The following is a 139276-nucleotide window of genomic DNA, read 5'->3' on the forward strand; positions in this document are numbered from 1 at the left end:
CCAAGGAAAAGGTCAAGGTCACGAGCGCAGTTGACATCACTGATCAACTATAAACCCCTCCCTCCTTATTAAGGGTGTTAAACGGTTCGATTTCGCTTAAACTGTTTAATTAACTCTCAATTTTGAAATCATAATTGGGCCATTATTAAGTGGTTTTTCGGTTTGGTTCGGTTTCAATTAACAGTTTTTGAGTTTATTTTGATGCATTTATGTACATTTAAGAGTGTTAAACGGTTTATTTGGTTAAACGGTCTGGTTCAATTTAAGATTTTTAAGTAAATGGTTTCAATTTTGAAACTATAACCGACCCATTTATTAAACGGTTCGATTCGTTTCGATAAATATTTCAGCTTGATTTTGACACCCTTACCCCTTCTTCAATCCCAAGCTACTCCCCTCCCCACATAATCCCACCCCTGACCCCACCCTCCTCTATATAAACATATACATATGAGTACATATGGGTTTCCCTCTCCCTCGCTCTCTCTACTCTTCTCTCTCTCTCTCTCTCTCAACAAGTAGTCATGTTTCTTCATAGAGGGTTTTGTTGTCTCAAGAAGAAACTCTCCCTCTGCTACTCAAAAGATCCCTATGAACGTCTACTTGAGACACCGGACGACGAGAAAGAAGACGACGGCGAAAACCACCACCACCACCACCACCATCATCATCATCATCATCAGATTGAAGTACCAAAAGGGTTTGTGCCCATCATAGTTGGTGAAGTTGAAGGAAAAGAAAGAAAGAAATACATGATTCAAGTTGAGTTTCTTTCTTCTCCTTTTTTTAAAGCTTTGATTGATAAGTTATGGAAAGAACAAGAGATGGATTTAGATTTAGAAGATGAGAATGAAGGTCCCATGAAACTACCTTGTACACCAGCAGCTTTCGAACAAGTCTTAGAAGCTTGTAAAGATCGAAGGAGATGATGGGTTTCTTCTTTTAGTTTTTTTTCTTTTCTTATAAGATTAGAATTCTTTGGTTTTCTGTATAGTTCACAGTTTACAGGTTCCTTGTAAATGTATTCTTGTGGATACAAACTAAATAAAATTTTCTTTCTTAATTAATGTTTTCTTTTAGATTTGATGAAACAATGAGAGATAAGGATTAGAAAAGAAAGCTATATTAGAAAGGATTAATACTCTAACCCTAATTAGAAGCTTAGTTGGATAAACAGAGACTAGTAGTTGAGTTTGAGTTGGTTTTAGATTTTGGGTTTTAGAATTTTTATTTTTTAAGAAGAGATTGTCGTTTAATGTGATATAAGCATATGAAACATGATAATGTTGTGCTTTTATAATTGATAAGAATTAATTAATACCTGTTCTACTAATTAATCCCAAAAACATCTATAATTAGGCCAATAATACACAACCACACACTTACTTTAAAAACTACTCCACAACTAGTTGTGCATATCTGATGCTCTCACTCTAACAAAGTGTAGTTAGTTAATTTAATTAGTTGACTTATAATTTTTATATTATTTGTTGGGTAATCTTAAATTATATACCTTCTACTAGTAACTACACTCCTAATCCAAATCCCCAAACCTCAATGAGATTATAAAATTCTAATTAAAAGTCCTAAAAGGAGTATCTTGGTTCTTGAAGCCAAGTGGTTTGAGGCTACAACTAGGGATGACAAGAGATTAGGTTGATGGGTTCCCCATAAGAAGGGCTTAACTGAATATGACCCTTCTAAAAAGTTGGTCAACTCATTTAACCTTCTATCTCATTATCCAATTGTTAATCCAACCTGGGCCGGACCCAGTTCGGGTTTGGCACCTACCCATGGGGCAGCCAATTGGACCAGGGTGGGTCTATCACTTAAGGAGCTGGCATTTCCCTTTGGATCTCTTCCCTCTCTATGTTTCCTATTTAGAGTGGGACACTATGAGGATTTATGGTGTAGAGTTCGATATCTAGAGATTGAAAAAGATTGTTTGAGTTCGTAAAGCTGATCCTTCCGACATTTCACCAATGAAGGACTTTCAACAATTTTGCAAGGTCATTGGGGGTAGTAGCTGTATATATACATGGGTCGGTCACTTAAGGAGCTGGCATTTCCCTTTGGATCTCTTCCCTCTCTATGTTTCCTATTTAGAGTGGGACACTATGAGAATTTATGGTGTAGAGTTCGATATCTAGAGATTGAAAAAGATTGTTTGAGTTCGTAAAGCTGATCCTTCCGACATTTCACCAATCAAGGACTTTTAACAATTTTGCAAGGTCATTGGGGGTAGTAGCTATATATATACATGGGATATGGGTAAAACCCAATTGTAACCTTACGTTATCCAATAGAGAAAGAGCTAGGTGTGACACTCCAAGGGGAAAAAAACACAACTTCTGCAAAGACTGGTTCAGTTCAGTGGTCCATGGTTCGAGTAGCCCTAGCTAGCTGTTGCATTCCTAAGGGCATGCAAAACCCTCTAAGACCAAAGATGCAAAGAATAATGCAACCTCAACAGCCATACGAGGAAAGTGATTAAGGGAGAGAGAGAGAGAGAGACTAGGGACGGATAGAAAGAGTGTGATTAGGGAGGGACAGAATTAGGAAGACAAATGGAGAGTTTGGAAGACGTGGAGGGAGAGTCAATTTGGATCCTCTACTGCCGAGCTGCCCGGCAGGACCGTGCTGCCCAGACATGGTGCTGCGTGCAATGTCCGCCTTACCTCTGCCCAAATACCTTGCCCGAGTGGGGGTAAGGTGGTCATTGCACGTAGCACCATGTCTGGGCAGCACGGTCCTGCCGGGCAGCTCTACAATAGAGGATCTGGATCCGAGGAAGAGTATAGTCATAGGAGGAATTAAGGAAGAAGTTCCAAGTAAGAGAGACAGAGAGATATTTAAATGTACATTTAATATATAAAAAATAAAAAAGCTAAAAAATTGGTGGTACAAGTGAAGTAACCCATCCTATTTATATATAGTAATAAAATTGTAAGTATGTGTGGGCATTTGTTAGGTGACGGAGGCATGAAAGATATATTGGTTTAGTGGTACGATCAACAATGATGTATGGAGCGAATGTTGGATAATAAAGAAATAATATATAAAACAAACTTAGTATAGTTGAAATGAGGATGGTGAGATGAAGGAGTGGTAAATAAATAGAAAAGATAAAATAAAGAATGAACAAATTAAATCTAATTTAAGAGTAGTTCGGATACATGATAAGTTGTGGTAAACTCGTTTGAGTTGGTATGGATATGTGCAACTGAGTTCTTTGAGTGCTTCAATACAAAGGGGTGATATTATTCAAATTGAAGGATCTAAAATAGCTAGGAGCAGGCCTCGAATGTCCGTAGGAGAAGTGGTGGACAAAAGACATGCATGCATAGCTTAGGATTAGTAACAAGTATGGTTTTAAATAGAACTACTTGAAGAAAAAGGATCCATGTAGGTGACCACAATTAGTTGGGATAAGGCTGAGTTGAATCGCAAAGTGATTTCTTATCAAAATTTTTGGGTACTAGGATTATAGGTCATTTAGCCATATCTTATTGTTTCATTTGTACCATTTTTGGAAACAAGAGCAAATTTTGGGTGGGGAATCTTAGTTGCATGTAGGGGTGTCAATAAAGCCCGGCTGGCCCGAACCCGCCCGAACCCGCCCTGAGCCCGGCCCGGGCCCGACCCTGATTTTTTGACCCGAGGGCGGGTTTGGGTTTAGTTATAGTCCGACCCTGGCGAGGTCGGGTCGGTCGGGTTTAGATCCTCGGCCTAGCCCGGCCCGGCCCGACCCGACCTGTATTAATTATAGGTATATATATATATATATATATATATATATATATATATATATATATACTTATATATATAGTATTTTCTTAATATAAGTAAAAAAAACAGAAGAGAATTGTACAGAGATAACTACTAGCTTTGTCATCATCATGAAGTGGGAACCCATAAAAAGAGTAGATCATCTACTATTTTGATCAGGACCATAAAAAGAGTCACTGACATGATTGTTATTTAGTTGTAGCCCCTATAAGCTTCCAGGCCTATTGAGGGGACACAGTTACAACTGTAGAGAGAGAGTTTATACACACGCCATTTTTTTCAACATATTTATTAGTTGTCCCATAGGTTGAGATCCTATGTTACAAAAACATGGTCTAATGAGACACGTGGACGGTGCCATAAATCAAGACCAACCCGACCCGGCCCGACCCTGGCAGGGTCGGGTCAGGGTTGAGAGTTTCTTGACCCTGACAGGGTCGGGTCAGGGTCAGGGTCAGGGTTAAGGCCTCTAGGGTCGGGTCAGGGTTTAGGCAGGCCCGGCCCAACCCGACCCATTGACACCCCTAGTTGCATGGAAGGGAATTGGAGGTGTGGCGGTTTAAAAAGCAGAACTGTTATGTCTTCGCAATAAATAATAGAGAAACCATACTTGTCTCGTGCATTATTCTAGTAGATATGGGAAAGTAATGTTTGAGGCTAAAGTTGGATTGTAGAAGATATATATATTAACAACAAAACTTACTTTGTGGAGATGCAATGGTCCATTATTTATTTGACTTGCCAATGGAGGTTGTTCAATATTAATGTTATAGAACAACTGGTAGGCTCTTCAAAACTTGAATATGGACCACCAATTGCAATCCAATTCATATTTCTTTGCAGAGCTTCTCTAGTGCAGATTAATGTGGAGCAGGTAGCCAGCTTTGGTCCATCAGAGGCTATGAATACCAATGGAATCCTTCTCATCAGATCTATTTTTTATTTGCCTTTTGATTCGGTTCTGTAGATTTGGTTGTCCTGGCATTTGAGCATTCCTCCCCGTTTGTTCCTGGATTGTTTGCTTCATTCTTCTCCGGCGTTTGCAAAACACCACAGTAGCAGCAAATGGAATGGAGGTTTGTTCAATGATGAAAGGGAAGGCATCTTCCATTCTACTATGGCCAAAGGATAAAATGGCCAATTCACTACCCTTAAATGATAGTTTGGACATTAAGAATTTTTCTAACCCATGACATCATCACTAAACGATGACTGACTAATGGACAAAGGCTAGCTGTAAAAAAAATTTAAAATCCAAGTAGCTTCTATTTTTTGGTAGACAAATGCAAGTAGCTTCAAGTAATAGTTTTCAAACGTTGGGAGTGTTAAGCAATCGGGCCATAGTACAAGGGGTGTACAAGTAATTTACCCTATAATGAAAAACTTTGATAAACTCATCACGTTCCACAAGAAGAGTTTTTCTGAAAATTGTAATAAAAAGGTAAAAAAATATTTCACCAACTTTGTAATTGAACTACAAGTCATGAGGCTCACATACTTTAGCATTTCCCTTACATTTTAGGATGAGTTGTCTAGACTCTACCGTTACACCACTCCCCACCCACACATGGGAAGGAAACCCAAAAGGGGGGCCGTTTGGTTTTTCAACTACCTGAAAGGCTAGGGACCTTCTACCCGAATTTGGCTATCAAAAAGAAAGGGATGAGGAAGACAGGTACCTTTACTCTTGAAGGACCACTGCAACAAAGAAATTTTAGTATTAAGCATCTATTGATACGACCAAGTGTTTTTAATAACAAATGAATGGTGGCCAACATAGACAGGGAAAATTTTAATCTTTTCGCAGTAGAGGCCTGAACCGAGAAAGATAGTTTTTTGGGTTGAATGAAAGATGACAAGGGAAGAAGATTTAAAACAAAAACCAAAAAAAAAAAAAAAGAAAAAAAAAGGGGCTCCCTTTAGAACCAAGCAATTCCAGCCCGAAGATCCTTATCAAAAGAATTTGTCAAAGGGTTACTGATCAACCACCATATTTTCTTGCGGACTACTGCCCTATTTCTAGCTTCTGTGCTACAAGCGACCTGAACACACTCTTCAAATGTAGAAAGAAACTGAACATGAAATAAAAATGAAAAAAAACAGAAACAGAAACAGAAACGAAAAAATATGAGAGAGAGAGTCCTTTCTCTCCTTTTCTGCAATTGAGGGCAACCGTAGAAGTAGTAACCTGTCTCCTTTGACATGTATAATCGTGTTTAAGGAGCAGATATTTATTAGATAATTAAAAACATTTGAATAACTGTAAATCCTCTTGTCAAATAGTCTCTAAAAGGGTTTTAACCGGCCAAAGTTTTTTTTATCAAAAACGGAAAAAAAATTACCCATACCCAGAATCCCATTTTAAATTGCATATAGTATTCCCCATAAACAATCATTAACTAGATCATGAGCATGTGCCTCATACAGAGGGGAAATCCCGATTGGAGAAAATAATAAATGATCAAACGCAGTCTATGAACCGTAGCCAAGCACATCTTTGTATGCAGAGGAGAAAATACATCACTAAATTGGTCCTCCATAAGAGATGCAGTAATGCATAAAAATCAACTGTCAGATGATCCGTGTTAAGTATTTGATCCATCACATTCTCTCGGTCATTAACAAATAGAGGCACATAATGATAGGTACCTTTAGAGGTACAAATAATTTCACAATTTAAAGCTTTATTACCTGCAATCTACAACAGCAAGGCCAATTTAAGTAGACAGAAATATTCCATCATCAGTAGAGATTACACATCAACCATCTCCGAAAACAATATGTATCACACTCTTCACACAATTGTAGGCCAATTTAAGTATACAGAAATATTCCATCAATCAGTCGATATTACACATCAACCATCACTGAAAACAATATGTATCACACTCTTCACACCATTGTCTACTATATAGCTTTGGGAAAATGGGAATTTTGAGAATAGAGAAGGATACCTAATGTACCTAGCAGTTAGAGAACTTCCCACTAAACCCCAAGTTGTACAGAGTTTGAGAAAGAAGAACATAAAAATCATTGGGTAGAAATTTGATTCCCTATTTAAGAAACCTGTGTTTCCAAAGTAATTTACTGGTAGCTGTGAGAGCTGGGAGAGAGTGTGCACCACCATTGAGACTTTGTTTCAATCAATGCCCAAGCTTGAAATGGGTTCAAAGCTACCCTGACATTCAGCAAAAGAAAGAAGGCAAAAAAAAAAAAAAGGTCCAACATGAAGCTATTCTCATCGATACTGATTTCCAAAATGTTTGATTAAAATCAAGTACAGAAGAGTTTGACCATCAGGATTAAGACGAACCATATCAATATCTCATATCAGGTTCTTACTGAAAGAAGCAATAAAATTCAAATTTTGGAATGGGATCAGTTGATTGACAGTAGAGCATAACCTCCATAAATGGGATTAAGGGAACAGGACAAAAGTTTAGCGATTCAAGTAATTTGCTTCAACATGATCAGAAATTTTATTGGAAGAAAGAAGTAAGGTTTGATAAATAAAGGGAAAGAGGAGAACAAGGAAGGAGAGAAGCAGCCAAAAAAAGGGAAGCGGGAAAGAAAAGAAAAAGGGACAGAAGGAACACAAAGTTTACAACCCATGTCTGGATTAAAATGAGCCAATGTCATTATCTAAATAATCCAATTTACTGAAAAATGCTACTCACAGAGCAGTCATCATGAACACGCCAAATGGTCTCGCCCAATAGGTTTGCTACAGACAGAACCGTAAGCTGTGGGAAGTAATTCTGCTCCAGCACGGGAATGGTATTTGTAATGATCACCTCTTGAAACAGACCACTTGACAACCTCTCGATAGCAGGAGGGCTGCCAAAGAAAAGAATCAGGGGCAAACAGTAAATGGATCCAAGGGCAGTATATTAAATTGCATTAAAACTTGACTACAAAATAATTGCTATAAAACTCCAGCACTGCAGCCTGACGTTATAGATTTGTCAAAGACAGTTCCTTAACTATCCCATTCATATGCACATGCAGGATATGAGAATTGAGCATTCAATAGCTCCATTGAATAGAGTGACAGTACATTGAGGCTCAACCTAATCAGATATATGCAAAGCTACTTACAGGCTTATAGCATATTTCCTCTGTCCAAAGGAATGTGGAGATTGGATTTATAGTGACAATCATTTGATGGTTGAATTTCTTTGAAGGAGCTTTTTTGAATCCATCTCAGCCATCAAATGGTGAATCACCTATCTAGCTGGATTACACTTTAACATTTCTAGCCAGTCAGCTAATCAAATGAAAAACAGTTTTTTTTTCTCTCCCCCCCCCCCCCACCCCAACCCCACCTAGGGAGTGGGTTGGCGAATTGGAGGCAGGAGGAATCGGTCAAAGTTGAACTGGGAACTTAAAGTTGCTGAAATCCAGCTTAAAATCAAGTATTCTAAAGTTGCACAAACTGATGGTTGTCCAGAGGTTCACAACATGAAAGGAGAGTTCTGCAACTTGCCAACCCTAAAAACCACATATTTATAAGCCAATAAATGGATTACAAAAGTTTATGAAGAGATAATGAAAGCATATGAACGATTTCATTCTGACGTCTAGAGAATTATTTTCCCATTCCTAGAATAGGCTTTGCCTTCTGAAATACGTAAAAATATTTAAGGCCATCCAACAGATCCTTTACAGAAGGCATATGACTATATGAGGCATGTAACTTGAAATATAGATGATACCTGAAAACAGCATGTGTGCTACATGCATAGACTTCCCTGGCCCCTTCTTGATGTAACAACTCTGCACCTTTTGTAATAGTTCCTGGAAATTTCAAGCAAATTACCAGTTAAGAAAACAATAAACCACCATGAGCAAAACTCTTAAATATGGAATATAGTAAAAATACACAAAACAAACTGTATGCATGATCCAACTAAGGGGTCCCCTCGGACAATATTGTTCTTACATCTGTACTTCACTTAACAGGTTATGGGTGGAGGGGAACTTGTAACAGAATTATCCAGTCGTCTCAATATAGTGGAAAAGAGGGTATAGTAAAAAATTCCTGAACTTTAGTGGATCTAGTTCACTACCATACCAAGCAACGTTAGCAGATTTCTTGATGCACTTGAAAAAACTTCATTTTCAAAGCCAAATGAATATCATACAACTTGATTTGTTAAGACTTGACTCACCAGCAGTGTCAATCATGTCATCCACCATAACTGCTACTTTACCTTTGACATCACCAATCAGATTCATCACCTGCAAAGGAGCATTTAACACAAAATTCAGGAATTAGACGACATAGCACAACCCTTTAAACCAAACAGTTAAAAGTCAAATATGCTTTTGCTTGTTGTGGAAGACTGATATAACTGCAAATTAGACAGCAGCTGATGCAGGGGAGTTTTTACCTTACACCCGAAGAAAGAAGAAAACCAAAAGGTCTTAGTGGCCAATAAATTAAAGGAAGCTCAGCTTCTTTAAGTCCAGCCTGACATGGGCCTTTAAGGCCATGAGTGGGCCTGTTTACAAGCCCAAGTTGTGGGCTATGTTTTAGTTGCTTTCCTTTTTATTTTTTTAAGTTTTAAGTTTCTACCTTATCTACTTGTAATGGTAGTACATTAGAATATTCCCATCGTTGGAGAGTTCCTTTCAACTTTTTCTTTTCAGTTTCCTAGTTGGATTACTCAGCTCTAGTTATAAGTTGTAAGATCCTACGAGCTCCCCCATGATTTTGATGAATAAATAATTGAGCTTTTGCTTCAACGATGCTGTGAGAAACAGAAGCTACTGTAGGAAACAACAGCAAGCTTCAGTGGGATTCTAAGATTGATCAGGTGGGAAATCTGATCTTCTTGAGAAGTAATTGAGATTTTGCTTCAATGGAGTTGTGAGAAACAGAAGCTACTGTGGGAAACAACAGCAAGCCTCAGTGGGATTCTAAGATTGATCAGGTGGGGAATCTGATCTTCTTCCCTTCCCTAACTTCCTCTTCCTCCCTACAGTACCAAGTAAGTACAGCCTTTGTTCATCAAATCTTTTCCTCAATTTTCTGTGGGAATCATCCCTCTTATATCTGCTGAATATAAACCTGAACAGAGGAATACATGTAAATATTTTTTTCACATTATTTGGCTGCTGTTTTGTTGCTGGTGGCCGCCCTGTTTTCTGGGTGTTTTTGCTGCCAATTGATCCTATCACCTAAGGGAATCAGACCCTTAGATCTAGCTGAAACTAGGAGGAGGTATTCTCCCTCTTAGATAGGTGTTTCTCCCAGAATTTGGTCCCCATCAGAGTTGTTGATCTACTGATATCATAGTTCCTAGATTTCAGGGACTATTACTTGCTAATTCTGAAATTTACAATCTGACCGTTGGATTTTGTCCATACTTTGGGGCATTGAAGAGGTCCTCCAAGACTGACCTTCGACCACTTTAGGCTAATCAGAGTCTCAGATTTCCTGCAATAAAAAATCTCCTAATTCTGAATTTTGAAGTTTCAGGCTTGTTTATTTGATTGTTGTGCATAATCCAACCATTAGAACATTGTTGTGTTCTGGGGATTATCTATTCTTACAGTTTGTGAGCCTTGGTAAAAAATCAGAAAAGATTGACTTTGACCCTATCGTTGACCTAAATTCTGTTCACGGATTTTCTTGAGATCCTGTCACAGGGTTGTGTAATTATGAACCTAGGGTTCATTCTACCTAAGCCCCCCCCCCCCCAACCCACCCACCAGCAGCAGCTCCAAGTTCAAATTTCAAAAAGCTTTTCCAGTTCAATTGTTCATTTTGTAGTCCATACTTTGTAAGGACTTCAATGCAGCCCAGTGTACAAACCCTGAAACCCACTATACTGGACCCGTTCCACAAGACCAATTATATAACCAAGCATGTCAATCAAATCCAATAGCCCATGCTCAGTTCAAAGAAACCTACAAACAGCCAGATCCACTAGCCCTTGTTCTAGCTTAACTCGTTCAATATACTACAAACCCAACTTTCTATGTCTACAAGTGCAAGCTCCAAACACCCAGTAAGCTATAGCTCCAAACACCCAGTAAGCTATTACTTTGCTGGAGATATGTCCCAATATGGTTTACTAATAAAATGCAGGGGAATACTAGCACCATGCTCATTAATTGAGTGTGCATACACACTCCAACAGGAGTATGAAATGTGGCCACCATGTCCCAACCTCCCATGTATGTTCATTCCAAGCACTGGTCACTGTACAGGTTCTGAGTGGGGAGCATGATGGCCATGTGTCATACTACTGTTGGATCGTGACCCCATGCTCAATTAATGAGAGTCGCACTAGCATTTCCCATGTTCATAATGGTGCTGTAGTTTTTATATGTGTATTATGGTTTTGTGAGAATATCAGAGCTTAGTGAACCAGCAAACCAGAAAAGAAGAAGATGAAGTGGAGAAAGAGAGAGAGAGAAGAGCCAGAGTGCGATGGAATCAGAATACCTTCTATCGTGCTAGCCAACTACTTATATTAATGTAATTGCCGACTCTTAGTAGGGATTCTACTAAGAGTGGAAGTCTTGTTACAACTTAAAATAGAATTAAATAACTTACTAAGCCTAAAGCCTGATTACAGAAGGAAACAATAAAATATAAAGACAACTAAACTAAGTTATTAGACTAGAACTATCCTATGGTACACTGATCCATGGATGTCCATTATTTCTCCACGATACACACTTTAACAGGTTTTTCAATTGACTTTGAATAGTTAGTTTCTCAATGTAATTAATTGGAAAAAAAATTTAATGTATTGGAAAAAAAAATCAGGTGCTTCATTTACTACTGCTGTTATTAATCACACCCATATTCATTTGTAAGAGATAATTTATGAATATACAGGACTTCTTACAAATTGTTTGTGTAAGAATTGCAAGCCAAGTGTAATCTCCTCTTAGTATTGTGTGATTCACTTATTCCACCAAGTCATGAATGACAATTCTTTGGTCATCAGAGGCTATGAATCCCGAAGGAATCCTTCTCATCAGATCTATTTTTTTGCTTGCTTTTTGATTCGGTTATGTAGATTTGGGTGTCCTGGCATTTGAGCATTCGCTCCCCCTTTGTTCCTAGGTTGCTTCATTCTCCTCCGGCGTCTGCAAATCGCCACAACAGAAGCAAATGGAGTGGAGGTTTGTTCAACGATGAAAGGGAAGGCATCTTCCATAGGGACAAACCGCGTCATTGTGACATATATCTTGATAAGAAGTTATTAAGTGGAGGAAGATCTTATCCTAGTGCTGCCATAGTTTAGTTTCTATCTACTTGTAATTTGTAAATACTAGCTCGCTATTAGCAAGTTTCTAATTGGAGTCATCTATTTCATGCAATAGCATTAGGGAGATCTAGTTTCTATTTTTACCAAGAGACCTCCATGCATAGAGAGTTCTTTGCATTTGAGTTCTTTTTATTTTATAAATACAAGGGGGAATCCCCCCTCCCCATCGGTTTTGGATGTTGAAATAATGGGTTTTGCCTTGTGTGCTAAATGAGTCAGTTGCTATGGGAGACATTGTATGGTGAGAGACCATGGATGAGAGGCCCTTCCCTATTCCTCCTCCTTTTCTTTTGTTTTCAATTGTTATTCTGGTCCAGCAAAATCCAGCAGACATCCTTTCATTATCATGGCTCAAATCCAGGCATTAACAGTATTGTTTTATTGATTATCTCATTGTCTAATACTGTTATTCATTAGCTTCATCTATTCTGATAGTTTTCCCAGAGCCTGTTAGTTTCTGTAATAGGTCTGTTTGACAGCTTTCTGGGCTGAGTCATCCCTCCCAGATTTCTGAAGATCTAACCTTTGGATTGAGTTGAGATTTTTGCATTTTATCCCTCCCCTAGTTTGTCTTCTTCAATCCAGATCTGAAGACCATCAGATGGCTGGATTGCAAGTTATAATAAATCTCCTCTAGTTTCTAATTTTTGTTTCAGTTTGTTTCTCCCAATCCCCCCCCCCACCCATTGGATTAACCCCTAATTTTGAGCACTCAATCAGTATAACAGGATCATCCTTTGATGGTATTAACAGTCCCATCCATTGTTTTAAACTAGAGTTATCAGTCCTTCCATGATCTGTCCATATATTCTGTATAACGGAATCATCCTTCAATGGTATTAACAGTCTCATCCATTGTTTTAAACTAGAGTTATCAGTCCTCAAAATCCCCCCCATTGGTCGGTGTGCTTCTGAATTTCTGTAGGTCAGTTAAAGTGTTGTTCTTTTCCAGCCCATCATACCATTAATAGGGCATAAATAGATGCTTCTTTTTTTCCAACTTGAAACATTCTATGAAATAAAATGTAGTTTAACTAGAATATATATCCTTAAATGCCTAACAAAGATGGACAGAAGAAAAAAAAAATCTGGATGTGTTGCCCAAGAATCTATGACGAGGATTTACAATGTGACTATGTGAGCCCACTTGGACACATGATCCATATAGAAGATCATGCAGCAATGTATTAAGGTACAAAACCGCATACAAAATTATCTATTTCCAATCAACATATAGTTTTCTTTAAAACCTCCTAATCATCCTAGACAAATGAATCTCCATGAGTACTATTAAATAATACCAAGGTCACTCCATTTCGTTTTGAGATCTTTACTAGAAAATACAATTTTTTTTGTAATAAATCCTTAACACCTTGTACAGAAAAACAAGGCATGTAATGCATAAGAACCATTATGATAAAAAGCAAGTAGTCTGGTAGAATGTTGTTGCCACTAAAAGATATCCTAACTCTTAAGGTGAAAGGGATCTGACCCAGTTGGATGATAATAACCACCAGAGCTATTAACCAAATACTGGTGGTAAGAATCACTTGAGTGAGTTAAAATTACCTTGTAAGATCCCCTTCGTGGGACCCAATAAATAGTGGGCAGGACTCACAACAAATGGGCCAGACACCATGCATACTCTTTCCAAACAGTCTACTTGATTGATATCCTAAAATTATAATACTACTACCAAGTCATAGTTTCGTACAGTAAACACGAAGCATATTTAAAGTTGACAACTTAAAAGCCATCAGCACAACCATTCCTCAGAATCCTACCTCTGCAACATTGTGGCCATGACGCCGTTTATCCACGATGGCAAGAGGGGCATCAGATAGTTTCTTAGCAAAAGCACGAGCTCTAGCAACACCTCCAACATCAGGTGAGACCACTACCAGATCATCAGAACAAATAGTCTTGCTTGCCAGGTAATCAAGAATCACAGGCTATAAGAAAACAAACAGTAACTTGCAAATAGGTCAAAGCAGAACTCAAATCATTTAGACAAAAGAATTTTACTATAGCAATAAAGCACAAAATCAATGAAAATGTAGCATGGGATAATTACCTGACCATATACATGATCTACAGGAATATCAAAATAACCCATGGACTGGCCAGAATGCAGATCACAAGCAAGAACACGGTTTGCACCTGCTTCTGTAATCAGGTTTGCTACAAGTTTAGCTGCAATAGACTCACGTCCTTGAGTCTGAAGAAAGAAAATCACAGGAGGTAAATATTAGGAACAAAATTCTGAGGACCAATATGGTAAAACAGTATTTAGATGACAGGCCTGAAAAACTACCACTGTTTTACCTGTATTCCTACATCAATAAGACAATGCAAAAGGTCTTTTGCATGGCCCACTTAGGAAGGCCTACCTATACAGCACACCAACTTCTTGCCTCACAGGAGGATAATTTAGCCATTATGACCATTGGACAGATGCGGCATGGTCAAGATTAGCCATTTTTCAATTTTCAGAACCTACCATACATTGATCCACCCCTGTACTAGCATGCACCTTCTTTGTAGTCCTCGATTATCAAGGCATTGTTCTGCCTTTCGGTGGATTCCATTTTGGCTAAAACTTGACGTGTGAGCAGCGGATCCTGGTCTACCTGTCCCCAATTTGGGGCCCATCCAACTGGTCACATAGTAAATATTTGGCCTTATAGGAAGGCCTTCCTAGCTTGCATTTGCAGGAAACAGCTGCCTGGAATCAGTCAACATAGACATCCTTTCTTTTAAGTAAGTTGTAAATAGAAAAACTATCACGAAGAAATATAAGGAGAATCCCCAGGCTCAGCATTGGTAGGATCATCGTAACCACCTGAAGGATGAGAGAAGTCCATGGATTGAATGTTTTGCTCATCTGATCAGGTTTACTTGTCAACAAAGGATATCCAGGCGGTAGTCCATCAATGATCAGGCCAACTCCATGCATGTTCACTATTTATTCAATTTTATTTAAAGAGCGTCCCAGTGCACAAGGCTCCCGCTATTGCAGGGTCTGGGAGGGGCAAATGTACACAGCCTTACCTCCTGCTTTGCAGGAGAGGCTGTTTCCAAGTTTTGAACCTGCAACCAATAGGTTGCAATAGCTCAATTTTATTCAATTTTATTTGTACACAATAAATTACAAGTATGGGACTAAAATTTTTTTTTTTTATGGGGGAGGGGGAGGAGTCCTCAAACTATAGATTATCTAATGTCAGGTTCATAGTTCATACCACATGCACAACAAGAGAAGGGAGTTACCTTTCTATCTGCTCTAGCATATCCAAAATATGGTATCACTGCAGTGATATTTTTGGCAGATGCTCTCCGACAAGCATCTATCATTATCAAAAGCTCCATGAGATTCTCATTCGCTGGAGGGCAGGTGGGTTGTACCAGATAAACATCACATCCTCTGACGCTCTCTTGTAACTGAACATAGATCTCGCCATCTGCAAATCGCTTTATTTTGATCTTTCCAAGATCCAGCCCCATGTAGCATGCGATTTCCTGGGAAAATATAATGCATTAAGAGAAAAGAAAAACAATTTACCGAGGTCTAAAGTATCCTAATGCATTCACCTTGAGAGGGGGTCAGAACATCATAAAATAAATCAATAGTTCCTTGTAGATAATCTATATATGTACTTAACTCACCAATGCCAAGACGTTATCTTTATATATTTTAAAAATAAATCGATGGATTTAACACCACCACCACCCCCCCCCCCCCCGAAAAATATACAAAGGGGCTGATTAGGATCTCGATAAGAGATGCAATGTAGAGATTTCACAAATCCAACAATCGCATCATAAGTGGAGACAAGATATGACAGAGTATCATATATTTTCTGGGATGCATAATGGCAGAGGCTATTGGGTGGTTCTTCATTGGAGGGTTTGATGGTCCATTGTATCCTCCACAAGAATTAAAGATTTTCTTACCATGGGCCTGTGTTACCTTTGAAAAAAAAAGAAGGAAGAATCCTATGGAATATGGTCCAGTTCGCAATCTGTCAGAGTATATGAAAAGAGTGGACTAGAAGGATATTTGAGGGAAGAAATGATAGCACCCAGCCCCATGCAAATATGTGAGCTTTCTTATGATAGATTGGTTAACACCCTGCATTGAACTTAAAGACTTGCCAAGAGAAGATACTGATTTTCATGTCTTTCTTCTATATTATACATCAAATGCAGATAGCTAACCTAAAGAGAAAACCTACACTGTAAAGCTTTTTATGGTACATGGTAGAGATTTACTTTATTTCACCTACCACCCCCCCCCCCCCCCCCAAAAAAAAAAAAGGAGAATTACTTCATCTTTTCTGTGAGGGGGAAAATCTGCTAATCTTGACTAATGATTCCAAGAAAACCCATAATTAATAGAAGAATTACTTGTATTCAAAAATCCATCAAAACAACAAGAATGAGATCTAGCAGATTATGGTCGAGTTCTACAGACTGGGAACGACAAGAGATACCATTTCTTCAGTGTCACTTGCACAGGTAGATTGGGAAGATTGGTAAATAAGTAGCCTCATGACGATACAAATAACAACTTTTTGGAGCCAAAATCTATAGCTGATGACAGCATAGGACTGAAATCAAATCCTGTTTCAACTTTCAAAGCACTACCCAGCCTATGGCAAAAAAATTGAAGGTGCCAGCACAGTTCACTGGCAAAGCCTTGGGTTGTTGCATCTGAGGCCAGGGAACAAATCCTACCTATCCAAAAGGGGTGGGGGGGTGATTCCATGAATATATATAATAAGGGAGAGCGTTCTCTAAGGAAGCAGCATAGGGGAGCGCACTAATGAGGTGTGACAAAACGGTATCATACATAGGAGGGCAGCGAGGTCATCTCATATGAGGAGGAGAGAGATAGCCACAGAGGTGCTATCATACCCTGCCACGGTGACTCAGAGAACCTTTTCCCATATAATAATATAGAATTTTTAGTACACTCATTAACAATTCTGGTGAACATAGAGCCTGGTAAACGAAAACAGAACTGGTGTCTAAAGGTTTGGGAGCGGGGTGTAGTTTCAAGAAATTGAAGGGGAATCTAATGGTTGGAGGGGGGATGGGAGAGGGGTGTAGTTTCAAGAAAGTGATCAGGAGGTCGAACCAAAGGGGAAAAAGACTCACTTGTGGTGAAAGCCGAGAGGAACATGAGGTGGATAAGATTGTGGAGAAGGCATTATCTTTGAGTAACAGAATTTGTGTCTAACTTCAAGAAAATGATAAGCGGCATTTGAGTCTTTGAGGATGACTGCAGCCAGAAAATTATCTCAATCCCATCATTTGTAAAATCTGCTATGATAAGCTCTGAAATGTCAATTGTGGTGCAGGTTTTTAAGTTGGCTTGAAGGGATCTGGTGAAACGAAGTGCCGATTTAAGAGAGTTTAGAGATGATTCAGATCAAGGATAGTGCCAACATTTGTGGAGATTTTTTCAGGGGAATTTTCTTTTCCAACTGCTGCTTGCTGGTGTTAGGCTTGGGGTTCAGATTATTGATATTCAAAGATAGGTTATCAATTTTTTTCCTACTTTTGGGGCTTTGATTGCAGGTGTAAGGGGTTATGGGTGACTGTATTTATTAGTTTTCTTGTACTGTCTGATGTATTGCCCTCTTAGCAACCTCATTTTACTTTTAATGACTCTTTTTCGAATCCCACCTCTCCCCCCCCGCCCTCCCAACAAAAAAAAATATATTGGAGTGGACTTCTGAACACCTACAATCAGATTCTAACATCTATGGCATGGACCACAAACATTAAGTCCATAAGGAGGTACCTAAATGAACAAAATTTAAAAAAGATAACCGCAAAATGAAAATCTTAATGGTCTGCCACAATTAAGCTCAATCTGCTAGCTATTGGAACAAAAATCATTTACTTCAACTTGTTCAGAACTAAAGCTCAAATTACTTGTAATGACAGCTTGGTGAAGAATCTTTAGCACAACGAAGAGTGCAGAAATGCTACCCCTAAGAGATGGCCAAAACTAGAATTAATATGGCACCCCTCAAGTGAAGGCTCACATTTTGAAAAATAACTAAGCTATAGAATATGTACATAAGATGTCCAAGAAAAGATTACTAGAGTATGAAATATTACAGAAGGTAGAAGATGATACTTCCATCCATGAAACTATCATGACCTGAAATTATATGAAAACCAAAATTGTTGTAAAGGAAAACTTAAAAATGACAGGTATCTGTCTTATCATGGATACTGGTCATCCAAAACTTGGCACCATTAAAACGCAAAGAGTCACAAACATATCACCAAAGCTAATTGAGCATGGAAATCACACAAGAAGAAATAAATAATAAATTTCTGTATTCCCCTGTATAAATAGCATGCACCAGGTTTAGAGAGAATAAGCAATATATATTTAAAACAGCTCACGAATCTCAGCTTATTAAGTTACACAGTTTAGATATGCAATAAGACAAAATTTGAAGGAAGATAACTGGGTTTTTCTGGTACTTGACTGAACTTTGCTGGCTTTGATGAACCCTTTAACTCAACTTGAAGCACTCAGAGTAAACTGAGATAGACAAAGACTATCAGATTATCACATTTATAATAAAGCGTATAAAAATGATAAATCCCCACCAGCAAAATAAAAACTATTATATACAATTCCATTTAAATTTGCATTACCAAAAAGCTAAATTAAAAACCAAACTATTTACCTGAGAAAGCGAAGGGTTGGCTGTGCCAGAGAAAATACGCAGCCTAGTATCACTCTTGTTATTTGTATTTTCAGGGTGACACGAAGAAAAGACATTGGGCACGGCCAGTCCATTAAGGATTGGAATGGATGGCTTTCCATTATCATACTTTAACGGCTCCACCAAATTACACCTCTTAACAACAACAACATACATCAACATAAATAAGATCAAAATCTATTGAAAAGAACAAACATAATAAAAAAGAAATTAGCTAAAAGAAGCCAACACAACTGGCCGGAACTGTCCAGTCCCAATACGCTACAAGATACATTAAACACCGAATTACAGGAGAAGACAACTAACTCGGGCTCTTCCCTGATCTAATAAAATTGAATTTCCCGCAAAAAACTTCAGAACTAGGAATCGTGCTTTTAAAGTGAATACGATTATCAGGAGAGTTAAAATGACTAACCACGCCATTTCTGGGAGAGATTCGAAGGCGAGACTCATTGGAGACGAAGTATCCACAGCTCCGGGAGGAACAGGAAACCAGAGCCGAAGAAGAAGAAGACGAAGGTGGAGAAAAAACGAGAGAAGCCATCTGCTTCTTCGTCCCTGAATCAATATATCAAAGCTGCAATTTCAATTAGGTTTTTCTCACACTCTCAATGCCCTCTCGTTTCTCTCGGCCTTAAGAGGCCGTGAGAGCTTCCATGGCAGTTTCTTGAGTTTGTTTGGCTTTTCAGTTTTCATTACCTTTTAGGAGTTAGGACAACAGAGTAAAAAGAATGGTGAGGAGCTCGGGTTTGGTGAAAAGACGGAAAGCCAGATACCTTTACTTAAAATGACGGAGAAGGACAAAAAGCTGGTCAGATTCTGTTTTTTTTTTCCTTATGCCACGTGGCTATATTTTATCCATTGAATATGAAACATAACTCCACTTTTTGGTCAAGGAATCTAACTTTTCTTAGATATATCTTGTAAGACATTCTAATCAACTTTGTTTGGCAAAATCAACTTGATTCTTTGTTCCTATTGGTCAAAATACTCTACCAAATTTGTGCAATAACTGTTGCCATCAAAACTTTAATTTTTTTGTTCTAAGTATTGATTTTTAGTGTCATTTTTGCAATGGATCACTAGATTAATGAAAAATAACTTGAATGATTACATCAAACTAGGATTTTTGGCAATGAGGTGTCTATTTAAACCCTAAATCTTCCCCAAATTGAAAATGACATTTTTTTTTGTATTAGTACAAGTAAAAAATTTCATCTTTTTTACATAATCAATTAAATGCATTTATCTCGTCATACTTTGTTCTCTGTATTCATGATATATTTGATATATTACTTATGGGAAGTAGTTTTTTATCCGGGAGTGCTGGCGTAGAATCCGGGAGTGTGGCCTACGCCAGCACTCCCATGTGTCTACCTCTCTCCTCCTCAAAACAAGGGGGCAGAGGTGTCTTTTCAAATGGGGAGGAGAGAGATAGACTCATGGGAGTGCTGGCATAGGCCACACTCCCGGAGAGAGAAATTTCTCCCATTACTTATATTATAATGTTTTATGTTTCAAAATTGTATTTCATGTATCTTAAACATTTCTGTGTGTATCTTCAATGTATTGTGTACTTCTCCGATACGATACGATACATCTCTTAAAATCACCTTTTCGATACAAAATTTGATACCTATACTTTAAACCTTACTCTTAGGTCATCACATCTGACCCTTGGATTGGTTTGAGAAAAGGTAATTTTGATCAGTACAATAAAGGGGGCATGGGAGTTCAGATCCTGAACACAACAAAAATCTCTCTCCTTACTATTATGACCATATTATGGTGTTCAGATCCTTTGTGTCACCTTAACCCTATATTGGAATCTACACAAGGACGATGCATATTTTTTTCCCCATAAGTTTATATCATCTTTTTATAAATGATACTTGGCAAGTCAAATGAGCCCACATTTTACGCACAAGTAGGCCCTAGCTTCTTCATTTTTAGTTCAAATGGAGATTTATATTATGATTCATGGTAAAGATAGGAAAATTTGTTAGAAACAAGATCAATTTAATACGATTGATACAATAAAAATGATACCTTAGAAGGAAGACCATATGATAGATTGGAATTTTAAAATTTAACATGTGGTTAATCCAAAAGATTCTTTCATACATTCAATTGTTGAGAATTGGGATTGGCCACATCAAAAGTTATTATGATCAAGATAAAACTTGATTGTTAAAAATTAATATAGGATGTACTGATACAATGGATCCTTCCTAGAGGAGAGCAGAGGGTCTGAAAGAGAGTATGTTCTAGATTCCCGGATTCATTCTCGCCCTGATCCACCATGAAATTCTTGAAATCTACAAAAATATTGACAGAGAGTGCTTGTAATGATCTTCTCAAAGATCACAAGGTGCTGAAGCGGCAGGATAGGGGGGTGACTAGGTGGTGGTGGGAGGGTGATCCATAGGTTTTTTTGAAACGGATGTAAGCGGATGATACCATAGTTTTCTGCAATGGAAGGTTATCGACTCCAGCTCCCTCAGGATAGAAATGAAACCATAACTAAAAAAAATAGCTTTTTCACCTCAAACAAAGTCCCACCTAACCGAACTTCTATAGTATAGTCATGTACAGGTTTCCAAAGAGCTCGTGTGCCTTTTCTCATGCCCTTGGTGCACCCATCATAAAGGGTAGACCAAAGCTTGAATATATTTTGCTTTTAAATTGATAAGATATAGGCAAAATTAGCGGGATGGAAAACAAAGCTCATCTCTCTTGGAGGCAAGTTAACACTCCTCAAGCATTTCATCTATAGTATTCCCATACATATCTTGGCATCTATCTCTCTACATACATCTCTTCGCAAAGGCCCATATTATGATTCAAGAGAAGAACCATTTGAACTGCCTGTTATTTTAGATATTTCCTTAAAAAAAGAAAAACTTCGTTCAAGATTTCCTTTTGGGGAAAGAGAACACTAACCGGTCGTGTAGCCCCGACACTAGCACATTAGATGAGATTTTTTATTTCATTAGGGGTTGAGTGGTCTTTTCATTCGCTTCTATGTTTAGGCGTAGGAACTATGCGACTGGTTAGCGTTCTTTTTCTCTTCTTTTTATTTATTTATTTTTTTCATGAACATGAATTTTTAGTTAAAGAGGGGCTATTAACAGCCTCTTGAGTCCCTTGATTTATGGGTATATTAATTAACCCCTCATTAATAGAAAACCACATAATTAGACATATTTTTTGCCTTTTAGTTCGCCAATTGTTATGAAATTGTGGACAGAAAGTCGCGCTTAAGGTGGTTGAGTGCAGGTGATAGAAATTTCAAATTTTCTCCACCTCTCGACGAAAATTAGGAGGGGGAAAAATGCTATCAAATCATTAAAGGAGGATGGCTTGGTAATTTCTAATTAGATTGCCTCTTATGTTGTGAGTTTTTATGACAATTTTTACAAAACCTATCCCTTGTCTTTACACAATGATATTCTGGACTGAATTCCTGAAGTGATGGATGATGTGGATACCTTAGGTTTGGAGGTCCTCCCGCCTAATGATGAAATCAAAAAATACAGTATGGGACTTAGAACCTAATAGTTCCCCTTACCTGAGGTTTCCCAGGGGCTTTCTATAGACATTGTTGGGAGTGGGTGGCTTGGTTCTCGATGGTCTGGTTCAAAGATCTTCAACCCCGTTACTCAGTTTTTAGTTGGTGTCTTCTTCATGGCAAACTTCCAACTGATGACAAGTTCAAAATTAGAGGTGTTTCTTTGCCTTCTAGGTGTGATCTCTATTTACAAACGGAGGAATCACTACACCATTTATTTATGGAACATGATTTTGTTCATTCGATATGGTCCTCCTTTGCTTATGCTTTTGGTATGAGTTGGCAGCGGTTTCCCTCGTTCTATGAACTGAGTAGATGATGAAAAAGAAAGACTTCCATCGTCTCCTTAAAGGAAGCCTAGCCTGCTGGCTTGGTTCTTGTTCCTTTTTTCATCTGGTTGGAGTGTAACTGTAGGCACATGATGAAGAAAGAGCCAAGTATTCTATCCTCAGATTTTTCCCACCTTGTTTCTTTGATTGAAGATTTGATGCAAGCAAGAAGATTGAAACTCCAATTTCATCCCCGCATACCTCATGTCTGTTGGCTAAACAACGGTCCAGGGATCAAACCATGGTTCCCTAGGGAGACCAAGATATTTATCTTTAGGGTTTTGCACGCAGGTTAGCCCATGGTGTCCCATGGGTGCGCCATTTTATTTTTAGGGTTTCCCATGGTCGCCCATGGGAACACCCGTGCATCCTATTAGGGTTTCTCCTTCCCTATTGCATTCCATAAAATTAATTATCACAATAGGGACGGAGAAACTCGTCTTTAGTCCATCACATGGCAAGAGGATCCATCCCATACTCGAATGCGTAGCGAAAAATAATCGATTCGAGTTTCTTTCGCATCCCATAAATATTAATAATCAATGAACAGAAAGAATTAATAAAGAAGCGCTAACCTGGTGAGCCTCAAGTGTTGCTCCTCCAATAGGCAGTGGTTCTTCCTCCAATGAGCGCTCCAAGCAAAGCAGATCTAAACCTCCAATGGTGCTACCAAGGTTCTACACGCCAATCCCGATGCCCTCAAACTCCTCGGCCACAGATCTAGGGTTTCACAAACCCTAACTCTCAAACACGGGTGAGAGAAGTAAGAAGAAGAAGAGAGAACACAAGAGGGAGAGAGAAACCAAAAACGTAGGAGAGAGTGTCTGCTCCAAAAACGTGGAGAGCTCTTCTTACGCGTATTTTTGGTCCCCTATTTATAATAATAGGGTTTAATTAAATCCTAGATAGATTTAATAGAACCCTAGTGAGAGTCGACTCTCTCTCTCTTAGTCCGGCGATTCTGTTTAAACTCAAAGTGCTACACAGGTGAAGAAGCGAATCAAATAGGAAAGTATTAATTAGATTCTTTATTTAATTATTAATGGATAATTACAATTAGCACCAAATCCATTAATTAAATAAAGAGCCAATTAAATTAGCAAATTCCAAATAACTCCTATATGATAACAATTTATCATATACAACCCCTCCACTAATCAACACCATCATTATGGAATCTAGGGCATGTACACATGTATGCCAAACCCCAATCCATAGTACATGTCCATATAAGAGCGTCTGTGCATCCGATCGGGTCTCGCAAAACTCGATAAAACACTTTATTTGAAATAACTATAAATAATGTATCATTTTATGTAAAATAAATTTTGCAAAACCATTTCCAAAGCGATGCTCGATCCAGTTCGATCCGACCATGCACGAGCAGATCTCTATCTTGGTGTTCCCCAATCGGCGATGGTGACCGTGTTGGATAACTCCTTCACTCACAAAGTGTTCACGCATTCCCGAACACCGACTTTGACTCGCTTGAGTCTCGGTCATTGATGAACCAAAGAATGCGATCACACTTTACAGGTGGCAGGGTTCCCTCAGTGCAGTGTCGGTGACACATGTCTATCCCTTCCTACATCCGGCAGGAATACATGAGGGAATCGACAAAGTAGATTCTTCGCCAATGCACACATCAAACATGTGAGCACTCGCATTCGTACCTCGACATCACATGTCTAGGCATACCCAATGCGACCATATGATAAGGGTGCCCAGCCCAAACCCTAGTCGTGACTACCATTTTAATTATAACTTACGGACACATAATGCTCAAAAAGTTTATATCGCATGTGACAATATTAAACTAAAATGTATAAATGTTCAATAGAAAGGTGAACCGGGTTGAACCGGACCGAACCGGGTTTGATGGACACACACTTGTCCAACAATGTCTTTATTGGAGATTTTCCCCTCCATTGTCTTGGTTGAAACTCAATATAGACGGGTGTTCCTTGGGAAATCCAGGTGGAGCTGGTGCAGGTGGCATCTTTCGTGATAATAACGCCAATTTTGAGGCGAATTCTTGGTGTTGGTTCTGGGTCTAGAACATGCAAAGCTGCTAGGTGTAACGAATTTGTGGATTAAGTGTGATTCAGTTGCTATGTCGATCCTTGTTTCTCAAAGTAATATCTCATGGATCGTGCGCTATAATGGTCTGCTCTTCAAACTTTTGTAATGTCTATCTAGTGGAAGATGATCACTCATTGCTTCAGAGAAGCAAACCCAGTAGCTAACTCCTTGGCTAAATCAGCGGCTAAGTTGAGAGTCTCCTCCATGATGGTGGACTTTCCTCCCTCAATCAAGGATGATCTGTTAATTGACGCCTAGCGTCAAGATATCCATTCATTTAGCTCTTTTTTCTGTAGTAATCTTAAATTCGCCTCTTATTGATGGCAATGCCCAAGGTTCTAAGTGGTAATTTTTGGTTATTCTTGTATTTAAGTCTGGCTTCATCCAGTTTTTCTTCCTTCTTTGTACTTTATTTACTCTTTAGGGAAAAGTTTTCATACATGGCTGTGTAAGCCGTGTATGTGAAAGGGTCTCTCACAAAGAGTTGGAAAATTCATAAATCCCCCACCCATTAATTAATGCCTTGAAACTCTCACCCTCTCACATACACAATTTACACGACTGTGTATGAAAACTTTCCCCCTTTCTTTATAATACAAATGACCCTTTTAGCGGGGGGAAAAATGTTACGAAATTGAGGTGAAGAAAAGAGATGACCCCTTGTAAAGTGTCACTGGTCTTCAAATCTTACCTTTTTGTTAGTAAACTCAAACTTCATTTGATTATAGACATCTATATACAACCTCGTACCAAAAATAAAAGACATCTATATACAACCAAACATAGAGGTAAAGTGTTTTTGATTATCAAGAATCACATGCAGTAACCATTTTATAGACATGAATTCCTGATTGATCTTCTTTGAATGAACACGTAACGGTCCATGGTTGCTCAAAGAAGATGGGGAACAATATCGACCTGACCTGAACGTCTATACACTATTTAAATGTCTACTTCTCTACTTTGGGATCAGGGTTTTGAAATCCACCAATTTCGAAATCAATCAGAATCAGCCTAGAGTCGGTTAGAATTGGTTAACCTTACAAAATGGAACCAGAAAGAAGAAGCAAAGATTGTCACAACTTTATTTTTTAAGTTTTTTAATAATTAAAAAGTCTTGTAGGTCTGTGTCTAACTAAAAGATTTAAGTTTTATTGTTTTTTTCCTGCTATTTTACTGACTAAAAGAAGAAGAAAAAAATCACAAAAAATGGAGATCACAGACTCATAGATGATTTCAAAATAGGTTTTTGGGAATCCCCAACCAATTTTGATTCTGTATAGCATTACTTTTATATGTGTTTGTTTATTTATCTTTCTAGAAATTAGAATAATTAATTCAATTGTGAAAATAGGTCTAATTTTGTTGGGATCAATTATAAATGTCATATGGGGACAAAAAGAGAGAGAGAGAGAGAGGAGGATGCGTGGACGGAATTTTGACCTGTTTGGAATTACTTGAAACAGTGGGGAAGGAACTTGTAAGCATACATGAGTTCAATGTCACAAAGCAATGTATGTGGGGAATGCACTTGAAATTTCAATAGTGTGGGGAATGCACTTGAAATTTCAATAGTAAATGATTAGTTGAATGTAGCCATTGAAGGGGTTTCTGTGTTGATGGTATGGCTTCAAGCCTTGTCAGATCAATAGATTGTCCCTGTATTATTCAGGTTCTATCCTATTCAATACCTTTTGATGGTCCCCGGCTTTCGCCAGTTCTGCTTCTTGTTATATTGTTATGTATCCTATTATTGTACTACTCCAGATTCCAGCACACTAATCAACAGAAAGGTTTCGAGAACAGTGCGCTTGAATGCTTGATATTTTCCGGCATCGAGGATCCCATGCTCAGCTCTCAGCCCAGCCAAGCAAGAACAGCTAGACTGCTAGAGTGATAGACCTTGAAAATTGTCCTTGCAGATAGATAGCTGCCTAACAAATTCATCACAGAAAAGGGACTGTGCATATGGTAGAATAAATCCTATCAAACCTAAGAGAGTAATCAGTTCAGTTCCAATTTTAACCACATCAATCCAGTCGCATCAGTTGATTCAAGTAAAATCACCACACAGAGGGTATGGGTCTATCTATGGATTGGATCATACAAAAACAGAGGGTAAAAAAGCCAAAATATTTTCTATAATTTTCATTCATGATAATGAAATAATGGTAGGATGATTACAACCTCACAAACCTGGCTAGTTTCTAAAACAGTAGAATGATGATGACAAATGAGAGCAGAAAAGATTGCTGACATCACTATGAAAATGAGCTTTAATAAACCTTTTACCTTCTGCATTCTTTCCCATCTTGCTTCAAATAATATTCCATTATCATGGTAGCGGAGATGGTGCCACCAATATTTTGTGTTCCTTTTCTCACTTGTCTTGCTCCGACGAGTTCTTCTAGAGGAAAGCAATCCAACATGTGAAAACCAACGTTATTTTTGTTTTCTTTGAAGTGGTAGGTCAGCAGCAACAACTCATTTCAAAAACTACTGTGATCAAGTTTCAAAACCTGCATACTAAATACAGTAAAAATGTTGAAAACATGTTAATTGATCCTAAGGCTCTTGAAGATAAGTTTTGAAACAAGAGGCACTGACAAGCATTATCCGAAGGCGTATGTTTGTGGCTTTCCCTCTATCCTTATCAGCTTTCGGGCTAGCAAGTACTGTATTTTCTTGATTCTCTTACTATACTACTAGCTTCATTATACCTCTAACTGACGAGTTGAAACCTTTAGCGAAGTGAGTTCCTCTTTTTTTTTTAAGCTGAGTTCAAGAGGAACCTTCTTCATCTGAAGGTGTATTAATGCTATGTTTGGATGTCATGAAAAGAAAAAACATAATGAGACAAAATCATGATGATGCAATGACTGATTTATGTGTCTATCTCTCTCAAATTAAAAAAAAAAAATTTCTGAATTTTTTCTTTTCTTTTCTTGACATCCAAACATAGCCAAAGTCTCCATAAACCAAATGCAAGGTCATTCCATTCAATTCATTGCATTGTATCAGAAGATTACATCTGGCAGATGATCCTATTAATCAGAGGTTCAGAGCAATAGATTTTCGCTGATTGGTTAGGGGAGTCCTTGTTTCTCCCCTCTCCACTTCTAACAACAATTTTCCGTAACCAAGGCGGTATTGCTTAAATTGCCAACTTAGTGAAAGTGTCAGTTCCTCATTCTGCTGGATCCGATTCCTAACCCAGTAGAGGGCACATATTGAGCAGGTACCAAAGTCCATAAATATCCTCAGAGTTCAGAAACTCTATAACATAGTGAGTTAGAGCTCTTTTAAGGAATCAAACTATAGGATGTAGAGGAGATTTCTAAAACATAAACCCAAAAAAGGAAAGCTAAATGATTTTTTAGTCAAGGTAAGATTACGTTTTGTACCTCTTGGGACTGATGAACTTGAGAGCCATAACTAAGCTGGGAGCTTTCCATATTACAAAGCAACTGGAATACAGTCTTCAGTTGAGGAACACTGCAAGAATCAAAAGCTTTCTTGAAGACAATCAGGATAAAGGAGAGATTGCAGAAATTGTCAACTACAGATTACAGAGTTACGTTATCAGTTGCAGGTATAAGAAGCCATTCCCCCCTTCCCCACTCAAAAAAAAGGACAAATTAACCAATGGGAGAAGGACCATTATTCGTCTCTTCGAATGGAGCCCAGGTTGAATCTGCCCCCTGATCCTTTTTAACTATGTACAACTTCCTCATCAACAGACATTTCCCAAATAACCATTCATTTAATGAAAAACCTGCACCTGTTAGCACCTGAATCACTCTTTCCTCTCGTAGTGGGCCTCTTTTCTTCCCCCCACTGACATGAACTAGAAATAGCAGACGAAAACTAGCCATATCGATCATGGGTGGTGGGCGTTAACCTCACTATTAGCCAAATAGCAGACGAAAACTAGCCATATCGATCAGTAGTGACAACGAAAAGGCTTTTTTTTTATTAAGCCTGAGGGGCAGTGAGCAGGGTAGGATAAAGTGAAAAAGGATGGTATTTGAACCAGGCCAGGGCTGAGGAGGCCATATGTAGTCTTTCTTTTCATGCGTGGTGGGCGGTAACCTCACTATTAGCCACTATGCTGATTTACGAACCTAGTCTCAGAACTCGCCAATACGTTGATTTACAAACACAGGACAGCTGGACAGGTTATAGAGTTGACATCCCTCAGCAAGTCCTTATAGATCTCTTCCACCAAATATCATGATCAGATGATCTAAAAAATCTGATCTTCTGAAGATGCTCTTCGCCAAGTCCTTTTCTTTTAATTGAGAAAACTTAAAGGGAGTGTGTAATATGGTTATGAACATCCACCTAACATTTAGGAAAGGCAAAAAAAGGAAAAAAAGAATATCCAACTACAACAACCCACTGAATCTGGAACTACAATTGAGTTCATATACTAAAATACAAGCACATGAACCTGTGCACAGCCTGGAAGTAATTTATTTCAATTGTTTGTTAATTCGGTTTTATAGAACATCAAATCTGTTAAATAATAGATTAATTACTAAGTCACTTATAATGTTAGTGGGTTTAGAAAATAAAGTGGGACCCATTAAAAGTAATGACATCTACTTCTGAGGTAGTAGGCGAAGAAAAAGCAAGGTGGACGGTTAGGGGGGGGGGAGGAAGAGAATGAAGTATTAGGGAAATTGTTTAGACGGGTTAAAAACTGAAGGGAAAAAAATTCAAAACATAGGACGTGCATGTGTGAGAGAGAGAGAGAGAGGGTAAGGGCAAGGGGAGTGCTTTTAGGCCAACGAAAATAATGAAATGCGATAGATAATGCAGCAGGAAATTAACAAAATACAAAAAGAAAGCAACTAAGTTGAAAGCAGGCAAAGCTCCAGGTCTAGACGATATCCCAATTGAGGTGTGGAAGAACGTAGGACTTTGTGGTCTATCCTGGCTAACCAAGTTGTTTAACAATATTATGACCACTAGGAAAATTGCAGATGAATGGAGGAGAAGCTTTGTGGTCTCAATTTATAAAAACAAAGGAGATATTCAGAATTGTACTAACTATAGAGGCATAAAGTTAATTAGTCATACGATGAAGTTATGGGAGAGGGTTATTGAAACTCACTTGAGCAAGGAGACTACTATTTCGGAAAGCCAATTAAGATTTATGCCAGGAAGATCCTCAATGGAGGCAATTTTCTTACTGAGGAGACTTATGGAAAGATAGAGAGAGGGCAAGAAAGATCTTCATAGGGTCTTTATAGATCTAGAAAAAGCCTACGATAGAGTCCCTAGAGAGCTAATCTGGAATGATTTAGAGAAGAGACAGGTGTCACGTAAATACATAGACAAAATTAATGATATGTATGCTGATGTTGTGACTAGCGTTAGAACTCCGGGGGGGAGGGGGGGCAAGGTAGTGAATTCCCAATCTCAATTGGGTTGCACCAAGGACCAGCCTTAAGCCCTTATTTGTTTGCACTCATCATGGACAACTTAACTAGAGGCATACTGATGCAGTTAGATGTTGGATTCATTAGGTATTATTTGTAATTCTTATCTAAATCTATTTTGGATTAACATGCAATATTTATTTTGATAGCTTAAGTAGGAGACAGCTAACTAATTAATTTGAGTTTCCAAATTAGAGTAGGTTTCCTTTTCAAGTTGGGTTTCTTTTTTATTTAAGTAAACGTAACCGTGCAATTAGAACTCAGATTGGAGATTGGAATGAAATTACATTGAGTTTACCTGCTGTTGAAGCGTAACTGTTTGTTCTTGGTCTTCTCTGATCGATCCCTGTCTCTTGGGTTCATCTCCTGTTATTTTCTCCCTCTGTCCTATTCTCTTCTCCCTGGTCTCTTCTAGTCTGCTACTATTATCCTTGTTTGCCTGATTTTTAACAGTATATTGAGACTCGGAGATCTCACTGGAACTCTCTGGTTTCTGATCCTATTGGTTTCAAATTCTGGGAACAAAACGTTTCTCTAAGGTAGCTAGAATCTTAGGAGCTCAAATCCAAAGGACTCTTCTGCTGTGATAACGGACCAGGATTCCTCACTGGTTCTGCAAGTTACCGTCAATTGCAGTTTCAGGTCGCTGGTTCTCTGTCATTGCCAAATCTTTTGGGTAAATACCAGTAGATCTTCAGAAATAAGGGACGAGATATTGTTCGACTGAAATCTTAGGTTGAAAGGTGCCGAAGTGAAGGAGTTCTTCCATTCAAAGCTTCCATTATCTTCCGCTTTGCTGTTTCAATCCAAGGTAGAAGACGACCTCCTCCCCCTTCCTTTTGATATATAAGCCTTTAACTTAAGTTCCAGATCTGCCCTTTTATTCATTATTCTAAGTTGTCCTTAATCCATTTTAATTCCTAGATTACCCTTAATCTTTAAATTGTAATTTCAATTCTGTCCTCTCTTCTAGTTTACCTTATTCACCCTTTAAGATCCCTTAAATTATGATACTTTCATTCCATTATAACTTTCAGTTATTTACCATTCTGCCATTGCTCTTATAAAGCTTCAAATATTTACTGTTTTGCCACTTGTGCTTATGATTTGAGTTATCAACGGTGGGCCCGTAAGCAATCCGACCCGGGTTTTCAAACCCCAGATCTGCATCACATACAAGATGAGGTCAACTGATGTATGATCTTTGCAGATGATACTGTTTTGGTAGATGAGACAAAAGCAGGGATTAACGCCAAAGTGGAACTATGGAGAACAACCTTGGAATCAAAAGGCCTAAAGATAAGTAGACCTAAGACAGAATACATGGTGTGTAACTTTATCAGCTTTGGGACGGATAATGAGATGGTGAATATTGACGAGATGGAGATCTCGCAAAGTGATCACTTTAGATATCTGGGATCAATCGTAAACAAGGAGGGCGACGGAGATGACGATGTTGCCCAAATGATTAAAATAGGGTGGATGAAGTGGAGAGGTGCGACCAGAGTTCTGTGTGATCGGCGTATCCCTTTGAAGCTTAAAGGAAAATTTCATAAGACTGTCACTAGACCAGCTATGATGTACAAGGGGAATGTTGGGCTATGAAGAAGTGCCATATAAATAAACCTGGTGTTGCAAAGACGACAATGTTGAGATGAATGTGTGGGAAAACTAGGCAGGAGTAGCTCTGATACATGATAAACTTAGAGAGAGTCGTTTGAATTGGTATGATCATGTTCAACAAAGGCCTTCAAATGCCCCAGTTCGGAAGAGTGACGTAATCCTGATTGAAAGAATAAAAAAAAACCAAGGGCGGCAGACCTAAAATAAACATAAGAGAAGTGGTAAAGAAATACATGCTTAGCTTAGGCCTTGTTCCTAGTATGACCTCAAATAGAGCTGATTGGAGAGCAAAGATCCATGTAGTCAACCCCATTTGGTTGGACTATGCTGATGTGATGCTGTTGTTGTATTACACTCCATCTCAAGGCCTGGAGCAGACTGTTGGGCAGTTAAGAAGCGGTAAATAGCTAAGAAGGGTCGTTGCCCTAGAGTTTGTGTCAATGTTGTATGCCCCCCCCCCCCTCCCCCCCCCCCCCCCTCTTTTTTACTTTTTTATTTTTATTTTGCTATCTCTTCTAGGATCCATGTAGCCATTAAGTTGGGAGAAGGCTATGATGTTGTTGTGGTAAAAAAAAAAAGAAGCTTTCTTTAGAAATACACTATGACCTATGGTAACTTCTACAAAATCCACCAACTTTTTCATTTTTTTAATACTATTCCCCAATTGTTTACATGTTTCTTACTTACCAAATGAGAGTCAATAATATTTTGGACAGTAAAGCTGGATAGCAGTTAGGTGGTTGACATGTGGGGGGCAGCGTCTTAACCCAGGTCTGTGGCATGACAAACCCCCAGTCACCCCCCTAACCCCCAAAATATCAAAAAAGATAAAAAAAAAAAAAAAAAAAAAAAAAACAATGTAATCATACATGAAAGCCAACCTGTGCAATCCATTTTCCATATGTGCATCCACGGATGAGATGACCCGAGGCATCTGCTCCAGAACCTGCTTTAAATCCCACAAGAAAAACCAGAAGATTAGGAAGGACAGAAGTATCCTACCGTCAAGCCAAAACTTGTGCGAAGCATCACCTACATGCCCAGTATTCTTGATGGTAGAGGTCTTTGCTAAAAGGTTAGTTGGAAGCTTTAGTAGGAGGGCCTGCAATGAAGATGAAATAACTAACATATGAGCAATAATGCATAAGTAGATTTCTGTGTTTTGAATTGCTATTCTCAAGCCCGGAGAAGGGACGAGACTTCATCAACTTGAAAGCTGGCATCGAAAGCACACAAACCATTTGAACATTTGCACAGAAAAAGAAAATCAATTCTTATAGTGCATATATACATGAATCATCATAAGACTTAATAACCCTCCATCAGTAGCATTCCAGACAACCAGAAATTTTATAAAAGAAACCATGAGGCAAAAATGGGAACAGTTCATATCTAGAATCTAAAATAGACTTGTCAATCATGTACACTATAATAAAATGGCAAGTGTAGCCCCCAACAGAAAACTCTAGGAGATACAAGTGAAAAATCACTGTATTTTAGCATTCATCTCCTCATTAGTAGACTACTAGAGTGCAGAATATTTCAGGATACTACAACAAAATTGGTTGGAGACAAACTTAGGCAATTAAAAAAGTTCTCAAACCAAGATCTTTCTCCAAGTACGACATAGTTAAGCTATGTCTGGTATCAACAGACGGGAAATGAAGGTAACTTTTCTAATCATGATTCTTATTTAGATTTTGTTTCATCCATATTTGTCCCTACTCTGTCCTATTAATTCTACATCGATCCTAGTATAATTGTAGTGCTTGTTTCTAGAATCCTTTTTAGAACCCTGAACTGCATTACAACTTTTCTAATCATGATTCTGTAACTCCCTTAAACTCTAACCAAATATTGATGCATTTGCATTATTATGGAAGCCTACATGCAAGCTTGGGAGGTCCACAAGGTGTTGGTGGCAGTTCAATAGGCTGGAATTGACCTTTGGATAGTTATATTATAGGTTAGTCCTATTTTTTGGGGTTCCATTAATTCATTGTAATGAGCCTAATATATAAGCCCATAAAGTGGGGGTGAAGTTGGCATAAGTGATTAGTAGCTAAGTTAAGTGTTTGAATTAGATTAGAATACTTGATAGCTTTTAAGAGTTCGGTTTTGAGTTTATTACTTTCTTGAGTGTGTGAGAATGATTAGGAGTCTGTCCAATTGATTCTACATAGATCCTAGTATAATTGCAGTACTTGTTTCTAGAATCTTTTTTAGAAACCTGAACTGCATTAAAAGTTTCTAATCATGATTCTGTAACTCCCTTGAAGGCTTGAACTCTAACCAAATATTGAGGCATTTGCATTATTATGTGTTGTAATATGAATTCAAGGGTATAATTGTCCTTAGGGTACAATTTGTGTTGCCCTAGGGGCTTTATTGTCTTTGTACTCATATCTTATTATTATAAATAAAGGTGGGCTGTGTCTAATAGACACAAGTCACAAAGTCATCATGGTATCAGAGTAGAATCGACCTAGGGATCCCCAACCCTGATCGACTCTCTTCTCCCCTCTTCTCTTTCTCCTTCTCGATTTCTTCCCAGCGCCTCCATCACCTAGCCACCACCACCGCCACCCTTCTACTGCCTCCCTCCCTCTCGGTTTCTCTCGGCATCTCTCTCTCTATCTCTCTCTCCTTTCTAGAGCCACCGAGAGGCAGGGTTATTGCCTCCCACCTTCCACCACCCTCAGTGGTGCTTTTCTCCACCCCTCCGCTACCCTCCTTTTGTTTGTTCCAGCCTTATTTCATGATTTGAAAGGCTATTTTTTTTCCCTTTTGTGGTTTTTTGTTGGTGGTTGGTTGGTGCTCTAGCATCTTTTCTTCCGCTTTGTGGCTTTGTTATCCTGTGGGATATTTTTTGGTAACAATGACAACCAATTCAGATCTTTCTTCTGCTACATTTGGAACTGAAGGCAAGTTTGTACTTCCCATGATGGCTTCCCCACATCCATGTATGCTCCGTTCATTTGGATGGGAGCAATTTTTTATGTGGTCTCGATCCTGCTATCTCTCCATCAACTCAAGCGGGTATTTGGGTTCTCACTGGTACGAAAGGGAAACCCACTACTGAAGGTGCTGAACAAGAGAGGCGGAGTTCTGCTAACTCCCTGGTTATGTCATACCTACTCAGTAGTATGCAACTCCAACTTACTAGGGGTTATCTCTTGTTGGACACTGCTGCAAAAATTTGGAAGGCTGCTCAGGAAACGTGTTCGTAGGTTGGGAACGATGCACAGGTCTATGAACTACGCAAGAAACTTCATGAGACCAAGCATAAGGAACTCAGCCTGTCCCAATATTATTCTTAGTTGCGCAGTTTGTGGCAGGAATTGGATTTCTATGATACATTCCAGGCCTCTACTCCTGATGATGTTATCAAGTTCAACAAACATGAAGATAAGTTCAGGGGGTGTATGACTTTCTTGCTGGAATTAATGTGGAGTTACTGGAGTATGACCAGATCCGTGCTCAAGTTCTTCGCAGGGATCCTTTCCCCACTCTGGAACAGGCATGCTCATTGATTCAACTAGAGGACAGCAGTCGCATTGCAATGTTGCCTCCCTCTCACCAAGACCGATCGACCCTCCTTTCTGGTCCTCCCATACAGCCCAAAAGTGGGCCTGCTCGCCCTGGTGATTGTTCTAACCATGACCCTATCAAGGGTGAGTATTGCGGGAAAGAAAGACACACCAAAGAGTTCTGTTAGAAGCTTCATGGCTGTCCCACTGCCTCTTCTAACAAAAGTCGTGGTCACGGAAAACCATCCGCAAATCATACAGAGGCTACTGCAATTAATTCTCTACCTGGTGCTGCCCCTTCCTCCTCTCAGGATGAGCTTACTAAGCTCCTTCATCACTTGGTAACCAAGTTGTACTCATCCGGCTCTGCCAGCTCTGCTTCCACTTTCTCTTCCATGTTGGTACCCTCAGACTCTGTGCTTCCCCAGGTATTTATTTTGCTGGTCATTGTGCGTCAATTGTTTCCCATCCATGGATTATCAATTCCCGTGCCTCCGACCATATGACCAATACTGCCAGTCTTTTCTTTATATTCTCCTTGTTCTGGTAAAGACAAGGTTCGGATTGCTGATATCTCTTTCCTGTCTCTGGGAAGGGGTCCATCGCATACACTCCCACTTTGACTTTAAATTCAGTTTTACATGTTCCTAACTTTACTACAAATCTTATTTTTATTAGTCATCTCACTTCCGACCTTAATTGTAAAGTGACTTTTTTCCCGTCTCACTGTTTTTTTTAGGATCTGGTAACAGGGAAAACGATTGGCTCTGGTAGGGCTCATGGTGGTCTCTATTGCTCGACGAAGCTGCTTCATCTCCTAGTCGCGCTCATCAAACCGTTTCTGCTTCTGCTCCCGTAGTTTCTCCTGATTTACTTATTTGGCATAGACGTTTAGGTCATCCTCCAATGGGTACTTTGGTTAAAAGTTGTCCCAATTTATTTTCCAAAATGTAACCCAAAAGATGTTTTTTGTGATGCTTGCATTTTAGCCAAGCAAACTCATTCTTCTTATTCCAGTTTAAATATTACAAGTGTTTCTTCATTTATGTTAATCCATCCGGATGTGTGGGGCCCTACCCGTAGTACTTCTATTTCTGGGCATAAATGATTTGTTTCTTTTATTGGCTGTCATACCCATTGCACTTACTTGGCTTTATTTGATGCACCATAGAAGTGAAGTTTTTTCCTGCTTTTAATCTTTTCACAATCTTGTTCGCATCCAATTTAATGCTACCATTGAAGTTCTCCATGGTGATAATGGAACGGAGTATAAGGATGGGGCATTCTAGGCATATCTTGCATCTCAGGGTATTCTCCCTCAGACCAGTTGTGTTGACAAACTGGCTCAGAATGGGGTGGTTGAACGCAAGAACTGTCATTTACTAGAGGTGGCGCGAGCAATTATGTTTGAGATGCATGTTCCACCACAATATTGGAGTGAGGCTGTTCTAACTACTACCTATCTAATCAACCGAATGCCTACACGGGTTCTTGATTTCCGCTCACCTTTTCAGGTTCTTTAGGGATTCAATACCTTCATTATTCTACCAAAGGTATTTGGATGTGTTTGTTATGCCCGGAACCATCAGCATCGCAGTAAGTTGGAACCGCGTGTCTTAAAGTGTGTGTTTGTTGGTTATTCTCTTACCTAGAAGGGCTACTAGTGTTACCATCCACCAACCGCATGTATGTGACTATGGACGTTATTTTTAATGAAGCTGCACCCTAATTTTCTCCGGCATCTCGTCAAGGGGGTGAGTCTCCATAGTTTGGTGAAAATATGCCTCCTCTTGTTGGTGAAGATAATACTCCTTTCCAGGAGGAGTCTCCTATATAGGGGAAGACCCAACCCATTATTGTTATTCCTCCCATTGTCCGTACATATACTCTTCGAGCTCGTGGGAAGCACATAGCCACCACCATAGCTGCTCCAAGTCAACCAGATCCGCCTGCATTGGATCCACCACCAGCTAGTAATCTCTCTCCATAGTCTCCTTTGTTTTTTATCCTTATTTGGACCTTTCCATTGCTGTTCGTAAAGGGGTTCGAGCTTGTATGCAACACCCTATTTCTTAGGTTGTTTCGTATGAGTCTCTTTCCCCCTCATATTGTGCTTTTGTTTCTATCTCTCTCCCTAAAAATTGACAGGATGCTTTCCAATACCTACGGTGGAAGGCAGCCATGATTGAAGAGATGCAGGCCCTAGAAAAAAATGGAACTTGGGGCTTAGTCTTTCTCCCTTCTCAAAAGAAGATAATAAGTTGCAAATGGGTATTTGCAGTCAAACAAAATATGAATGGCACTGTGGATCGATACAAGGCCACGTTGATTGCTAGGGGATTCACGCAAACTTGTGGTTTTGACTACTAGGAGACGTTTGCTCCTGCTGTGAAGATGAACAGTATCTCTGTGATTTTGTCATGTGTAGTTAACTTTGGCTAGGAGTTGCAGCAGTTGGACGTGAAATATGTATTTCTCCATGGGGAACTGGAAGAAGAGGTCTATTTGGATATCCCTCCTGGTTTTGCTACTCCGAAGACCCATGGGAAAGTATGCAAGCTGAAACGTGCCTTGTATGGATTAAAATAGTCCCCACAAGCTTGGTTTGGACGATTTCACAGTGCCATGATCTCTTTTGGCTACACACAAAGCAATGTTGATCAGACCCTCTTCATCAAGAGATCTGGATCCAAGATTGCCCTTCTTATAGTTTCTATGGACGATATTGTTGATTTGTTGTCACTGGCAGCAACACTGAGGAAATTTCTTGTCTCAAATTATATCTTTGGAAGGAATCTAAGATCAAGGACCTTGGCCAATTGAAGTATTTTCTTGGTATTGAGGTTGCCCGTTCTACTACAGGGGTGTTTCTCCTCAACGGAAATACACTTTGGATTTGTTATCTGAAACTGGCATGTGACGGTGTAAACCTTCAGATACTCCTTTTGAAGCAATGTTTGGCTCTCTAGCAAGACTGGTGACCCTGTGGATAAAGAGCAGTATCAACGGTTGATTGCATAGTTATCAAGGCGTTGCCTAGGAGCCCAGGCGCCTTTGTCACGCCTTAAATTCTGGTGTCGCCTTGGTCGCCTAGGCAACGCCTTGTCGCCTTGTTGGTGTCGACTTGGTTTCTGAGCCCCTCACTCGCCTTGGTTCGCCTAGGCGCCTTGACAACTATGGTTGGTTGGAAAGCTGATCTATCTCTCCCATACCCGGCTAGACATTGCCTTTGCTGTTAGCATGGTTAGCCAATACATGCATGATCCTTACACTTCACAATTCCCAAAGTCATCATTATGGAAGCCTATACGCAAGCTTGGGAGGCCCACAAGGCGTTGCTGGCAGTTCAATGGGCTGAAATTGACCTTTGGATAGTTATATTATAGGTTAGGCCTTCTACTTTTTGGGGTTTCATTGTAATGGGCCTAATTTATAAGCCCATAAAGTGGGGGCGAAGTTAGTATATATAAGTGATTAGCAGCTAAGTTAAGTGTTTGAATTAGATTAAAATACTTGATAGCTTTTAAGAGTTCTGTTTTAGAGTTTATTACTTTCTTGAGTGTGTAAGAGTGATTAGGAGTCCTTTTATGAATCAATTTAGGAATTTCAAAATATCTTTATATATGCTATACACATCAATTAACGATGTTTTGACTGAAGAAATTTGAGTTTTCTCAAGAGTTTTGGTCTGTTGAGCAGTGCATACTGGATTGATATCCCAAACCTGATTCCTTACTTCTTCTTCTTCTTCTTTTTTCTTCTGCTTTTATCAGGTGCGATCTTACTCCCTTCTCTTATACTATTTTTCTTCTTCTTACTTCTTATTTTTCCTTAATTCCACACTGGATGGAACCCTTGTTTCTGGTTCATTTTCAGATTGCTAGATTTAGTCATCTTCTTATTTAGATTTTGTTTCATCCAATACTTTTCCCTACTATGTTCTACCGATTCCACCTAGATCATGGTATAATTGTAGTTCGTGTTTCTAGAATCTATATTTTTTTAGAGCCCTGAATTAACTTTTCTAATCATGATTCTATAACTCTATTAAACTCCAATCAAATATGGTAACTAAACATTTCAAATGCTATTTAGTAACCAGATTTGAAATGTTCTACCATTAGTTAAACATTCATTTCATGTAATGATTACAAAGTTTCCATTTTAGTTTTGTTTTGATTTCATTTCCCTTCCCTTCATTTCCCTTGCAACCAGATAGAGCCTCAAGGAAATTTTGTATGAAGGAGTCCATCTATGATGATAATAACAAGCACTTTTGGTTAAATTATGTGGAAGAGGTAATTACAACCATACAAACAAAGCATTGGTCTATACATGCCACCTTTACCATGATCAAAGCAGCAATTCGTTCAATAGATGAGAACAAGATGAGGGGCAATGATTTGAACTTGCATTCTTCAGTGTCTAGAATGTACAATTGTCCATATGTTGTATATCACCTCTCCACATGTGTAGATTTCTCCAGAAGATTCTAGATAACTCCACTTGTATAAAAATTTCTTTATATATAGAGGTAGACCATGCCGGATTCATGAATGATCGAATCCGATATATACACTAAAGTGTATCTACATGTGTCTGGAATCTCCATTCCCAGAAACACAATGTAGCAACCATGCAAACAGAGAGCCTAACTCTGTCCCTAGTCGTAAACACTTTGAGGTCATACTTCTGGACATGCAATCGCCCATAAAAAAGTAAACGCGAATTAATTAAAATAAACAATTGATTTTGGATTTGATGGACACATCACAATATCCAATAAAAATTCCTCCCAAATCCTTTTCGGCCTTTCTGTTCAGCCTTCAAGGGAGTTCAGCATGCAACATTTGTCTCTGTTATACATATTGAACAATCGGAGGCAAATACCACCCATCTCTTCAGCTATTGGAGCTACTCCAAAGTTACAAAAAAATACATTTCATTTGGTAATCGACCTCACAGCCTAGGATCAGAACAAATATTCCACAGGTAACATCCTTGGAAACTTAAAATTCAACGATAAGAAACCACCACCATTATATTAGGGCCACAGCTTGTGACATTCTCATCCTTCCACTGAAAGTTCGAGTATTCCTCATTAGGCATTAGTTGTTTGACCATTAAGAGAAAACCCCTCAAAAATACAAAATAATCGGGGAACAAGAGAAACCTTATAGTTTTTATGCGGAGGCTCAGTAAAGGCAGTGAATTAAGTTGAACTAAATGCAATCAAATACTTCAAAAATTAACATCAAAACTGCAAGTGCTGCATGCATCATTTGCAAGGAACCATAAATTGGGGGGAGGAGACCTGGGAAGGAGAGGATTCCTGCATTAGACGAAGAAGATTTGAAGTGGATTGAACGGCCTGAGATATCTGATCAGCCACAGTTGCCTTCGCCGTCCCATCTGGATTGCTTGCCGCTTTGCCACCACCACCTCCTGCCGTTGATGTAGACCGTGTCGCCATCAACTCTCTCACAAGCTCTAACCTCAGAATTTAGAAACGGTGGTTCTGCTTCTGGGAGGAAGGACGAGGCAAGAGGGAGGAGAGAGAGAGAGAGAGAGAGAGAGAGAGAGAGAGAGAGGACAAACTCGGTTCCCGTCTCGCTGACTCGCTTTTCAGGTTTTCGACAGCTTCTACCTCTGAGTCTCTGACCGACTCGTATATCAATGGCTCATTACTCGTTAGATACGTTTGAAAAGTGGGACCGACTAAACAACCGTTGGATTGGAATATGAGGATTAAGGACATTTATGTTGAGACTTGGGAAACTCGGTGGATCAAAGTTATTAGGGTCAGAGTCAATGGGCCAGTAATTGTGTTCATCGAATGATATTAGTGTGTTTTGGTTGTCGCTAGGTATCTGCCTTAGAATTGTTCACACTTGGGGACATGATTGAGCAATTTTTTCATATTGTAGTCACATTGTGTGCTTTCAAGAATGTTGATTCTAAGATACATTGAAGTGGATTACATGAGAATCTTGAATAAGTTACTATTAGTTGCTTGAAGAGCAAGATTCTTATTAGTACTATACGATTGATCGCTAAACCTTAGAGGTCCTTATCATTGCAATTAGACATTTTATAGCTTTTGGTGTACCAACATTGATGTCTTCCTGACTATATACGGGTGCGTTGGATTCATAAGGTCATCTACATAGATTCTACCTCTCCAATAGCTCTATTCGATGTCATAGACGAAACGAGGCTCTATTTGATGTCATAGACGAAACGAGGCCTAAGCTATATAAGTCTTTCCTCACCATTTCTCCTAGGGTTATTTTAGACCACTCTTGGCTATTTAGAGCCTTTCCATCTAGGGATGTAGATGAAAGCCGAAATCCGTTTCCATATCCGTATTCGTGTCTGTTAGCACTATTTGAATCTGTCCGAAAGCAAAACGGATGCAGATACGAATAGGCTATAGCTATCCGAAAAACTATATTTACATGTAAACGAATAAAATATACATTCCGTATCCATGTCCGTATCCATTTAGCACTGTCTGAATCCGACCTGTTTACATCTCTACTTCCATTTGAATCAAATCACTCTTTTGTACTGTAACATCCCAAGGTCTCCATTAAACATGTTCATGCCACCTCAAACGACTTTCTCAAAGATTATCATGTATCGGAACTACTCCCAACTCAACTCTAATATAGTCATTCCTTACCTTTTCCTTCCAAGTTTTGCCTTACATCTATCTCAACATCCTCATGTCCGCTACACATAGTTTATCTGAATATATGATGTTTCTTAAATGCCCAACATTCCGAACCATACATCATAGTCAATCGTATATATAACAATCTTGTAAAAGTTTCCTTTAAGCTTTAACAAAATACGCCGATCACATAGCACTCCAGACACCCCTTGTCACTTCATCCATCATATTTTAATTATTTGAGAAACATCATCTTCTATATCACCTTCTTTAGTTATGATTGAACCTCATTAACAGTCTTAGTGTTACTAACGTTACAGACCATATACTCCGTCTTTGTTCTAGTTATCTTAAGACCTTTTGATCCCAAGATTAATTTTCATGACTTCAACTTGACGTCAATCTTTGCTTTTATCTCTCATCCATATCATCAACAAAGCATACACCAAGGAACTTCATCTTGTATGTCTTTGGTTCAATCATCCATGATACACGCAAACAAATAAGGACTTAAGGCTGACCCTTGATATACCCCACTCATGGTGGGAGGAATCGGGCTTAAGGCAAAAAATATGAAAGCATTAATGGTAGGCATGACTGCAACTTTATTAGTTAAATTAGAAACCAATTCCAGTTGGAAAGCTAATAAATTGATTGATTACTCATTTTCCAACTAGCACACAAGTTTACCTGTAACAAATTTCCTGTTGCAGACAAGGTTACCTGTTTCATCATCGATGTGGTTCATGTGGAACCCTTATGCCATAAAATGCAGCAGCATGAAATAATCAATTCAAGCCACGATCCATTGCAAACTTGGCAACATACGCTTAACTTGTTAAACTGTAAGGAACACCAAGCCATTAATAAAGGGAAAAAAAAAAACTTTGTAGTCCTTATATGAACTGGTAAATTAAAACACTAAGACTGGGTCTGGTGAAGTCCCTCCCAAGTTAATAAAGCACAACAGCAGCCAAACTGTATCAACCTAACTAATTTCATGACAAATATCGTCCATGGACCATTGGATCATGATTTGTCAGAGACTCAGAATGACCCATCATCAGTTGAACTAGAGCGGGCGCCGTTCATCCTCTCTAGGTCTCAACTATGTTCTGTAAAGACCAAAACTCCTGGAGGAAGTGTAATCAGGGAAATGGGACTTTGGCTAGCTTGTCCTTCTTGATTCATATGAGGCCTTGACAGCATCCCAAAAGGCGGGTATGGCAACATCATTGGGCAATTCCTTGAATGAAGGTAGGTAGTTCACATCCACAATGACATGGTCTCCACTTCCTTCTTGGATCTGAATGAGAATAGTAAAATAATTATATGCATCAATAGTGAGGAAACAAAAGGCACACATTAATAATTCAACAAAACAAATACACAAGAAGAAAATAATAGTAATATAAATAGTTGCATATATGGGGACTAGATTTTTAGCAATCATTTTGACTGTACTGTCAATTGGTTAACATTCATAGATGGTGTAGGCCACACAGAAGCAACATGCCCTAGTCCTCTGTTTAATGTGAAGCATATATAGAGATATCATTGTTTGTACACCACACTTAAGGTCTGCTAGCATTTGTAACTTGGATTTGACATCATACTAAGGGCCTAAAACTTTCCTCCAGTTCACTCATAGTACGAATGATAATGCATCCTATCTTGCAAATACTAGGATCCATTAAAACACACTGAGCCAAAACGCCACTTACAACAACATCAAAACCGAAGATAGTAAGATCCAATGTTCTCTTAAGCCAATTTGCAGCATCTGTTACCAATCCCAGATCAAGAGCATGTTTATTGGTCTTGGAGGTGACCTCATCTCTGCATTGCTTGTCTTCTTTAGCAGTAGGTAGAGATTTCAGGCTGCAGAAGGAAAGATGGGTAGTTATAGTCAACTGAAACCTGAACACGGATAGAACAGGGGGGAAAAATCAGAGAGAGAGAGAGAGGCAGAGATGCACCTGTCAAACGTAATAGGTTTGAGTCCATTTTTCTCATATGAAGAGAATAAGACATCTGCATTAGGCGTAGACTTCTTGACAGCATGAAAAACTTTCTCACCTAAGACATAAAATTTGAACAGCAAAGACGAGTGATCTACATATTCCTGCAGTTCCAACAATGTGCAACTTTTCATTCCAAACATATAAATTGATAAGAAGCAAACTAGGCTACTAGGGGTAATAACTAGTTCCTTTAACCATATGCTACCACAGGCAGAGAGCAAGCCATAATTTCCAGTTAAACTAAAATTGACGGTAGTGTACCATAAGCATTGAATTATTACAACCATTTGATGATAATGCAACTCTGAAAAGTGGATGGTTAAGCTTTAGTCAGATGATCAGTGAAAGGGGACCTCCTACATGAGGATGAAAGATAGGAGTACAACCACAAGACAAATTGTCCTCAGGGCCTACCTCCAATGACAATTCTATGATTATTTCAATTGAATGAACTATCATAGTGAAACATAAACATACAGAAATTACCTCGAAGAACAGGAGGACACACCTAATGGAAGGACAGAAGTATCTAAGTAGACTTTCTTTTTGTTTTCCACAGGCTTTTTAGATTTTTTGTCATTCAGTCTCATCAACACCTAGTCTCAAAACTTTCACCAACACTCCACTCCAGCTGGGAAGCAGCAGTCTCAATTTTCCAATTTTTTTTAATTCCCGGCATAAAACTTTTTACTATAATAAAGAAGAAAGGGTATTTTCAGAAAATGAGAAATATTGGACAATTCAAGGAAGCTAAACACAGAAATTGGCTCCCAAATAATGGGTTCCTACTTCTAAATAATGCAGGAATCCAATGCTTCAAAATTCACCAAAAGTTGAGGACCAAAAAACCAAAACAATCACTGGTTAATCACTTTGGCTACTGGTAAAGAGGAAGCCGCAAACGTAAGATTCAAAATAATCCTTCCCCTGTCAAGAAAAGCTGTTGCCCTCCATGGTTCAGTAATGGCTCTAATACTATCATATGGAAACCCCCGATAGTCTAACTTCGTGAGAAAATTTGGAAAGTAAACTTAAGAGGACAAAGTGGCATGGTGAAAGTGGCTGATATTTTCCCCATCTTACTTGCTGAGACGGGATATGTTGGAATTATAAAATCCTCAAAGATAAGATGAACTGAATCTTGTTCCTATAAGTTTCCTTTGGAAGACTCAAATTTTGAAGGAGATGTGGGAACCATGTGGTTCATGTACACTAGGAAAGACCTCGAGGGATTAGACTGATTGATCCTAAGGACCCATGGGACACCAACATCTCTCCCTCACTGAAACAACATAGGAACCCTAAATTCAAGAAGAAGATGAAAAGATTTCTTCTCTTGGCCTCACAAGGGTATTTCAGGGCTTAAGTGTAATCAAAGAATGGACATAAGGGTACTTTGGTGATTTATTTTATCATGGGTGCTTTGGTAACTGTACGACTTATTAGCTGTTTAGGTTCTTTCAGTTGAAAGTATCTCGAGGTTATAATTCCTAGAAGATATTGTCTAGTGAATCAATTAGAAAGCTTTACCCAAAAAAAAAAAAAAGAATCAATTAGAAAGCTGGTTAATTATGAAAGTCCTTTGAATCTGTTGGTCCAATAGAATATTAAGCTTTTTCGTCTCCAATATTATCAAAGAATGATGTTAGGAGGGTTTGATATTCAAGAACCAGCTATGTTCGATGTTTGTCAATGATAGGTTCTCTCTCTCCCCCCTACCCCCCTATTCTATTTCTCTATTCTTCCCATCTTTTCTCTCAAGATTAGTGTTCACACAACTATAGTAGTCCTCTTCCTGTCTTCCCTTCTTCTACTTGTTTCTTAACCTCAACCCAAATCATAAATATCAATTTAATCAGACCGAAACTCAATCTTCTGTGCAGAAGCATCATGGTCCACAACTGGCACTTCCTGGATCGCATGATTCATGTTATTTAGCCCAGATGTTCCACATGGTAAAGAACTTATCCATTTGAATAAAGGACAAATGTGAAAATGATGCGGGAGCATAATCTCCACCACTGGATGTGAATTGATCTTCGAAATTGGGCCTCTGATTTGTATATTGTGATAATATAGTATCTAAATTATTAGTAGCCTTTTATTAGTGAGGCATCCCAGTGCACGAGGCTCCCGCTACTACAGGGTCTGGGAGGAGCAAATGTACGCAGCCTTACCCCTGCTTCACGGAGAGGCTGTTTCCATGTTTCGGACCCACAACCATGGTAGGAAAATCTTGGATACAAAGTAAGTATTTCTTAAAGAGTTTTTTTTTTTTTTTTGTTTTTTTTTTTTTTTTTGTAGTTTCTATTACTTAGCTTAGCAAGTTAAGAGTCTAAAACTCTATAAATACAAATGTACTCTTCTCTTTATTTGATGCAATAGAATGAAATAGACTTTTGAAGAGTTTGTGTTTTGTGAACTTCTTTTTCTACGCACACCAAGTTATCTCTCTTTACACACACATACTCCCCCCCCTTTCGATCTAATCTCTTTCCCCCAACCCTTCGTCTCTCTCTCTCTCTGCTCCTATCTTTTCTCCTCCCCATCGTTTCCTCCTATCTCTCTCTCTCTCTTCTTTTCTGCTTCTTTCTTAATTTTCTATTACAGTCTGCTGAAACAGAGAATTCAGCAAGCCTCTTTTCCAACTTCTATTGTAATCTGTGCATGCATTGTGCCATTCATAGCCCTAAATTCGAAATAGAGATCTACGGTTTGATTGGCTGTACCAGAAAAACAAATGGTCCAACATCCTGAATCAATGCTTGAGTATAGAGCTGGTCCATCATATATATCATGTAGAGAGAGAAAGAGAGAGAGAGAGATAGTGACCGAATAAGTTGGCTGTCAAGTTATTATTGATCTCCCTAAAAAAAACGAGTTTAAATAGAAAATCAACAAAATAGTGACACTACCAAGATTGAAGAAGGTAAAGTAAAATGAAATAATTACAACAGAACCATTTTTTGTGTACCTGAATAACAGATGGAAGAGGAACAGATAGGTCCTCAAAATCTTCAATTCTAAAGGTGATAGCCTATACCATAAGAAAAAGTTATCAGAAGCAGAACTGAAACAGTTTTTTCTAACTTGCAAATTAAATAACTATATAATGATTAATGCATTAAGAAAAAAAGGTAGCATCAGTAGAGCATGAAGAAATTGTCCCCCTAAACTTGTCTTACCGGTATTGGTGACGTATAATATTGACTCTGGATGATAAGATACCCATTGTCAAAATGAACACGTACTGAATTTTTAACAAGGAAAATTTCTGGAATGTTCGAAAATAAATGCTAAAATTATTCACAATATTAAAGTATATATAGAAATCATACCCGAAATAGTAGGTCTTGCATCCTATAATGGCTGGCTTCTTTAAAAAACACATGTTTTAAGGGGACGGATCAATACAAAAAACTCTCACTTTTCAAAGTGTGTTCTCCGATGCAGATCCCCATGTAATTGTTAAATAGATATAAAGTGAAAACAAGGTCATGCTATATCAAGGGTTATTGTAGGAAAAGGAGGGGGGAGGAGGTACTGTGTGTTAACAAACAATATGGGACAATAGAAGACCAAAAAGTGGTAACAGAAGAAATCCCACCACCAAAGAAAATAAGGAAAAAATAAATAAAAAGAAAGTGCCATGGAAATGATCTGCATCTAACCCTGCAAATTTGAGGTTTCTTGCTAGGGGTGGTGACCAGGAAGATTGAGCTAAGATGCCTTCTTGGGCCATATATTGGGCAGGTTCAGTCTGGAACAGGTCTGCGGCCAAGCCTGAGCCCAGACCATGTACTAATCAGGCTAATAGGCCAAATCCAATAAATTTTGCCTATTTACTAATCAGCCTAGGTTCAACTGGGGTTCAGACGGGCTAGACAGGATGGGCTAGTAATTGCCACCCCTATTTCCAGCTTTACATAACAGATAAAGTTACATGACATGTGCAATTGAGGGTGGACCTCAGCGCAACGGTAAGGTTGCTCCGTTGCGATCTAGTGGTCGCAGGTTCAAGTCTGGAAACAGCCTCTCTGTGAAGCGGGGTAAGGCTGCGTACATTATGAGCCTCCCAAGACCCCGCAGTGGAGGGGGGGGGGGGAGCCTCGTGCACTGGGTACGCCCTATTACATGACATGTACTTTAGAAATTTAGTATCTACCAGTCAATCTCAAACTAGCAACGCCAGAAATTGCTTAGAAGCACAACCTTTTGTTTGTCCCATGCATGCAGAACGATTTATCTGATTATTCCAATCCATCAGAGAGGGGGGGGGGGGGAATCTGATGATTGCTTTTCGTTTGGAATACAAACAAAACTATGGTGAAAAATCTAAATAGAAACTTATATGCCTATACCTTATGGCTAGAAACCCTGTACTTCTGTACATTACTTTTAAATAAGACTAACTCTTTGTTATGATGATGTGGCAAGTTTTTGTTGGTTCGATGGAGCATCTTTATCAAACTCGTGGATGAGTTTTTTTTTTTTCAAGCAGGGGAGAATTGATGCAGATAAGTCATCTAAAGGGCTTATTTTATTGAAAATAAGCTTTGGGTTGGGTTATGTAGGTGTTGGGCTTTTGATCCCATTGGTTTTCTTTGTAATTAGCTAATTTAATGAGCCTAAAATATGGGTAGGAAGTAGGAAAACGGGATTTGCTTCATTAGTTTAGTTAGAGTCCTGTTATGAGTTAGTTTCTTTCATTATTTTAGTTTCCTAGTCAATTTAAGATACATTATTAGTTAAGGATTAGGTTCGGCCTTTCTTTTTTAGTGTCTAAGTCTATTTTTGAGTCTTCTATGTAAGTTTATAAGGGGCTACAGCCTTGTACCCGAAGTTGATTAATGAGATTGAGAACAAAAAACATAGCCTTGTGCTTTGCTCTGTGAGAGAGTATGGTGAGATGCCATTGGTGAGAGACCAAAATACGGTCAGAGGCCGTGGGTGAGAGACCCAGGAGAGAGTGGGATACTCGATCCAATCCTATCCTCCTTTTCTATTTCCTATTTTCTTCTTTGCTTCTATTTCAATCAATTTCATTGTGCGATCTGCTACAAGTCTTCAATTGTTGCCTAGTATTTTTGAAGATCAAATCAGCATTAAACGCTATTCAAGAAGATCCTGCCTGGGGCTAGGTCCTTTGTTATCCAGCTCTACATTACTCCTTCCCATCCCTAACACAAATATTCCAGGTAAGTGTAAGGTAAGTTGCTTCTGACTTCCAAATTCATTTCAATTAAATAACTTAAATTTTTGGAGAATATACTAGAAAATGATGTGGGAAGATTTCTTGGTGAATTTTTTTAATGATTTTAATTTTCACCCATCAACATAGAGTTTCTAAACTTCACACTTGCAGTAAATATTTATTGCCAAAGTAAGTTGGATCAGATCAATTTTGAGATAAGCTATTAAAGTGGAATATTAAAGGACAAGAAAGTTGAGATGCATGTAAAATCAGACCCTCAAAATAAACAGGAACTACAAATGCAAGAACTTAATACCATACTGTGGGCATCGGCAACCCCACAAGCAACTTGTGGTTTTACAATACTTGGAAGATACAGTTTGGCTTCCAATAGCCTTTCTCCCAAATTAGCCTCTTTAAAATTGTCAACCTGCATATTTAAGAACAAATACTGGACTTGAGGGTAAAAAAGTAAAAAAAGTTAGCAAATCCACATATGCAAACAAAACACCTTGAAAAAATAAAATACATAGTAACCCTTGAAAAGATACACCCTTATTGACTTGAAAAGACAAATGTATTTGTGGAAGCCATCCCAAGCTTGAATCTCATTCAATCCATAATGATGTTCAATTCCATCTCCAAATGACAACACTCTTAACTGATCTCATCCACTTGAAAGTTTATGCTGAACATGATGGTACATTTTAATACCCATTAATTCTGTGACTACGAGTAATAACCAGAGCTAAATGGATTGCTCCCAGTAAAAGATCTGAGAATCAACCACTACTTCGGGATGCAAGATGGGTGCTTTTTGATAATCTTATTTTGAGGGCTTCTCCAATATCAAGTGGTAAATGAATGCCTACAGTTCCTTCAGATTTGGAAGAGAGAATTTTTAAGTGGGAAGAAAAGAGACTCAAAGAATGTGGAAAATTTTGATAACAGATTCTCCTTATGATCCTTCTACAACTCAGTGGTTCCAGTAGGATGACTCCACTTATTAATCTAGAGCTCCATGGCTCATCTGACTTTGCCAGAGATCCATCAGATCATATAATTGAAACTGGCCCAGCTCGGATTAAGTTATCTGGAGAAAGGTGGACTTAATGATATAACAGCCATGGAGACTGAAAGGATATACTCTGAATAAAGAGTTAAGTAATGCCAATGCAAACAACATGATTGGTGAATAACTAATCCACTTTTGGTCCTGGGTTTCAGGAACTGATGAGTGCTATCTTAGGCCTGTGTCACTGTTGTGTTTGAGCATCTGAGAGGAAGGATTCCCGCTGAAGGGAATATTTACTCAGTACAACCTCAAATGCTAGTGAACTTTCATATACAAGTGTGAACAACTAATTCAAGATGATACCAATATATTTCAAGCAAACCAAACCTGAGTTGGAGAAATACTTGCTTAAATCATAAAGGCATTAGTAATGTATCTTTCACTTGCTTTATACCCAAAGAATTACAAATTAAACCATCAAAACAAACAATAGACAATAAAAAGCGACAAAACTATTTTAGAGATTGCAAATTCTTGCAGTAAACCCGTGAAACCACTTAATGAAGTAACTCATGAATTCTTTTTCCAAGAACTGGTCAATTTTGTTTATATTCCGTCTTGAAGGATATTTGAATGAGACAAGCAAGTGTATTATCATTATTGCTACCAGAATGCCATTCAATTTGGGAAGTTCAAAATAAGTAGCAAATAAGCACCATTCTGACCAAAAAACCTTTACAAAATGCGGGGCCCGGATTCTACATCGACCTTCTCTGTTCAGATCTTCCAACCCAAGTAAAATCTCTTCGATCCTAAGCCGATCCAGCACAGGATATATGTTATTGAGCGGATCAATTACACAACAGTCTGGGTGATGTTGGAGATACCTGTTTAAGAAAAAAGTCCAGTGAGCATAATTGTATAAAATCAGATGTAGAAGTACTATTCATTTTGCATCACTGGAAATAGAAGATAAGCTTTAAAATGATATAAACATCCAGAAACATCCCTCAAATTTGTGTTATAAGAGATAAACTGATTTTTTATTTTCTTTTGCATATACATAATTTACTATGTAGGAAGATCGGTCCCCAAAAAATAAAACTCCCTTCTACAGTTTTATATCATACAAGGCCTAAAAGAAGAACCACTTGAAAACGCCTAGGTCTCCTCTGCTCTTTATGAAGGAAAGAAGATCAAAGAGGATAATTCTTTGGCAGACCCCTCCTAATAAAGTGCCCAAGATAAACATAGATGGTTGTTCTCTAGGGAACCTGGTACCTGAACCTGAACGGTTGATCTATATCAGGGCCCATAGGGAAAGGAGCTTAACTTAGAAGAGATGATGGTTCTCAAGACTGGTATAGATCTTTTATTAAGTAAAGGGTGGTCTCAAGCTGTAGTGGAAGAAAATTCTTCTAATGTTATGAAATAGATGACAGATGAGAGGGGTGAACAGTGGAGTTATGGGCTCACTCAAAGATTGGAGGTAGAAGATTCTAATCTAGAGAGTAGATTTGGATCAAATCTGATGTCAAATCTAACGGTCAGAATTCAAGAGATTAACAGATTTCATAAATTTAACTTGAAGAATTAAATCAGAAGCTAAAATTCCCAAGTATTTGAAATCGATGGAGAAGTTGGTATGAGAGAGAAAAATGATTGATTGTAGATGGAAAGAGAAAATTTTGGAGATGATGGAGAGGAATTTGGTTTTAGGATAGAAGATACAAATCTGATGGCTAAGAATTATCAGATCCGATCTTAAGTCTGATGACCAGATTTCGTGAGAAATATTATCAAATTGGATATCTGAATCGATAGCTGAACGTGGGAGGAAATAAAGGAGCATCGAATTGAGAGAGAAGAAAGAGGAGTGAGAATTTTGTTTTCTGTCCAAATAAGAAAGAGATGAATAGAAAAGAAGAAGACAAAGTAGTAACTGTGAATATAGAGAAAGAGAAGATAACGAGAGAGAGAGAGAGAGATATCTTCCCTTCCCAAATCCAGCTGAGAGAGGATAAAAACCAGTAAGGTAAGTTATCACAATATTCAAAACTGATTCATTAATCCAAAATAGTGGGGATTATAGAAACAGAAAAAAAAAAAAGAAGATCTCCTAGACTAGGACTCTTAGACTGCTGAGGAATCTCCTAAACTCAAAGAACAAAAAAAGGTATGTAAGTTCAATGAAGTTCATCAGTCTGCCTAGAGGAAGATTTTTAAGCAGGGCAGTCCCTTTAGCAACATTCTGGTGTTTGTGGGAAGAAAGAGATGCAAGACTATATAGGAATAATTTCTCTAAAGTCCAAGGGCTTGAATTGCCATAGTCATGTTAATCCATTTTTTATTGATTATTCTAGCACAACGACCAGCAAGCGATTAAATAGGCTTTGAATATTACCTTTCCAATTCCTGCATGCCCTTGGAATAAGAGATTTTGTTTGAAAATTCTGAAGAACTGCTCAATTCAATGGTCAGAATTTCATCAGTTGCTTTGTGTAGAACCACATCAACTTCTTGCAGTTGAGATTCTAGAGGGAGATCAAATATGAGAGGAACAAATATCAACCCATTTTGAGTAGGATACATAGGGAATGCACCTCTCTGTCCAAAAGTAAAAAAAACCAAAAGAGAAGTAAGTTTCATAAGGCAATTAAAATTGGCAAAATTTAAATTCCAAAGGGTATAAACTCCATTTGTCTGGTTTAAACAGCATTTCTAAAAAAAAGGCCAGGCAGTTCATGAGGTCCAACCATTCAAACGGGGCCGGCACAGATAAAATAATTGCAGAAATCAGATCTATCAATTTCCTTCAAAAAATGAAAAAATGGCACATAAAATATCGCTATGCTGGTTGTAAAGATTCAAAAAGGTGGGTATTCAGTATCAAATTTCCTACCTTAAACCCTATGATTGGAGAGTCCTGTTTCCAATACATAATCTTTTGTATGGCTATGGAGTAAAAGTTCATAATTATGGTGTCCAGTCTTTGCATAATGGATCACTTCTCACATTTACACTGACTACTGTTATATCTACAGAGGACTTACCTTTGCAAAATCTTCTTCCCGAGAAGGTTTCATCATATAACCAACAGTCACAACACTACTACCTGTTCCCTGCTTATAATTGAGAAAATAAAACACATGTTATGGACTTATATAAAGTACAACAAAATCTAATCAAATATGTTGAAAGGATTGCTAATATAGTTAAAAGCTATGTGATTGTAACCTAAAACTCATTATAGGAAAACCAACTTATAAGTGAGAAGGAAAAAACAAATAATCAATACTAATGCATATAGGATTTACCACCAGTACAGTCCCTTTCCCAGTATTCTGCTTATATCTTGCCTCTTTCTTCTTTTCTTTCCATTCGAGTGGGGTGTTCAATTGTCCATATTCTTGTACCCCCCCCCCTCCTTTCATTTTTATAAGGATAAGAATATTTCCTATTCTGCAAGCTCTGAGTTGTCTGCCCCTATAAAAATCTGTTTGTCAGGCCTGGTCTAGTTTTCGGTGGGAATGTTTGCAAGGGATAGAACCACTTTCTCAGGCAAGTAAGTCAAGTTTCCCTGCAATATCATTACCTTTGAGCAGAGGGGAATTAAGTACTGGAAATCCAAGTGGAGATCCAAGATAAGTAGGAGAGGAAAGCATAAGGATTGGAATTCAATTATTCTATCCCTTCCTCCAGAAGCAAAAGGAAGCATTCGTCCTCATATTTTGTAATCCCTTTGTTGATAGATAGATACCATCTACAGTTGAGTGAAAATAAAATCCATCACTAACATCGTTTTGCATGTGCCAATGAGTGGCCAGAATCAGCCTGATTAGAAAACCCAAAATTGTTAGGAAAATGGATGTTCATTAGAAACAATACATACATACATACATATATATATATATATATATATATATATATATATATATATAGACACACACACACACATACACATGATGGTATCATGGTATACATAATGGCTGTATCAAGGTACTAAAACTCGGAACTCGGTACCAACTCGGTCCCTTGAAAAACCGAGTCGAGTCGAGTCGAGATCTCGCCGAGTTGGTGCATTTTTTTTTTTCCGACTCGAAGCCTCAACTCGATGGGTTTTAGACCTAGTTTGGGTCTGAAACTTGGTATTCAGCCTATTTTAGGCCATTTAAACACAATGGCACTATCAGATTTTGCAAAAACAAAATCCAAATAGGAGTTATGTACCAGTCAAACTTAATTTGGTGTGCACAAATGCTGTCAAAATCGCTCTGAATGAAAATATTTTCTTGGACATCAAAACAAATGAATATTTTACCGCATTTTTGGTTTTTAGCAATGTTTTACCATATTAAGATTTATGGAATTTTTAGATTTGAGAAAAACCCCAGCATTAGAAAGTTGAAAATTGCACCTACCGCCGAAAATCCAATTTTTGTTCTTGAACTGGGGGGTTGACTTTTTTTTCCTTTTGGAATTTGATTTTTTAACTATTTTTATTGGATTCAAATGGGGGAGTATTTGCTTATTTATGAATAATATCTTAAGTAAACATTTACTTAAATGATATTAGGCATAAATAAGTGTCTGTCTTAGTTCCTGGCCTAAATAAGTGTCTGTATACAAAGGTTTGCATAGATAGGTGTCAGTATACCAAGATTTTCCACCAAGATCTCGAGATCTGGCACTCATATAAAGGAGTTTGGGTTGAGATTCTCGAGATCTTGCTTGCCAACTCGTCTCGGTTTCTCAAAAAACCGAGAAACTCGCCAAGATCTCGGCGAGATCTCCCGAGTTCTCGAACTATGGGCTGTATTCAACTAAACAAGTAAATGTTGGGAGTTAGAGATCATTTTGTTTGTGACATATGTATGCATTCTACCCATAGTTCAAAATCTCGCTAATTTTGCTGGTTTTGATGCTACCAAAACAAAAATGCTGGGCAAAATAAGAAACTGACATAATTTTGGTCGAAATTTAGGCGTCTCGCCACCGAAATGATATATTTCATGCCTTATAAATACCTCATTTTGCGAGTTCTAGTTCGAAATTTCGACCGGAACTTGCCTATTTCACCTGTTTCAACCCGGAGAAGGAGAAATCACCTCCTTTGCTTGGATTTTTGCCACATCACCGCCTCAAATTTCTGGAATACACTGCTAGGGCTAGGGGTTGCCACATCACTCAAAAAAGATCGGTTGCTACTTATTAGGGAAGATTTGGCCATAATCAACTATTCCAGGTAAACAACTTCTTCCCAAAAATTATTTTTTGCAAAAAATATAAATAGCTATTGGTTGGCGTTGAGATTTTTATATGTTAGACACCAGAGGCCAACTACAGCCTCCTCATGGTGTCGGAATTTTTTTATATTTCTATATAATTTTTTATTTTTCTAGTTGAAAAGAAAAAGATCTTCCAACAACAAAAATGTGAAAAAATTAGGGTTATATAAACTAGATGGAGCTCAGTTATATATAGGTTAATCACAGTTGGCCGATCTACAGCCACACAATCCTCCTCACGTGCAAGCTACACAAGAGTGCCTTGTCACCAGTTCCAGTCAAATGATCAGGCTAATTGTATGGAACGTTGATAGCTTGTCTAGCACTCTTGGAGGCATGAGTATAGGGAACAACAGAGGAAGTGGACACTGGCGTACCCCATCCTATACCAAAGAGAGCAGCTGGTTGGAGTTTAGTGCATATTGTCATTTCACTGGTGTAGGGGAGCATGCATCCTCTTCATCCGTTCCCAGTTTTGTGTAAGACGCCCACTCACAGGGACATACTAGATCGTACTTTATGGGCAGCTTCTTCTCCTACCCATCCCACCAGCCGTACATGCTGCCAACACCATCAAGTCACATTGGGTGGTTGGTTCTTCATATTACAGTGACCTATAGCCTAGGATATGTTACCTCTAATATGTAGATGAGGCCATTTACAGGGCAGCTATGAAGGACTATGCGGGTTTCTTCTTGCACACTATGACGTGGCATGCATTTGTCATACAGTCGAAGGAAAATGCATGTCGACTCCATCAGAACATGAGTGGACTCGATCCAGCACATCATAGTTCATATCAGTAGACAGTCACAATATGTATTGCTAGGACTTGGGAGACTTGGTATTTGGGTGTCTATGTGAATTGTACTTTGTAGTTTGTACTATTTTGTAAATAATTAATCATTATTATGTTTCTACATCCATTGTTGCATAATTCACTTGTTTTACTTTCCTATTCTGTCTTCTAGTTCTAAAACAATGTGTATAGTAGGCAATATTACATAAGGTATACAACAGGGTTCAATGTTTACTTCCAACCAAGGGTGCGAAAAACACCACTTTGTGTGACTCTTCTTGCAAATGAAGGTTTACAGATGTTTATATAGGATAAAACAAGGTTTCCCTGAAGTATCAGAGCCTACTATGGCCGTTCGCCCTCCGAAACAATCAATTGAAACATTGATGCAAACTCAAGAGGGTAAGCAAGCCAAGATCGAATCTAAAAGAGGGATCTGATCTGAATCTGGTTTGAGTGGGTTATAAGTAGGTATGATGGAGGTTGATGGAGGGTGGCTATAGGGAATGGATGATGGAGATGGTGAGGATGATGATAGTTGAAGATGAAGATATATAGGTGGCAGCCTAGAGTCCCACTAGTTGCCCAACCGCCAGAGTTCCACCGAAGTCACGATCGAAGGAGTCCCACCTTGCTCCCACTTAAGTCTCACAAGCAAAAGTTCTCAAAGAGAGCAATTTGTTTTCAATTCATGGTTGCCAAGATAGGCTCCCACAGTTTCTCTTTATATAACCCAAGTGTGGAGGCTAAATGCCTCTTGAAACCACAAATTACATTAACGGGACTTCTACGGTTCCAAGACAAAAGTAATTCCCAAGAAGTCAATTTGAAAAGACCTAAGCCACAATTAAAACTTAGCACTAGACTCTAGACTATTACTTCGGAAACTGAAAATTCTAGACTACTACTTTGGAAACTGAAAAAAACTAACTAATAGTCCTAGGAATAAGAAAAGGCTCATAATCATGCCTTGGAATATAACAAGAGAAGTACTAAAAACTAGGAGATACACTAGTGGCTATTAGACTTCTTCCTAGAAACATGAAAGGACTCTTAAATAAGCCTAGGAAATATGGAAAGACTCTTTGAACTTCATAACTACATAACAGAATTTATTGAAGCTGTTGCCAAGTGGACCAGGTTCTAGAAAAGAACCTTGTGATCCAATTTCTCCCTGCATTAAACATCCTGCCAAAAAAATACACCATTTCGGAGAAATTTCATCAAGATTTCATGATGCAGGACAATTTTGATGGATTGACCCGAACCCGTTTGTGAACCCAAACCAAGATGAACCGGGTCCAGTTTGAGTGTTTGGATCTAGTAGGATTTTATTTTCGGTTTCTTTGTTGGTATGTTTCCATATAGTTAGGATTTTACTTTCGGTTTCTTTGTTAGCAAGTTTCCATATAGTTAGGATTTTATTTTCTTTAAATAGGGCTGTAAGCCACGGTATTGGATATGGAAGAATGAATTGAAAAGAAAGTTTGTGCGTGTGTGCAAACCCCCCCTTCTTGGACGCTCCCTTCTCTTGCTGCGTCTCCTTCTTCCCCTTTCTTCTGTGTGATTTCTCCCCTCCCCCTCTGGTTTCTTCTTCTACCTCCTTCAATCCTCTTCTCAATTTCTGTCCCCCACCAATTTGGTATCAGAGCTAACATCCATCTCCTTCCCTTCAATCTCTCTCATCTCTTTTTCCTTCTTCCCAAACTTCCTTTCCCATTACTGTTCTACGGTAACAGTAACCCCATCTCTTCTCCTTCTTTTTCTATTTTTCCCATTGCTGTTCTACCGTTACAGCAATCTCCATCTTCTGCAGCACCCCTACCCTTCTTTCTCTCCTTCAACTCCACTGAAACCCCAACCGCAACAACCCCTGCTATCCCCACCAAAAAAAAAAAATCGTTTGTCCCCTTCCCACAGCAACCCTCTCTTTCCCATCTCCCGCTGCAACCCTGCCCCTTTCCCTGTCCTTCGACTCCAGCGACCACGCCTTCCCTTCGTTCCATCCTCTTAGTAGAACCCAGCCCACCTTCCCTTTCCTTTCTTCCTCGCTGTAACAGCAAACCAAAAAAAAAAAAAAATTTCTCCCTCTCTTCGATCCCCAGCGGCACCCATTCCCACCACCTCCTTTTCACTTAACAACCACCGCCCCCTGCTTCTTGGTTCCACCAGAATCGAACAAAAAAAAAAAGTGCAGAGAGAAGAAGAGCAGCGAGATACAACGCAGACAGCAAAAAAAAAAACAAAAAGGTACATACCTGTTTCAGAAGTTCTCATGATTCAACTCCCCACCTGGCTCCCTCGCATTACCGCCATCCCTCGAAGTCGTGAAGCCCCTCCTTCCTTGCAGCGCCTTCCTCCATTCTTCCTCTCTGGTTTCGAACCAGAATCAGACTCTAACAAGTAGAGACGGTAATTCCCCCTACCCACGATCTTACTTATCTCTCTCCCGATGTTGAGAAAAACTCGTGGATGAGTTTTAAAAAAGGAGAGGATCAACACCACTCGATCAACAGTTTAGGAAATAAAAATAAAGAAAGAAAAGAGAAAAGTAAGATCGTGGGTAGGGGGAATTGCCGTCTCTACTTGTTAGAGTCTGATTCTGGTTCGAAACCAGAGAGGAAGAATGGAGGAAGGCGCTGCAAGGAGGGGCTTCACGACTTCGAGGGATGGCGGTGATGCGAGGGAGCCAGGTGGGGAGTTGAATCGCGAGAACTTCTGAAACAGGTATGTAACTTTTTGTTTTTTGTTTTTTTTGCTGTCTGCGTTGTATTTCGCTGCTCTTCTTCTGTCTGCACTTTTTTTTTTTTCGTTCGATTCTGGCGGAACCAAGAAGTAGGGGGCGGTGGTTGTTAAGTGAAAAGGAGGCAGTGGGAATGGGTGCCGCTGGGGATCGAAGAGAAGGAGATATTTTATTTTTTTTTTTTTGGTTTGCTGTTACAGCGAGGAAGAAAGGAAAGGGAAGGTGGGCTGGGTTCTACTAAGAGGATGAAACAAAGGGAAGGCATGGTCGCTGGAGTCGAAGGACAGGGAAAGGGGCAGGGTTGCACCGGGAGATGGGAAAGAGAGGGTTGCTGTGGGAAGGGGACAAACGATTTTTTTTTTGGGTGGGAATAGCAGGGGTTGTTGCGGTTGGGGTTTCAGTGGAGTTGAAGGAGAGAAAGAAGGGTAGGGGTGCTGCAGAAGATGGAGATTGCTGTAACGGTAGAACAGCAATGGGAAAAATAGAAAAAGAAGGCGAAGAGATGGGGTTACTGTTACCGTAGAACAGTAATGAGAAAGGAAGTTTGGGAAGAAGGAAAAAGAGATGAGAGAGATTGAAGGGAAGGAGATGGATCTTTGCTCTGATACCAAATTAGTGGGGGACAGAAATCGAGAAGAGGATTGAAGGAGGTAGAAGAAGACACCAAAGGGGGAGGGGAGAAATCACACAGAAGAAAGGGGAAGAAGGAGACGCAGCAAGAGAAGGGAGTGTCCAAGAAGGGGGGGTTTGCACACACGCACAAACTTTCTTTTCAATTCATTCTTCCATATCCAATACCATGGATTACAGCCCGATTTAAAGAAAATAAAATCCTAACTATATGGAAACTTGCTAACAAAGAAATCGAAAGTAAAATCCTAACCATATGGAAACTTACTAACAAAGAAACCGAAAATAAAATCCTCCTAGATTCAAACACTCAAACTGGACCCGGTTCATTTTGGTTTGGGTTCACAAACGGGTTCGGATCAATCCATCGAAATTGTCCTGCATCATTTCGGTATTTCGGTCGTCGCGGTATGGCCGAAACAGTGAAACGAAACGAAACATATTTTAAACTATGATTCTACCTGATGAGGACACTAGACCAGTGAAACATGCATATAATATTCAAAATGAAATAGAAACAGCAAAAGAGAGAAAACTGAAATTAAACATCACATAAATGAAAAGCAGATTAAGTGATTTCTGATCCATCAAGTTCTCTTACTGTTTATGTTTTCTAGTGTTTTTTTAATCCTTCTCAAGTAAGATTAGTTGCTGACTTCCAGCCTTCCCATATTAGACTGGTGACTTGCTTCGAACTCCAATAGGTACTTATCAAAAAATTAAATAAAAATAACCAACTAGTTGTCTTGTTTCAAGGGTCTAACTTGTTGCCACCATGTTGGTGACATTTTATGTTTGTAAACGTATATCATTTCTGCCACATCAACTCAGATTGGGCTGAAATTTTGTGGCAGGTGGATTTCATGGTCCCTGTTCACATGCCAAGTTTCAGAGTTAGCCACATGGCAAAATAACCATTAATTCAAGATTACAAAGAAGGTGCACGGGACTATAAGGGGGTGCTGGACATAAATGGGAGGATATGCCACTACATGGAAGGAAGGGTAAATGAATATGAGGCTGAAATTTGATTTGCAGCCAATCCAAATCATTCTTTAGAAATCCAACGGCAAGATTTGCAATATTACTCTTCCACGTGGTAGAATGAGGGCCATGATTACAATGCATTTGTCACCATGGATGGTGACAACAAGATTTTCCATTTAATTAAAATTGCCTCCTCTTATTATTTTGCAATTAGTATTAGTGCTTAATAAACCTCTGTGCCATCTTTCACATAAAAAAAACAAATGTATGCATGTAACATGCTCACTGAAGAAATAATCCTAGATTGAAAAGTATAGATAAGACAACATAGGAACTGGAATTTCTTCAAGCAACCTTTCTATTAAAATGGCAAATAGTCAAAGGCAACTCTTCCAGCTTGTTAATAAGCAGCAACTTCGAATTCTCTTCTGTATTGACACCTACAGTCCCTGAAGAGAAAAACCAAATCTTGTTTTATAAGCCAGTGAAGCTGCAATGCTCAGCCAAGATAGAAATTGCATGACAGCAGTTGTGGCCAACGACAAGAAAGTTGCACAAGAGGAGGGATGAATTTTGGGGTGGGGGATAAGAGGAGAAGCTATGAGATTTTATACATTTCCTCCTTTAAACTTATATGACATTCTTATTTCTAAATGTCTTTCCTCCATTATTTTATTTAATGCAACAAAATGTATGTAAGTGCTAAATGATTGACGATATGGTGACATGGTCCAGCACCAACACAAGGAGTTCATACTTCACTCAGACAAAGTCCAAAAGAACAACATGGTCAGACAAAGGATTTCAGAAACTTATATTTCAGTATATTATCATGTACTACAGGCAGACACAGGTGACGTTCACACAAAAAGGCACCCTGATCATTGTGTGAATCCATAGTGATTAATACATAGTCTCACACAAGGCCATCTATCTATACGTCACATAGATGGAGAGATAGACACATGGATAATATTTGGGCTGAACCTGCTAGTTTCTTGGATCATAGTATTAAATCTCGTTTTGGCAGCCCATTTCGGCCTGACCGAAATTTCGGTGAAATTTGGATTTTTTCTGCAAGATTTTGGTTGGTCATTTCGGTGGGCTTTAGGCCAAATTAAGGTTTGAAACTTCATGGAAACTCTATTTTAGACTATATAAACACATGTAAATGTTAAAATTGCAAAAATAGTCACCCGAAGTGGTGTTTTGGATTTGCACCCTTGATTGGCAGTTTACGATCGAATCCTAGATTCCTAATGTATAATTAGTTAATTACACATTGTTTAAGTACTAGAGGACATAATAAGCAATTTAAACAAGTAAATCGTACAAATATAAAGACAATGACTCATAAGTCATAATATTAATTACATAATTTGGATGACATCCAAGGTTTAAAGTATCGGTATCGGGTATAGTATTGGAAGGGTGCTATCAAGAGACGTATTGTATTGTATCAGAGAGATGCAAGATATGCTAGATACGTATGGAAATGCTTAGGATGTATGAAAAACATGGTTTTGAAGCATAAAACACTATAAATAAGTAATATGTAAAATATTTAATGTATAAAAAGGAGAACAAAATAAGACGAGGCAAGTGCATTCAATTGATTATATATAAAAGATGCAGTTTCTTATATGTACTAATACCAATTCTTTTAGGTATCGTATCGATACCATAAAAATAAGATACGTATCGGTTAGTATTAGCGGATACAGAAGGATACTTTAAACCATGATAACATCAATATACTCTCTTAATATAAGTCAAGTGTCTACTAATAATAAAATAATTAATTATTGGCAGAAAAATATTTTTGACACCGTGAGGACATAGATCCGTCAATGGTGTCTAACATATATTTAATTGATCTCCATACAGTTTCCATAACCCCTATTTTTAAAGATTTTTGTTGTAGGAAAATCAAAAATTTGAAGTAGAAAAATAAATAAATAATATATATAGAGGAAAAAATTTTGACACCATGAGGTTATAGATCGGCCTCCGGTGTTTGACATATAATAAATTCATCACTAACCAACATGTATTGACCATATGTTTTTCAAAAAAACATTTTTGGAGAACATGGTTTACCTGAAATAGTAGAACAAGCTTCAAAGATGTGTTTCCCAAATGATTCCGGCATTGATGCGACAAAAATTCAAAGTAAGAAAGCTCAAACCAGCAAAAACAAGCTCAAAAACTTGAAATGAGAGCAAAAACCAGAGTCTGGTGAGGTCTCAGTCGAAATTTCAACCGAGACTGACGAGATTCTATCTTTTTATACTTGACTTTTGTAGCATCTGGCTGAAATTTCATCATCTATTTTGTAATTTTTCAATTCAACCTACCATTTCGTTTCGACTCGACTGACATTTCCAAGATTTCATTGAGATTTTGAACTATATCTTTGATTCAGAAAGGGTTTCTCATATCCTTCTCTAAACCAACTTTCAGGCCAGCATTTGAATCTGTAAAAATTCTTGTCGAGCCCACAACTTATTAAGGTTGGCATATTAGAATTGCAGGCATACTAGACATTACACTCGTCGAGCATCTAATTTTTCCCACCTTGGAGATATTATACCTACATAAATAAACCCATGGTTTGGTTGTAATCTATGATATCTAATCCCCAATTTTATTTTATTTTTTTTGGGGGGGGGAGATAGTTGTCAAGGCGTCGCCAAACGTCCAGGCGGATTTCTATGGGTCTAGGCGACTGTCGCCTTATACCAAATATCATTTAAGATATTATTCATAAATAAGCAAATACCCCCTATTTGAATCCAATAAAAATAGTTAAAAAATCAATTTCCAAAAGGATAAAAAATCAACCCTTTAGCTCAAGAACAAAAACTGGATTTTTGGCGGTAGATGAAATTTTCAACTTTCTAATGTTGGGGTTTTTCTCAAATCTAAAAATTACATAAATCTTAATATGGTAAAACATTACCAAAAACAAAAAGTGCGGTAAAATATTCATTTGTTTTGATGTCTAAAAAAATGTTTTCATTGAGAGTAATTTTGATAGCATTCACGCACACCAAATAAGATTTGACCGGAACATAACTCCTTCAATATAAATCAGATTTAAGCAATCTTGGATTTGTTGTAAAGCTGGTTTTGTGTTCTACCTAATACAAAAAAGTCTCATGTAAAAATAAAATCATTTGATCAGTCAAACTTCTTAGAGAACAAGAACATTTCTCTAAATCGAGAGCAATTTAATTACTTATTGATAAGATCATATTTTCTAAGAACATCATAAACCAAATGTGAAACTAGGTATACCTGGACAATAACCAATTCCATGAACAATATAAACCAAATGTATGTTTTGATTGTGTTAAACTTCCAATAGCTTGCTTCTTCAGTTCTGCTGTCTTCTAGTTCTATATTGATTTTTGATGACTTGATGTGGCTTATTATTGATTTTTTATGACTTATGTGACTTAATGTTGATTTTTGACGACTTGATGTTGCTTAATGTTGATTTTTTATGACTTGATATGGCTTAATGTTGATTTTTGATGATATAAGGTACATATTGTAGCATAACAAATAATATTAGAAAAGAGGGAAAATAAAAAATAACACTTGGGCGCCTAGGGGGGGCGCCTTGTCCCCTAAGCGCTTAGGCATCCCTCCACCACCTTAGATCGCCTTGCCGCCTTGCCAGCTATTGGGGGGGTGCACCCTTACAAAACTTTAGGCATGTCAACAGAAAATCATAATAGTATTTGTTTCCATTTCCAAGATTTTAGGGATAAAAAATTACACATCATTTTCTAGTATTCAGCATTTGTATCTTATCTGTTTTTGGTTGTCCAGTTCATCATCAATCGTTTGCACTCAGAAAAGTATCACGAATGGTTCAAAACAAACTTACAAATTATATGGGAAAGCTCAACCAGTGAGATTTGGCTAAACAAATCCATTGGTGGAAACATAAAATGCTTGGTCTCTTGCATACATACATTTTCAGGAAGTTGACTGATCCATGAGGTTGAGAATACATATCCCAAATGCTAAAGCGAGGAAATCCTTCATGTTCAACTTCCAAAGAAATGATGAGTGATGAGGAACTTACTTTTAACAACAGGGAGCCATCCATGATTGCTGATCTTAAGAGTGAGGTCCTTGTCTTCACAAGTAGCAACATAGAAACAACTTCCTCCAATGTCACCCCATGATAGTAAGATCTCATTGATAGCATCGTCCACAGAAGATGCATTCCACATAAAGACATCTAACAAATAAAGGGTTGCCGCACTCTTAAGAAATGCCATCTATGACAAGCAAAATTGCAGAAAAGGATAGTCAAGAAAAATGAAGTGAATAGTCTCCACTGATTATGGAAAACTTTAATGTATAAGGTGCACTAACATATAGCAGTATTTGCTATATATTAAACAAAATCTTTTGTTACATCAAATATTTTGAAACAGAAAAGTTGGTTGTGCTTGTGTAAGGGAAAGGAGTACCAAGGAACAAATGTTAAAGATGAAAGCTGGGATTCACCCAACAGGTAAATCACAAAAATGACATTACAATGGATATAACACAAACAGAAACCCACCATAGTAGATGATTAAAGCCATCCCATGTACAATCTCTTTTCTACACCATTTTTCCAGACATTTTACTTGCTATCAATAAGGATTCAGTACATATCAGGTCACGATGACCGTAAATTAGGTCACCATCTAGCATCTAACTACAGGAACAACTTGGTGGTTTCCACCCATGTCACGACCAGACCATCCTCATAATCTACTCCAAGGATGCCATAGAGTTCCTTATGCAAAGGAAGAAATGAAACACCTTTTGAAACTACTAAGTGACCTGAGTCTAATGGATGAACATGAGACTTGTTCTGTGCAAGATGGAATCAGAAAATAGGGTTCACCACATTTGTGAGGCATCAATTGCACAGTTAATTATTACATCATCATTAGGGTTGATTCAGTTCGGGAATCCTCAAAGAGATTTCTATAGAAGAAAAAAATGAGGAGAAAAGAGTTCAGGGAAAACACCAACCCAAAACAAAGGGTAGGTAAAATTGAATCAAAGGATAACTGGAAACGGCAAAATGAAACACCCAATTGGCTCACAATTAGGAGGAAAAGGTGTTCAAACTGGATGCAATTGATCAAGTTTCTAGGAGTGGAAGTCCTGAAAACTAGGTATTGCAGATTCACATGCATTTTCTTTGATGAATGGCAACCTATGCATCAATAAGACAAAATATATTCAAAGATTAATACAAAAGCAAGGCCTAGAATAGGCACAAGGCAACCACAAAAAGGAAAGGGAATGGACCACGGATAACAAGAAAAACTACATGGGAAGAGTGGTCCCAAAACCAAAAAGGACCTTAAGATTCCCTCGCTTAGACAATTCATCAAATATGACATTATCCAAAATAGGCATCCATTAGAATGAGAATCGACACCAATGTTTTTTTGACTCTATGATAAGGTGAGAACATCCCCCATAGCACCTCTGGCCATGTAAGTCACCTAACTATAAAAAGATGCTAGCACCAGAGAATTTTTTTCGTATACGGTTCCCTGACCGGTGCGGTTCCTAGTGCCTCTCACAAGAAGAGCAGGGTGTTTGGTCAGATGCCCTGGGTGGGTCCCACCCCCTCTTGTGAGAGGCACTAGGGAACCGCACCGGTCAGGGAACCGTAGACGATAACGATTCAGCACCAGAACAATATTTATTGAGTCTACCTATGCCAGACAGTCCCAGATTAACGAAGAACAACCATCAGAATTGTGTCAGTTCCTGCCAGGAGGGATCCAAATCCTAACAATGTCCAGATTGGGGAAGGATCTAGAAATCTCAAACCCATCCAGTAACATAACATCCATGGATATGCCAAAGTAATAGCCTAATGACCAACACTAATATCAATTATGTTTATGGCATCCCTGAAAGAGTGATGCTAATGCCAGAAGATACAGTAGTTTCTCTATCTTGGGTCAGTGACTAGCCCGAGTTTTAATAAGATTAACCTAAATTAAAAAAATAAATAAATGTCAAATTTAATTAAACATATGGACCATGATGTAAAGCAATTTGCACCTTCTGAGTTGAAACACCCGCTGCATAACAAATCCCCTGCAAGAAAGGTAACATTATACTAGTCAGAACAACTACACTACAAGGTTAGCTTATCCCATTTTGCAAGGATTATGATATAGTAGAACAAGAAAGGCATATGGAAAACAAGATATTCATCAATTCATATTTTAAGCATGTATGGACGCTGGCCTCTCTATTTTTGTTGTACTAGATGCTCGGGTTATAGTTTCTCCAATAATAAAAGTATCTAGTTATCATTTCATTGCTTATAATCTGAACTAATGAAAAAAGGATGAGGCAATGATCATTACAAAATATAGTAGCTATTTCCAGGAATTACCACCAGTCCAGCCAAATTAACTAATCATGCCAACAGCAATGGAAAATAAATTAACTAATCATGCCAACAGAAATGCAAAATAAATTAACCAATCATGCCAACAGCAATGCAAAATAAATTAACTAATCATGCCAACAGAAATGCAAAATAAATTAACCAATCATGCCAACAGCAATGCAAAATCATACATGAATTGCAGAAGATAGTCCAAAAGAAAAGTGAAAGAAGAGATTAAAAAAGAAGAAAGATACCACACGGAGATTAGAATACTTGAGTCTACGAAGAAGAACCTCTGCTCCAGACTGAAAACCCAGATTTCCTTCGTCGTCTTCGACAAAAAGGACCAACTCGTTCAGAAGAATTCCTCGAACGGCCACCATTTCGTCTCTCTGTATGCTTCGCTCCGGTTTCTGGTTAGCTGCCAATCTCAAACACCCTCAAAGAGGAAGAAAAAAAAGTTCAGAAAAGCAGATTACGCGTCTGAGTGACGCTGTAATCCGAGTCCGGATCGTCCCCATTTCCAGATCCTCCACTGCCGAGCGGACATTGTGCATAACACCGTGTCTGGGCAGCACTGTCTGCCAGGTAACTCGGCAGTAGAGGATCCACATTATCCCCACGATGGATTCAGATCATCTACGGCATTGAGAATAGCGGCTATCGTCCTGCGTCGTTTGATGAGCCTGCTACGTGGATATTTTTGTATCTAACGGCTAGATTCAAACTGGGGTAATTAATGAGGGTCTGAAACCTTAAACCAAAACCAATCACATTGAACCACCCACCAGCCGGTTTTGGTTCATTAAAATAAACAAACCCCAATCGTGCATACATCCATCTAAATCCCCAAAAAACGAAAGCCGTCGATCTGCAACTCAAATCTTCTTCTCCGTCACTCTTCTTTCTCGTCGCTCTGCAGAACTCCTGAGGCCCAACTTTCTGAACGAAATATAAGAAAACATATGTGGAGAAGGAAGGGTCCAGAGGGGGAAAGAAAAGTAATGTGCACTGAAAGTTCAGAAGAAAGGTAGTGAAGGGGGAAAACAGAGAAAAGGAGAGATATAAAGGAGATGGCCGGCGAAAAGAAAAGTGGGTGGGTTCAAGTCTTTTGAGACAGACAACGCAAAATTATTCACTACCAATGCTTGCCAATGATGAACAGTGGGAGGCAGATAGGAGATTCCTGTAATTCTTAAAGAGATTTCTGTGAAGCTTTGTTATGTGACTGTGTCAGCAGAAGAGATCAAATAAGGGTGGTGAAGATTTGAGTTGCAGATAGGAGATTTCTGTGAACCGTTCATTTGACCATTTCTTGTTGTTATAATTAAAGGAGGGAAACTATTCCCCATTATTAAATATGGATTCTGGCCTTTTGAGTTTGCTATCGTTTCCTTTGTGATCCTTTCATTCATTCTCAACTTGAGATTATGGAGTATGGAGTGTATGTTTCCTCTGTTTTCCCATTCTCAACTTGAGGCCATGGATGGATGGCTTCGCCTTTGGTCTTTGGGAGAAAAGGGATTGGGGTTTGATCAAAACTTCGAAGGTCGAAGGGCAAAGGGGTCACTGACTCACTGCACGAACCAACCAACGAACTTCAACCTTCGCGCCAGTTGCAAGAGGAGGAAGATGATGGAGTGGGTTCGTGCCAGATGGTGCAAGAGGAGGAAGACGATGGAGTCGGTTCGTTGCAGACGGCAAAAGTTGCGGAGGGACGACTTAAATCTTCGACTTCGCCAAACGATGCAAGAGGAGGAAGACGACGGAGTGGCTGTCGAAGGAGCAGGAAGAGACGATGTTAGGGTTTTGATTTTGAAAATGGGAAGATGAATGAATAGTATTTCGTTTTAGTTTTGTTTAGTTTAGATCGGTCCGGTTTGGTAAAAACGATTTTGGTCTAGATGGGTTTGATTTTATACAATTAAATCACTTAACTCTTGGATTTTAAAAAAAATTTAAAATCTACCGTTAGATTTTGCACTTTACACATGTCACGCTCCTGTTACTGGGCAGGACAGATGGTTGCTACAACCAAGCCGTAGAGGATCCGGATCCACCAAGGACCCTCTCGTAGTGCCACGTTTGATATTTCACTCCATTTCCTTTTCTTTTCTTTTTTTTTCCCTCTCTCTTACATAATTGGAGAGGATCATTGGAGAGGAAGATCATCTTATAGATCGACCTGAGACACGTGGAGAGATAAAATTGTCATTTCCGCCGTTGGATGGGTTGTGGGACCCACAAATTGGCCACGTATTATGGTTTACAATTAGAGAACCGTTTGTCTAGCCAATAAATCAAGACTTTTTCAGCCACGTAATGTAACTTGTTGAAAGTTAAAACTGATCCTATCTTTTGCAAGTGCTTAGACTAAAAGGCCTTTTGTCACTTGACCAATTAGAGAGGTCTTCCTCAATTGCCTATTTGAAGTCTTGTGGAAGAATGATGTGGGAATTATGACATAAAATATAGGAAAAATGATGGTCACAATGCCACTGGGGTCATAGTCATACTCATACACCCTCTGACATGGACCCGGATCCTCTGTGGTGCGGCAAGGCGTTCGGCGAATCGAATCTCTTTTGAAATCTCATCATTCTTCTCCAACTAATTTTGAGATCCTATTGTTCTCTTTGAGATCTCAGTTTTCATTTTTGTTCTTTGAAGATTTTCTATTTAATGCTGTCTGAGATTAAATCTATTCTGGTTCTAGTTTTACATTAATATCATTATCAAAATGTGTCATTGTCATGCTTATATTTCAAGTACACATGTGAAATAATAACATTTACCTGAAAACCCATGTTTGTCTCCTCATAAACATAGCTCAGTGTTCACATTCATTCCAAAGCTTTTGAATGTGTTTCTAGGAATGCCTACTGGGTGATCTTGCTCTCCTCTTCTCCTCTATAAACAGCAAAAAATTCCCCAGCATTAGTGTTGCTTTTCTTAAAGACATGTATCATATCATAGAGATCATTTGTCATTCCTTATTTGCTCACACACAGAATTTTAGGTTTCTCAGGTTAATGAAGATTCTGACTATAGCTTGAACTTATCATCTCTACCTATGTCTGTCATCATGGCCAGTACTTTGTGTGTGAATCCATTGATCCAATCAATCAAGATTTCCATTTACCTAAAGTTAATTCTTCCCTTTCATGCTACTTGGTAAGTTTAAGCCAAATGGCAGATTAACGCTAAAAAAAATCCAGGACTTTCAGAGGATGCATGGATAACCCAATAGGAGTACACTTTTGTATCACATAGCAGGTCTAATAAGTTGGGGAGGGTTGTTGGGGTTTCAAATTTTGTATAGAGGAGACCCAAGGGTCCCCTACTCACATGTACGTATCAGCTCAATGCGACTTGGTTAAGTGGCAAAATAAAACTTTAAAAAATGAGATTTTCTTTTATTGATACACATCAAGGTGTGAAAGTTAAAAGTAAAAATTATTTGACACCTTAATTTGTGTGAAAAATTGTGTATTTCTAAAAAGGAAAAAATAATAATAATAAAACTAAAAATTATTTGACACCTTGATGTGTGTCAATAAAAGAAAATCTCATTTTTGAAAGCTTTTTTTTTGCCACTTAACCAAGTCGCATTGAGCTGATATGTACATGTGAGTAGGGGACCCTTGGGTCTCCTCTATACAAAATTTGAAAGATGTACTCCTATTGAGTTATCCATGCATCCTCTGATAGTCCTGGATTTTTTTAAGCGTTAATCGGCCATTTGGCTTAAACTTACCAAGTAGCATGAAAGGGAAGAATTAACTTTAGGTAAATGGAAATCTTGATTGGATCAATGGATTCACACACAAAGTACTGGCCATGATGACAGACATAGATAGAGATGATAAGTTCAAGCTATAGTCAGAATCTTCATTAACCTGAGAAACCTAAAATTCTGTGTGTGTGAGCAAGTAAGGAATGACTAATGATCTCTCTGATATGATTTATGTCTTTAAGAGAAGCAACACTAATGCTGGGGATTTTTCTGCTGTTTATAGAGGAGAAGAGGAGAGCACGATCACCCAGTAGGCATTCCTAGAAACACATTCAAAAGCTTTGGAATGAATGTGAAGACTCGGCTATGTTTACAAGGAGACAAACATGGGTTCCCAGGTCAACAAGTCATGTACTATATTGCACTTAACCCACATGTCAAATACCTTGAAATGCTTCAAAATTCACACACAAAAAAAAAAGAAGCTATAATAATGAATACGGAAGCAGTTTTTTGTACACTCCCATGAGTCTATCTCTCTTCTCCTTAAAATAAGGTGGCAGAGGTGTCTTTTCACATGGGGAGGAGAGAGATAGACTCATGGGAGTGCTGGTGTAGGCCACACTCCCGGACAGAGATCTTTTTCCCTAATGGTGAATACATCACTTTTATTCTTAATGGCATGATCCAAGCAAGCCCTTAAAAAGAATAAATTGCTTTTGAAATTAATTCTGACAACTATTTTTAGAAACAGAAACAAGTACACGTTTAAGACTGTTTTCCTAAACAATAAAACAATCAGGCCCTTAAGGCTGTTTTTATCATAAACAATGAATCAAACCAACCCTAAAGACTTTTCATAAACAGTGAAACAAACAGGCGCTTAAGCCCATAAACAGTTATAGAAATAGTTCTCATAAAGTATACCAAACAAAAACAATTCATGAAAATAGTTTAACCGAGTCAACTCGGTCTGCTAGGATCCAATGGAGACAAAGTCCGCTGCCATCTATTAAGGTATTGAGGTTCCATCTAATAATGGAAACCCTGAAGAATAAATAAGATAGGCACCTAGTCACCATTAAACTGATCAGATCAACAATGCCAATTTAGTTCAACCCCCCTTGGAGTCCAATTCATGTGGGGAGGGTTCCTGAGTTAGCTATAACAATCTGCAACAATCAGAAAATCGAAGAGGTTGCATTTCATTATTACAACCTACTGCATTTAAATTTATATATGAAGTTACTAGAAGTAAATTAGCTAAAGAAGGTTACAAATAAACCCTTTAACTCCAATTGCTCACTTCATAAAAATCTGTGAAGGTAGTTAATGTCTGAGTGTTGAAAAGAGAGGTTACACAGATAGAACAAACAAGCAACGAAAACTGATACACAATTAAATGGTTTCAATCTACTTAACCCCTTTGTCCTTCTCTTTAGCAAGTACAAATTCTCCCTTGACCTGATACTAGTGATTGTAATAGTAGAAGGAACAGGAAAAAGAGGCTCACTCCAATGAGGACATCTGAAGAGATCCCTGTGCTCCTAACCTTGGCATCGATAGTCATGTTAATTGTGCCTGGACTAGCCCGTCCTGAACCACAATCTCAAACTTGATACATTTCTGCCGCCATGGATCTGGCCACCACCAGGTCATGTAGAGATCCAACAATGTTGGTCATCTCTTCCGGACATTCCAGGATGCTGGCAAGAGATTTTTAACTCCTGGTTTAGGCTTCAAATATCCTTTGGTCCCAAATGCTGCAATGCCATCAATCAGATAAATGAGAATTGTGTTAACAGGATCTTCCATGTGGGTTTCTTAAATCCTTTCTTTCCTCTAACGGACTGTGCTCCAAATGTTGTTGTAGAAGCCCCTGCTCATGCAGACCATTCTCAACCAGCCTCTGGCCCTGATAAAGGCATTGCACAATCTCCCAAAGGAGGTGATGCAATGAAACCTGATCAAGAAATTACACCATCACCAGATCAAAGAGATGCACAGGAACTAGATGTTGCACCATCACTAGGTGAAGAAAATGCAGGAATTTCAGATTCCCCAGGAGACGGACAGGAACCAACCAGATGTTGCACCATCACCTGGTGAAGAAAATACAGGAATTTTCGATTCCCCCCAGGAGATGCACAAGAACCAGATGTTGCACCATCACCTGGTGAAGAAAATGCAGGTATTTCAGATTCCCCAAGAGACGGAGAGGAACCAGATGTTGCACCATCACCTGGTGAAGAAAATGCAGGAATTTCAGATCCTCCAGAAGAAACAGATGCACTAACACCTGATCAAGGACCATTTGCAGGTGAAGCAGATGTTCCAACTTCTGATGAATCAGATACACCATCCACCAATGAAGGAGACGCACCAGAAGCACCAGAACCTGATCATAAGAGTTTGGGGGAGTCACCTAGAAAAGAAAATGTGCTAAACAATAGTCAAAATGAAAAATCTCTTGATCAAGGAGGTGTGCAACAATCTAATCAGAAAACCGCATTACCACCAATTAACAGAGATGCGTAAAAAACTGATCATGGTGTTGCAAAGTCTCCTGAAAGAATAAAAACATAATGGAAAGCTGATCAAGTAATTTTGCCATCTCTAGCCAAAAAGTGCCAAGCTTGAGTCCAGAAGTTCAACCATCTTAGATCATTAGTGACTGAAATATGCCAAACCTGAGCAAGGCATTTCAGCATTCTCTAGTGTAGAAAGATTTACCCAATCCACTGTTCTCAAGCATGGATTCTTGTTATTCTTTTTGGGAATGAATAACAACTTTATTGCATAAAACAGAAATCCTACATGGACAAAATTTACAATAAAACAGCAGCAAAAAAAACAAATATTAGCCTAAACAATACAATAACCCTCCATAATCCAAATGACAACGCTCACATCATGCTATCAGCAATGGCTCTATGAACGATGAAACCTTCAGCACACCCTTCCCAACAAAAGTAACTGAAAGAAATACTGGACCTCGGAATCAAATGCCGAACGAACAAGCTTACTTTGCCAACTCAAGAGTCTAGCCTGTCTAATGAAGGTGTGACAGTCTCTACACACAATGTATTAAGAAATGTGCCATATATAATCTGCCTCGCACAGTCCCAGGTTTAAGGAGGTGAACCATCATTCACTGAAGAAGCCCCAAGTCTGAACAATGAAATGCAAATTTCTATTGAAGAACCAATACCAAGGAGTCATAACATCACCAAACCAGAGAGGGAAAGGCTGGGAAATGCATCAAAACCTGACGAAGGCATTGCTCTGTCAACTGTTGACAATATACCAATCCCTGATGGGGAGATTCACCAATGCTATGCCACTATCTTCTAATGAAGGTAACACAGACCAGAGACATGGTCAACGAGCTGCACAATGCTCAGTTAGAAACTCGAGGAGACAAACCATAACATGATTAAGGAGTCGCACAATTCCAGTGTAGTCCCCTCAGTGCACCGTCTCTGACAAAGAAATGGTGAGCCTTCCATCTTGGAAGGAGTAGATGGAATGAGTTGGACTCTCTGAGAAATGGATATACTCAGATTATGATCAAGTGATTACACTATTCCCACCCCGTCTCTCTCCATCAGGGTAAGGAGGCTCAATCCATGAGAGATTCTTTTCATTCATTAATAGGAGATTGTAAGAGTCTTACTGAGTCATGAGTCATGGCAATGACATTCTCAGTGCGATCTCAAGGCAAATACTACATCTATCCAAGAAACGAAAAATAATACAAGAGAGATGTGAAGTGGTTTCTTAGAGTGATATTTGCACTCTCTCTACAATCTGCTCCCAATGAAATGTAAAACCTAACACGATGCAGAGAAGAATGAACAAAAAAAAACGCAAACACAATCACACAATGCGCAGAAGGATTTACGTGGTTCGGCAAGGTTGCCTACGCCCACGGTGAGATGAGATCTGTTTCACTATCAATGGAGAGTAGGGTTACAGTCGCTCGTTCGTCACGCCTCTCTCAGATTTGCATTACACAGAAAGAACTCTCGCCACAAGTTTATAACGAAACCTTATACAGAAAATTTATCGAAATACCCATATAGTTCTTAAAAAATTTTCCAACACAGCAGTCCAATCATCAGAAGTCAAGACACCAATCCTCAACATGAAACTCAGGGATCAGTTACAAACATCAACTAACACACATAAACAATGTCTACTACACCAACCCCAACCCCCCCCCCCCCCCTATGTATCACAGTTCAAGCTTATAATCGCAGAAAAATCAAAAAGACAAAATTTTATAGAATGATATATTATTTACACCAGAATCAAGGGGGGGGGGGGGGGGGAGAGTGGAGGAAAAAATGGAAGGGAACCTTGAAAACTGACTCTAGAGGAAATTCAAACATAAAGACATCACTAATTAGAGGACGCTTCCTTGATTGCCCTCTTCAATTCCTCTCCAATGTCATTCTCCACAATAATTTCAGAACCACTGAGCTTCTTCATTTCTCTCCCACCAACTTCTCCATTGCCGTTCTTCTTATTCCTCCACATCTCAAACTCTCTAGAGGTTTCAACAGCCGATGGCAAGGGGTTCCTCCTCACAAGATCATGACTTTCCCTATGAGGATTCCTCAAAGAAACCCCTAATCTTCTAATCTCCTCCAATCTGTTTTTCATCTCTCTATTCTCTTTCTGCAAAACCTCAACTTCTCTACTCATCCACAAGCACATACCCTTCAGCATCTTCAAATCCCCGACATCACTGAAGCTGCTGCTCTTGGGCTTCACTTCCTGCTCCTCCTCAACCCTCTCAATCCCAATTTTATCAACCATTAAAAAAGGCAACTTCTTCCCACTAAAATCAGAAGGAAAATTCACACCCCACCTGAATCTGACCACAGCGTGTTTTGTCACCGGCAACATCGTCTTCGCCATCATCGCAACTCCAAACAACAAGCCGCCACGAGTTTCACTCAAGTCCCTCCAAACAAATGCCCCTTAAGGACCGCCATTGATCTGGGTTCCACCGTTCTCCTTAGAATGATCATTATCGTTGGAGGCAGAAGTAGAAGCAGAAAAAGCCGTTTTCTTGAGAGAGAAGTCGCCGAATTGGGGCTTGATTTGGACGCAGAAAGTAGGGTTAGGGTTTCCTAGGAGATTGAAATGGGCGGACATGATGAGAGGGGAGTTGTTGGGAGAGCCAAAGAGGCCGACGCCGGACTTGAGGGAGAGAGAGAAATGGTTGCTGATGATGGTGTTGGGGTTGTAAGATAGCTTGAGAGATGGACCAGAGGCAGAGCTGGTACGGAGGCTGATGCTGAGGTCGATTGGGTCTCGGGCGGTTATAGCGGAGGTGAAGGGTAGACCGAAGACGCTTATTGGGATCTTTGCTCGGAGGAGTGGGTTCTTGTGCTGCTGCTCGTCTCGTATCTTCACTGACGCCTTCATCTCTCTCTCTGCAACTTCTGTGCTTAGGTTGAGACTTCTTGGGAGTTAAAGACCAGAGTCGGTTCGTAATCTCGGATCGAATCAGATTTGTATCGGCCGCGACCGCTCCTGTCCAGGTTTTGTGAATCGGTTGGATCGGGCAATGGATCCGATCCGATACTCATGACTTATAGAGAAGGATTTTAAAACCCATATTTTTCTTCATTCTTGGTCTTGAACCTTTTAAGTTGCGATTCACACAGAAAGGAAAATTATCGCCCCCAGCAGTGGGGGCGCTGCTGTGCGCATCGTGTGGCGCAGCAGCACCCATTTGTGTACAGTGGGTCCCATTGTGCATATATGGGCGCTGCTGCGCCACACGATGCACACAGCAGCGCCCCTAGTACTGCGTCGATAAAGATCCACACAAAAAAGGGAGGTGGGGGAAATCTTATTGGTTTTTTACTAGGGAATTGATGAAGGGAATATTGAATGTAAACATTGATCTGTTTAAGGCAGTTAGGATTTTAAAACTCAGATTTTTCAATTCTTCTTTGTCAGTCTTTCACGGTGTGATTTAGATATTCGGGAGCCTCAAATCCTCGAGAGAAAATGAAGGGAACTTACTAGGGGTGTAAGTTTGGCCCTGTCGGCCTAAGCCCGCCTAGGTTGGATTTTTCAACGCTGAGGGGCAGGTTAAGGTTGAAATTTTTAGGCCCTGGGTTAGGGTCGGGTTGGACTAGGTTAAGGCCTCGGGCTAAGCCCAGCCCGACTCGACCCTATGTTTGGTTATACTTTACAATTTATTGTCTACATATTGTAATTTTTGTTTAGTATCTAATTATTTATTGATTTACCTAAAAAAATGCTAATTATCTATTGAACGAAAATATTTACAATTTTAAGATTGAGCTTTTAACTCAAAGAAAAATCTAATAGTCAAGGGAATATGAAACAAACCAATACCCAATCACATGTGTCTCATATTTTTAATGCATAGGACCACGTAAATGGCAAAAAATTAGGGCAAGTCAGGGCTAACCAGGCCCTAGCAAAAATCAGGGTCAATTAGGGCGGGGTTGGGTTGGGATGAGCCCGGTAGGGTTGGGCCTGGGCTGAGAATATCTCAGCCCGACCTAGGGCAGGTTGGGCTTGGGTTGAGCTAAGAGGACTCAGGATTGGGCTAGGGTTTTAAAAAATCCGGTCCAACCTGACCCTGTTTCACCCCTAGATCTTACTGTTTTTAACGAGGAATTACACCTGGAGTTTTTTTAGATAATGGTGGTAGTGGGTGAGATTGAGGAGGTGGAGAAGATAAGCTCAACACAAAAATAGGGATTAGATAAGCTCAACAAAAAATTAGGGGAAGCCGTCATAACAGTAATTAGCATTTTTTTTATTTTTTTTATTTTTTTAAATTTTTAATATTTTTCTGATCGATACTAGCCGATTCCAAGACCTTTCCAGCAAAATTGAGCTTTTGCCATTTTTGAACGATCCAGACCAAATTTAATCGATCTGGATTAGTATCGGATCGGTTTCAGCCTTGACCGATCCAGGGCTTAAGAACCTTGGACCTGACTAACTAGAATGAAATTAGAGAGACTGCGGTGTTGGGAAAATTTCTATGCCCTTTAACTTGCCCGCCTTGCTAGCACCTTTATGATACCCACCTGACCCGACTCGGATCTCCCTCCCCTTACCTTGCCCCTTGCAACCCTCCACACCAAAAGTTTTCCTCCCCTTACCGTGCCCCCTTGCAACTCTCCACACCCAAAAGTTTTCATATGGTAGGAGATGAAAGCGGTACTGAGATTGTAGCCCATGATGGTTCATGAAGCTCACACCGAACTTTTGCGAGATACCACTTGTTGGGACTTGGATAAAACTTATCCTTAAAATCTAACAATTAAGGAGAGGGTGTCCAAGTCTTTATAAGCCTTCACATTGGACTACTTACATCCGATGTAGGATTATTATTTTTGCACAGAGTCTCAACAATTTGTATTAGAGTTAGAGACTATATTATGATTTTTCCCTTATTTGTCACATCGGGTTTCGAGCCTCAAATGTATTTGAGCTAAGTGAATCCACCTTATTTGATGTGTTGTTGTGTATTCAAAAAGGGTTATGACTAATCTTGATGTTTGATAGCCTCTAACATTAACTAGAGAAGAGACTTTGTAATCAAATTATTTATTACAATAGTAGTTTTACCTAGATGAGGTCCCGTGTTTTTTTCCTTCACTTTGGAAGAGCTTTCCATATTAAAATTCATGTGTCCTTTTACAGTTGGTTTGATTTGATTTTTCTTTTTTCTTTTTTTAATGAAAATAAGAAATATATTAGAAAGCTGCAAAGGGTAAATAGTTTAGAGCTAGGGGAGACCTGAAGAGGTTCTCCTATATTACACCATTTAAACACTGCCTTAGTGTAATTTTCAGTTGCTTCGACTAGTTCAAAAAAATTATTAACAAGATTCCACGGTAGTTTGAAAGAGTTTGTGGGATTAAAAAGATCAACAAAAACTTCATTGCAAAGCCAGACTTGTTTGATTTTGAGATTTGCCTTCGTTGCCTAATTCCATCCCTGAAGAAGTCCACAAAGTTCTGCCTCCTTTGCATCTTGGGTGAGAGGCTACCTGCATCTGTTAGTAGATCGTTATCATCTGCTGTCCGTTGCCCGAACAGCACCTGTTGTCCCCTCACATGGGGGCGAAATGATGACTTAACCTCCCTGCCCAAACACACTGCCCGAGGGAGGTTAAGTCGTCATTTCGCACCCCATGTAAGGGGACAGCACTGTGCTGTTCGAGCAGCGAACAACAGAAGATAAAAATTCATCTGGTAGCACATTATGTCCATCTATGAAAATGTAAAAAAGTCTACTTTGTTATTCTAAGGTTTGGTTGATACATGCCTGCACCAATTAATCTAAAAAATTGCATTTCAAGGTGAGCAGCAATTGGAAAAGATCTGTGAAATGTGTGGTTTGTACATGAATCAGGGTAGTGAGGTTAATAAAGGGAGGATGAATATGCATATCAGAAATCCATTTTAACACATCGTTAATAACCATCATGGGATCAGCTTTGGAGGCTCCTAAAATAACTTTATTCTTTACATTTCAGATGAAATAACAAGTAATAATAACAACAGAAAAAAACCAAATTAAAGATTGTTTGTCAAAGGCTTTAGAACCTAAGATGGAAGCACATAGATAAGTAATAGATGAAGCAGAGAGATGCTCAGTTCTCAATCCGATAGGTCCAGAAGCCCAAATACGCTTAGTCCAATCACAAGATAAGAAAAGATGCCAAATTGATTCGTTGTTAGAACCACAGAAAACACATGTAGTCTCAACGGGCATCCATTTCGAGAGATATACTCGGACAGGAATTCTTGCATGTAAAACACGTCAAAGGAAGATTTTAAAATGCAAATGAATATTTCCAAAAAAAAATTTCACTATGGTTTGATTTGTTTCAATGTATTATTATTTTGCATATACTTTGTTATCATAGTGTATCTCCATTAATTTGCACACATGTGGAAAAATAACCTCCCAACAAGTGGTATCAGAGCAAGCTTTTTGAAATCGCATGTAAAAGATAGAGAGAAACACTACAACACAAATGTTTATCTTAAATGAGAACAACTTGATAATTTAGAAAATGAAAATGGAAGACTTGTTGTGCACAAAGATTTATACGCACCTATTGAGAATGATACAACGAAACCCAAAAAAGATGATAGATGTTGAATGGAATACCTTGGGATTGGGTGTCAAATCCAGATTTACTTTCAAACCCAATGATTGTACTACTTGTCTCTTCTTTGATTCTCAGTGTAGGTTATCCAAAATTGTGTTACAAGTGACGATAATTACAAAAAAATGAAAGTAACTTGAATGGAGTGAAGGGTAGTGTGACTTTTTCTCTTCTGGGATGCAAATCAACTTTATTGGTGCCTACAACTCTTCTAGAATGTAGGTGAAGAACAAAACTCCTACTCTTTTAGGAATGAAAGCAATTTTTTCAAAGGTTTCTTAATTGAACTCTTCTAGGTTCAAAAGGGAGAACTCATCATAATTCTAACAAAATGCTCAAAACAATTGTCATTCAAAACTTAGGTCTCTCTATAGGTTGGGATAGGTTCAAAGGAGACCATCTAGGGGGTTGGGCTAGGTCCAAGGTGAGACTTAGTCCAATAAGTGGACTAGAACCCAGGTAGGTGGACTAGAACCCAGGTAGGTGGACTAGATTGCGCATGCTTGGTATAAAATTCATAACTCCTTCGAAATAACTTATATGGACCTCATTCTAAAGCCACTGCTAGAAGACCATTCTAGTAAATTTTGACTATATTAACTACATAGAGGGAGGGAATTGAGTTGAGTCTTGATCAATCTAGGATTTTATAGACAAATCATGTGTAATTCTTTTCAATAATGCTGACATGTGAAATTTTATAGACCATATCAAACATATTTCCTCTTCATTTTTTATTCTATTTATTGTTTAAAATATGGAATATGTGAACAAGGTTGAGAGATTTATATTTGGAAATAGTCATATTGTGGAAATGTTGAGTATAATTCAAATTGCAAATTTGAAGATTGGTGACAAAAATTTGAAAACGGGTTGATTCAAGTATTAAACATTTACATAGCTCGTGGGTCCATTTCTTCAAAAATTATAATCAAAATTTCAAATAAATTTTAAAAATTTCAGGCCAAATTTTCAAATTGATTTGTGTAATCTCAAAAAACAAAAAAAAAACCATTGAATTTTAAACCAATTTAAATTCATGCCAAATTATATTCAAACCTGATTTTTTTCATAATTATTTTGCAACTTTTCCAACTATGGAATGAAACTCTATTATTGCCCAAACCTTTCATATTGAGTTCAAATTTCAAATATGAACACAAATCAATGTGATATCCCATTGCCCCCCTCTTTCTTTTAGGTAAATCTCTTAGTTTTGCTATCAAATGTCAAAAGTACCTTTTTTCTCATTCTTGACAAAAAATCCCTCCCCCCCCCCCTATTTTTTTTAACAAAATAGATGTTTTTTTTTTTTTGGGGTTAAGATAGACATGTTTTTTTTATATTCCACATGCTTTGACGATGAGATCAATTAGAACTATTGAATAGACAGGATGCGCAATAGGTTTGTCTCATGGTAAGTTTTGTATTGGATGTTTGCCCTTGCACTTTGATGAAACAAAATTTTGAAAGCTTGACTTATCGACGATTCAAATCTTCCTCTTCTCACATGGAAAATTCTATTTGGACAAAACTAAAAGTGAGTTATTGAGAGAACATTGAGAGGCTTTCTCGCACCAAATTTGAATACCACTTAAGCTACTAGGTTGCTATCAATCTCTACCAATTTCAATTTTTTTAGGAGGGGTGGAGAAACAACTACCTTCACCTTTATCTTAATATTGGATAATAGGGTCCTTTGTAAAACATAAGATATAGGGAAAATGTCATTTACACGTTGAATGAAATAAACTTCCCTTTTAATGAGCTTCCCATTTGGTGGGCCACTTGTCAATTTTCGGGTTTCATCAATATTGTATGGTTTATCTTGTATCTTAACTTTTACTATTGTATTTCTAAAGATTGAATCAAAGTTGTCAAAATTGAGTTTCTCACCAGTTTTGAAGCCTTACATTTCCAAAATGCAAAATAATTTTGGGCTAAAAATAGACTTATGTCCACAAAGTTTAAGTGCCACTTAAGTTGCAACACTGTATTTTTCATACCATTTGAAAAAGGGAAAAATATCAAAACAAGCTCTCAGTTTAAGTGGATCAACACGTCCCCTTTTTTTTTTTTTTTGGCCATTTGAAGAGTAATGTGACCATTTTGACTATTGGATGCTTACGAAATGATGTGGATTGGCCACATGTCAAATTTTAGATTGAGAATCGACTATGGCCTTAATATATTCTCCTGCGTCTGTCCATGCACCCTATAGTAGTTTGTTGGTAATCCTTAATTTTTCAACAACTTGTTTTGCACTGTCAAATAAGGAATGAAGATCCTTACTTTTTTCTTCAATTTCTTAAGATCCATGAGCATCTGTTTCATGCAACTGGTACATAGTGTCCCCAATGAAGCACAATAGGGGTGTAAATGAATAGTCAAAATCCATTTTCGTATCAATGTCCGTATCCGTTTAGCACTATCCGAATCCGTCCGATAGCTAATTGGATGCGGATGCTGATATAATACTATCCGAGCCGAATCCGATCCATTTATAGCCCTAAAGCACAGTTTGCAAATCAACCAATCTTCAAGCAGAAAAAAAACTTGCAATTTTTCAGGTTTTTTTAAACCCTAAACAATTTGGGGAACACGAGTTGTAGGGTTTTTTTTTTTTTTTTCTTTAGATAAGGGCATTTTTGTCACTTTACACGATCAAGGACAGAATGGTCTAACCATGTTAAAAAAATGCCAGACATTAGAACAGAACGTCCTAGACTAACGGGGAGGACTAGAGTATTACATAGTTTAGAAAGTAACATTCGTAATCCTTCTCTCGGTTGGAAAGAAGTCTGTATAGAGATACCCCATCTCTCCTTCCGTAACTTGAACTTAAAACTTTGTAGAGTTGTAGTAAGAGTTGGACTAGCCAACACGTATTCACCTCTTTCTCTCCTGCAGATTCTCTATATATATATTAAGCCCTTCTTCTACAGTACTGAACCTTTCAATTCACAACTCTCTATTGATCGAGTACCCAATTCTCTCTAATGGCGATCTTTAAGTCTTCCCTTTTGATTCATACGTCTTTCCACTTCCTTCTTCTTCTTCTTCTTCTTCTTCTTCATCCCTGTAATGCTACTCGATTCATCAAGAGCTGTTCATTCGATGCTATTTATCAATTTGGAGATTCCATATCCGATACCGGCAATCTAATCCGTGAAGCTCCAATCGGAACTGCTACTCCGTTTAGTCATCTTCCCTATGGTATGACACTGTCCAATGCCCCTACCGGTCGATGCTCCAATGGTCTTCTCATGGTTGATTATGTTGGTAAGTCACTCTCCCTAGCTAGTTAATGTTTTCGGTTTAATCTTGGATCCTATCATAGTCTACTAAACTAATTCTCTACCTTTTATTATCAATGGCTTTAATAGCAATGGCTCTTCAAGTCCCCCTTCTTAACCCTTATTTGAAACGAGATGCTGATTTTAGTCATGGAGTTAACTTTGCAGTAGCTGGATCTACTGCCTTGGAGACTACTTTTCTTGCCAAACAGAGAATTTATGCCCCTGTAACCAACAGTTCACTCATTGTGCAACTCGACTGGTTCAAGACACATCTCAAATCCATTTGCTCTACTGAGACAGGTAATTATTATTCTACATAAACATATGACTTCAATTAATCTATTCAATTCAATGGTCAAATTCCATGACTCAAATATTTGTGTTTTGTAATTTTAATTAGAGTGTAGACAGAAGCTTGGAAAGTCTCTCTTCATGGTTGGAGAGATTGGAGGGAATGACTACAACTATGCATTCTTTCAAGGGAAAACCATGGAAGAGGTTGAAAGTCTAATTTCTTCTGTTGTTCAAAGGATCAAAGATGCTGTCACTGTAAGTTTTTCTTTCCTAAATTTTATTCTTTAATTATGGAAATATTTTCTTTAATTAATTATTCTCTTATATTACTGGATATGCAGGAAGTGATTAAACTTGGTGCAACAAGAGTGGTGGTTCCTGGAAATTTTCCTATTGGATGTATACCGATCTATCTCACCGCATTCAAGAGTAATGATCCGGCAGCTTACGATGAACTCAAGTGCCTGAAAGGATTAAATAATTTTGCAATGAAACATAACATACAACTTCAAGGAGCTATTAGTTTGTTGAGGGAAGAGCATGGTAGTAATATTGATATTGCATATGCTGACTATTACACAGCTTATAAGTGGGTACTTTCCCATGCCCCTTTCCTTGGTAAGCCACACTTTTGTTCTTTAATTAGAGCTTATAATTAGAAACATAAGTACAGAATTAATTGCATACTAATTAATCTTTTCTTCCTTCTTTGTTTTTGTTAAGGTTTTGATGTGAACTCCATTCAAAAAGCAAGTTGTGGAGCAGGAGGAGAATACAACTTCAATGTGACAAAGATGTGTGGAGCTGAAGGAGTTCAAGTTTGCTCAAATCCAGAATCACATATGAGCTGGGATGGTGTTCATTCCACGCAGAATGGATACAGATTGATGGCAGATTGGCTCCTTCGTGACATCATGTCTAAAATCCGATGCTTCTTTTGAATTAGTTTTAGTTTGAGTAGGGATTTAGAAATTGATTTTTTTTTTCAGAATTGTAACTAGATGATTATCAATTGTTTTTAATTTTATTGTGAGTCAAGTTTGATCAAATGTTTTGGTTTTATTAGGGTAGCATTGCATCAGATTTCCAAATCAATGGTATATGAATCATCATCAAACTTCTGAAGGAAAATTGTAGCATTTGACAGTTCCAACCAAAGTGAGGGCTCCTTTAAGCGCGTCCAAGAAATAGTCAGGGTGATCCTCTATGTGTGTCAGGCCATAATGGGATTGTATCTGACTTAAAACTCTCCCAACAATCTGCAGAGATATTGATCCAAGGTTGGTTATCAAGGCGTCAATAAATCGTACTTCAATAAAATGTATGCTTTCAGCTAGGAAATGAAACAATGACATTGGAGAGGGGAAAAAAAAATGGCTACAAATGACTTTGAATTGATGAAAAAAAAAGACCAACCTTCCTTGCATAGCCACCATAAGCTACCCCACCAATTAAAGCTTTCTGTGAACCTGCAATACATTTCAACCCTCAATTTCAATGTCGAGCACAGCCGACAATGCGAACAATACAACCATGAATATATATGCTTCTGTATATAGTATCAAACAGCTGTAATGACTAGTGAGATTAAATAGATGCATGGTGTGTTACATTTTACAGTTCTTCTAGTCAAGGAGGATAGCCAAAATGAGAAATATTTACTTTACTTTCTAGAGGGATGTAGCGAGATTAATAGGATATTTGGAGCTATATTAGATACTTGGAAATAAGAAATATTTACTTAAAGAAAGGTAGGACTAACATGGGAATACCAACCTTAGTTCATGTGCTATGAAGATGGAAGACTTAGGCTGCGTTTGGTAGGCATTATTGGAATGCATTCTGGGTCGATAATGCATTCCACGAAATCATACCAAACACAGCCTTGTCTTTCACCCATGATCCTAAACATCTGGACCCACTATTTATTTAAGTTATATTTGTCATTTCATCTTCTCAAACTCAAGATTGTGTGGGTCCCGGGCACCCCACCCCTTGAAGATCTCAACTCTAAATTGTGGTTAAAGAGAATGAACTATACACCTATACTTTGAAAGCATTTGGAATCGTATAGTGGACTTTCGAAATTATGTGGCTGTGTATGCTATGATTTCTTGGAATGCATTATCGACCTAGAATGCATACCAAACACAGTAGTAGACTCACTAGTCAACAGACCCACAAGAGAGGCCTTGCAAACCTGTGCCAACAAAATACTGCAGATTTTCGACTAACATATGGAGTTTGCACCGTATCTTAAGAGTTGGGATTAAAGGGGTTCAGAAGCTCTGCTACCTTATCTCCTCTTCAAATGGGAAGTTTCAACATGAGGTGACTGTTGGTGACTTGATAGTTGCTAAAACAGTGATCTTAATAGCCCTCATTTTTATTTAAGAAGTAATTCCTATGATAATAATCACATGTTTGAGGTCAACAGTCTATACACCTAACAGACTTAATTGGAGAAGGGAACTCTTCATGTGGCCAATCTCCACATGGATGCCCTCGAACAGTCAAGTAAGCCATTCAAATAGCACAGAAATCCTCTTCCCTTGTAGGAAAGAGAGTCTATGCCATCTGATTAGCCAACATTCAAGGGCAGAACCCCCCCCCCCCCCTTTATAACAAAAAAAAAAGGTTCTGAAAGTCCCTTATATATACATAGGTCCCATAGAAGCTGGGCAAACACCAAAGAAATTTAGTGTTATAGACATTTACTCAGAGATTCCTCAAAAGAAGATAAAGGCTCTGAATCAACAGAGGAAGATAGAAGAATACCATTTTCTGTTTTCTGGAACAGTCCTGCTTTCTTCAAACCATCAACTGTCTGTAAGTTGGTGCCACCAGCCAATTGCAAAAAACCTTTCCGCACAAGCAGAATATGGCAAGGTTCAGCAGTTATTCACAGATGAAGTAAAAATGGTATGTCAGTATCCTTAGTCCTCAGTTAATATGGCTATTTAATACACCATACCATGGGGTCTATCTCTTAGTGCAGCCAAATGAACAGCAAATGCAATAGCTTCCCTAGTGGCACCTTGTCCAATATCTCCGCTCATGGGACGGCCATCCAGCTATGGTCAATAGAATGTGTCAGAGACATAAAACTGAAAAGGCAAATTTGATTTTAAAAAAAGTGTCATAAGCATTGTAAGCTTCAAGTAGCTATCCTGAACTCCACAGATTGCAAGGCGTACCTGCCATAGATTATAGCAGCTAAGACGAGGACCCATGATTGAAAATAGTCTGTTCATTGTAGGAACAGTTGAATCCCCAATATAGGGTAAGCTAACCTGGATGAAGTGAAAGGCTAATTGATGATCCGCAAGAAACCAATAATAGTTTCACACACATCTAATTCATATCACAGTAGCCAGCACAGTATTTATGTTATTTTTAAGTCTAAATATACCCAAACCAAGAAAACAAACACAACAGACCATGCACATCTCATTAAACCCATATTTAAATCTGCTACAATGTTTTGTCACCACCCAGAATGAATACATTTTATTTTCTCAGTCCAATTTCATCTTTTTGCATAAGGTCTTTACAAGGATTGGACTCATGTCAACTCTCACATCATTACCAGACCCTGAAAAAAAATATATATAACACTTTTACTTGGGGACTTTATTTGGTGGAAACCTAAGATGACTGTTTCTACTTTCTACCAACAACCCATCAAGACTCAAGAAGAGTCTAGCTCAAAGCATCACTTCAAGCACTCAAATGCTATGGAATTCCAAGTGAGAAAATATGATCTCATTTCAGGTGACAAGTAAATGCAAACTTTAATTTTAAAGCTTACTCATACCAATTCAATTTCAATACTTAATGGTTGGTCAAGTACTTACAGCAACTAGCTTCACATGCCAAATTGAATCTCCCAATCTATTCCATAGTTCTTCAAAAGAATCAGTTTGCCTATAAATAAACGAGTAAGGTGATTGTAATTAGTTTAAGGAGGCATTAGTTAGGTTAAGAAGTTCTATGTATAAATTAGGTCAATTTAACTCCGACTGTACCGATTTTGGAACTACTGGCTTTGTAGAGAATTCATTCCACTACCTTCCACTAGTATGTATCTCTACAGCATCCACATCACTTCTCTCAAGAAGTTGAGCTGTCTCAGCTGCATTTCTGACATATGTAGCAGCTCCTAAAACAGCTTAACCAAGATTAGTTTACTAAAACATCGTCAATGTAAAAACAACAAAGCCAACACTACTGAAAGTAAGAAGAGAGGAAATTTACAAGGTACATTTACAATAAGACACACAGCGAATCTCATGCCTAAAGATTTTCATTTTTCCTTTTTTTTTTTTAGCGCAGGCATCAATGGATAACAAGATGGGGTGATCCAGGGGGGAAAAGAATTAGAAACCAACATGAGGAGAAAAAAAATAAAGACAATTATACCTACTTATTTTATCATAGGGACATACAGGAACGCACCGGCCACAACCATAGCAGCGTTCCGTTATTACTCCACCCTACATATAAATCTCATGTTTAATTGGACATAGGAAACCACAATAGACAACTTAAATGAAGTTGAAAAATAATATTGACTCCATAGAACACCTGGAATTTCCCACATGCAGCTTTACCATTAGTAGATTCATCTTCCCCTGGTATCAGTTCTAATGAAATTGCATTTGCAGGACAAACCATTTCACACGGTCTTGAACAGTCAGATGGACAATCATCTGGATCAAATTCTGCCAAGATAGTACTGGATGAAGGTAAGTTCTGAATTCAAACAATTTAAAAGCAGAAGAAACAGTCACTAAATATCATAACTCAGTACATACTTCCTGTGCATGGGGCTGGCACCCAACATTTGAGAGATCCCAACTAGCCAATGTATTTCAGATACCAACCCAAACCCCCAGTATTTTATAATTAAAAAAAAAAGGGGGAAAAACATCAAGTGGATAACCTTGGCGTCTAAGGATGAAGGGTCCCACTTCCATGCGAGAGGAAATGGATTTTGGGTTTCCTAATCAGTGCGATAAAACATCAAGTGGATGACCTTGGCGATACGGATATTCTACTTCAATATTGAACCACATGATCCCACGCCTGTGATCAAAGGTCTTTCTTTTAGTTTTTCCTTCTACACATCATGTGTAATTTTAGTCACACTATGATGGATACTGACATTGTACGAATTGGGGAAAGAGAGATACCACAAAGTGACTATTTTAAATATCTGGGGTCAATCATAAATGAAGACGGTGACATACAGGATGATGTTTCACAAAGAATTAAAGTGGGATGGATGAAGTGGAGAGGTGCGTCCGAAGTGCTATGTGACCAACGTATTCGTTTAAAGCTTAAAGGAAAGTTCTATAGGACTATTGTACGGGGCATAATGTTGAGCAGTTAAGAAGTGTCATATTGAGAAGCTATGTGTAGCAGAGATGAGGATGTTAAGATGGATGTGCGGAAATACTAGGAAGCATAAAGTAAGGAATGAACGTTTTAGAGCTAACTTGGGAGTTGCCCTGATCAATGAGAAGCTCCGAGAGAGTCATTTGAGCTGGTATGGGCCGTATGGTCCTATTCAACAGAGGCCTTGGGACGACCCAATAAGGAGGAGTGATCTGATCCCAATTGAAGGAGCTAAAAGAGCTAGGGGAAGGCCTAAAATGACATAGGAGAAGTTGTGAGAAAGGATATGCATTGTCTAGGTCTTGTACCAAGTAGGACCTCAAATAGAGCCTATTGGAGGCAAGGATCCATGTACCAGACCCCATTTACCTGAGATTCTCCTGGCTTGCTGGGTTGTGCCTCTTTCCTCTTACTTTAATCTTTCATCTCTCATTTTTCTTTTTATTCTTCTTCTTTCAGTTATCATTTTCCATTTTTCTTTTCTCGTCTATTTTTCCATCCTCTTTTCCCCATCTTTCCTTACTTTGTTTTGTTTGGATCCATGTAGCCAACCCCATTAAGTTGGGATAAGGCTGAGTTTGTTGTTGTTGTTGTTGTTGTTGTGATGAATTTTGATCAATGGCTTTCTATAGACCATTGTTCCTCAACATATACCGAATTTAATTGTTTATATGGTTAGAATTATCACATATGGCTTGTTTCATTGATATAGATGATCTCGAAAATGAGGCACAATTATTGGCCTGCTAGATTAATAAGAGCATCCAGTAACTTGCACAACTCGATGTGTAAAGTATCATCCATCCAATGCTCTTGGATGAGTTTAGCGCTATAATACTAAACCATGTAAAATAGGATCCACAGCCAGATATGGCACCATGCTTATTTAACGTTTATTTTCTTAGTCAAACCAAGGTTTGCCTAGATATTATAGAAGGAACAATTGCGACCACCCATGGAATCACCAGCTGCTGCTTCTCATATAACTAAAATAATCATGTTTAAACAACTTCAAGACTTACTGGGTGATGGGTTATTAACTTCCACTCTATTCAACCACTAATTGGATTTGTCCAAATATATCACAACCATTAGCATTATCATCATTGCTGTCAATATTTATAAACATAAATAAAAATGAAACAAAGCAGTGATCAACAACTACACACACAGAGACCAACACAGAGAAATGCTAAGTGGGTGTGTATTTGGGTATTACCAGCTTTGCGGAAGTGGAGATCTTCGTCGTCGTTAACACTGATCATAACCCAAGGCCGTCGAAGGAGACCCCCAATCTCTCCCGCCACATTGATGCCTTCGTTCACCGCAGTCACTACCGATTCATCGGCCGCACAATCAATGCAATCAACTGCAAGTGGTTATCATCCCCAAATACGACATTCAGATTTCTATCAGTAGTTTACGAAGTGAAGCAGAAAGGCAGACTGATTGATATTCCTCACCCCCAGCAAGAGTATAAACTAGAGAAAGATTTCTGACATCGACGACATCCTGAAATAAAGCTTTCAGGAGTGAAAAATTATGAAAATTCAGCTTTTCTGGAGGGTTTAGATAGGCTTTAATTATTACCTCGAAGCTAGCGCCGCAGATAAGCTTGACCCAATTTCCCTTTTGGAGGGATTCGTATGGAGAGCCCGAAATCGAAGGGATTCTAATCGTTTTGAATAGGTTTTTAACGGCTTCAAAACTCTTGTTGTTATTGTTGTGTCTCCACTGAGAGAAAGAGTTATTAACTACTTCTTGTTGCTGTTGTTGAGGATGAAGAGCAGCATTGCAAGGAAAGCTCAAAGCCATCGGAACTTCGAAGGCAAAGCTACTTACTACTTGAAAGTGACCATAGAAATGAATGACAGCTCCGTGCAGAGAAATGAGAAAGAAAACTTTTTTTGGTGAGAAAATGAGAGAAATTATCTGCAACTATGAGCGCATGGATATTTTCTGCTCTCACTACTAACGTATCTATCAAAAGAACAGCATCCCTTGCGAGTTGCGTGACTAAAACTCGGACAGAGAAGATTTCGATCCGAATCGGCCTGATCTGTTCAAGAATCATCAGGAATCTAAGCTATTTTATGGTGATAATCGAATCGGTTTAGGAATCGAGAATCGGCTCGTGAATCGGTTCGATTCAAGATGGTTTATAATCACAATGACTAAGAATCGGCCACTTGATCCGATTCCGATTCAGGAACCAACTATTAGAATCGGATCAAGCGGCGGTGACGTGAAATATAGCGATTTTGTTTTCATTTCTTTTTAAACATGTCAAATAACACAATTAATTACCCATGTTATTAACACATGCTCGTTAAAGTGGAGCGTATAATAGGCTTGAAATTGATTTCAATTTAAATATTGAAACATGTCTTTTGCTTGATTTTAATTTCTCATAAATAAGGTGAAAAAATCATACCATAATTTCAATTTATGACTCTTATGAAATTAAAATAGAAATCATACCATTTTACCTGATCTTGAGGAAATTGTGTGGAGAAAAATTGGAAATGGTCAAAATACATACTGTTGGCATGATCCGTGGGTTTTGATTATCCATGATCACTATTTACCAACTGAATTTTATGACAACTCAATTTGTATGGTGAGTGATCTTATCTCTAATCAAAACTGGAATTCATTGTCTCTCATGCACTTTTTCCCTAATAGTTTCAACTATCAGATTTCTAAGGTGCATATTTCAGATTCTGAAGACATCTGGAGATGCTCCCTAACAAAATCTAGAAGCTTCTCCACTCGGCATGCAACAAATTTTTTAACTTCACCTTTGCAAAATAGGCCCTTACTTTCCAAATTGTGGCATTTTTTCTGGAAACTTAATATACATCCGAAATTTAAAATGTTTTTTTGGCGCGTTTTAAATGCAGGTTTACCTGTCAAGGCCACTCTCTCAAAATGGATATCGATCGAGCCTACATGTGTTTTCTGTGGTGCTCGTGATAAATCCCACTGGCATCTCTTTCTATCTTGTGAATGGACTAAACGTATCTGGGCCTGTGGACCCATCGAACTAAGAACAGAGCACCTAAGCAGCTCTTGTATGGCATAGCTTTGTGCTTCCCTCTTTCACTCTAAAGCCCAGGATAAACCAACTGCATCATGGTTTTTCTCTGTTACAATAACATGTTATTTCGTTTGGCATGTAAGAAACAAAGTAATTCGTGGTCCAGCTACGGCTGACCCCATTCCAGTCCTTTCAAATATTTCTAGATGGATTTTGGATCTAACCTTAATTCCTCCACAAGCAAATACTAATTTGGTTGATCCTCTTATATGCACGCAAAATGAATTTCCTTCTAATTCTCAATCTAACCATACAATGAAATTACCTGTCTTATGTTGCGTAGATCTTTCTGAACCTTCCATAGGACTAATTAGGATGGGCTTATTGCTTTTTGCTTGATGGACAAAGTGTTTTAACATCTGTAGGATTTTCTTGTTCGATCGACAAAATGAAGGCTGAGCTTTTTGGAATCTTGCAGGGGTGGAAACACGCTTTGAAGGATAAAATCCATCTCAAAGAAATCTAGATAAATAATCGGTGATCTACATGGCCTTTTGAATCTCCAAGGAGACATGTATTCCCTGGAATCTTCTCCCCTCCTATCCTGAACTTGCCGAACTAACTTCAAAATTTTCAAGTATAAATATCAGGCATAAAAATAATCTTTGGTTTCAAACCCTACGCTCTTTAGCCCTCTTTTGTTACTAATAGAACCTCTCTGTCCCCTTTTTTGTATGATGTTCAGACTTTCTGCTCTCTTTCAGTTATAAATATTTTTCTTACCGTCAAAAAAGAAAAAAAAAAAATCATACCAAGACAGCCCTGTGTGATTTCAGTTCCATACTTAGCTAAAAGTACATTCTATTTCTAAACTAGGTGGGGAATATATTAAATCTCATTGGGCATCAAGGGTATTATAATCTTCAGAAGATCCTTCTTACCAAAAAAATATCTTCAGAAGATCCTCAAGAAAGGAGAACTTCGACAAGTACATTGAAGGAACAAGTGCAAATGAGCAGGAGTCAAAACGACTCACAAGAAGTCTCACATCTAGGGATGTAAATGGATTGGATTCGGCTCGGATAGTGTTATATCTGCATCTGCATCTGGTTAGCTTTTGGATGGATTCGGATAATGCTAAACGGATACGGACATGGATATGGATCGGAAATTTTATCCGTTTACATGTAAAAATTGCTTTTCGGATAGCTATAGTCTATCCGTATCCGCATTCGTTTAGCTTTTGAACAGATTCGGATAGTGCTAAACGGATACGAACACAGATATGGAAACGGATTTCGGTTATTCATTTACACCCCTACAGTCACATCCAAGATAATGGTGGAGACCTCAAAAGGGGGGATACTGAGCGTCCAATAGGCACTAGGTTTTAGTAATCGTTCTCGGCCGATACCAATACGATATCGATCCAAATCAGTCTAGATAGGATGATTTTACCCCAAAATTTCAATAAAAAAACACTTTTATTTACATTTTTACCATGATATTCACGACGTGGACTTAAATATGGATTAATTTGAAAAGCAGGGTATGCATGTGGAATTGTCAAAATCTCAAGGAGGGCATGCAGAATTTTTGGACAATTTAAGGCGTGCATGTGTATTTAACCTTTAAACATAACAGAACCCTTGAAAAACACACTCAAAACAATAGTTTGACTTCTGACCCTAATAGGGTAGTATTGTTGTACGCTATTGTATATATTCTCTAATATAGCCAATTCCACACAAAATTTAATATTGGAATTCACATAATTCAATTAAAACAACTTAAATATGCATTATGAATGGTGGACATAAAATTATAAACCATTTCATAATTATCAAATGTTATACATCATACATTGTTCATTACAAAGATTCAAATATATGGGAGTCAAGAATACAAGTTGTTGCTTCCAATGCGTTCAACTATGAATCTTGCATTTCATCAAAAAAAAAAAAAAAACTATGAATCCTGCATAAATCTTTTAACAACACAGCAAATCGTCGCTTCCAATGTGTTCCTCTATTGCCCAACAACTTGTTTACGCTTGTACGAGTTTGATTTGACCAAAAATCATAAATATTATAGTTTCCCCAAGATTTTCTGTCGAAACTAGCTAAACCAACGAAATTGTTCGATTTATTTTGTTCACAATGGTATTTATTATAAAGAATTGTATCGATTGAAATTCGCAGAAACACTAAAATTTCGACCCAATTCGTGTATTCTTTTGGTATCACATTATATTTCATTTCGACAAATGTTAAAATCGGAATATAAATTCCATGAAATCTTGAACTATGACTATATACACAGTATAATTATCCATCACTTGTTTGCCGATGATATATTTATATTCAGCAAAGCAAAGATGAGTGAATTTTGATGAAAGTGCAATCACACAAACCACACACCAATCTCAAAAAAAGAAGGCATGTGTGGGTTTAATCCCACATCATGTGGTGTGTGTTGTGTATATCCGCATCCTAAAAGTTGGTTAATCTTTTTGGATTGGTGTGTGGTTTGTGTTATTACACTTACATCAAAAAAACAGATGAGTGAATTTAGGGCTCCTAAGTTTGTCTGGGACTGCTTTGAGAAGTCTAGGGCCAGCAAATTTACCAACATAAGAGTGAAATCCTTTTTATCAATAAATGCATTTCATTCCCTCTTACCAAAAAAAAACATTTCATTCCCACCACACTTCTATTTCTACCTTGTCATGCTCGTTACCTTGTTCATCCCATCTTTAGGTCAAAATCAAGGAAAAATGATTTCAACTTCCTAGTTGAGAGGACTAGGGTAAGACTGGACTCCTGGATGACAACTAATTGGTTAAGGTAAAGAACCAAAATTGGATACATTTTTGGTGGCAATCAAAAGGAAGGACAAAGGTTATCTTTTCCTTTAGCCTGGGATTCTATCTGCTTGCCTAGATCCTTGGATGGTCTTGGGATCAGAAAATCAAGTGATCATAATATGGCTTTGTTGGTGCGTCAAGCATGGAAACTTCTTATTATCAATGATGATTCATGGGCCAAGGTGTTAAAAAGCAAAATATTTCCCAAAGTGTAGTCTCCTTGATGCTTCAAACAAAAGCGATAGCTCCCCTACTTGGAAATCTCTTCTAAGAGCAACAAATGGTGCTTTAAGGAATGGGTGTGCCTTTGAGTGGGTTATGTATATAGCAAAGCCACAGTTTGAAGTTTGAATAAAAACATTAAAGAACATGAAACACATTACAGTTAACTTTCCTTTTCTTTTGTAGGAATCTTGTTCCCAAATAAATTTAAAAAAAAATTATGATAATAATCCATACCAATAATCAAACATTACACAATCCTGCCCATCACAGGAAGAAGGGTAAAGGGACAAAGGAAAAAGCCTCAAATAAGATGTTCAAGCACTCCCGCAGGAAACATTACGGCAATTGGCAATTCAGCCATTATTAGAGACATATGTACACTCAAGGAGACAAACTAGTCTTGCAAGGGTCAAGAATAGTTGGTAGTACATAGGGGAGCTGGCAAGAAAGGAAATGGAGCAACAGAAGCATAAGCTACAGGGGGGCGTGGTTTGAGCCTGACAGAGGACTCCCTCAATTTGTTCTGGGATTCATTTTTCTTGTTTTTCTGTTCCCAAGTTCCAGATGATGTCAGTTCAACAAGCAGATCAGGATTTGTTTCCACAAGGCCCTGTTTATCATCATACATGCGATGAAATAGCATCCCAGACATAAATACAGGAAGATAGAGGAGGCTGGCATGGAACATCCTCCTGGCATTCTTTGTGGTGCGCTCTCGGTAAAATGAAAATGCTGCAGCACTCATAGTAAGAGTAAGAACTGTTGACTCAAGCGAGAACCATCCAGAAGTGACACCCCCTGCATACGATATTAAAAATTGAAAAAGTTCATATGAAGAATCATGTAAAAAACTGCCGACACTAAATACGGTTAATTTGCAAACCATCATAATATTAGATGCGAACCATATCAACTGGGTCATGCTCAGAACTAACTTGTCTGCTAGAAAAGACTCACAACTCATTCCGGGTTCATAAACCCTAACTCTAAAAATAATGGGAAAGGTGGATTAGACTTTCCATTGCCAACTAAGACTGCTTATTAGGAAGTTTAGTTGAAAAGAAAAAAATTTCACATTAATAAGATTGAACACTAATGGGAATAATTTAAAAAGATTATTAAAGAATACAACCCCTCCCCCTTCCTCTCCTACCCCACCCCCACACCATACAAAAAAAATAGCAATAAATGCATATGAACGTAAACAACAAGACTGCGTTCGCACAGTTACAGCATGATGCAGGGAGTTGGCAACTCACCTTTGACAATATACAACAAAGCACAGATCAGGGAAAGTTACAAGTCCAACACCCTGGCATGTGTGCCACCTAAATAGACTTTGCAGAAGTGATTTATTCCCAGTATGTTTAATGGAAAGGAAAGAGGGGGGACAAGTGAGAGGAAAAATAATGTAGAGCTAAGTCACAAGTGACCTAACCCCAATTCCAGCAACAATACATAAAAGAATCACCCAACAGTAGGTGAACAATAGGGTATATCAACCGTTGCAACTCTACCAATACTTAAACAATGGTTTGAGAATTATCCCAGCCCAAGAGAAAATCAAACAGCAACAATGTAAGGTCTGTCACCAGAGCATGAAACAAGCTAAACAACCTGAAAATAAAGTGTCACCAGAAATAGCAACAGAAGTGCTTGAATGGCCCTTATATAATCGAGTGGAGGTCTAATGTGGATGAATAACTCCTTTAAATTTCAGCCAAAGTTAATGGCTAGAAGCTGAGTTATCCAAACATCTCAGAATTAGAAACTAAGGTTCAGAATTAGTAACCAACTGTGATAGACAAACCTAGCCGTTGGATCAGCACCAAATTATCAGCAAAGCTGTGAAAGGAGAGGATGAGGTGTTGATCGAACTCTCTAAATATAGGCAGCAGCTGATGGTTGGATCTGGAGATCTTTGAACTCGAAGTTGCTGAAGTAGAAACTCAGATCAGTATAGCAGCAGGTGATCAAAGTTGCTGAAGTAGAAACCCAGATCAGTATAGCAGCAGGTGATCTTCTTGATGCCTCCACCAGAATCGATGGAGGAACCAATAGGACAATATTTTGATGATCAACAGCAGCTAAGGAACCTTTGATTGAATCTCCGCTATGAAGAAATTATCAAAACTGAAAATAGAAATACGGTATCGAGCAGGGGAGTAGGAAGAAGAGAGAGGATAGTGGTTCGAGTCTCTCACTCTCACTTAGGCATCTAAAACCTCAAGGTCTCTCACCTCACTGTTTCACAAAGCCATTAGCAAAAGCTATAAACTTCATCTTCATTCAATCGTGCGTTAAGCACTAAGGCTCTAACAAATATATAGAGCTTATCAGCAATAACAGAAAATAGAAAGAAAGCTGAGAAAAGAATCCCATGCATGGTATAGGATATCTTGTATAATAAGTTATTGTTAAACAATGGCGGTCACTGAGAGGGGGGTGAATCAGAGAAATCCAAAACTTGATCCTTAAACCTCACAATCTCTTAAGACTACTTCCGTATTGCTCAATCACACAGTCCTTTGACAACGCCTGACTAGTTGGCGCTGGCCATTTTACCAATCACACACACAATCATGTCACACACCTTGCCTCTCAACCACAGGCACATACAACCCCGTCAGAAGGTCTACCTGATAACACACCCATCCTACAGACAAAACACAAGGAGCACGTACCACGGTTTACCCAGCATACAACTATGAGGGCGCTACAACACCAAAGATAAGGTAGCTACTCCCGTGTCCAACACCCAGACACAAAAATCAAAATGGGCTTATAACTTAGCCCTGCAATGCAAGCACAAGCTAGTCTAGGTATTCAACAATATACAACCTAGGTCTAGCACATAATAAGTACTTGATTACAAATGAAACAAGCCATAGGTAGAAACCCTTACAACCCTTGCCCTGTTGTGATTCCTTGTACTCTGGGAAGCTCTGAGTCACCGACCATTGCTTTGATGGTCACTGGAATATTCAGCTAACCCTCTAGTGTGAGAAACTTGAATCTTCAAGTGGACATTTGCTTGTGGGACCCCTTTCTTCTTCTCTTTCCAAAACCCTCTCTAGGTTCTCATAAAAGCTCAACTACCTTTCACTAAGCCTTCAATGTGACAATGAGTCACTCAAGAATGGTAGGTGGAGTGAGTTAACGCAAGAGACCCTAACATTTCTCTTTCTTCTCTTCTCTTCTTCCTTTTTCTTCCCTCTTCTTCTCTTTGGAGTTCTCTATCACAAACCCTTGATTAAACTTGAAGAAACCTTCCTGGAGATCCAATGCTAGTGCATGGATTAAATGTAATCTTCTAGGGCTTTTCTCCTTAATGACCATCTTCTAGGGTTTTCAACTCACTCACGAAATGGCCAAGTCCACCTTTTATAGCCAACATATGACTTAAATCAAAAGTCACGTTTGCCAGTTATCAACATCTAAATTGTCCATGTCGACATCGATAGGATTTCTGTCGACAAACCATCAATGTCTACAGACCCCTTGATAGTGTCTAGCCGAGGCTTTTAAATGTCGATGTCCTCAATCAATATGTTCGACATTAAACCAATTTTGTATGACATTATCTTACTTCACTCGACATCTACATAGTGTCGGTCGACACTGTCTCAATGTCTACAATGGGAAGATCTACACACTTCTACAGAAATGGTCATATCTTCCTCGTCCAAACTATGATTAACCCGATTCTTTTTTCGACATAAAGCTGACTCGAAGGGCTACATTGTTCATGAAGACACCTTCAGCTGAAGAGCAATGCAGGGACCCCAAAACTGGAATTGAACGTGAATGATGTGTAGACACTTCTACTTTAAGCTTACGCGCCATGCCTGAACATCATGCCATAACTTCCCACTCCAATATCGGATTGATATGATTCAAATTTTCCTGAAAAGCTGACTCATAGATCCTCATTTCTTATGTTTTGAACTCCTCCAAATTCCATCTAAAAGACAGCTCAATAAATCTGTGAAAGCTGCTGGTCCCAGTCATAACTCCCTAGCGGCCACATCTGCCACACTGACACTGTTGACAATAATGACAACCCTAACTCAACAGTTATGACAAGAAAAGAAACCGATAACTGAGACCAAGTAGTAGCTAGGTAATACCCAAAATTAGAAACTACATATAACCAAGATTTAAAGTATCGGTATCAGGTATCATATCGGTCGGACGATTTTAAGAGACGTATCGTATCGTATCGGATATACCTATCGATCGGTGCAGAAACGCATGAAAATGATCAAAATACACATGGGAATACACTTTTGGACACAAAAAACAATATAAACAATCAATTTATGTCATATATCATGCATATACACTACGAATTGTGAATAATCAATAACCAGACAAATGCGGCACTTTGAACTTGTTCTAAAAGATTAAAAGATGAGATTTCTTATATGTAGAGTCACTCTATTGCCATGAATAATGTCGGGGTGGATCAAAGTCATGTCTGTAAGGGTCATCAAGAATAGGAGCGACTAGGATGAAAAGCAATTTTCGGTTTTGGGTGAAAAATGCAAAGATTTGAACTCAAATCTTTGCAAATGTATACAAAAAATGCATAGCTAACTTAGTTTGACCTATTCTCTTTAAATCATAGCAAAAAAAAGACCTAAAATCAAATATTTGAACAAAAAAATCAAGTTTTTCTTAAAAAACTTACCAAAACCTTCAAGAACACCTTTTGATTTCGAATCTGGGTTGTTGGATGCAGCAAAAGCTATGATTCCACCTCCTTTAGAATCGTTTTTTACCAAGGATTTGAAGCCCTCAAAAAATCAGGTCGAAAAAATGGTTTTGAACTTTGATCTTGGGGTTTTTCCCTTGGCTGAACAGGGCTTTTTTCCACCTGGAGCCTCTCTGTATCGTGTTCTGCTGGAAAAACTGAACAAAACCCATGTGCTGCTTAAGTGTGTCGAGACGTATCAATACGTAATACGTATCGGTATGTATCGATATGTATCGGTACGTATCGACCGATACATATCGATACGTACTGATACGTTAAAAAATAATAACAAAAATTAAAATGGACGTCTCGGCTGTATCGATACTTATCGACCGTATCGATATGTATCGGTCAATATGTATCGATATAGTCGAGACATTTTACTTTTTTTTAAAAATAGAGACGTCTCATTATGTATCGTATCGGCCGAGACGATACGAGACGGACCAATACTTTAAACACTGTATATAACCCACAATTCTGGTTTTGAGTGAGAACTAGTAACGCCCAACCCAAAAGGGTTAGCCCAGCCCGAGGCTGGTTGGCCCAAAGGCCCATGAGTCTGGTCCCTTAAGTAGAGGTATGGACCTGACCCCTTAGGTTGTGTTTGGTTGAAGGTTTCTGAGGAGTCGGATTTGACGGGATCTGGATTCCGTAATTTTTTTCATGTTTGGTTTCTCGGAACACGGTTCCGTGTTGGATTCCAAGAATCCACAGGAATCCATTTTTATGTGTAATTTTAAAATCCACTAGAATTCACCCCAAGGGGTAAATTCTGAAATGAATCCTGAAATGAATCCATGCGAGTCCAAAATCGTGTGTTAGCATTATTATGGAGTTCTTTTTTCTTTAGTTCAAGCTGGATCTTCTTTCTTTAATTATTTGTATAATCCAGCTTGAGGGGGAGTGTTGGAATATGTACTCCAGAATACCGTGGGGGTATTCTGGTCCTTTTGGGGTAGTTTTTATGTTATTAAGTGTAAGTCGGCTATGTTGGTTTTAGTCCCACATCGCCTATTTTAGTCTCTTGTAACTTTCCCCTCTATTATAAATAGAAGGGCTTACCTATCAATTATAACAAGCAATTATTCTCTCATTCTCTCTTTTCTAGCCCACGATTCTGCCAACATGGTATCAGAGCTGGTCTGATCTAGGTTAGAAAAAGAGAAAGAAAACCCTAATCCATCTCTTCAATTGACTTCTCCCTTCTCCCTTTCTCCCTTTCTCGGCTTCTCCTTCTTCTGTTCTTCTTCCTCTCAACCTTGAAAAGGGGCAGTACTAATGAGGTAAACACAGCATATCAATGATTTAGTTGCTGCCCCCCTCCCTTTCTACCTTTTTTTTATTAAAAAAATTCTGTTCGAAATCTGCTGGAGCCATACCTGCGATATTGGAGCTGTCCAGAATTTTTGGAGATCTGATTTCTACCTAATGAAGACTGATCCTCCATTTTGGAGCCTTCTATGCAGCCTTTTCCAGCACTCTTCTACCCTATTCCATAGTCTTCCTTCCCTTTCTTTCTTTCTCTCCATCTTTTATTAACTTTTCCAGCCTCCATACCCAAATCGATCTCAACTTGTCAGGGTTTTGAGATTTCTCAAAACCCTGACTCCAATCAATTTTGGGGTTTCCCCTTTCAGATGCAATTGACTTTTTAGGGGTGATTCCCTACTACTACAAGCCTTAATCGACCTAAGTTTGGACACTTTCTGATGGCTGGATTTGTACTTACAGCAAAACCTTCTCAACCTGCTATTTTTGGTTACCTATTAAAACCCTGACTCAAATCGACATTAGGGTTACAGGTTTCAGTTTTTGCTGATTTTTTTAGGGATGATTACTCCAACTACAAGGACCACTTGACCTCAGTATTTGCCTCTTTCCAAGTGTTTGAAGACCCCTAACCCCAATCGATCCTCTTTTTCAGGGTGTTAAAAAACCCTGATACAGATCGATTTTAAGGTTAGGGTTGCTTGCTGCTGTTGGAGTTTTTTGGAGGTGTTTCTCCCATCAAGAGGGACATTCTACTTCAACTATTCATGGCTTGAAGAAGATCTATTACACAAAATAGCTGCTGCCCTAATTTTTCTACAATTTTTTGTGTTTCTCCCACTTGAAGATCAAGTTTCAATCACCAAGGAGATTGGTATTCGAACTGGAGATCCATTCCCACAATTATGGTCAGCATCTATTATTTGAAGACATCACCTTTGACAAGTCATCATCACTTTTGTTGAAGCCCCCTTCCCTACAATCGATCTAAGGGTTAGGGCAGTCCACTCTTGCTGATTTTTTTAGGAGAGTTTTATAACCATCAAAGGAGTATTCAACCAATATTTCAGCATCATTCATCAGTTCTTTTTGGAAAAAATTCAGGTTCATTCTTATGGCTCGGTTTCTCCAATTATCAACCTATTTTTTTACTAGTTCCTATGTGGCCGGCTGCTTCAACTAACTATAGATCTGTCGGGTTCTTTATCTTATATTTGCCGGTTCTATTGAGCTTTACTTCATATATTGCTGGTTTTATTGATTGGCTTCTGTAAGCATGACTGGTTGACATGTTACTGTTGCCCTATTATTGAGGCTGAGTATCCTACTATTGGAGATCGAATTTCTTTCATTATTGAAGACTCGAATCTACTACCCTGGAGATCAGCTTATTTGGGATTACAACAATGTGTTCCAAGGTTCTTGGTTGCAACTACGAACCTATTCAATTATGAGAAGCTTTTCTAGTTCATATCCGGCTCACTTTGAGAGCTTGATCCTAGCATTGTTCCCAAACTCAGATCTGATCCAAGTTTTTGTTGAAGCTTCTTACTTCCATTGCAGTCCAAATATCTTCGTCAGTTCTATTTAGCATGTGGGAGTTTATAGTTTGGAATTTTGCACACTGGTTATTCCTTGTGTAAAGATCGATCAAGCTTTTGTAGAATGGTGCCTTCTCCCTCTACAAATTAGACCTGTTTTTAATAATTCAGATCTGATCATTGGAGATTGGCATTTTGGAATTAGTTTGATCGATTGAAAGAACGTTGTATATTACTGTGTTGCTTTGTCCATGGGTCATTATCCCACTGCTTCTTTTCACTTCACCACCTCCCAAACCATACCTTTGGCATCTTCCCATAACCACCTTGGAAGTTTATGGTATTCTCTAATTAGTCATTTCTTCCTTTTCCATTACCCTTAGCACCTCTTGGAAAATTCTGGAATATTATGTTTTTGCCCTATCTCTTACATCATCTCTGTTATGTCCACGTGTACTACACGTGAGGGGGGATTATGTACAGTATAGTGCAGCCATTGTAGAAAGCAGAACTTGCAGGAACACTTGGTGCAAAACATAGAAGATCAGAGTTTTCACTATTGCCAATGGGTATCTACTTTGTTATTGGGTTGAGTTTTCCGTAAGGGGGAGATTGGTATTAAAGTATTGAAGATGTTTGGTTATTGCCTGCCTATATGAGGTTCTACAGTTGGGTTGATTTTTTCCGCTGCTTGATCTTTTCTGCTGCTTAATTCATCTGCTCGCTACCCTAGTTACTTATCTTCAAGATTATCATTCAGAGATTCATCACTGGACAGCAATAGAAGATTGGTGAAAGGTGCCTTTTTTGGAAGACATCCCAGTCCCGGTTGCTGATCAAGTCTGCCCAAGTTTTGAAGATCTATTTTTTCAAGTTTTTGAAGGTTTATTTGGGAGCTGCATTCGTCTTGACGCTGGATTCTGCTACAACTTATTTTTCCCATTTTGTTCAAGTTGGGCATTAGTACCTTGTATGCGCCAACTTGAGGGGGAGTGTTAGCATTATTATGGAGTTCTTTTTTCTTTAGTTCAAGCTGGATCTTCTTTCTTTAATTATTTGTATAATCCAGCTTGAGGGGGAGTGTTGGAATATGTACTCCAGAATACAGTGGGGGTATTCTGGTCCTTTTGGAGTAGTTTTTATGTTATTAAGTGTAAGTCGGCTATGTGGGTTTTAGTCCCACATTGCCTATTTTAGTCTCTTGTAACTTTCCCCTCTATTATAAATAGAGGGGCTTACCTATCAATTACAAGAAGCAATTATTCTCTCATTCTCTCTTTTCTAGCCCACGATTCTTCCAACATGGTACATCGTGAATCCATCTTCTCCTTCTCCTCCTCCTCCTCCTCCTCCTCCTTCCCCTCCCCCTCCCCCTCCATCTTCGCCGTCGCCACCTCCACCACACGGCTACAGTCACCACCACCGCCGCCGCCGCCGCCACCGCCACCGCCACGGCTGCGGTCACCCTCACCCCCACCACCACCGACTCCACTACCACGGCTGCAGTCCCAATCATTGTTTTTTGGTTTCAGAGGTTAGAGGTAGACAACATGGTAAAAGGGTTATCTCCAAGAACCGACCTGCAACTCAATTGTGTTCTCTACTTCTCTCTAATCACAAGAGCCACCATTGAATTAAGGGTTCAAGGCTCAAGAGTAAGGTACTACGAAAACAGAGCAACATGGGCCATGATCGAATCTGGGTTCAGGAATTGAGTTAGGGTTAGGAAGTATGATCTGATATTTGAATGAATCCATGAGAATTTGAGATTAATCAGCTCTGGCTTAGGTTGGTTTTGGTCCTAACCTCAAAATCCTGAAGATCCCAGCTGGGTAAGTTGAGATGCTTCAAAATTCACACCAGAAGCAGAGGTGGTGATGGCGTTGATTCAATTCCAGACGGGGAGAATAGATATAAAATAACTTTCTTGAACTTGTTTCGAGAACGAGAGAAGGGTCTTCTTGTAGATGATTTTCTGCTAATATGGCGGTGGAGCTGATGGGTTACAGTAGCGATGCCTTTGCTGCAATAAGAACAGAGGAGACTGCAGTGGAAGAAGCTGCATCTGCAGGGTTACAGAGCGTTGAGAGACGAATCCTTTGTCGTGGCCCATCAACAGCAGCAGCAGCAGCAACAACAGGAGGAGGTGAAAGAGAAACAATCATCTGGGTCCAAAGTTAATTGTCCAACGCCGATCCAACTGTCCAAAGAAACAATCTCCGACTTTCTTCTTCTCCTCGTTCTGCAACTCCCTTTCTCAGGGTAACCAAACAGCTTTGCAGATGGATTCAGAAGGATTCCATCTGACAGACTCAGGGTAACCAAACAGCTTTTGTTCTCAACTACGAATCCACATGAACCAAATTCGTAAGAATCCGATCCAAAATCAGAATCCGACTCATCCGAAGCCTTCAACCAAACACGACCTTAGGTTCCTGCGGCTATATTTCTGCCCTAGGAACCTGTCTACATCAAAAAAAAATCTGTTACAAACCAACAAAAGTGAGAGAACAGCTACAAAAAAGTTATCAATCTCTTGTTTTAGCCTTTACTACAACATAAGAAAACCTAAAGTAAATGTTAAAAGATTAAAGAGGAAAAAATAAAATAACATATATTCAGCAGTTTCTTACATAAATAAAATATAGACAATAAATGGAAAGAAAATGCACAAAAACTCAAGATTTCTGATATAAAACCTTAAAAACCCCTGCCCAAAATAAAAAAGTGTTTATCCATGTCGATGTCTTGAAGACACAGAACAATATGGTCATATACATCGAGTCCATGTCAGAATCAGCTAATAAACCAAGCCCAAATATTTAATGCAGAAATAAAATACATACTAGTGGCAAAGGCGTAGATGTTTCCAAGGTGTCAAGCATCGGTATTCGAAGGGTGGTTAGAAGAGACACCTCGGAGACGTATCGGAGTTATTCGAAGAGACGCAAGATACGGGTGATATGAAAATTCAGACCGTTTCATGCCTTAGGAAATGACATGGATTTGATGCAGATTCATCACCAAAATAAGCTTGTTTTATTAAGAATAAGTCTAGGGTTGGGCCTTTGATCCCATGAGTTTTCAATGTAATAGGTCACTTTTATGGACCTAAAGTATGGGTAATAGGGTTGCATATGGGATTAGATGTTTTAGGTCCATACTTAGTTTTATTTTGGTATTTTTGTTCTTAAATTGAACCAGTAAGTAGCTTTAGTACTTTTATGAAACGGTCTGAATTTTCAAGATACGGGTGATATAAAAATTCAGACCGTTTCATGTTTAGGAAATGACATGGATTTGATGCAGATTCATCATCGAAATAAGCTTGTTTTATTAGGAATAAGTCTAGGGTTGGGCTTTTGATCCCATCGGTTTTCAATGTAATAGGTCACTTTTATGTACCTAAAGTATGGGTAATAGGGTTGTATACGGGATTAGATGTTTTAGTTCCATACTTAGTTTTATTTTGGTGTTTTTGTTCTTAAATTGAACCAGTAAGTTACTTTAGTATTTTTTTTTCATTTTTTTTTCAAGCGTTTAGTTGGGCTGTATTAGGGCTCTGTTATGAGTCTATTTCAGTTTCCCAGTCAATTTAGCCTACCTAATAGATTAAGGATTGAGTTAGACCTTTCCTTTTTAGTGTAGGAGTCTATTTTTGAGTCTTTTATATAAGGTTGTAAAGGGGGCAAGTATTGGACACGAACTTTGCTATTAATGAAAAGCATTTTGCTGTTCTTCTCCACTGAAGATTTTTGTCTTGTGTTTGATCAAGGCTGGTGGGTTCGGTGTCTGATCTGATCGACACCTTGCAGTGGGAAGCCTGGGTGGTTCGTTTGAAGGAATCGGTGTTCAATCCGATTGACACCTTGCGGTGGGAAGCCCGGGTGGTTTGCTTTGGTTCTCTTTGCATCTCCATTACTGTTCTACAGTCAAGCAATCTGGTCTCAAGGTTCTCTTCGTCAACTATCGGAACACATATTTCAAAAGTTTTTTTTGTGACATTGGATGAGTGGACTGATGACAAAATTGACTCTATGGTTAAGGTTGGAGGTAACTCTTTTGCTAACAAAATCTATGATTTATTACTCCCATCCCTAACCTAATATATTTGGGTTCCCATTGTTCTCTTGGTTTCCTCATATGATTTATTTCCCATTGCTCTCTTGGTTTCCTCATACGATTTGTCGCCCCATTGTTCTCCTGGATTTATCCTAAAACTGATTCACCTTTTGATAAAAGATCCTGGTTTGGTTCCTAGTTTGCCTATTTAAACCTAAGACTACATTAGGATTAGCCATGTCAAATTTCAGACTGAGATTCAATGTATTCTCGCATATGTAGGTGATGTAGATCGAAGCATGAAGAAGAGAAGGACCAAAATAGAACTCTATGTTCACATGGTACTGTTCACATGAACAGTATCACAACCCATATTGCCTTGTGTGGGAATGCTTCTAGAAGATGCTGTGGGCCCAAGACCAGATGATGCAGATTCATCACCAAATAGGGCTTGTTCCATTGGGAATAAGTCTAGGGTTGGGTTACATACATGTTGGGCTTTTGATCCCATGAGTTTCTAATGTAATAGGCCACTTTTATGGGCCTAAAATATGGGTATATAGGTTGCATAAGGGATTCTCCCAATACTTAGTTTATTTTTATGTTTTTTAATTGAACCGGTTCAAATTAGTTGCATCCAATTGGTTCAATTTAAGTGATCATGTGACTTGGTTAAGTGGTCATGTGATGTAAGTTGGGCTGGATTAGGACTCTATAAGTCCAGCCATGTTTTAAGTTTATTTCCTTTAGTATTCTAGTTTCCTAGTCAGTTTAAGTTACCTAATAGGTTAGGAATTGCGTTAGGCCATTCCTTTTTAGTGTCTAAGTCTATTTTTGAGTCTTCTATATAAGTTTGTAAGGGAGGCCAGCATTGGATACGAATTTGATTAATAAAAATTAGCTTTATGCTTGCTGCCATTGTTGTTGCTCTTTGTGAGTGTATATCCTTGTGGATCTCAAGGTGGATAGGGTGGGTGGACTCCTGCGATTCCTTGCGTCTGTCCTGTACCGGGAGGTTCTTCTCCTTCTTCAATCGAGCTTCTTCAAGCTGCTGCTGCTGCCTTTGAAGGAGATCAAACCAGTAAGTAATTATAGTTTCCTGCATATATCCTTCCCCTCCATCCATCAAACCCTAATCTCCATTAAACCTGCAAGTCCTACCTTAACTAGGACTCCCTCATAACTTCAGACCTGTCCATCAGTTTCAAACCAAACTTTCAGCATACAACCCCCACACCTCTCCCTACACTCGATCCTAAACCCAGCCCATAACTCCCACTTTATCCCCTCCATTCCTCCACTCCATTAAACCAAAACCTGCAACTCTATTATGTCCAGGATTGCAGAATTTTAAAACCTTCCCAAACCCTATTATTTATATGCCATTAAAGCACCCTAGACCTGCATATTAAAGCCATATAAGACACATTCCCAAATTCCCATCCTAAACCCTAGAATTAACCTAAATCCTAGTGTTGTCCATTCGAACCAGCAACCCCTTTTGCGATTGATCCTGTTGTCTGGCTCCTAGTAGGTCTCCTACCTATCTGGGACTACATTACCAGATTGTGTGGAGAAGAAATAATTCAGCACATCATCTACTTCCTATTTTTGCTAAGTTTCTAAATTCAGATTTGAAAAGTAGGCTTAGTTTTTATTTAGAAGTTTCTAATTCAGTCCTTTGTTTTCTTTTTAGTTGGCTTAGACTAAGTTAGACTTTTATTACTTAGGAATAAAGCCTCAATTGTTCTAAAGACTTTCTATTTTCATTACTTACTCTTTTGTAATCATGCTTTAGTTATAAATAAAGGCAAGAGGTTGTCCTGATGAGCTAATGATTTATATTACAAAAAAAAAATGGAATGTTGCTTTGTTCAATGTTGTGAGAGACGGAAAAAATTTTGCTGCTACACTTGTATCAAGAATGTTCCTGCTACAAGGCTGGCAGCCAAGGAAAAGGGATACAAATACCAAAACCTAGGAAGGTATTTATGAACCCAAAGGAGAAGTGAATTTTTAACAAATACTAAAACCTAGGAGGGTATTTATGAACCCAAAGGGGAAGTGAATTATTCCATTTCCTTGGCTGCCAGTCTTGTAGCAAGAACATTCCTGCTACAAGTGTAGCAGCAAAATTTCGTCTGTGAGAGAGCTTGATGTAGATTAATCACCTAAAGGACTTTTTTATTGGAAATAAGCTTTGGGTTGAGTTATATATACATGTTGGGCCTTTGATCCCATGGGTTTTCTATGTAAGAGGCCACTTTTATGGGCCTAAAATATGGGTAATTAGGTTGCATACGGGATTCCTTAGTTTTATTTTTATGTAATTAGTGGTTATGATCACTTAAGCGATCATGTAACTTGGTTACATGGTCATGTGACTTGGTTAAGTGGGCATGTGACTATTTACATTGGGCTGGATTAGGGCTCTAAAAGTCCGGCCATGTTTTGAGTCTATTTCCTTCAGTATTTCAGTTTCCTAGTTAGTTTATGTTACCTAACAGGTTAAGGATTGGGTTAGGCCTTTCCTTTTTAGTATAGGAGTCTAATTTTGAGTCTTTTATATAAGGTTGAAAGTGGGGCAAGTATTGATCACGAATTTTGATATTAATGAAAAGTTTTTGCTGCTCTACTTCTCCATCGAAGATTTTTGTTTTGTGTTTGATCAAGGCTGGTGGGATTGGTATTTGATCTGATTGACACCTTGCGGTGGGAAGCCCGGGTGGTTCGTTGGTGGGTTTGGTGTTTGATCCAATCGACACCTTGCGGTGTGAAGCTCGGGTGATTCCTTTGAAGATCTACTTTCAAGTTCGTTGGTGGGATTGGTGTTTGACCCAATTGACACTTTGCGGTGTGAAGCCCAGGTGATTCCTTTGAAGATCTACTTTCAAGTTCAAGTTCAGATTTTTATTAAAGTTTCTCAATCAAACAAGCTGCTGCCAAAGAAATTCTTCAACCATAATAAGTTTGAAGAATCCCCAACCCCTAACATTCTTCTTCTAATCCTCTCACAGCCCAAACCCTAGGATTCCCCCTTTTGTTTACAATTTTCCCACAACCCAAAATACTGTCCAGACCATTCTGGCCATCAGAGAAATCCCATATTTGGATCGAATACTCCCCTCAACCATTGGGAAACTTGATCCAGGTTTGGTCCACTTCTGACCATTTTAAACCTAGATTCCATCCTCTTCATCTTTTTAAAAACCCAAAACCCTAGACTACCTACCTGCTGCCAATTCAAGTTTACAATCCTAACACCATTAAAACTTAACGAGACCTTCATTGATAGACTCCCCTACATCAACTTAACCTAACCCTACCATCAAACCCTAACCCTAATTTCACAATTTTCACCTATTTTGACCTAGCCGAATTACCCAGTTCATAGCAGGTCCTGGTTATTGGCTTCTAGTTGGATCCCTTCCAATCTAGAACTACACTACAGCTCCTGTGAGAGACAGGCATGGTGAGAAGCCGTGGGTGAGAGACCCATCCCTATCCCTTCTTCTTCCCCATCTCTATTTTTTCTGTTTAGTTCTTACTTTCTATTATATTGTGCTGTAAGTTAATCTACATCTGAGATACAATTGAAGCTCCACTGTTGCTGCTGGTTAGAAGATCTACAAGCTGGAGAATATTACTGATTTGTTCATCATTCAACCAGGGATCATTTTTGCCAAACTCTACTGCTGGCCTATCATCGATCCTACTGTAGAGTGGTTCTTAGTTGAACTACTTCTACATTAGTAGGCATACCCTTCCATATATGTCCATGCCCCCACTGCAGTCCCTTGTAGTCCTGATTTTTTCAATGCCTTGTTTTGCCACTTGGCTCATTTGGATTGGGTTGAAACTTGACAAGTGAGCATTGGGTTGAAACTTGACATGTGAGCAGAGAACCTTGGGGTCCACCTATACACAAAATTTCAGCCTTGCCAGATAGCAGTTAATGGAGGATGTGCCGTTCTACTTCCGGGTGAGGGTGTGCAGAGCCCCCACTCAAATTAAGAATAGACTCTATTACACTGAATTTCAGCCAGGATCCAAAAATTTGGTAGTAGACCCTCATCCATTGTATCATATACTATATTGCATATCTATTGAATCCCTTTCCCTTTGAACACAATCCATCCATGGCACCACGAATCCCTCTCCATCTCTCCGTCTGCAACTTATGGCACATGCAACAAATTCCAGCAAGAAGATCTATCGATATCTGCAATCCTCTATTCCTTGTAAGAAATCAGAAACTAGATTCTCCCCTTCTCTTGCTCTATCTGCAAACCTAGTTATCTGATTTACTACTGTCAGCTCTCTAGATACATCAAATTCAAAGAGATGGGACAGTAGGAGATAATCTCGGAGTCCAAGCCCCAGGTGGACGAAAGTAAACTTCAGAAATGGTGGAAGTCATGGTTCGATTCCAGAGTTGAAGATACCATGAGAGGGAAACATCAGTTTCAGATGAACTTCCACTTCTCTTCTTCTTTTTTCTTCTGCTGCTGCTGCAGCTGCCATTGCCGCTATTACAGCTGCAGTGATGGTGGCAGAGTGGTGGGGCATGGCGACGGCGGCGGCTTCTTCTTCTCGGTTTGCAGGTTTGGTCTCATTTTGTCTTGAAGGTATCAAGCTGTGATGGGTCATATCAACTAAGATGGGTAGATACCATTATTTTTTTGTGTGTTTTGTATCGTAATGTAGCGTATCGAGGGGCCATAACATGATACAGTCCGATATTGACCGATATATATCATTACTTTACACCTTCAATGATTCCAGAATATGAAAAAGGGACCCTCTTTTCATTTGAATCGTATGCATGAATGCATATCCTGGTGAAATAGGAAGCATACTTCAGACATTTCATGAATAAGAAAGAAATGCATCACCCCAATGACCTTTTTTTTTTTGGTTGGAGAGGGGAGAACCATAAGAATTTTATAATTTAATGAACGTGGCATATCAAGGAAAGTATATCGAAGCTGAAAAAGTCAAGGCCATAATAGAATAACAGGCATCTTCACAATGTACAAAATCGGAAGCATCAAGCAATCTTTCTGAATTCCATATTTCGGAGCATCCTTCAATAGCCTTATATATTTGATTCATCGACGAATCTAGAATTGGTTCACCTTCAAAGCATACCACAGAGTGGTACATGTTTGAGATGGTGGCCTAGGGGGGCCCAAGTCCAAACAATAAAATCCTCAACGAAATAAAGCAGTGGCAATTCTATAACTCTAGAACACTTCTGAATCCCTCTGGAAAGATAAGATAGGCTCAGGAACAAAAGGTAATTAGTTCTGGACAGAGAGGCTTTTCAGAAATATAAACTTAAAATAAGATAAATTGGAAAAAGAATGCAGAACGGAGGGCCTTTTGTGCAAAGACCAGAAGACGTCTTTATGTGCAAATAAAGAATACTTCTATGTCTCGAGTCTCGACAGCACAAAACATGCCAGGACCATGGCTGGATGAAAGTAAGGGATATCACCCAGATTAACCCCGTTCAGACTGAAACCTTAGGAGTATATTCCCAACTCAGAACCCTCTTGAAATCAGTGAATAGAAGCCCCAAAGAAACATCACAGAATTAGATAAAATATGCAGAAGCCAAGCTGGGCAGAACTGGAAACCAGTCCCAAAGATGGGTTCAGTTCTCAGCACAGGGGGATTCTTTTGGAGCCAAATTGTGCAGGCTTGATTGCTCCCAGAAGAAGAACTAACGTACAAAATTTCAGGAATAAAGGAGAAGAATCGAGAGAGATAGAACCAAATCATGTGGACTGCAGTACCACCTAAACAAGGAATAGCCAGTAAAATACAGGGAAACTTAGATGGCAGTGAGAACTGAAAAGAAGAAGATAGAATAATGTTATGTGCCTAATGGGGCCCACTCTAGTGTATGGGCGCTAGATTACGCCAACTTAGTATGGGATAGGTTAAAGGGCTTGATTTAACGTGTTCCATCAGCTCTGGAATTTTTGGCATATTAGTCAAGTACCCAACATTGGGTATCAGAGCCAGGCACCACGTCACAGGTTCAAGTCACGGAAAGGGCTACCTGGAATAGAGTGAAAGCAGTCAAGAAAGGACTACCTGCTGCCAGGCAGAAACCCTGGGGGCTGGGGCAGAGTGGAGCCGCTTGGAAAGGGCTACGTATCGCCAGAGTGAGAGCTGTCAAGGACGACAGCTGCAGAAGTGTGGTGGTCTGTTATGTGCCTAATGGGGCCCACTCTAGTGTATGGGCGCTAGATTGGGCCAGCCTAGTATGGGATAGGTTAAAGGGCTTGATTTAACGCGTTCCATCAGCTCTGGAACTTTTAGCGTATCGGACAAGTACCTAACAAACAACCAGAAGATTAATGAAGAAATCTGTTCAACATAACACAATCACAGAGAAATCTCAGTTCCCCACGATCCAAGCTGAAAGTTGCCCATCAACTTTCAAAGGTTTGCCCTTCAAATAAAGAATTGATAACTTCCCTAACCATCCTCAAGATTGATCACAGCAGCAGATTTATGGACTAAACTGCTTTGGAGAAATTAGAAACTTCCCTAACTTTCTAATCCCCTTCCCCAAGTAATTTACAGCTACAGAAACTTCTTGGACTAAAACAAGAAACTAAAACTAATCATCTATACATCAAACCCCGCATACTCAGGCTTACATAATTGGCCCGTTAGAATAGATAACCCAATAATGCTTAGCCCATGACCCATGTAACCCATTGGGGCTTTGAATTTGGAGTTAATCAAGCCCAATCTACAAGATTTACAGCCTCTGCCTGCATCAGTTTGCATAATCTCCTTCAGAATTTTAAACATATATATTAACTGTCAATTTCTACTTTTAGTACATTTTATTTCTGCAATATTTAATAATTCAATTCTTTCTACTTTAGTATTACAATATACTATGTCCCTGCATCAGTTGCTTTGCTCAATAATTTTCTTGATCAACTTAACAAACTTATGGATACTAAATAACAGAGAGCAGAAAAAAAACATTTCAAACTATTGTGTATACCTGGCTCCATTTTTATTTTTTTTTTCTCTTTTTGGTGGAGGGGAAGGGGGCTGAGACCCAATGAAGTGAATCTGACTTGAGCCTTAGGGCATATTTAGAGGAGCTACTCACACCCAGATTATGTGTGAGAAGCAGGAGCTAGACCCCACGTGGGCCGGGGGGTTTGGGGTTCTCCGGATTCTGGTGCTAAAGATTGAAAGAATGATTGTTTATTGGATAACACATGTTTTTTACTAGAAGCTGGATTCTAGAATCCGAAAAGTTCCCTGAAAATGCACTTAGTGAGCTAAAGATAGAGCCATCTTGACATCAAGTATGGTGATAGAATATTGAACACTTATATGTTGTCCATATATAATTTTGGTTCAGATAATTTTCATTCCTCATCCAAGGAAGAAGGAAGAACTATAGAGACGGCATATCATCCCATCTGATCAAGTTACCCAAGACTGTCAACATAAGAAACTCCAACGTGCATGATTAGCCAAATTATGCAACTAGACATCTAAAATACTGCATTTCCCAAAACAAGTCCATACACGTTGATTGCCTGAATGTACATAAGAACCAACCATCTCTTTCTAGACTTCTTGAATGTCAAAAGAGTTCAGCTAGAATGCTATATACTGAAAGAAAGAAACAAAGAAATTAAAAAAAGAAAATGCTTTATGTTCAACACTATAACTTACAATCATAAGCTACAAAGCCCAAAGGAAGCAAATATAGACTGTTCCTCAAAGCCACCAAGGCAGTTCTCTGACCAGAAGCATCACCAAGAGAGAGCATTTTAAACCTGAATATGTAAAAAAGAAGGCAGGATAAGAGAACAAGCTACATCAATCAAGTCAATGATTAAGGATAAGCAAGTTTTTCCCCTGACTTCCACCTGGACCAGAACATGCATAAATTACATAATCACGGCAGGTTCAGGACCCAGCATGTAAGACAAGACCGATGGCAAAAATCAAGCTGCCTTGAGAATCCTAATCATCTAATCCACTCTGTCTCATACTCTTCATCAACCTTTCCACTATTATTCATTGATAAAAAAGAGGAAGATGCTTAGGGTCATGTTATCATGCCAACAATGAACCTGCCTTGGCAATCCTAATAATCTGTCTACTGTTTCTGATCCAATTCACTAAATTTTCCACTATCATCATAATTGATCAGACATTTAGGGTCATGCGATCCTGTCAACTTTGAAGGATTGATTCACTATTCAAGACTTGTAAGAAGCAAACATACCCTCCAGCAGCATAATCATCTCGACACAAATATGCAAGCGCCATAAAATGGGGTAACTGCCAAAAGTATAAAGCTGCTGGAAGAATCATCCCATTAAGCGAAACCTCACCAGAAGCTGCTGCCCACCTAGAACCAAATCAAAGGAAGGTGGAAATGTGATGATTGTATGAAGATTAAATCATCAATCAAAACCATCTCAACATATTCTGAGATTTAACATGCACTGAAATCATCCAAATTCAGAGAGGAGTTTCTTCAGTTACTCTTCATAAGAATAATCAGCTTTTAATCTAAATAATTTATAAACTGAACGAAACAAGGAAAATTGTGGTGTACCTACATCATCCAAACAAGGGAAGCCATATAATCTCTACACTGAAAGATGAAATGGTTTGAGGGGGAAAGAAAGTTCCATTTATACCCCTAAAAAAATACAAATAAAATAAAAAACAAAAGCCTAAACTTCTTTCATTAATTAATTAGTTATTAACTTAAGAGAAGAGAAAGATCAACTAAAATTTTTTCCAATATATGTGTATGATCTAGAAACACCTCTAGTAGGCTCCTCTACCACGAGCACATTTATGTGGTGGCATGTAAAACTCAAACCCTGCTTCAAGAAAAATTTTAGATACCATGTGATAACCAAAACTTCTTGGACACGTAGGTAACAATACTGAGTTACTGACCACTGTTGTAAGGCTTGTCACTCCAAGCGAAGCTTTGCCAAGAAGGCTAGAGATGCAATCTCACAGGAGGAATAATCCTCAGAAGGCCTGTGTTTCAAGGTGTCCAGAGCATTTGATGTCGATCTGTCGCATGATGCAATTGAATTGGTGTGGATGGATCGAAATGATCCACTTTGGAAGCCTAGACACAAGTTTGGAAGGCCTACAAGAAGCTGGCAGCAGTCCAATGGGCCGAAATTGAATCTTCGGTAGTTATACAATAAATTGGGCCTTTTATTTTAAAGGGCTTCATTATAAAAAGGACATACCCAGTGCACGAGGCTCCCACTGCAGGGTCTGGGGAGGGTCACAATGTACGCAGCGTTACCCCTGCTTTCGTAGAGAGGCTGTTTCCAGACTCAAACCCGTGACCACTTGGTCACAATGGAGCAACCTTACTGTTGCACCAGGATTTCATTATAACGGGACTAATTAATAAGCCCATATTCGGGGGATTAGTAGTAGTTAGGAGAGTTTGAGTTAGATTTGGATTCTTATTTGTTAGAGTAGAGTCCTGATTTGAATTTGTTTTAACCTATTCAGGTTGTGAGAGTGATCAGGAGTCCTTTTGTGGGTTGAGTTTGAGAGCTTATACATATATAATAACACCCCCCCCCCCCCCCAAAATCGATTAGGCGTCATTTGAGAATAGAAATTGAGAATTTTTTTTCTAGAGATTTGAAACTTCTGTGCTGTAAATATGTGGTGAATTGGAAGGCTTCTCTTCTGGACAATAGCTTACTCCTCTACTTCTTCTAGTTCTGATTCCATCTGCAATCAGGTGCTGTCTCTTCAATCCTGTCTTCTTATTTTCTTCCTTCTTTTCTTGATTCTCTAATATTCTCTTTCTTCCATTCTATTCTTCAGATTGATTTCACAATTCCAACCGTTTCTTGCTGATTATTGTGTTTGAGATCAAATCCGAGATTCAGAATTCTACTTGAATCAGATACAAACCAACCCTTATGTCTGATCATCGACATCTGAATTATTTTCTCAGTTCTCATCCATAGCTTGAATATTAAGCAAGTTGGGGATCATAAATAATCCCAAATCTGATTTTCAAGATTTCCCTATTGATTGATAGTCTAGTAGGAACCTTACAGTTGACCATATTTCTAGCCAGATTTGGCAATGGGTTTAGGAGCTACTGAATTTCTCTTATTTTCTCATCTTTCTGTCCATATTTGGATTTCATCGACTTATATATGATCCTGGCTATTAGTGTGGCTTCTAGAATTCTTTCCACATTCGGAATTACATCATCACATCTTCCTACTCGTTTTCTACAAATGTTATCAACCTCAAACTTATCCCTCATAGATATAACAATAAACAAGTTTATTTATTCTTTTCCGTAAAACTTTAACGCTTACAGAATTCACACCTTTTTTTTTTTTTTTTTTTTGGGGGGGGGGGGGGGGGAGGGGGTTGAGGATTTTGCTAAATTAAGGGTTGCCTAAATAGAAGCATCCATCAAGTCTGAGAAATGCTATCTGACATGCCCAGATTTTGAAAATGAAGTATCTAGCTACACAGGTTGAGACAGCAGCTCTCATTAGAGCTCAGATGTGAACAAACAATGATTAAACCCTATCAACATACAAAATATTACTATGCAAATAAGAAACCTCTTCATGCGCATAGCAGGGGAGGGAGAAGCAATAACTTCAAGCATAACTAATTTGTTGGAAACAAGAGTAATTAGAGAGTAGATTACCCAAGAAGTGGAGGAATGGCACCAACAATAGCCCCAACCCATGTATTTACTGGGTGAATTTGCTTTAATGGGGTGTATACAAATGCATAAAGAGCAAGAGTTGAAGCTGCAAGCCCCGCTGCTAAGGCATTAGTCTGCCAAAATTATGTCATAGAAATTGTGCAACTATTAATTCCCAGGCCAATTCATTACATATAGGTACACTAGGTCAAATTAGAAAATATTGTTGAAAGAACATGCACATAAGAGGTAGACCAACATATTAGGACACCTTGTATGCCAACAAAGCTGTACCACCAACACCAATGCTAGTTGCCCAGATGGCTGCATGAGGGACTGTAAGACGCGCAGAAGGTAGTGGTCTCTGCCTTGTTCTCTTCATCTTAGCATCATTATTTATTTCAAACAACTGACACAAACAATGAGATGATTAGAACAGAAAGGGACTGCATACTACATAATTCCATAAGATAGAAACAAGATCAGCCTACACGTGGCAAAATCTATAAGTGGCCCTTTAGTTTTTTCTCTTTCATTCATGAGAAATAAATTTATTAAAGCAAATAGAAATGAGGTGTCAACAGAAATCTTCAAAAATAAAACCCATAAATGCAATAAAGCTAAAAAAATATATATATTATTAAAAGAAACATTGCAAAGATTAATTACCAGCTTTCTCAATTGTACACCATAAGACATCGTTGAACAAAAGTTTTCAAGCCATTCTTACTCTCTTTTTTTTCTTCACATTCTTTAAGAAATTCTGCAAATGAAAAGGTAATTCTACCACATCCGACCGCCACCTCAAGACAATGGTCTTAACACTAATTTAACTCACAAGTCCAGGGCAAATTGAAAGGTCTTCAATCTTCCAAAAGACCCTATCCACCATAATTATTGAGGCTTCAACCCCTATAAAACAACTAAATACTTCTAACATGGAATCCATGGAGTCCCTAAAAGTGACAGCATATATCAGCTTAATCAACTTGGATGAACAAAAAAGATAAGCCAGTCCTCATGACAGTCCTCACATTCAACATATGATTGATATAAATGAGAGGATGGGAAAGAAGCTAAAAGCTCTTCTACGTATAAAACCTCAACATTCCTCAAATATGAGTTGCTAAATAGCAACAGATGCTGGAAAAGTCAAACCATATTCACATTTTTAAAACATAAAGAACTAAGTTTCACAGAAACCTAATATCCTGACATATCAGCTTCTCCATGAAATTAGAAGAAAACCTATTAAAAAATATTAAAAAAAAATTGAAGGGATAAAAAATTCCTGTGACAACTCTAACCTCAAGAAATATTGAGTTACAAATTGAAAAGCAAAATGAGAGGGCGAAAAAAAAAGAAGGCAAATGTACCTGCTTTTATTTTCTGATCAGATCTCCATCGTTTAAGATTTGAAGGATTATTTGTTACAACTTGTATAAATAAACAGTTTGTGTTGCCATTATAATGATAGAATAGGACAATAGGTTCATAACCAAATCAAATTGTACATAACGTAAGTTGGTAACAACAGGATAAAAAGCAATCATGGTATCTAAACAAAAAGGCAATGATATATTCTCATTCCAGTACAAACCTGATTTAAGGAATTGGCAGATGCTGCAACCATCATGGTACCAGCACAAGTATGACAAAGTCCAGCAAAATCAATCGCACTGCCACTCCCAAGAACAAAACCCGCTCCAGAAGTCGCAACTACTAGCATGCTGGAAAGATATCAGAGGGAGGGGAAGGCAAGTTACAAAATACTCTTACACTGAGAATCCATGGATGCAGGGAGGGGGGGGAAAGCAGGGAAATCAAAATGGCAACAAGGACTAAGAAGATGTGTCCAAAGTCCAAACTACAAGAAAGAGAAAGGGGAAGAGGAGGATAAAAAAATGATATGCATGCCCTCCACATAGAATACTAACCATCGTTTCCAAAATAAACATTAATAGGTCATCTAAAGTGAAAAGAGTATATGGTCAGAAAGTAGAAACTAGAGAAGAAAATGCTCCAGCAAAAGTTTAGGTTCTAGTTAGGCCACACATGTAGTTAAGCATCATGGACTGGCTACATGCACCACTGACACCAAATATGATTATATTTTCAGGAGCAAATATATCATTACAAATAGCACCTCCATTAACAAATCATCTGCAGACAAAGGTTTCCCCTTTTGCATTTTAATGGTACTTCTAAGATTCGAAATTCATCTAGATGTCAAATATGTCTATCAATAAGCATCACAGCTAAAACAGCTCAGCCAAGAACACAAGACCTGGCTTTGTCTTGTTACACAATTAAAAAGTTATAGAGGAGCTCTCACCTGTTTTAGAAGGGATTCAGACATGGAAGTTGATAGCCCATACTGCAGGCCTTAAAAAGACCTGGAGATTGGGGTTCAGCATTTTATCGTAAGAAAAAGATTTAACAATCATCATCAGATAAGTAAGCTGAGATAGGTCAATACTAGAGGCCTACTCACCTGACTAGGCAGGCCTAATCAATGGTATATCTGTGAATATCTCATTCTCAAAGATGCCTATGTTAGAAAATGCGGAGGTCGATGAACTAGCTAATTCAGTAGTTCACAGAAAGACAATTTATTGGGGTTGTACTTGTATCCTATCATACATAGTATTGGGCCTTTTTTTCTGGAACTAAGTATTTGGCAATGTTCAAGTGATGTGATTCTGTCTTATTGCACTCTAGCTCCTTTTTTCCCCTTCTTCTAATAAATCCATTCAAGAGAAAGTATGATAAAGAGAATTCCACATACTTCCATCACATATAGGTTATTAGTAAACCAAGTAATATGATAGCACCTCCCATCTTCCCATACTAGGCAACCTCTGCCTCCAAAAATAGGATGGAAATTTTCTTCTCTTTGAGTATCTCCTGAACTTATAAAAACTCGCTAGAGAAACAACTAAACCAAAACCTCACATTACTAACAAACTAATTTATAACCAAGTAGCAATACTAAAGATTAAGAAAATGTGACACAATATACAGAAAGGTAGTACAAATTAACTCATCAAAACAATGTAATATGCTTAACTATTTCCAGCCAAATAAAAAAGGAGAGCGATCACATCAAAAACTTCCAAGCAAGATCTTTTCTACCCCTTTGCTTTTCTTCTCTGATTCTGAAACTAAAACTGAAACATACCAACAACTCCAAGTAATCTAATTCAAACCAAGTTATCTAATTCCGACCAGATAGATTCAAAAGTGCTTAAATCCAAATAAAAGCTCAATTTGCTCCAACCTCAGCCGCGCCTTGGATAACTCCCAGTAACACCGACCATAGTGCCGTATCGATTCTGCCAAATCTCTAGCCTTCGATACCGATGCAGAAGCCAAATTTGACGTATTGAAGTCCATAGCGGAAGAAGCAGAACCGAAAGCTCTTCCTCCATCAGATTTCTCCAATCCTAATTTCAACGAATCGACCGAAGAAGGTATTCCTGCGCTGGATGAGTAAAGGAGGATTTGAAAGAGTCCTGTTCGGACGCCATAGGCTGAGAAGATGTCAGCAGAGCGAAGGGGGTTTGAGGAGAAGTGGATAGATGGAGTAGGGTTCGATACAGATAAGAGCTTAGAAGAGAAACTCGCAGAGTTCCTCCACATGGCGTAGCTATAGGGATCGAAAGTTGGGGAACAGAAGAGAAGGTGTTTCAGTGAGGAGGATGAAACATCGATGTGGATCGATCTTTTTTATCCGAGAGAGCGGTTCGTGATGATCGTGTCTTGCCTCGAATCATTTTGCACACTTGTTGTTCTGGAAACGGGTCGGCTTTGTTCAGGGTTACCCGAGGCCCGAGAGGGGGGAAAAGTAATGTTGCCATGGTTTGATAACTTTACCTGGTGTTTCTGTTCTGGAAGTGTGTTGTGCAACAATAAAACATTTTTTTGTTCTGCAGCATATTTTTTTTCATATTCTTTGCTGAGAAACTGTTTTTTACCTTCTTAGTAAACCTGTTCTGGAAATATTTTCAAAATACAAATGAACACCATCAGTGAAATACCTTGGGGTTTGTGGGATTAGTGAAATATCCTCTCCTTTGGATTTAGGGGGGTTTGTGGGATTAGTGAAATATCCTCTCCTTTGGATTTAGGGTTTCTGCAAAATGTAAAATACAACATTAGATCAGAGGAAGGGGTAGAACTGAAGGTAGATCAGGGGAAGAAAATGAAGAGAATGAAGAAAACGATGAGCAGAGGAAGAAGAAGAAGATGATGAGCAGAGGAAGAAGAAGAAAATGAGCAAAGGAAGAAGAAGAAGACGAGCAGAGGAAGAAAAAGAAGAAGAAGATTCACAAACCTATGGGTTGCAGAGTACTTCTGTCGCAGGAAGAAAACCAGCCTCTTCATATCCACCATAGGAGAGCCCCCTCTGAGCGAAATACCAAGAGAAATCGACAGATCTGTAGGAGAACCCACAGCGAACGAGAGATCGACAGATCTAGAGAGCGAGAGATCGAGAGAGCAGAGCGAAAGATCGAGAGAGTCGAGAGAGCAGAGCGAGAGAAGAGTTCTTTCTTCGTTATGTTTTACGTTTTGGGGTGGGATTGGGGTTAAAATTATCGGGCACAGTTTGTGTTTAATTTGTGCTGAGCAAGCAGAACATGTCTTACATGTTCTGTAAAATGTCTTCTGGAGAGTAAAAATTCTTATTTATGCTCCAGAAAACAATTTATAAAGAACAGTGGTTATCAAGCAATTTTTGTGCTCTGGTGTGTTTCTCAGGATAAAAGAACACTAGAAACTGTTTCTGGGAATGTTATCAAACGGGGCCTAAAAAGCTTTAAAAACGGTATTTTTATGAAAAAAATAAGGGGCACATGCGTCATATTTAGCCCGATTCCGGGCTATTCCAATCCAAGACAACCAATGCGATCCGAGGCATTAATCTGATCTTGATACCAAGGTTTCAAACCATGCATGTTGCACTACACTCTTGACTAATCTATGCATCACACCTATATTTCCAACCCAAAAAAAAAGGGAAAATTACACTGTCACCCCTTGAGGTTTGTATAAAATACAGCACGACCCCCTGTGTTTAAAAATTATACAGCTACACCCCCTCAATTTTGGTTATTTGTTACAGTCAGCCCCGTTCCGTTATATCAGTCCCGTTATGTTGAACGGAGATGGTAATTCATGACCTAAAATGACTAATTTACCCCTAATAGTCATTTGAGCTTCCCACACCCTTCCCCTGCCCTGTTACTCGAACTAAGGAGCTTCCCACCCCCTTCTGGTTCTCTGCAACTTCAGAAGATGGCGATCTTCTGAGGAAGTGTTCGTCGCCATCCCATCCCTGCTACACGAACTGAGAAGTGTGACCACCTTAGCGATGATATCTACTGAATCCATCTCTGAGAGCTGCGACGTTGGAAAGCCATCACCGAGATCTGCAGGCAGCGATGACAACCTGCGACGATAAGGAGGTAACTTCACATTTCCTTGGACATACATGGATTATGTCCTGATCGTCTCTGAGAAACATCCCTACTGGAATCGAAGTAAGGGAGCTGACCATTTCATGCTTTCTTACCACGATTGGGTAAAGAAAAAATGAAAAATAAAATCCCACTCATCCTCTTCAACTTCAACTGCAAACAACAAAATGGAACCTTTGATTCTGATTCTTTTGATTTTTGTTTTCAGGCATGTGACGGGCCACGAAAAACATGGTATGTTTGTTGGATTTACTTCAATTTGATTAAGGCTCTCTACAATGCAAACACCTCGGAATGATTCAACCCTAGAAAGGATGCATTGTTTCCTGAAATCAATCTGAAGATTGGGGAGATTGAAAGTCTTATTGGAGGCAGCCATCATATATGCCCTTCCAATTTGGGCATATTCCTTGCGGGCCATCTCCATGGGTGTATAAGGTTGACACTGCTGCAGCAATGGAAAGAAAAAGATGAATATGTGAGAGTCTTTAGGATTAATAGCAAATGACTGAGAGAAAGGAAAAAAAATCCGAGAGAACAAGCATAAAGGGAGAACAGATGAGGGAGAGAAATAGATGTATACCTGTACGATGGAGTTGCAGGTCAGCGATGGAGGCAACTTCACATCTGGGGAAGAAAACGGTAAAAAGGGTTTGGTTTATAATCTTACATGAGGGCAAAGTTGGTATTTAAAATGTATAAGTTAACACCATCCACTTACCGTCAACTGAGGGAGTGTAGCTGTATAATTTTGAAACACAGGGGGTTGTGCTGTATTTTATACAAACCTCAGGGGGGTGGCAGTGTAATTTACCCCAAAAAAAAAGAATCATTCACACCTACATTTTTACCCCCCCAAATACAACTACATCTATCATGTTTTTGGTAAAGATCTAATATCTATCATACGAGACATTTCTTGATATGCTAAAGGGTCGTGTTCTTTGTAGGGGACTGTGGCGGGGTCAATGAGAGTGCACGCGTTGGCATGGCATTGTGGAGGTGGTGGGATTTCTGCCTTTTATGGTGACAGGGTAGTCATTTCACCTCCTATGTGTCTGTGTGTGGGCTTTCATCCTATATTAAATAACAAAGTGTCATCATTAGAGTCCACTTCTTGAAGTATCTTATCTACTCTAGCCAAATTAGCAACCTTGTAGGCTAGTAGCTATAGATACTATTATGAGACATATACTCTAATATGTTTAACAAAATGTTAAAACAATCCTACAGCCATCCTTGTGTGGTTCCCTTGTATCAACTGTGATCAAAATGACACAAGGGTCCCTTATTCAAAATTCAAGTTTTAACCAATTTAGATGGCTTGGTGCCAAAACAAATCATTAAAAATAGGTTTTCTCTCCGTCACTATGTCTGGTTAAGTATAATGCTTCACTATTTGTCACATGATAGTACATGGTTAGTCTATGTGGTAAAGGACCAAGCAAGCATTTCATTAATACAATTTCAGCTTAAAATGAGTAGATGAAGTAGCTAAAATTATAAAACATGTCATTTTGTTTAGGGAGAATGTTCTGTGTGCCAGGGGCGTAGGCTGCGCCTAGACACATGGGGGTGGGCGCAATGAACACCCTACCCCCTGAGTGGCAAGCCCATGTGTCTAGGCGCAGTCTGCGGTGCAGCACAGAGAACACGAGCCCATTATTATATACATGCATGTTAGTAATTTTACTAAAACTTTGAATCAAAGTTCGAGCAATATTCTTTGCTTTTTTTTTTATTAAAATTTGGCCATTGAGTTGTATGCGGGGTCTCCTATCACATGGACTAACCCATGTACTATCAAGTGGCAAATAGTAAAGCAATATACTTCACTAGGCATAGTGATACCTAGAAGGACCCAAAAAAAATTTATGCTTGGGAGTACCAATTACATGGAAATACATTGGGAATGTAACATGATAATAGGGGTAGCCGTATCCTTAAGAGATGTTGCAATAGTGTAGATAACTGAGTTTAATCATTTTGGGTGCACATCCTACTTTTACAGTAAATAGTATCTTTGCTGAAGATTTTATGAGATAAATAGAGCATGAACGACCACTTGCCTAAAACCCACTAATAAGCTCAAAAGACTTTATCAGCAAAAATCATAGTTAACGCAAAAGTAAGGATAGATCTGTCTATCCAAAGTTTTCTGATGAGAAGGATCCTCAGTGAGGCAACCTCAGAGCATACTCACCAGATGGCAAAGAAACTCAAAGATCTAAACTATATAAGCAGAACTCCCTCGGATAAGGCTGAGAAGGATTTAAGCAAACATGATTCTGATACCAATTTTAGATAAGAAGAAGGTAGAGCCAAGGATGTTTACAAACGAAGACATACATGGCTATATATAGCCTTACAAACATATTGTGTGGACTTCACACACACTTAAGTCTACGGATTTCACACCCTTACAAACATACTGTGTGGACTTCACACCCTTACAAGCACGCTAATAATATACCCCAAAAAGCAAAAAAACAATCTTACAATTATACCCCATTACAAGATAAAGCAAATATAAAAGACAACATAAGTGAGTGACTTTAATCAGTATCTGGACCACTGTCACTGTAGTGGGATTAGGATTATGACATATCTATCCAATGATGTGAATTTTCAGGATTGCAGTGAGATTAGGATTATTTAATGTAGATGTAATTTCAAAAGGGCAACCACCTTGGAGATCAATGACTTACTAAAAGATAAAATAAATTTGAAGGAATACAAGCAGGGTTTTGTGCTTTTGTGCTTTTGCGAGCATTATAAGAAAATCATGTAAAATAGAGTGATTTAAAATAAATAAATTTACTGTCACATCATAAAAGATTTGAAGTTATAAATAGAAAAATTCCAAATCAATGGCTATTTTTAATATCACTTGATAAAATGACTTGGCATTTTGATCATTGGATAGATGAAAAATTAGTAGGATTTATCCTTTATAAATTTTGGTGGCCTATCTCTAAACCTTATAATATATTGTACATGAAGTTTATCCCCTTATTTTACTACGATCCCAATACTGTAAATGTTCCCCGTGGTCACCGCTTGAAGTTGTTTGTTGCTGAACCCGGTATCGATTGATGACACCTGCTATCATGAGTTATTGTAGGACCTGATATCAACTGCTGCCTGTTTAGAATTAAACCTGACATCGTGGTTAATTGATGCCAATTTCTGGTAACATGAGGAAACCGTTTGCTGCTGCTATTTGATTTTGCTATTGATTGCTGAAATTGCTATCGATTTTAGGAGGACCAGAACTTCCAGACCCGTCTCTTTCAATATTAAGTTTTTTTCCACCACTGTGCATGATAGGTTTCTCTGCCATTAGTGCTTGTAATCCTTACTTCCCCCTCTCCTTCTCTGCTTCTTCCACCATGATCATTGGAACCGCCACCGATGATGATGCCGACGACGATGATCACTGCCCCACCTTCCACTCTATTTCACAGCCCTCTAAGGCTGTCCCCTTCCGCCCTGCTCCACCGCCCTCTGTGCGCGCCTACATTGTAACTTACACCACCTCCCTCTACATCTGCACTCTTTCCGCCCTGCTCCCACCATGGCTATCACCTCCATTACTTTCTGCCTTACCCCTTCCCCTCCCCTCCCCCTCCCCCTCCCCTGAAGCTCCCCGTTCTGTGATTGATTATGGTTTTTAGCCATCGTCGGCAAAATAAGGGAGGTTTTTCTGTTTTCTTTGTTTATGTATTTGCAGGTGATGCCATCTCTGGTGTTGGTGGTACTGAGGTTATCGTAGGCTCCGAAGCTCCCGCCGCAGTTCAATCCTCAACAAACCTCTCCTATCGTTGGACGAACCTCTACTTGCCAATCCAGCAAATCATTACAGATTTGTTCGAAAGTAGGCTATAGCTGCGTTTCTGATGGTCTTCTTGCTGTCAATCGAAGCTCCACTCGTCGATCCAGTAGACCTTTCCCGATCCAGCAAATCTGTTTGAAAGTAGGTTGTGGTAGCGTGTCAGCACATATGGGCAGTGTGGTATTGGACTTTTAGCACGTATGGGGCCCTCTCTATTGGCACGTATGTGCATGCGCTTAATTTTAGCTGTGTCTACAGCCTTTTATCTAGGAAAGTGGTTGTGACCCAACCCCTAGTTTGGATGACCTAGTCAATAGCATATGAGACCGGGTCAAATTCTACTCCTTGGTTTTGGATACCATATGTCCATACCTTATGTTTATCATGCTCTCTATTTGTTTTATGTATCTTGTTTTCCTTTGCTTGGCGTTGGGTGCGCATGAATGAATAGCCTTCTTCCTACAAAAAAAAAAAATTTACTTTAAATATTTGTTTGAGTTAAAATAAAATCGCAAGCGTACGGGTCAATCGTAGCTACGGATCGAACACGAGGAAATATACGCCACTTTATTTAACTAACTTAAAAGTAATGCAAAGTGAACCAAATTAAAGTGTTAAATTAAACTAATTAAACTAACGAAAATCAATGCATCCTAACTCATAAGCATCTAACAAAATTAAGGGATTAAATCGGTGTCCTAACACATGAGCATCTAACCTATCAAACTAAAGCGAATTGAAAGGAATAAAAATACAGCCACACATACTAACCACATAAAAAGAAATAAGGGAATAAAAATGCATCCATAAACCACAACCATATAAAATTAAAATAAAAGAAATAGAGGGGGAAGAAGAAGAAGATAGAGAGAGATAGAGGAGATCGAGAATGAGATTGAGAGTTTATATAGTAAAACCTGGATGTGCTTGCATGAATGTAATTGAAAAGCTTGAATACTTGCATAAACTTACCATGGCATCCTCTTCTAAATCTTCAAGTCTTGTCATCAACTTAAGAACTTAGACTAGAAGGCTTAAAACCTAAACTAGAATTAAGAAATTACAACCCAATTGAAGACTTAAATTGAAATTAAAGCATAAACTAAACCTATTATAACCATTAACTAAAAATCATAAAAGCAAACTAGAACTTAGAAAAGCCAAAAATCACAAATTAGAAGGAGAAGAAGAGAAGAAATTTCGCTAAATGAATGAGCAATTTTTACAAGAGAGGTAAGGGGTATTTATAGGTGGAAGAGAGGAGAAGAGAGAAGATGGAAGTGTAGGAGAAATATTCCCTAAGAAAAGAGAATATTCTCTTCTCTTTCCTTTTTTACAATGCCTTGAATCCTAAGAAAAAAAAGAAAAAAAATAAATAGAAAGAAGAAGAAGAGAAGATTGTTTACATAGAGTCATAGACCTTCTATTTATAGAAAAGTAAACTTCCAATTCTAACAAGTGCTTCATTTTCTTTGTAGATATCTTCTCCAAGCAATAAAATCAAAGCATCTTTAATTTTTCAACCTTCCATAGATGAGAAAATATAAATCTATCCCAAGTAGAATTCCAGAAGTGCCCTTGAGAAGTTGGAGGAGAGAGAGAGTAAGGGTGATGACTAGGATTCCTTCAAGAATAAATAAAATACCCATTTTGTCTTTTAGAAAACGTGGAGCATGGGGTGATTATATAGGCCTCACCATTGTGTTCCTTGCGAAAAATCACCCAAAATAGACCCAAATTTCATCCAATTCGGCGTTGGGGAGCCCAAGATATCTCAAGTTGAAGTTGGACTGTCCAGAGCCTTCCAAATGGAATCTTTAGGGAACAGTAAAATAACTTCTAATAATTTCGTTAAGGCCCCTGGAATACAAACTTCCGCTTCACTTTGTCCCCATCCGACTATCAATAATTATAAATAAACCCCTACAAACCATTTTCGCGCGTCGTTACGGAAACGGTCATAACTTCTTCGTTTCAACTCGGAATCAAGTGCCGTTTGAACCGTTGCGAAGCTGACTCGATGGGCTATGCATCCATACTATTAACACATCTAAAAAACTTATAAACATCTCCTTAGCATTATCTCCTCAATTTTCACAATAATTCACCTAAACCCTGAAAAGCACAAGAATGCACTCAGTAACTCTGTCCAATGTGGTAAAATATATGCTTTATGCCCTAAGATTTCACACATAAATGTGCTCATCAATATTTTCAAATAGTCAAAATTTTTTAACAATTTTCAAAGCATTATAATGACACGAGAATAGTCAAATTGGTTGAAATTTAATTGATGAAATGAATGACATGAGAACATATCCATTGATTTGGTTACTAACAAACCATACCATGTAACAATTATATCTATACGTATTGGAAAATAATTTCAAGATATGGCATTTTGTTGCTTCAAATTTTAATACAATTATCATAGTTGCTATATAAGAGGTATACTATGCTTAAAATTTAAACTCGTTAATACATAGCCAACTTTCTCATTTGATTTTCAAATTTTCAAATAGATTCTATCACCTATTAAAATAAAGGGAAGAAGAATGTTGTCCGATCGCGTGGCCCCTGCACTAATGCGAGACCAAAGAATGGACGCAAAGGGGCATCAACCAAGGAAGATTTTCATTTTGTAGGGGGTGAGGCGGTCATTTTAGACAGGGTTGTGTCATGGCACAAGGGCCACGTGACCAAGCAATGTTAATTTTTCCTAAAATAAAATAAGGGTAAGAGATTACTGCTTGGTCCTTTAAATATTTTCAAATAGTCAGAGATTTTTAATAATTTTCAAAGCATTATAATGACACGAGAAAAGTCAAATTGATTGAAATTTAATTAATGAATTTGATGACATGAAGAACATATCCATTGATTTGGTTACTAATAAACTAGTAACAATTATATCTACTTCTACAAAAAAAAAATTATATCTACGCATCTTGGAAAATAATTTCAAGATACGTTGTTGTTGCTTCAAATCTTAATACAATTATCCTTACCAAAAAAAAAAATCTTAATACAATTATCATAGTTGCTACATAAGAGGTTTACTATGCTTAAAATTTAAACTCGTTAATACATAGCTAACTTTCTCATTTAATTTTCAAATTTTTGAATAGATTCTATCACCTATTAAAACAAAGGAAAGAAGAACGTTGCCCGATCGCATGACCCCTTCACCAATGCGATGCCAAAGAGTAGATGCAAAGGGCATCGACCAAGGGGGATTTTCATTTTGTAGGGGATGAGACGGTCATTTCAGACAGTGTTGTGTCTTGGCACAAGGGCCACATGACCAAGCAATGTTATTTTTCCTTAAAATAAATTAAGGGCAAGAGATCACTACTTGGTCGTGTAGCCCCTGCACCAGCACAGGAGGCCAATGAGAGCGCATGTAGGGGCATCTATTTGGACCGGATTTTTATTTCACTGGGGGCTCAACGGTAATTTTGTTTGCTCTTATGTCTGGGCACAAGAACCACGGAACACGGTAGCATTCTTTTTCCCATAAAATAAAGAAGGGAGAATGAATGTTGTCCGATTGTGTACACTATATTAGCACCTCTTGTGTCTTATCTCTCTCATCTCTCTCATGAAATAACATATCTGCCCCCCTATTGTGGGAGGAGAGAGACAAACATTGAAGGTGCTAGCATATGCTACACAGCCAACTAGGAAACTCAATCCCAATAAAAAAAAATGGTTAATAACACATTTTTATGAAATATTTTGAACAATTAAAAGACGTTTAGGCATCTGCAATGAATGAGGGTGTAGAGAAATATGTGAGGCTCCAAATGTAGTAATGAGTAATGACAAAATATAGGTATCAAAATTGTTTTCTATAAGGGCTTTTGCATTTATTTAGGGCATGATGGAAGGAAGCACAAAGGCATGCAAATAGGAAAGAAACCTAAATTGATTGAGAGTAAGGTTAGACAATATATCCCCTGAGTCATTAATGAGACTCACATACAATAGAAGTATGATTCCCCCCCCCCAAAAAAAAGAGTATGATTCCACTAGAAAGCAGTTGAATAAATCCTAATATGGGTGAGACTCGTAGTTTTGGTATATCACTACTTTTCTTAGAATAATGCAAAAGCCCGATAGGAAAAGGCACAGTAACTCTCTCTCTCCCCCCTTAGGAAGCCACGCAGGTGCTAGTGTATGCTATGCAGCCTGACAATGTTTTTTTTCCATCAATTATATACCCTTTCTCTCAATTATTGGCAATCAACTAAGCAGAATCCCCAATTCTAGAATCAACTCATATTTTACTGTTCTTAGATTTGTTCACACAAAGAGATAAACAATGTATCTTGGTGGTGAAAAGTTAAAAAAAATATAATCGGAGGAAATAGTGGAGACGTAGGAGATGTTATAATAGTTGCAAGAATTATGTTAGGGAAAGAGAACGCTGCCTGGGGGCATGACAGTCATTTTGCACAACTAGGCAGCGTTCTTTCTCCCTAATTGTAATCATCTCCAATTATACCTCTCCAATCCTAGGAGGTTAAGTTAGGGAGACACAGAAATGGGTTTGACTTCAACCTTAAATGTAGGAACCTTGCATCCCTGGATTTAGCATGGTATGATCCACATGGAATTAAACAGGTTTTTATCAATGGAAAAAAACTGACAAATCCATATCAGTTGATCGGAATTATGAAAATTAATACCGTGATTCATTTGGTTGCGTATAAGCTATAAAGTGAAATAATATAATTTTCATCATTAAATTAAAGTGAAACAAATGAGTGAAATAACTCATAGTTTAATAGGTAATTTAAACTAGGAGCATTGTTCTTTGTGCAGGGGAGTGTACCCTGAATGCCCAGACACGTGGGGAGGGGGGAATGACCACACCGCCCCCTATGAAAGGCGATAATGATTGTCTTGTTGATGCTGCCACACATGCTCCCATTAGCCCCTAGGTATGCATAAGGGCTACATATTTCTCATATCACTTTATATTGAATCGAAACCCCATTAAGAAGCTTCTTTTATATTTTATTATTTGACAATGAAACGTACTTTTACTCCAGTTGATAGCACTTCATCACTTCAACCCAAAATATAGTGTACCCTTAAAAGGTAAAAATCTTGGATCAAGTTTAATGAAATGTTCTTCAAGTTTCATTGTTGAATTTTTTTATTTTTCTTATTTTTAATCTCAATTAAAAAAGAAAACAACTTTCTTATTTTTTTAAATTTCAATGGGATATATACTTAGTGTTTTAATTGAGTGGACTTGTGGATTGATCCATTAGAATGATCATTTTCCAACCAATGGGTTTAAAGCATGGGATTGGATTTTTTCCATGCTTGTGGAGATGTTAGCATGTGGATTGACTATTCTCCATGCTTTTTAAGGTAGTATTTGTAAATAATCCATATGTTCTTTAACTTAACTTTATAGTGCAATTGCCCTTTTACATCGGGCTTTTCTATTATTTTATGTCTTTTGCTTTGAACATGTGGTTCCATGAATCCATGTGAATGATACATTTTTCAGGATCACCATTGGTGTGATGTTTTGTTTCATCCCGACAATGGCATTGTGGGAAACCTTCTCCCTTCTTATAATAATAAAAGATATTCATGTTGAAAAAGATTCTTGTTTTTTTCTTTCAAATTTCAACTACATATAAGAATAAATAAGGTGCAGTTGCATGAACTTGGGGTTTTTAGGCATATAAGTTAATTTATTTATCAGACTCATTACCTTATTTTAGTTTGTTTTGTTATAATTAGGTCAACTACATGGAATAAACTTTTATTGTCAAGTAGTTTTACCCTAGACCATGTTCATTGGTAAGGACAAAAAAAAAATAAAAAGGGGGGGGGGGGTAAGGGAGAAAGAGTACATTGAATAAGAAATAAATAATCTCTTTTATTTATTTGACTTCTTGAGTGTAATTTCTTGTTTAAACAAATCTGTTGCTGCACCAAACTGGGCTATGCACTCGATAGTTATGACATCAGTTCCTTATGTGTTTATTTTGTTAGCATTTCTTTTCAATTCATTCATAGGAATGTAAATAGGGAAGCCCATATTCTAGCTAAATGGGTTGCAGTTTCGAAGTTCTCTTAGGTGTGGTGGATACACCAACATCCTTTTCTTGTAAATCTCTCTCTGTTGAAGGGTAGTCATGTACACTCTTCTCTTTTTATATAAATCTCGCTTGGTGGAGGCATTACTCCACCTTCTCTTGATCAAAAAAATAATAATAATCCAAGACTGTTGTGGAGATGGTACATAATTCAACGATCATCGTCTCAACTTTCTCCTTCAAACTAATGTGTTGGCCAACACAGTTCCATTTCGGACGAGTCCAGATGTGTTTTTATTACTATTATAAATTATGTTTGTAAAACACAGGAGCCGATAATTTTCTCTAACAACATTTTAAATATTCTTTCTTCTATAGTTTAATATATTTATCTTTTTCCCATAAAAAAAAATAATAATAAAGTAAGAACATAAAATAAAATTATAAAGTTCGATTATTTTTCAGAACTCATTCATTTGTTTAGATACTATTAGAAAAAGTAAAAATTAAAAAAAATATATTGAAAGAAAAATGTATTAAATTTTATAAAAAGAAACTTTAAGATAAATAAGTATTAAAGTTGTTGGCAATATTCAAATTTTCTATTAGATTTTCAAAGGAATGAGGAAAAATCTCACCAATTTAGGGATATTTCTCCAACAACTAAAGGAAGACAAAATAAAACAAAAAGGGGGGGGGGATTCTTTAGTTTGATAGACCACCATAGTTTGGGGACACAAGAGGGATTGAAATCATCTGTATAAAAATTTTCTCCTAAAATGAATTACGCAGAAAGAACGCCACCCAGTCGTGCGTCTGGGAGTGTACTTGCGCCCAGACAAAATTGGATATGAAATGACCACCTTGCCCCCATGGAAAGGCAGGGGTGTGCTGGTCATTTTGCGCTCAGCAGTGTCTCGGTGTAGGTACACGCCCAAATGCACAACCGGGTGGCGTTCCTTTTTTCCAATTAATTAATATTAAAGTTTTGAGAATTGTAGATGTCACGCCCCCATCCCAACAAGAAATAAAATACATTAAAGGGGTGACTAGGACGACACGTGTCATCCCAACAAGCTACCAGGATCACGAATGCAGTGTCCTGATACACAGTCACTAACTAACATTAGTACACAATAATATCAGAGTGCGGAAGATAAGGAATATTATATTCCAACGATCATGAAATATAAGCGGAAGCGTTTCTATAAAAGTTACATCATGTTCAAACTACTGAGTGATAGATATAGTTAATAGTTTCCATCTTGAGCTGACTATGAGGAAACTACACAAAACTTTAAGTAAGACAGATAATATTATTACTAGGCTCAAGGTCCCAAAAGACAAAATATAAAGGGACCAAGTCCTAGCCATCAGTATGCACCAAAGGCACAGTCAACACAAGGACATCCAACACAGTGCTCCTCAGTCACTGCCTCTAGATCCTCAATACCAATGTCATCGTAATCTGAGGACTATACCTCGAGACCAGCTAGACAACCATCACTTGCATCAACATCTAAAAAGGTACGCACAAGGGGTTAGCTCTACTAAACTAGTGAGGGGATGAGGAGTGCACCTATAAATAATTCTCTTAGTCCATGATGCATGTAATTATTGTTCATTTTTCACCTAACACACAAATCTAAGTCGAGGGTATATGCTACTACAACGACTTGGGAGACACCGTGAGTCACTTAGCCTATCGCCACAGTGAAACCTCAATCTTTGTCATGGGGCTCGCGTCGGCCGTAGCCCCAGTACCACCCAGAGACAAACCCCGATAACCAATGACTATCCCTGGCCTGGCCTCTCTCACACTCCACAGGTGGCAGGTGTATTGGTTATCCAACACCTAAACCCATGTTAGTAAAGGTCGTAGCATAGGGAACTGAACCTACCACAATTATACTACATGAGTCCTATCGTGTCGAGGGGTATTTCAGGTGTATCAATGTCCCATACCATCTAACACCTGGGTACCAGCACAACACGGCGCATACAAATCATCATGGTATGCAATAGAAGTTAACATATTTCCGAGGATTTCGATGCCAGTACCATCCGACACCGTAAACCAATGTAAGTAAGGATATACAATCCATATCAACATCACATCAATCAAGTAAGAGATAAAATGCAAGATGCAACATGCTTGATAAAGATGCGAACAACATAAATATTATATGTTTAATGATGTAAACAAACTCAAACAATCACCCAAAACCTACTCACTTTGGCTAAGATCTATTTGCTCAAAGGACTGCCGATCCTCAAAAGCACTTCGATATGCGTCGCTGGGCAAGTTGTTATAGCCTAGGGTTAATTAAGCATTTATATATATATGTAAATGGCTATGGAGTCCAAGGGTACCCTTGGTTTAAGTTTTACACCAAGGCCAGACTCAAATCTGGAAAGACAACAGCAGTGGTCGATTGGTATTGGTCCATCCAATAGACAAGTGGCAACGGACCAGTAGGGTTGCCGTAGTAAAAATCTAGAAAGGATTCATGGTCTCACACCAAGGGGGTCCCTAGGTACTGTTCTAAGCAATTCCCTATGTTAAGGTCAGGTTTTTCAATCAAGGTTGGTACTGGTTGATTGGACTGGTCTATTCAATGGACCAGTGGCAATCAACCCATAGCTTAAAATACAAGAATAGGGCTGGAATGACATGGTTCACAACATGGATCACACAAGTGACTCTTAGTAAGATGTTCCAAACCTTGGGATAGGTCAGAGGCAACACACGTCCAAGATCCCTGTAGTGGTCAATTGGTATTGGTCCATCCAATGGACCAGTAGGATCACAATTACAAAAATTGAAAGGGTTTTAGGGGAAAGGTCATGGGTTCAACACAAAAGGCCTAGCACAAGGTATTACAGGCCATGGGCTGACCAGGCTTGCATTTGGGCAAGGTTTCTGGTAGTGGTCGATTGGTACTGGTCCATCCAATGGACCAGTGGCAATCGACCAGTACAAGTACAACTCAAGAATTTGTATGATTTCAGTGTTTTGGCTTAGTTTTACAAATCCAAAGCTAGAATTAATGATTAGGAAATACATATAGGTTACTTCTATGACAAATTTCATAATCGAACATGCATGGGGGTTTCTAACTATGGGATTCACATGTAGGGAGCATGAGCTGTCATTGCTATTCACAATATCATTTTAACATCTGAATATTCATGTGTTTCATGATCTAGAACCTTAAAGAAAAGGATTTACAGCAAGAGATTGGGTTGCATGTTCATGGGTTTGGGTTCCCAAGCTCATACATATGAAGGATCTAACATGGGGGCCAATAGATTGGTAAATCTATGGTTTAAACTTCAGAAAAGATACAAATCAGAACAGCCAGGGTTCAAGAAAGGGGAAAATCGTGGGGTTAGGGTATTACCTTGATGATCTCAAGCACAATGGAGGAATCCAAGCTTTCTCCAAACACTTCTCGTCTCCTTCTCTTCCCTTTCCTCTTCCTTCTTTCTCTTTCTCTCCTTCTCCTCTCAACGAAATGAACAGGGAAAGATTTATGGAGTTTAAGATAGTTTATATACGTAGAAGACCTAGGGTTTGTTTGGCTATGTTAGTTTTAAAGAAAAACACATTCTATAGCCCATTCCTAAGCACTTAAGCCTATAAGTGGGCCCCACATGGTCACATTGCCAGGGCAATATTCTCACGGGTCAAATTGGGTGCGGGGAGATGATTCAGGATGCGAGACATTGGGCCCCACATATCGGGTGTGAAATTTACACATGACAGCAACACTAGTCTATCGAAGTGGTTGATCCGAATCGACCAGTAGTGCAACAGCAGGAAAATTTGGGTTTGAAGTGGAATTACAGCTCACTTGGAAGCAAAATTGAAAAATGGTTTCTTCTAATAAAATGAAGATATATGAATCTAGTTTCTAAAAAAATTGGAATCAAAGCAAAAGAGGTTCAGATGATGGAGTTATGTCATTTTAATTAAACAAGGGTCAATCTACCAGAGTAGCAGAATTTGACCAGTAGGCTTACGTCCTTATCTTGACCCTTCTGTCAAAGCTCCACAGGCTATCCCGGACCTTCAGAGCTACAAGAGGGTAGTAACAAGTAGTAAATAGGGTCAGTAGCTTACCCCTCACCCGTCACGGTGTGTCCTCCGTGACCCCAAAGAGTTTTCTCACAGCGATGCTAACTTCATCGAGAGACGAAGTGTCGATATGGCATGACACGGGGTGTTCCCTCCGGTACTCTTTGCTCTTAGGGCTTGTACTGGGAGGATAGTCGGTGAAGTCGCCGTCGATAAATTTCTTCCACTCCCGGTTGAGAAATCTCTCCTCGACGGGCAAACCAGTGTCAAAGTCAATGATCTTGTAGCTGGGTTTGACCATCATCGAGAACAACTCACCAACATACATGGCAACACCATCTACATGTCACGAGGTTAGAGATAATCCATTAGAATCTCGGGTGCAGATGTAATAGTAGAGATCTTCTAATAAAATGATTGTAAGGAAAAAGGAAATTGGATGTAAGGTCCACTTAATTTTTCTTTTTTGCCTTTATTTTTGGGTGACGCTTTCTCGATAAAGGAACATAGTTTTTGTTCAGTATTGGACATCCTTTGCAATGTAATTAATTCTTGATTGTTTGAGATGTCATTATTTGAATTAGCATGAAAATAGCAACTATAATTCTATCAAAAAAGAAAAAGAAAAAGAAAATAGCAACTATAGGAATGCTTTGGATCATATGGTTGCACAATATTTATGCTATTATTAGTATTAAAATGAAAAATAATTGATTGCTTATATCAGCATGAATCATAGAGAGATTTTAAACCATGAGAAATGATTTTGACAACAGATACAATGTTGGAAGCCAATCCTGGACTGCGACTATCATCTGCTACATATGGTGATGAATCAATCACTTTGACAGTTGGATACATTGAGAATCCAAGTCTTCAATCACATAAGTTATAATGTATTAGACTTTCCCCCCTTATGCTGGATACATCGAGGATCTAAGACTTCAACCATATGTGGATGAGCTTCTAGCTCAGTGACAGGTGGCTAGACAATTGGGTCTAGCATAAGATTTAGGGAAGGTTGGGATCAAGTTCGACCCTTTTACCTGACACTTTTCTTGAAATAGTAGTAATAGTAATAGTGTAATAATAAGTGTGGCCAAGTGGGTCCCCTGGTGGGTCATTGTCTGCCCTCGATGTGAGGCCTAACACACACACATACACACACCCAAAAAAAAAAAAAAAAAAGACTTCAACCGTAAATGTTCTCTTGTATAGGATTCTTTCTCTATATTTTTCCATGGATTTTCCTGTATATAGTCTGCCAAACAAGTCTTGCTTTTCAAACATGGTAACATTACATTAGATAGACAGTCAAACATGGTAACATTACATTAGATAGACGGTCAAAGTTCAAAATTGTTGTAATTCACACATTGTCTCTTTGTAATAGTTTTTCTTTTATTTCCTTTTTGCATGTATCTTGGGACTGTATTAGAATAGATCATCCATTAGCTAAAGAAGCTTCTAGGTTTTCTCTATCTTGCTCCACTAATCTTTGTACATTTCAGATAAAGATTTTCTATTTTTGATTTTATCTAAAACAATTTTGAGAGAAAGAATGCTACACTGATCGCATGCAGTGCATGACCTCAACACCCCCAACGTAGGGCTACAAAAACTGACCACCACACCCCATTAGAAAGCGAAATTTTTTGAAGACACTGACAGTCATTTCATGCTGCCCATGTGCCCTTCTATTTCTCTAATTGTTTTTTCTGTTTTTTGAAGAAAGAAAAAGAAAACTAGAATTTGTGTTTGCTTGACCAAGTGAATCATCCGTCAGAAGTTTGACCAGCACACGATTACCGTTCGTTGTGTAAGGGGCTGAGCGGCCAAAGCTGTAAGCACGCAACTCCTTCCGTCGATATCTTCGATGCGAATGTCTCGTGGGATTCTCCGCTACGACTGACCCCACCATCCACGTGTGCATACACACACCATATCCCACAAAATTATTTTGTAAATTCCACGAAATATGGAGGGCAAAAAGATAATTACACATACAAATGAATAAATATCATTGGGGCGGCAATGCACGACGTGACGTTCCCATTGTGACTTCGATTGGTTCGGATTTGGAAACGCCAGAGACACTGGGGAAGAACTGAGAAATCCCAAAGCTTATATAGCACTGACACACCTGTCTTTGCACAGACAAACCAAACAGTACCTGCTTTCTATAACCAA

The 139276-nt window shown here is 38.5% G+C and overlaps 6 protein-coding genes and 1 long non-coding RNA gene across 16 annotated transcripts; 2 read left to right on the top strand and 5 right to left on the bottom strand.

Moving 5' to 3' along the window:
- Nucleotides 1–6681: 6681 nt before the first annotated feature.
- LOC122646508 (ribose-phosphate pyrophosphokinase 1-like) lies at nt 6682–19499 on the bottom strand. Its single transcript, XM_043840083.1, has 9 exons — nt 19251–19499; nt 18797–18970; nt 15351–15599; nt 14155–14298; nt 13865–14032; nt 8961–9030; nt 8505–8586; nt 7467–7626; nt 6682–6967 (listed from the first exon to the last, which is right to left on the bottom strand). The coding sequence occupies exons 1-9, from the start codon at nt 19377–19379 to the stop codon at nt 6929–6931; spliced, it is 1215 nt and encodes a 404-aa protein (XP_043696018.1). The 5' UTR covers nt 19380–19499; the 3' UTR covers nt 6682–6928.
- Nucleotides 19500–27129: 7630 nt separating this feature from the next.
- On the bottom strand, nt 27130–40938 carry LOC122645746 (tobamovirus multiplication protein 2B). 6 transcript variants are annotated; one of them, XR_006330513.1, is made up of 6 exons: nt 40732–40938; nt 32924–32989; nt 32757–32833; nt 28587–28592; nt 28222–28313; nt 27130–27221 (listed from the first exon to the last, which is right to left on the bottom strand). XR_006330513.1 is itself a non-coding variant. In XM_043839094.1 (5 exons), the coding sequence occupies exons 1-5, from the start codon at nt 40888–40890 to the stop codon at nt 27198–27200; spliced, it is 405 nt and encodes a 134-aa protein (XP_043695029.1). In that variant the 5' UTR covers nt 40891–40938; the 3' UTR covers nt 27130–27197. The 6 variants fall into 6 exon arrangements, 4 of the variants coding, with proteins under 4 accessions (XP_043695029.1, XP_043695028.1, XP_043695027.1 ...); XR_006330512.1 differs by having other exon boundaries at nt 27130–27224; XM_043839094.1 differs by lacking the exon at nt 28587–28592 and having other exon boundaries at nt 28222–28312; nt 32769–32833.
- Nucleotides 40939–43161: 2223 nt separating this feature from the next.
- Nucleotides 43162–83036, bottom strand: LOC122645745 (inositol-tetrakisphosphate 1-kinase 6). Of its 5 annotated transcripts, XM_043839088.1 has the most exons (15): nt 83029–83033; nt 79099–79102; nt 76388–76395; nt 67467–67606; nt 66876–66911; nt 64873–65071; nt 61128–61222; nt 53380–53448; nt 52731–52933; nt 51060–51213; nt 49628–49741; nt 47092–47154; nt 44073–44218; nt 43818–43974; nt 43162–43399 (listed from the first exon to the last, which is right to left on the bottom strand). In XM_043839088.1, exons 4-15 carry the CDS (start codon nt 67593–67595, stop codon nt 43262–43264), a joined length of 1503 nt encoding a protein of 500 aa, XP_043695023.1. In that variant the 5' UTR covers nt 67596–67606; nt 76388–76395; nt 79099–79102; nt 83029–83033; the 3' UTR covers nt 43162–43261. The 5 variants fall into 5 exon arrangements, 4 of the variants coding, with proteins under 4 accessions (XP_043695023.1, XP_043695022.1, XP_043695026.1 ...); XM_043839087.1 differs by lacking the exon at nt 79099–79102 and having other exon boundaries at nt 83029–83036; XR_006330511.1 differs by lacking the exon at nt 79099–79102 and having other exon boundaries at nt 43263–43399; nt 43818–44072; nt 44173–44218; nt 83029–83036.
- On the top strand, nt 58829–75803 carry LOC122645747. Its single transcript, XR_006330514.1, has 3 exons — nt 58829–58867; nt 61521–61522; nt 75528–75803. It is a non-coding gene; the product is annotated as an uncharacterized LOC122645747 (long non-coding RNA).
- A 98-nt stretch (nt 83037–83134) lies between the features above and the next one.
- LOC122645093 (acetylajmalan esterase-like) lies at nt 83135–84669 on the top strand. Its single transcript, XM_043838438.1, has 5 exons — nt 83135–83417; nt 83522–83734; nt 83835–83983; nt 84070–84346; nt 84452–84669. The coding sequence occupies exons 1-5, from the start codon at nt 83135–83137 to the stop codon at nt 84667–84669; spliced, it is 1140 nt and encodes a 379-aa protein (XP_043694373.1).
- Nucleotides 84670–84840: 171 nt separating this feature from the next.
- Nucleotides 84841–103116, bottom strand: LOC122645094. The gene is made up of 13 exons (XM_043838440.1): nt 103100–103116; nt 90719–90862; nt 90592–90640; nt 90348–90497; nt 88316–88452; nt 88155–88224; nt 87800–87890; nt 87586–87655; nt 86926–87021; nt 86703–86802; nt 86507–86590; nt 85145–85197; nt 84841–84987 (listed from the first exon to the last, which is right to left on the bottom strand). The coding sequence occupies exons 4-13, from the start codon at nt 90391–90393 to the stop codon at nt 84841–84843; spliced, it is 894 nt and encodes a 297-aa protein (XP_043694375.1). The 5' UTR covers nt 90394–90497; nt 90592–90640; nt 90719–90862; nt 103100–103116.
- On the bottom strand, nt 95417–121353 carry LOC122646043 (protoheme IX farnesyltransferase, mitochondrial). Its single transcript, XM_043839499.1, has 7 exons — nt 120906–121353; nt 119226–119355; nt 117897–118034; nt 117626–117759; nt 115178–115303; nt 114619–114722; nt 95417–96057 (listed from the first exon to the last, which is right to left on the bottom strand). Exons 1-7 carry the CDS (start codon nt 121265–121267, stop codon nt 95669–95671), a joined length of 1383 nt encoding a protein of 460 aa, XP_043695434.1. The 5' UTR covers nt 121268–121353; the 3' UTR covers nt 95417–95668.
- Between the last annotated feature and the right edge of the window lie 17923 nt (nt 121354–139276).

Source organism: Telopea speciosissima, chromosome 11 (assembly GCF_018873765.1).
Source record: "Telopea speciosissima isolate NSW1024214 ecotype Mountain lineage chromosome 11, Tspe_v1, whole genome shotgun sequence".
Classification (NCBI taxonomy): domain Eukaryota; kingdom Viridiplantae; phylum Streptophyta; class Magnoliopsida; order Proteales; family Proteaceae; genus Telopea; species Telopea speciosissima.

Excerpts from the sequence above, each read along its gene's own strand:
- LOC122645746 (XM_043839092.1), bottom strand. The coding sequence starts at position 40,890 with ATGGCGACACGGTCTACATCAACGGCAGGAGGTGGTGGTGGCAAAGCG. Across the intron at positions 28,313-32,768 it reads ATGGAAAATGGATTGCACAG|TGTTCCTCAACTGAAGACTG; the intron begins GTTGGCTTTCAT and ends TGATTCTTGCAG. Across the intron at positions 27,337-28,221 it reads AAGTTCATCAGTCCCAAGAG|GTTTTGAAACTTGATCACAG; the intron begins GTACAAAACGTA and ends TTTAGTATGCAG.
- LOC122646508 (XM_043840083.1), bottom strand. The coding sequence starts at position 19,379 with ATGGCTTCTCTCGTTTTTTCTCCACCTTCGTCTTCTTCTTCTTCGGCT. Across the intron at positions 14,299-15,350 it reads ATGCTAGAGCAGATAGAAAG|ACTCAAGGACGTGAGTCTAT; the intron begins GTAACTCCCTTC and ends TTCTTTCTTCAG. Across the intron at positions 7,627-8,504 it reads AGCACACATGCTGTTTTCAG|CCCTCCTGCTATCGAGAGGT; the intron begins GTATCATCTATA and ends TTTCTTTGGCAG.
- LOC122645745 (XM_043839087.1), bottom strand. The coding sequence starts at position 67,595 with ATGGTGGCCGTTCGAGGAATTCTTCTGAACGAGTTGGTCCTTTTTGTC. Across the intron at positions 49,742-51,059 it reads GGGCCCCGCATTTTGTAAAG|GTTGACAATTTTAAAGAGGC; the intron begins GTTTTTTGGTCA and ends TTAAATATGCAG. Across the intron at positions 44,219-47,091 it reads CTCTTCCATCTGTTATTCAG|GAATATGTAGATCACTCGTC; the intron begins GTACACAAAAAA and ends TTGGAACTGCAG.
- LOC122645094 (XM_043838440.1), bottom strand. The coding sequence starts at position 90,393 with ATGATCAGTGTTAACGACGACGAAGATCTCCACTTCCGCAAAGCTG. Across the intron at positions 88,453-90,347 it reads TCTCCACTTCCGCAAAGCTG|AATTTGATCCAGATGATTGT; the intron begins GTAATACCCAAA and ends CTATCTTGGCAG. Across the intron at positions 86,591-86,702 it reads ACTAAGAGATAGACCCCATG|GTTTTTTGCAATTGGCTGGT; the intron begins GTATGGTGTATT and ends TTGTGCGGAAAG.
- LOC122645093 (XM_043838438.1), top strand. The coding sequence starts at position 83,135 with ATGGCGATCTTTAAGTCTTCCCTTTTGATTCATACGTCTTTCCACTTC. Across the intron at positions 83,418-83,521 it reads TCTCATGGTTGATTATGTTG|CAATGGCTCTTCAAGTCCCC; the intron begins GTAAGTCACTCT and ends TGGCTTTAATAG. Across the intron at positions 83,984-84,069 it reads GGATCAAAGATGCTGTCACT|GAAGTGATTAAACTTGGTGC; the intron begins GTAAGTTTTTCT and ends CTGGATATGCAG.
- LOC122646043 (XM_043839499.1), bottom strand. The coding sequence starts at position 121,267 with ATGTGGAGGAACTCTGCGAGTTTCTCTTCTAAGCTCTTATCTGTATCG. Across the intron at positions 117,760-117,896 it reads CAGCTTTGTTGGCATACAAG|ACTAATGCCTTAGCAGCGGG; the intron begins GTGTCCTAATAT and ends TAATTTTGGCAG. Across the intron at positions 96,058-114,618 it reads GGGCTTTGTAGCTTATGATT|GGGGTGTCACTTCTGGATGG; the intron begins GTAAGTTATAGT and ends TATCGTATGCAG.